This window comes from Platalea leucorodia (genome assembly GCF_965183815.1).
Source record: "Platalea leucorodia genome assembly, chromosome: 4".
In the NCBI taxonomy this organism is placed as follows: Eukaryota; Metazoa; Chordata; class Aves; order Pelecaniformes; family Threskiornithidae; genus Platalea; species Platalea leucorodia.
The window spans coordinates 35,102,949-35,247,127 of NC_138826.1; the positions used below are offsets into that span (position 1 = coordinate 35,102,949).

Sequence of the window (144,179 nt, forward strand, 5' to 3'; positions counted from 1 at the left end):
TCCCTTATGTGTGTGCTTAACAATTGTCCTTACAGTTAGGATTCTTTGAGCAGTTTTGTATAGCATTAACCTTTTGACTACAAAATAATTTTCTGTTATGATGAATATATCCACAGCCGGCAAAAACTCCTCAATCAGATAGCTACTTTCAAAATTATACTATAAGTTATATTTCTTTTCATTCTCTGGCATTTACCTTTTTGATTTATGAGAAACTGTCCCCAGTTTTCACCTCTGAAATTTTGTTTATCAGCTGATTTTGCCACTTCTCTGAGGCTCGTATGATAGTGAGTCTCAGGCAACAGAATACTTCAGTATGCAAATGTTATTTGGAAAAATAGCTTACAAAATACCAAGGGCAACAGTGGATGTGGTAAGCCTTAAGCAGGCATGAGCCAAAGAGTTTCTCCACTACACCAATGTTCAGAGATGAATGTCTGGATAAAGAACTGTCTTTACATTTGCTGTCACTGATACCTTTTACATTTTCACGCTTAGACTCACCCACCAGGTCAATGCTTCTGGGAAGGATAAATCACAGAGCTACCCTCACTACATTTATAATTTCTACCCAGAATGAAACGTTTTCTCCATTTTGTGAGAATATAAAATCTCAAAACAGCTCCTGTCTCAAATGCAAGCAAAATGCCAGAATCTTGACACGTTTTCTGAATGAAAAAAATACAAAATTTCCATCATGCCATTTGTAATAGTCCATTAATTTCTAAAAAGGACAACATCTCATTGTTACATTTTTACCTCACATTTAGTTTGGAATTGAAATCTTTTGTTTTGAACAGCACAGATGAATTTTTAATTCTGTAAGATAGACTATTTTAATTTTGGAACCCTAAAACGTATTAATTAAGAATGAGAAGTTTGTTCAAATCAACCTAGCATATAGCTTCCATTTTACCTGGTTTGGTTTTGAAAGGGAAATATTTTATTTAAAACTTCATAACTGACACTTCTAATTATCTGTTCAGATCTTTTTAAACTATTGCAAATGTTGCTCATATAGGTTATGAGAGTCCTGAGGGACAATTAGAGTATATATAACGCCTGAAGTCACAATATTTCAAATACCAACCTATGAATATCAGCTTAACACAGATACCTGCAACTAAATAGCATGATACAACATAAATCTTCTGCATAAATTGCAAAAGTATATGCATGAGTTCCAAAACCTATGTTTCAAAACTGTCTACATTATACTATGTGATAACTTGAAAACAGAATTCCCCATTGCAGAGTTCTGCTTAAGTCAATGTGGTGCTATAGACTTTGACAGTGAGCCATTTTGTTTCACTTCTCCTACTGTATCCCAAGGCATTAGGATACACTAGAGTCTGGTTTGTTTTATTTTAAATGGAAATTTTCCTACCCAAGACTCTGACACAGAAAAAAATATGTTATTTCTCCAGTTGCACAATAATTTGGTAATAACTTTTTTAACTGTAAAGAATTTGCTACTAGTATTAACTTATAAAAGGCAAGGGCTGAAATCTGAAGTTCTAGTGCTTTTGTCAACGTTTAATAAATGTTCTGCTCCAAAATTTTGATTCTCCCTTGTTACTTCCTTTTCCTTAGGCTAACAAATAACTTCAGGGTTGGGCTAACTATGATTGAGATGGATAAAATAGATCAGTCTCTCGCTTAACCAGTTGGAAACGATAAAGCTTATCCCACTTCTTCAAAGCAAAAGCAAATCCAAATCTGCTCTGAAATTTGGAACTAATCTGGGAAGCTGATGGGATACCTTTCAAAAAAGAGCAAAAATTTTGAGGCAGCACTGGCTGGAAGGGGTTTGTGCCTCTGAACAAGGAAATTCTCTTCTGATTCTTCGATCTCCTCTTTTCTCAGTGAAACTCCCTATGTACATAACCTGAGATTTTTTTACTCTTATCACCAAGTACTCCTATGAACTAGAACTTGTGCAAAATCCGAATTTTTTTGCTACCTGTTCAAGTAAATGGGGTAATATAATTTCAAGTCTGAGTATTAGCTTTTCCTCTCAATGGCTCAAATTATAATACTTAAGTTTCTTCAATATGCCCTCTATTTTTAGAAAATAATGGAATCAGAATAAAAAGACGAAACTTTCCACAAATGGAGACCCAGATACAACACAGATTAAGTCAATCAAAATCCTTCAAGATTTTTTTAAACATTTTGCTTTGATTTTTTTAAATCAATTTAAATTCCTAAGTGAAAAGTCACTTGGACTAAAAATGTAGCTTTTAATTTAAAAAATATCCAAAGAAATATTTCCATAGTTTCAAAGCTTTTCTTCTGCATTTTTTAAACAAATACTATGTTAAGTCATACTTACTTACTTAAAAACAACAACAACAACAACAACAACAAACTCCAACCAGCTTTGATTTCATACTCTCATTTTCTGAGGAAAAAAAATGTTGAAATAACGTTGACTGTCTCTACTAACAAACAATGGCACCTTTAACCCTGTAATAGTTATTGGGCAGGAAGGTAATCCTCTCTCCTCAGGCTCTGTGACTTTGTGCAAATTAAGGGGGATCTACTTATCACTCTGCTTGCGATAAGTAAGTTTCAAGAGATGATAATGCTCTGATGTTACATGTGATATGGCTGAGTGAATGAATGTAAAGTAGGAGGATAAGAAACTGTTTTATCTAGTTTTTTCTTCCCTTCTGTTGTCTGTTTATGCTGTGACATTTTCTTGTTTTAGCTCTCTTCTGCTTCTTTGGAAATTAAATGAGATCCAGTATCTCAGAGACTACTGGCACTTATGGATTAGTGAGACTAACGTAAAAGCAATTAGCTAGGAAAAAAAAGAAACTAATTGCCTGAATTCGATTTAAAAAAAAAAAAAAAATCCTACAACAAAAATTTGCAGCAAAGGTGAGGTTTGACAAAGAAAGCCAGGCCTGGGAAAATCAAGACAAGAGAAGGTGCAGGCAAAGCATCTCTCTCAAATTACAGGGATGAGAAGGATGGATGAAGGAATGATGGGGCTGTAACGACACTGAAAGAACGGCAGCCTCATGTATTCAGCCTCACCAGCAATCTGCCAGCTGGCACCAACATTTTCTAAACATATCCAGGATACTCAGAACAAGACGTTAAAAGCGATGCATTGTACTCGGTTTATACCAGGGAACCACAGACATATTCCACCTGGATACCAGAACTGTTAAGTCTCGTGTGTTGTACATGGGAAGACTATCTTTGGAAACCCATTGTGACAACTACATTTCTTTTGAGTTGTTGACTGCCTGAACTCAACTTTTATCAGTTTGAACAAGAATGAATCTACCTAAACCTCATAAAAAGGAAAAAGGTATTTGCGCTGTGATGTCCCTTTGCCAGCACCTATTCATGTTTATCACACAGGTACATAGACTGTGAAATTTGAGATCCTGTGAGAGAAAATAACTGTAAGTATAGGCACGAACTTTCCTATGCAAGTCGTTAAACTAATCTGAAGCTTTAGCTTGTGACCTACTTTCTAAAGCGCTCTATTTAAATCTGTGATATACTATTGATTTTGATTAAATAATTTGGGGTTTAATCTAACTTGCACTCAGAATGCACTAATCCACACTGCACTCAGCTTTGTTCAAGTTTAGATAAAACTGCAAAACGACCTTTTAAAGGGGTACAAATAAATAAGCAAAACTTTTAAAAGTACACCAGGACAAAAGCACAAAAAGCTTCTCTCTCTTTTCTATGTTTTTGGATCTCTAAATCTAAAGTCACCACTAAGTCATATAAAACTCTCTCAGCTGATCACAAACTCCTGACTGCTAAGGATAACATTGTGTAGCAAATTGCAGGCAAAACTTTGCTTTGCTGCATCCTGTAAGACGGTAAGCAAAACAGTACTATCTGAGCAGTACTTCTGATGAATGCATGCCTGGGAAAGACAGAGATGCAGGGGCAGCAGACTTCACAAGTCTTAGTCCTGTTGTTCCCTGGCAGAGCTGATGAAAGACAACACAGTGCCTTTGTGTGTGAGTATCCATGCAGTGGATCATCTAGCCAGTCTTGCCTGCAGGCTCAGGAAGCATTAGGTTCCTATCATCCAGGTTTTCAGGTTAGTATACAAAATACAGACAGAGGAAGGCTACCAAGATGCATAGACTGTCTAATTTTAAGCATCTGACTTAAATGCCATAAATTGTACTCTGAGGGCATCTTTCTTCAGCTGAATATGCAGAGAATTTGCCTGTCTGGGCTCAAATCTAGGATCTAAGTGCTGCGTGCATGTTCCCCAGAGTACCCCTAAAGAAAGACAAGGTCCCACTTACAACTGTTAGCCACCTGCATAGGCAAAGTCGCAACATCTCTTCTTCCTTGAGACTCAGCCAGGACAATGCGTCGCAGGCAGCACTGCCATGCCCAAGCAGGCAGGGTACAAGGACCACAGAGCATGGGGGAAAGGGACTAGCAGTGTTTTCTCCTCCTTGAAAGTACCAGCTCTGGCTCCTTCATATAAAGACCTTTAATGGTCCAGATTTCTCTCTAGCCCAAATACTTCACAAGCAGGTAGACACCCAGAGTACCCAGGTGAAATTCAGGCTGGCCTAATGTGGCTCCAGCTGTAAGTGCTCTGAAATACATACAAAGTGAATGCCCGCAGCAGATGGTGTGGATATCATAATCTGTAATGATTTTTTTCACCTGTCAGAATAGTGTAAAACCTGCAATAACTTCACCAGCTCCGGCACATCAGTTTACAGGGGAGGCGGTTCAGGCACAGAGTCCCCACTACCTCACTGTTTCTGCTTTCTGCAGGTCATGGCTGGGCAGAGGGCATAAAGAGCCAGTTCTGTGATTTCCTTCTAACTTTGTGAACAAATAGCTCTCTCAAGATCACCATTCCTGCCTTCAGCTAGCACTGAATGTACTGCCATTTGCAAAAGGTCAAACTAGATTCACCTGTGATTAATTCAATGAGTAGTTTGATTTGTACATTTACTGCCACACTTCAAAGCAAGAACTAAGAACACACTGTAAACATAACTCTTACCATCAAACTAATTCTGTAACTTATAGTTACAGAAAAAAACTAAAGTTCCTTGTTTGAAGCCAGATGCATTTTCAAGAGCTCTTCTACCTGATTTTGTGCCCACGCACTTCAGAGGTATCTGTGTGTTACATGCTGAGAATAGCTTACGTGTTCCAGTCATAGGGGAAAGAGTTCCTCGGCTCTGAACTAACAGACACCAAGCAAAACTTGACTTTTCAGCTACGAAGGATATAAATATTTCTGACATAGGAAACTAAGTGCTTGACTATAAGAGCAACATGAGGCAAAAGGCTGATTCATTAGTAATCTAAATTTATGTAAGACATACCTAACCATATCTACACCTAGAAATCTTTGAGAAATATATACATATTGATTTAAAGTGGCCCATTTGAAAGGAAAGATGGTTTTGATCAACCTTTTTAAGCTTAAGATAAAAGCCTCCCAAAGGACTGCTAAATCAGAGAGAGCGGACACTTGAACAGCTAAGGAACTTTCCCTGACCAACCAAAAGCAATTCAGGGAAGCAAGTGCTCAAATCAGGATTGACATGAGAAAAAAATTAATTGAAAACATTTATGACTTATATCTTCTACTACACTCTGACAAATTTCTTCACTGAACCAAACCGCTCTCCTTGCAAGCAGAAGTATCAGCCATACATTCTTCTACCCTAGAAATGCTTGTGTGGGTAAGAGACCTTTGTTCTTTACCTGGGAACCCACCCCAGTTCTATAGCGCTTCTGTGCAATTCACAAATCCCTTAGACTCTGGGATGTTGAAAGTGCAATGGAAGAATGAGAAGAATGGCAACAGAAGACTGCAATGAGAGGGTTTGGTTTGTTTTTTTTTCAGGAAACTAAGATCCAGGTCTAGTATTTTAATACTGAGTTAGTATTCCTTAGACCTCTTGAAGAAGTTCTGTTGTTCTATGGTTTACAGACACAGAAAGCAACTGAAACAACTTTGTGTGCAGATGCAAAATGTTCCACAAATTGCCGCTTAGCCACAGACATGGCATTAAGCAGTATTCCAAAGTGAGATCTGTATCCTTGCATTTCAAAAACTAAAATCCTACCTACTTAGTAAATCTTAACATGGCAGAAGTCATTAAGTTCCTCAGGAGTCATTAGTGTTCCCCAAGTAGACGCTCTAAGGGTTTTCTTAGTAATTATTTTTGCAGTGCTATCACTGGAACTTCACAGACATAAGACACAACCAACCTATGAAACATATTAGTTAAAACAAGCTGTAACATGTTCAAGTGCAATCTACACAGAAAAGACAAAAGGCTACGTCAAAACATTTCATCATTGTTCCCCCAAGTAACAATATAATTTGGTATGTCCCAGAGCATGTTTGCAACAATACATCTACACAGAGAGCTTAGCCCACGCTCAATCTCAAACTTTTCTTCACACACCCTGCATAAAAGCCTTAAGTCTTGATTCACAGAGCTTACTCTCTTGCCTGCTGGGAATACTGAACCAAAATTTAGGACCGGGGCTCCTTGGTGTTCCACATCATGGAAGGTGAATGCAAAAAGTAGCCAGACTTGAATCCCAAGCAGGAATTTCTGCTCATATTTGCTCATTTGAAAATCAGTTCTAAAAGGAAAGCCTACCTAAATGAACAATTACGCTTCCCATCGTCTTTCCCTAACTGACCCAAACTCCAGCCTTTCATTTGAGAGGTTCCAGAGTCTAGTGGATTGCCTCCCTCTTTACATCCACTGACAGTTACTTTTTCTTTATCCACTTATTTCAAGTTGTGCAGAATGTCTAGTCAGACATCCATTTATTGCAAGACAGGTAAAAGATACCAGAATTACAGACTGACACATAGCTGGTTATAATTGAAAGAGTCAATAGAGAATCTCACAATTAAATAAGATAAACACTTAGGAAGAAGCAGAGTTTGACAATAGTCATTTTTGTCAAAGCATCATATTTGAAGCACTGGAAAAAACAGCGTCCTTGGCACTGGGAAATTCTGTCCTTTCTGCCAAGAGGGAGTTGTAACTTTCCTATCCTACAACTGAAATTCTGCAGTTACCTCCACAGACCCATGCTGCTCTCAGAGTCCGGACAATTTTCAGAATCATCCATTGGCACAGGATCAGTTCCAGCACAATGTTTTCATTACCAGAATAGCAACACAGACAGCTCCCTGCAAAAACTGGGGTATGATCTATGGCCAAAAGCACATTGCTGGAATTTACCTCAAATCTACCTAGCAGTGCCTGGGCTAGGTAACTAACCTTTAGGATGGAGAATAGGGGGCACTCCATCCTGGAAAGCCACAAGACGTCTCTCCTGTGACTGCTCTAGCCACTTGGTACATCTTGTTATCTGGACAGAGGGGCTGCAGGAGAAGCCCTGAGGAAGAGGGGACTGCTGTGGCTACCTGCAACCCACCCTTTTATAACACGGTATCCTCAAGCCCCTGGAAAGACACTTTACCGTTCTGCATTGCTTCCCCCGTCCAGCAGCACTGACTTTCTCCCTACCCATGAAGGAAGAACAAGCAGTATGTCTCAGATCCTTTGAAGGAGCCTCATTCTTGCAGGGAGGTAAGAAGAAAGGCAGGTCTATGGTATCTGCTAAAGTGGACTTCCCCCAGTTGTCCCATATATAAGAAAGAAACAGAACTGCAAATTTCCCTCTGTTTGATTACATAGCCAAGAGATAGTTGATGGGACTTTCTGAACAGATAATATGAGCAAGAAGCAGCTCCAGATACATGCACACACACAGACCATAATGACGTCTTTGCCCTCACCATTTTCTGCAAAGAGGCAGGAGCATTTGATCACATAGGCCAAATGAAGGCGTGTGACTATAAATGAAGCCAACAACTAGCTTGAGTTTGGAACAAGGTGTTGAGCTTCATTCAGGAGACCCTGGTATCTTGGGTCTTACATTAAATGAATATTTTAAAGGAATATTTGCTCTTAGCAGTCAGGCATGTACACATACAGCAACATCAGAACAGATCTGATGCTCACAAATTAATAACAGGTTTAAAACTCTGCAGCTTTTCCTGATGGAAGCCTAGCATTCTGTCTGCTGTTAGGGGAAAATATCTACTGTTTTACAGTAATTTGAGTTTCAATGAAGGGTATTTTTCACTCTAGTCTCTTTAACAGTCTCTATACGAAGTGCCACAGCTTGTCTTAAACCTTCTATTTACTGAAGTGAAAAGATTTCCAGGTATGATGAAAATGCAATATTATCTGTTATAGATCAAAAAATAATAATGCTTGTGATAGGATATGATTCTTTATTTTTCACATATTTAAGTCTATATATTATCTAGTATTGTTTCACCATTGTCTCATCATCAAGATTAACATTAAATCAAACAATGAATTATTCATGAGGTGTGAATAAATGGAATTAGCCTTTCTAGCGTTCACTCTGTAAATCGCATCTTCTGGATAAATGCTTTTTTTCCTTTTTTTTTTTTTTTAATGTCTGAACACTAGAAATAATGACCTGGCTTGCAGCCTTGCTAGATTAGCTCTTGTTAGGGTGATATTTTTAGATGAACATAGGTCTCATCAGCCAAGAGATGTCAGGTCTGCTATCATTCCTGTCAGCTTCCTAACTTCCAACAGTTTCCCTCTCCATCCCTAAACTCTACCTTCACCCCTAGTAGCCATGGTACCTGGAGCTCAGATGATTTGTTGAGCTTGACTCATTATCTACTGTGTTGTAACAGCAGTTAGAAACTGAATGACATTCAATTAAAATGATATTAGCAGCTCAGGAGTGATTTTGTTTAATTTACTCCTACTCAGATGTAAAAACATTAGTGACTTTTTTAATTGGACCTCATAATGTCTAACTCCTACTCAAATGCAATGAAATTAAAGACTTTGGTGGCTAAATACCGCTTAATTTACTCCTACCCGTCTATAATGACATTAAAGATGCTTTAGGGTAGATATTGTTTCTAATCATTTATATTCAAAAGAAATCTGAGCTTATAGGTACTATTATTGACCATATAATAAAATCATACAAGAAATGTATCTATACGGTAGGGGATAGCTGGTTACAAGTAATATTAAAAAGTAATCATTCATTTTTAATGCAAGGATATTAAAAAGTAATGTTAAACACAAGAATTTGTGAAGTTTTCTGTTCTTCACAGCCTCATCAAGGATGCAATCCTTCCCTTTTTTAATTCAGTGTGGGGTTTTACATGAAACATTTTTATTAAATCGCTCATGGTTTTAAAATCTTTCTTAAGCGGTATTTATATGATAAATCCAAGGCTGACTTGTGTCATTACAGGGATAGACAGCAAAGCATACTTTTCAGTAATGGGGTTCACTTGGCTCTGTAACTGTTTATAATACAGCTTAATGGATTCTTCTAAAGTTCAAACATTTTAGAGGAGTATGATGTTCTCTGTCACATTTACAGTACATCATCTCCCTTTTAAATATGATTTGTCCTATTCTGAGTTGATGCTGTTTGCTTCTAATACAAGTACCTGCCCCATGTTTTGTAACATTGATAAGGCTGGACCATCAAATCCTTCATGCCTCTTTTACTCACACAAAAATTCCATTGATTTGGCCTTTGGCATATTCCTCTCTTCCCCTTCCCAGCTTTAAAAAGCAAAATCACTATTAAAAATGCCTTCCTTCACTTAGATAAACTTCTAATTATTAAAATGAAAAGCATTTACAAAATTTCACTTACGCTTGTATTATGAAGACAAGCCACGCCAATGATGATAGATTTGCTCTTGAGATGGCAGAACGAGATTTCCTCTTTAATCTTGTGTTCTCATCTAGCGTGTGGGTATGGAGATGTTCAAATGGAAAGGCCTGTTCCAGGTAACTAGCATGAACCATTGCAAAGGGAGACAGGAGATATTTCTCTTCTTCTCTCCTGGTGACACACAGCCAGCATCCTTGTCCTGCTGACTGGTGGGTGGTTCATTGACTGTCTTTCGCCCTGCTTTTCAAGTGATGGTGCCTTATACCAGCTTCCTCCCATTCCAAATGGAACGTGGGCCCTTGAGCTCTTGAACAGCAAAGCCTGTCAGAAACCATGCTCCCTGATTCATTTGCTGATTCTGAAGCGCGAGCCAATGCATTACTTCCAGATTTATCGTGTTGCAAACTAGTTTAAAACAATTTGTTGGTTTATAGTAGTTACTTTATAACAATTTTAAGATTTCATTGTAAAAAACTGTTTTAATCCTGGAAAACATTTGCATGCAATTTTGTAATTCATTCCATTTAAATTTGGAATTTGGACATCGGAGGATTTAGAGTAATTTTTCCCTGGGCATGGGCTTGCAAGGGGTGGAGCAGCGTGGGCTTGAAACACCAAGGAGCTTCAATACTATTTCAGAGTATTCATAGCAACGTTAGTAACTATATAAGCACTTAAAGTTAAGCACCAGCTAACGCAGACCCTTCATGTGTCTTCTGCTCGGACCTGCAGCAGGTCATTTGTCAGGTCACACAATAAAAGGGACCACTCTGCTCAGCTGGAGCTAGGAAGTGTATTCCCTCCCGTGGTTCCTTTGGATACTGCGCTCAGCTGAACAGTACTCTGGCCTCAGCCACAGCATCATGCCATGCTGTCTCTCCTGCCCTATAGCCTGAGCTGCAAGATGGGACCTCTCTAGGAATTTATGCTCCTTGAACCACAGACCTTCAGGCGGCGAGTTTGAGACACGAGTTCACTGTGAGGTCTTGGGCTCAGAGCATGACATACAGTGAGACTGGCATAGATATTTTGCCAGAGTAAGGCCAGAGCCTTCAATACTTTATACCCTGCATGTCTATGGCACACATATGCAAGTGTGATGTCACGACTAAACATTTCAGTCAGCGCTGGGAGAAACTCTCCAGGAGCTCTCTGGTGCCCCTCCTCACCTCCCAGCCCAGAAACTCTCAAGCTCCCACAATGAAACACTGAATTTGCGCCTTGACCTGGCACGGGTGTGAGTATCTGGGGCTGGACAGGGTCTGCCACCGTCCAGGGAGCAATGGCTAGTAGGCTGCGTGTGCTACCATGTCCTGTGTTACAGCTGCTTATCTGTGTGCATCTGCGTATTTATTTCAGGGCCATAGCTACTCCTATTTTACCTTTGCCGACAGGATTATTCAAAACCTGTCTGGGTTGACACGTTGGATGCATATTGTTAGTGCGGAGGAAAAAGGGGCATCTTAGATACAACAGAAGCTCTCAGAGTAACAAGGTTATTACTATACATTTGGACATGGCTCACCTATCAACAGATAATCATTACAATTTTATAAAATTAACCTACTACTGATATTTAGCATATTTACTGTAGATATGATTAATGTCATTGTCTCCACTTAAAGTGGTCAACAGGGACCACCGAGCATTTGAATTTCTGTTGTCACTACATCTTTCTCTCACTACTTTTTATGGCATCTCCTTCCCTAAAGCAGCCTCTGAATAACCTATGGCCAATGGGTACAATGCAAGGGAGAGGAAGCACAGTTACAATATGGTGAGCAAACTGAGCATCGGTGGATAATTTCTGCAATAGGGTATATCAATGAAACACTATAGAAAAGAAGGTGGATATTAAAAACTGTGATTAACTGATCATATTGTGACATTCCAGGATCACCAAAGTCTGAAACACATGCAAAAGATATACAAGGACTTCTAATTGGCTTCCATGTCTCAGACATTAAAGGAATCATTAACAGAATACAGTTCTAAACAGCTTGCCCATATAGTGAAAATGACTCAATATCATCAATTCAGGTGTGAAATGACAAATTTCAAGATACATAGCCAAGTACACATTTGTCCGCAAAAGAAGCCTCTCAGGGTGCAGCACAGTAAAGCATAAAGACTCAGATTTAATTTTTTGTGTACTCCCCCTGAAGCCAGAAGCATTTTTGAAGTCAAGGATATTACGACCAGGATGAAGTCCTTTAATGGGTTGAGACTTAAATGCCTACACTGCGCAGAGATGCTCTATGTTAACAAGACATTTTATATCAACAAAGAGCAAGAGAGAACATACATCTTCAGCAGGAAAAAAAAAAGGAATCTGTATAATTGCCCTTTTCTAAGATGGGCATCTAAGATGGTCAAATTTAAAATGCCAGTTAACCTTCATCTAGTTCCCCTGCTCTGGTAACATGGGCTACAAGCAGATCACTTCGCATGGAGTGCAGCCCTCAGCAACCACAGGAAAGGGCAGTCCAGAGTGGGCTAAAGAACATCGACTCCTTGTCACCACGCTGCTGATGGGGCAATCCCATTTAATCTTGATAATGTGACTGCAACACATTTACAAGGCACCCTAATTCTCATTATGGGTTCTTGATCCATTATATAGAGCACTCAAACAGCCTATATCCTCTCCTCTCTAACCTCATTTTATAAAGCCATTATTTAATACATGCACTAACAAACCTCATGCTTTTATGTTTTCTGGAAAAAAGAAAGCTTTCTTTGCTTGCCATCTCTAACATCTATTTCTAACATCTCAACCAAATGAAATGTTTCTGTTGCAACTAGTTCAGAATTGTTTCGGGAAAGAGGAAGATACTCTGTAATTTCCATGGTGGAAATTTTAATAAACAGCACCCTCAAGAGGATTAGAACTCACTTCCTTCACTGTTTGGTTAAAAAAAAAAAAAAAGAAAGAAAAAAAAAGAAAAAAAATCAGTTGCTAGGCTACCACTTTTGAATACAGCCAGAATAATTTCCAAGGGTTATTTAAGGTGTTTAACTACAGAACAGATACTGTGCGGAAATCCATGTATGCACTAATACTCCCAGTTAGAAGTGTTACTGTGGTGGCCCTGAGGCATCTGCATGGTTTAGTGCGAAACTGAGGCTCGCCAAGATCAAACGGGCAATCGGTCCCCATTATGAGATGATCCTTCCAGGAGGTGACTTTGGAAAGGGACAAGAAGACAGGCTGCTTTGGGGCTCCCTGTTGCTCTGCACATTTGGGAAAGTCCTTGTGAGAAAAGCTAATGCAAAGAGAGGTCTCACGCTTTGTTCTGAGGGTGATGAGTCCCGTGGCCATCCTGGCTTGTGGGCTGAAGGCGTGAGAGCACACCTGTACTGTTTCCTTACACAACACAGGAATGAGACCCGGACACGGACTGTGGACATTTGGGAAAGAAGCATAGCAGCTATACCCCACACTGGGTAACGGGAGGATTGACTGGAACTAAGGCCACGCTGCCAGTACCCTTCTTCCCCAGGACAGACAGGAGGTCATTAGCTGGGGGCAGCTGCCAGGAAGATTCCAGCCTCTGCCCCTGTAAATCTCAGCCTGAGCCAAGTCATCTTCAGAGTCTTGAAGGGGAGCAATTCGCGTGATATGTCTGGATTTAGTAGTGAAGAGATCTTGAAAATCATGCCTCAGAACAGAAATTGGATGTGCTGAGGAACAACAATTTGCGCAGCATCAGAAAAGTCACTCTGGTGCTTCATTCTACCATATGATGGAGTGTATATATTTTCTTTGAGGAAGTAACACCGTCCAGATGTCTCTTCCCTCTTTCACTCATTCTTTCCAACTGAACACATATCATATCAATACCACTCAAACTGATTTGCTGGCTTCTTAGTGATAACTTCACTGAAAAGGAAGATTTCCAAGAATACCAGAACACTCAATGTTAAATATAGCAGTAATTTACAGAGTGAATAAATTTGATTCCCATTTGGATGTTTCTCTCCAATGTGTTGACAATGCTCAGGTACAGGAAATTAGATCTTTGATATTAGGTTTAAAAAGAATCTTGAAAAAATAAAATAAAACCTTGAGAATGAAAAGTCAATTAAATAACTCAGAATAATTATTTTACACTTAATTTAGTAAACTGATTTTCAGAGGTTATACGTTGGGTTCTCACTCTGCTGCAGAATTGCACTCAGAGTTTGTTGTATTGGCAAATGCTGTTATTTCACCTTTTCGTTTTCATTATGAGCAGTTTTTCTGTGCTTATCAATTTTAGGAAAACTTTTATGGATTAAAAAGATAACCTTACCATTTAAAAAGTCACCGTGATCTAAGGAGGCCTAAGCAAGGATAGCCTTCTGAAGATTAGCCAGATTCATGCCTAGTGTTGTTTCAGAAGAGTGTGAATTCCTAGAGGTGGAGTACCCAGCCAGATACAGATGTGACTGGGACTGTCAGAGAGCACATTTAATCCATCTGCCAAATGGAAGCTGCTTTGTCAAATCAGACATGACAATTTAGAACTGTTTTCACAGTTACCTTTTGGTATGAAGAACTATTTTAAAATTATTTTTAAAAAGCATTTTTATTACTTTTTAAAAAAATCTAGATGCTTTTACTAAAGCTAGAAATGAGATGACATGTATATGCTGAGGAAAACTTGGGCAGAAATAACTCATATCTGATCGTTATTCCCTGGAACAACAATAAACAGCTGCTTATCTGTGATCATGCTACTTGGCTGTAGCATTAACTTAGATATCAAAACTTTCAAGATTCACATTAATGTAAGCCCCATAAATTATCTGCTATACATGCATGAATGGCTCTGGTCCCATTATTCTGAGATAATTCATTTCCTCCCCTTCTCCCAAGTTTTACCGCCCTTTCTTAGCATGTCTGGCCAATTTTCTGACATGAAACGCTTACTAAAACATACTGATTGCTTACTTTACTTGCCATGTATAGCAATTTTAGTTAATTATTTTAAAATCCATATATACATCTCTCTATATATAGGCTCCGTATGAATAAGAGAGGCTAATACATAGCAATTACCTCCATCTTCTAATTGCTTTACTAATTTTATTTGAGATAAAAATGGGCAGGAAATTTTTGCATAACTGTTAATTAAGATTTCTTTTTCACCTTTCCAGAGTAGTATAATATACTGGGGTAGAAATACAGCTTAACCTACATTTCACACTCAGCCATATTCCTTTTTATGCTGTAGTTAACAAAGGTGTTCATGAATCAGCTGAAAATCTCAATTCATAGTTGGATGACACTTTTCTTCAACTAACAACAATCCTCAGTTACAAATGCCAAACAGGAAGAGCACATCTGTGAAAAACAAGCCTCTTAAACTGAACGAATGAATAACAATGATGTGTGGGTTGTGCTTTCTATGCGGCAAACTCTGGGAAGACCTTTCTGTGAACAGCTATCTGATAACAATTGAAGACGCTTTGGTGTTCCTACTCGCCTCCCACAGCCCTTTGTATCAGCAGCTCAGCAGAGAGAGTCTGACAGCAAGATTCCTTTGTCATTTGAAATTTCAGGTACTGTAACTCAGCTCAGTGCTGCACAAAGGGACCTCTACTGAGTGGTTGTGTGTTTGTACAGAAGAGACAGAAATTTCTCAATGGTCGGTTCTCAGTGTGAGGCACAAATTGTTATCTATGAGTTATCCCAACTAAATCGCCCTCTGCTAAGCAATCTTTCATCACCTTGGTCTCCCTGATTTACACACAGCAGCACCCTCATTTCCAAATAAACAAACTAAAGCCCTACAGCACCTATCTAAAGCCCTACCTATGCCGTACACAAGAACCTATGCTGCATGCAGTTCCTCTCCCAGTCAGTTGCAAGGGCGAGGAGAACAAACCACCTGTGCTTAAAGCAACATTAGGTTCTCAAATACCATGCTGAAAAACATAATGTCAAGTCTATAAAAATGGAAGAGAATAGAACAGAATAAAGTTCATCTTCACATCCCAAGCTTAGTGTAAGAGGCATTTCCCTATCATTCTCATAGGCCCACCAGAGAGACATTGGATCTGAATATAAAAATGTGGAAGTATGAACATGAGCAAATCATTCTCAACTTGCAAGCTGCAGCCTGCCATAAACAATACCCCCCTCCTCTTTTTGCATCCATAATATTAAGGAATAATTAAAAGTATTTGCAGCAGATCATTCATCATATCAGAGATTGTTGCAGAGAGACAGGACAAGAACATTAGCACTGGCAAATTCACATTGCTCTTTTTCCTGAAGCCCCGCGCCAATATTTACATAATCCAGCAACATAAAACCAAGGAACTCTCAGAGTTCATCCCTGAAAGAAATCCCCTTTGACTGCTTGTCCTGGTTTCGGCTGGGATAGAGTTAATTTTCTTCCTAGTAGCTAGTATAGTGCTGTGTTTTGGATTTAGGATGAGAATAATGTTGATGATAACACACTGATGTTTTAGTTGTTGCTAAGTAGTGCTTACAGTAGTCAAGGACTTTTCAGCTTCCCATGCTCTGCCTCGTGCACAAGAAGCTGGGAGGGGGCACAGCCAGGACAGCTGACCCAGACTGGCCAAGGGGCTATGCCGTACCGTATGACGTCATGCTCAGTATATAAACTGCGGGGAGCTGCCCGGGGGGCAGCGATCACTGCTCAGGGACGGGCTGGGCATCAGTCAGTGGGTGGTGAGCAACTGCATTGTGCAACACTTATTTTGTATATTCTATTATTATTATTATTATTATTATTATATCTTCCTTTGCTGTCCTATTAAACTGTCTTTATCTCAACCTACGAATTTTACTTTTTTTTCCCCCTGATTCTCTACCCCATCCCACAGAGGGTGGGGAGGGTGAGCGAGCGGCTGTGCGGTACTTAGTTGATGACCGGCGTTAAACCACAACACTGCTAAAAGGCAGGCCTCCCTTGCCCAGAAGAGCAGATCGAAGCCGTGCAAATCTTCTTACATCAAGAAAAAGGCTGCACATTTTAGATAGATATAACAAACACTTTTAATTTTGCAGAAAGTTCCCTTCCATCTCAGCAGAGGGCAAGTTCTCAAACACTTTGATGACATGAGAAACAGGCTCTGATCTGCTTACTTTCCTTGCCAAAACAGGCTACAATTTTCCAAATAGATGAGACTATTTTTTCCCAAACACTTAAAATCCCAGTCACGGGAATCAGAGTCTGACAACAGTTAATTTATTTGGACTCCGTCTACCTCATCGACATGCTAGAGCTCCAGGCTGTAGCATAATCTCAGCATTTTTCTTTCCTGAAAAACAGATGCTACTAGGAGGAAATAACTTTAAGTGCTCTGCAGCAATTGCCACATTCCCAAAGACAACTTCTTCTCATCCCTTCCATCAAAAAAAATGACCCAAACAGAATCTTTCTATAGACTCTTAGGAGTTCCTATCCATGGCTTTCCATGCCTACACTTGACATAATTTGTCCAGCTATAATTAAAGATGAAAAGATGAAACACTGTTTAAAGTCACCAAATCTCTGATGGGTTTTCTCCTACCCCAAATCTGTGAACGTGAAGGAAAAGAGCTTGCTTTACAGAAAAGACTGGAAATGCATGTTAGATGCAATATGCTATTATAGTGATGAATTGCATTGTCTAAAAGTCAAAGCACAGGTCTCTGGGGTACAACCCACTGTTCTGTTCCTGCTAGCTGTACAAGGGACACTTGTATCCAGTGCTTCCGATTTCCCCACCTATAAAAATGTGAATAAATAACTGCTTAATGCAGATGTTTCAACATCCATTACCTGAGCATTCACAAGCCTTTACAGGTCCTAGGCTAGAGAGGACTCACAAAAGCTGAAAGTAATATTAGTTTAGATCATATTTTCTGCATTTTTTGTCCTCTCGTTCTTAATTTTGAAGGACAACTGCAATTGCAGTTCATCCATTTAGGCTTATCCTAAAGTCATTATTTGTTATGATGCTGTTCCTGCCTTCAGCTACAAAGAAAATGACTGTCCCTACCCCCTCACAGGCAGGATTAACAGCCACAGAAAATGAGTTATGGCTAGTCTAACTGACAGGAGCTCAGAAGCAAATTCATTTTCAGAAGTCCACCTAAGCCCAGGAAAGAATTCTGCACCCTGTGTCTTCTGAATTCTTCCTCACAGCTACATAAAGAAAGTACACAATGTGTTTTTCTTCATCACCAGTCTGCACGCTCAAGACACAAGCTGAGACCTATTGGTGCTAAAGGTAGTGTGTGAACTAAGTGGTGTGAAGTAAGTGGTGCAACACTATACAGAGCTTGTGCACTCACACCAGATTTTTTTTTTTTACATAAAGAATGCATTAAAAATATTGTCGGCATGGGTGGATCATTTTATTTATAGGTGGAACAATAATTATTTTACTTACGTCTCTGCCAGTCTCCAAGTAAGCAGGTTAGAGGGAAAAAGAGGCTAGTGTGCAGTGAGATTGGTAGTAACCAGCCTCATCATTTTTTCTTCAATCCATAGTTTCACCTTTCTTAATAGAATAGGTGCCAGATGGAGCTGCATGGGCTTTTTGGCTGAATTTAGTTTAGAAGATCCATAGATCCTGGCCTGACTGTTTTTAATGCCCTTTATCAGTAGATTGATGGGTACACTCATCCACCTTGCTCAGAACTAAGCTGTTATCCAAGTAGCCTATGACTGCTATCAGCTTTTGCCCACTAGACACTACTGAAGAAATCATCCTTGAATCAGTTGAAGACAAGACATTGTGGGATAAAAATATAGACTGGATGCTGATATACTGCACAGCGCTTATCCAGATTAACACCACACAACGATGATCTCCAAGCAGCCTTCCAGAGTGGTAATATTTCAGTTTAGCGATCAGTGTACAGCTTCCAACCAAATACACTTCAAAATCACAAGTAATGTTAAAAAATACATGGCACCTCTGTTCTGAAAATATTTTGAAGAGGTCTGGCTTTTGAAGATGTTGTAGTGTAAAAATGTACTTATCTACCTGCAGCTGCAGCAAACAAATGATGGCGTTCTCCATGATTCATGGTAATCAATAAATGAAAACTAAATAAATTAAATTCTCACAAAAAGTAAGAGAAGATACGAGGCAAATAACAGTCATACAACAGCTGCAGCTTTTCAACATGGGACTCCAGAACACACTGTAAGTGCATTTCATGTCATATACGAGTGACACGTACCACAAGTCACAGGGAACATTCAGCATGTTACAAATGAAACACGTGTTCTGATCTGTTTTGCGTCCAGCTCTGAGTGCAAGAACACACACAGCCGAAGATCCGTGTGTGCACTCCTGCTGCTACAAACAGCTCCACTGAGATCCATCGCACAATAAGGAGTTTCCTACACAGATCCAGGCTGTAGGATCAGTGCCTTACCTGCTTCTTGCCACAAATACCAGGAAAACAATGACACGTCTCAAAGTTTACCTGGAGAACATGTCTTTATCTTGCTTCATGAGCTGAAGCCTGTGGATTTAAAGGGGTTTTTTAAAATCTGGAAAGTCTTTATATGTTTAATGAAATACTTAGGAGTATGAACTCAAGTCTTACCGCCTTCAATACCTCCTCTACCAAACTGGAGTATATGCTTTGCTAGATTAGGTCATATGTTACCTTTGCATATTAAAAAAGCAGATGGAAATACTGACTTACATTTATTCTAATACAATTGAGTAATTTGAGGTTTATAGAGCCATGCATAAAGCATTTGTTATTCCACCTATAACAAAACTGATCCATTAACTCTGACAATATTTTTAGTACATATTTTGTTACAAAAGCATTAAGACACATTATGAATCATTCTGGCATTATGAGAGTTAATAGAATACTATATATTTTTCAGGATTATTAATATTTAGTGTCATTCAGTAAATTAAAAAATCAAGTTTAACTAAGGTTAAAAATATCTGATGATGCAGTACATGGATGATTGTAAATGTATATTAATGAAGCTTTACACAATTGACTGGATATCTTTTCGTTAATCACTCACAAAACCATGCCAAACATATATCAAAGACTTCAGCTCCTTTTTCATCCAATCTTCCGACATTTCATTATTATGGTTACCTGATTAATGGATGCAATAATATATGTGGCATGATATGATATGTTCACATTAAATTTTAATCAAATATTACTAAATTCAGAAAACATTAAGTAAATCATGACTGATGAGGCAATATTGCTCTACTGTCATATTGATGGTTAGAGAAACTCACTATGGAGAGTTACAGATTAAGGAAGAGAAGTAAATCTTATGAGGAAATAGAAGTATCTCAAGTTTAACTAGTTGGTTCTTTTAAAATTGCCTTCCAGCCAAAGGCTGAATATTGGATCCATCAAAAGTATTCCAGTGTCTGTAACTGATATGAATGTTTTGTTTTCTTCTACTGCAAGTTGTCTCATTCTTTCAAAAGCATGGATTAACATATACTCTGCACAAGGGCCTTTCCCAAAAGATGATGGCCTGTGTAGTGAAAAAAACATTATTCCTCAGTACAGCTGGGAAAAATTAGCCCAATGTATTTAAAACCTTGCTATGATCTGAGCAGTAGGGCGTCAGGCACACAGAATACACTTGGTCCGTTCATTTCTACCTGAATTACGCTATTGTCACTTTGCAGAAAGTGGACAGGGAGATAGATGGGGGTTAGTGTTCACAGCCTAGATCTGCAAATGTAAGATGGTTTCATCCTGGAAAACCAGAGAATGTGCCTCGACTGCTGCAGACAGCAGGTTTCTTTTCAGCTTTAAGTCAGTAATGAACCTGTTCATCTGAAAATTTGCAACTCACATTTGGCAATAATTCTACGTTGCATTTTTAACTGGCAGCAAGGAAATAAAACACGGAACCAGCATTCTACTGCTGTGTTTGAAACTGAAAGAGAGCTAACTGTATTTATCTACTTACACTTCCTGTTCTAGTGAAAAGTCAGATGGGGTTTGCTTATGTTGTCCTATGCCTGCCTTGGACATCCACCTCCCCATCCCCCATAACTGAAAGAGTCAACTTACAGTTTCGAGGCATTATTCTTTTTTATAATGAACAAGTTATTTACCCAGAGAATAAGCTCCATCTTACGAGAGTTAGATGGCCCTTTAGAAGCTAAATGATGAACCCTAAATACCAGTACTGGAGGGAGTACTAGCAAAAAGACCACAACAAAACAATTCAAGCAATAATCTGTACTGGAAAAATTTATTCCAAAGAATTTAGAGCTCCTAGAAATAGATATTCTCAGGGTTTAATTCTAAACTTTTAGTGTTATAATCCATGACTACACTTGCATAGAATTTCAGTCCCATGGTACAGACCAAACAGCTCTCTTTTTTCATTTGTTTGTACCTTAAAAACAGAAATGGAAACAGCCTTGTCATATGACCATCTCTTTGGTAGACTCTGATGCCAAGATATCAGGCGTCACTGGATCTTATTCTGAGTATGTGAAGTAGTGTACAAGTCCTGCTTAACCGCTTAAGTAATTGTATTCAAAAATGTAGCACATTGCATAGTACTTGCCATGAGACTTTTCCAAAGCCTGTTTGCCTCTTCATGTCCTGGTTTCACTTTCAATCCCTTTTATTGTCTTGAAAGATTATAAGGGGTGTAAGACTGCCTTGTATTATGTGGACACGCTTACCAGCAAGGGAAATCTCAGTACTAGTGCACTCCAAATAAGTACTACTCAACTCTGCAGCTGTACTCTGAAGATTAAGAGCAATAAATATTCAACGTGTTTAGCTGGAATTTTTTTTTGACAACTTGCTTTTTGCTAGATGTCATTTCATATAAAGTATTTCAAGGGAAAGCATACAGATAATAAAGGGAGAGAGAAAAGGAAATTAAAATGCTAAAATGGATACAATTAAATTAATGACCAGCTGGGATCAACTGGGAAGGAGCTCTGAGTATTGATGCATCTTGGTAGCTCAGCTGAGCTACTGGTTTCATACTGGTTAGATCTATGGCACAAGGATTTCAGTTAAACACCTCTTGCTGTAAAAATGGGTTTGAAATTTTCTAAGTGTGACTAGCTCATATAACATAATGTGAACAGTTATGAGAATAATTAAAGCAAATCACTAAGTTATCTTCCTCCACACCCAGATAAGTTTTGTACAGTTACAAGATTAAAAAGCACAAAATTCCTGTGAGTGTAAGACCTAATAAAAATGGAAGAATACATCCAAACCCACAGCTCTTACCTCAGGCAAACTCCCACTGGTGTTGGCACCTCATGCGATGCAGAGAAGAGTGCAGACACTTCAAACAAAATTGCCTGGAAAGGTTTGATTCACTCTCACTTGATTAATTGAATGAGTATATTATAAGTCAGTCTTGCAGCTCTCGCTTTTCTCAGGAATGGAAACATACCAGAAAAAAAAGAGGTAACTCGAGGTCCTCAGGAAACTTTAGATCACAGAGCATGATGTTATGGCTCAGGCCTCCAAAAACCTGCTGGCTTCCACAGGAATCCTCTGTTAAAATCAAAGTCCAGGTTTTAAAGACCCAACATAGCCTTGTAGTCTACAGGGTTGTGTCAAATACCAGACCTCTGGTCAGAAAGTCAGCTTGAAATGGGCCTATTTCTTTGCATTTCAGTCTGAGAGAGGAAAAAAAAAAACAAACCAGAAAATTTCTGACTGAGCACACAGGACAGGTGATGTTCATTGGATTTCAAAAAAGAAGTAATTTGTATGGGCAAGGAAGGGAACAATTTTCTGTCCAGATAGAGGAACACAGCTGCAGAGTTAGAGAGCCAGTTTAGAAAAAGAGAAAGGAATTAGTGCTAGTGATGCAAGAATAGAACCTTCATATCATTTAGCAAAGTAAAGCTGCTAAACAAACCTACCTTTGTTCAAGCTTTATAAATCCCCAGAAACCAAAGCTGAAGGTTCTTTTATTTTTGTGGATAGGGCCAGCTGAGAGAAGCATTATTCAGCTGCCTGTGGCAGAATTTAGGAAGACAGTAACAGAAGCAATGATGCAGCACTGGCCCTTTCAAAGATGAGCATGAGTGGAGCAGCAGTTCGGAGTTGGGGAAATAAGGGCAGGCCTGTGGGTTATAGGTGAGAGGGGATTTGTGGCAAGGGTGGGAAAGTGATGAAAGGGAGGGTGGTGGCTTTACAGTAGAGCTGTAGGAGAGAATATGTATTAAGAAATGTTAGGAAGAAACTTGGGGCAATGGAGCATGCGTGAAAAACATGGACATCCTTGCATACCCAAGTCTGATTCCTCATCACCACTTTCAAATGGCCAGCTCTTTCTTTTTTTTTCTTTTTTCGCTGTCAGAAATACATCAGCCCTAGTCAATACAAAAGAAAAAGTCAGTATATCAACTGTTCATCATTATGCTCTCACAAAATACTGAAAATAGGAAAGTTTCTGCTCAGCTTAATACTGAGAGCTTACAAATACAAAGACAAACAGAGTTTTCCTGATATCTTGCACCTGGACAAAGTAATGCAAAGGAATACTACTTAGCCTTTCACCATTCCCACCAACTCCTTTACCTAAATTAGTTGTACTAAGCAAAGAAATCACACTATAAATATAATTAGTTACTTGGAACCTGATCTAAAGCCTAATGAAATCAGCAGAAAGCTTACAGAGCGAATGAGCTATAAAGAAAATATTAGTTTGATTGCTGTGGGCGAAACGACTTTCAGATCTAAGCAGAGGATTTAGCTATTTTATTCTGCAAGCAATGAGAAAATATCTTCTTGATTCTAAAACTAAAATAAGAGACCTAATTAATTCTAGAGCACCACAGTCATATACATTACTTCTTAGTATGCAGGAATCCAATAGTTTCTTTTTTAAACAGTAATATTTAAAAACGCATTTAATTTAAATGGTTGTGGTTCCTCTTTTCAGTAAACACATGTGAAGGCATACATTGTGTTTAAATATAATAAATACAGCTAAAATCATGCATCTGGGTCAATCCTCTGCATGTAATCAGGATTATGAAAATTTAGTTTTTCTTTTCTTATCTTTCTCAATAAATGGTCTATGTACAGATGACTGGAAATTTATTCAGACATGGTCTTGGTTGTGTTCTTGTTTTTTAACTCACCAGTTCTTTCTTCCCCGCAAATCTGACTGGCTTCTAATTCTATCAGTTGCTCTGGTAGCTAAGGGAAGTGCCAAACTGTGGTTGCCGATTTCTAAGCTGTGCTGAAGCTCTTTCAGAAACAAAATTCTCATGCCAAGGCATTCTAATTGCAAGTTTTCTGCCCATTTTAATGACTCGCTCTTTGGGGTTCTGGTTCTGATTGCTGACCACATGTAATTATAAGGTCACAGAGAACCTTGAGAAGCCAAATTCCAAATAGACACAAAAGAAGGGGGAAAGGCAACAGGAAAAGGTTTTCATTTAGTTTACACCTTCTCCAAGTTTTCACTGTCCTCAACCTCCCAGCTCTCTGAATGAGGTTCCTTCAGCCCCAGTTGTCAAAGCCCTCCTTCATGCGCTGCCTTGCCCACAGCTCCTCTCAGGCATTCCCCAGAGGCAACCCAAAGAGACACGGCACATCTAGGGGGTGATCCTGAAATCCAGTTATTCTGAAAAATCTGACAAACGAAGGGAGGCCCATCAGTCCGATGGCTCTGTACATGTGTGGTGGGAAATAAATTGTCAGAGGCATAGGGGAATCCCTTTTGTTTCAAAAGTGCTTCTTCAAAGAAACAGACATCCCCATCTTTCTTTGAGGAAGGCACTGTGTGGGAGGCTCTGTGGGCCCTCCTACAATGCCATGACTGAGAAGCCTGTCTTTAACTGGAGCTTAACTGAAAATGCACAGTCCAGATAAAATGCAAAGGCACAAAGAGTAAATAAAGAAGTAGTCAATGCTAAGCAAAGTGTGGGCTGAGGAATTCTGCCTCCTAAGGAGGTGACAGTCAAATGAAGCTGGCTCATCATGTGTGTCAAAAGCAGCATCAGACAGGTAAATAGCAATTCTACACTTCCCTCCTACTCTAAAATTCCACTCTTAAAACACAGGGTATTTTAGGAAGCTTCCTGCTGACAGGCACATCCTGCCCAGAATTACATTTTAATCGTTCTTCTTTTAGACAAACATTTAATTTATACTTATACAGTCAACATGCTATTCCCATGCAGCCCCAAGGGAGGAGCAAAACATGTAAAACACAGAAAGGGTGGTAATGAAAAGAAATAATCATCCTGTTTTCATTGATGAGTTTACAGATAACGTAGTAGACTATTTACTATGGTTCTGTTTTCTCTGGAGGGCAACTTTAAATCTCTTAGAACAACTCTGTAGACACTGGTGGAAAACGGTAGCCATTTTCAGTCCAGTGCAATGGAGGTTAGCATGCCATCTGGAATGAATATGTGACATTCAGCACTCCAGGATCTTCGAATTTTGGACATAAATCCACAGTCTCCCAAGACCATTCTCTAAGTATAGGAGGACTTCCATACAAATTTAGATTTTGAACTAGCAATAACATCACTACATCACATTGCAACTAATGTTACACAGATAATATTACAGGTTTTACTTGCTTTCCACAGCCGCTTCAGGAATTGGCAACATGATGCGTCTTGAAGGACCAGGGCACAATGATATTTTCATTTTGCCAAAGCCAAAAAGTACTACCTACCCATCAGGGGAAAAAAAATCACACTAGAACCTAAATAAGTTGAATACAGCATTGCAAATGGCAGCATTGATGGTTCTTAAGCAAATCCTGCATGTCACTAGCAGCTTTTAAAACGTGAGATTTTAAGACATAATCTTGTCAGATTTCTTTTTATTTGTCTTCAGTTTTTGATCAGATTTAGATATAGGAAACAAAACATTGACACACGAGTCAAGGAAAATGCCCCATTTAAGCATCTGCTAGCAGTCCCTGGATGAGAAGAGGCATGGCCAGGTCCCCAGAGGGGCTTACAGCCACTGCCAGCCTTGCTGGAGGAACAGCAATGACCGCTGCTCGTTACATGAACAACAGGCATGCTGTAAACACATTGGCTTGACTCAGCAACATGGCTCCTAAAACCTTTATTTGGTTGATACAATATTCCTCACTCCTTTAGCTCCCATTCCACAAGTGGTAAATTGGCCCAGCATCTTACTCCTTTTTCTGCTAAAGACAACGTGTCCTGAAATGAACATTGACTGGCTCTTAAAACCCAATAAATGAAATTGTCTTTCCTGAGCCAGCAGCAGGAGTAATGGAAAACATTTCTCAGAACTAGTTTGTTTTATTTCTAAGAAAGTGTTTGTCCTAATGATCTCTTTTAGCAAATTGGTATGATTTATGGAGAACTGATAAGCACATAGTAAAAACCAGCTATGCAGCTACCTGTCACAAGTCAAACATTTTATGCAAAATTAAAAATTATACACAAACAGATCAGCAATATAGTTTAAATAAATAAAATCTCTAGTTCAGTCACCAAAGATGAAAAAAAGAGTTAGTAAAGTGGCTAGAAATAGCAGCTTGACAGCATGCAATTTAACTGCCAGGGTATCTGAAATCTCATCCTACATAATATTTAGCAAGATCATCAAAATTTGCCTCTGGATTAATGCAGTATGGAAAAGGACAATCAACAAGCTAAGTGTGTAAGATCTCATGTACAGATGCAAGAGAATCGGTAAATTGTGACACATCAACTCAGTATAACTTCATTAACAATTGAACAACCAAGTTTTGTGCTCAGATATAAAGACCTTTGGCAGGCTTTTTTGTATTGTAGCACTACCAGCAAGAGAGATAAAAAGGCCAGGCAGCACAGGGCTAAGGGTTAGAGAAGGGCTTGTCATTATGAAGATGAACAGTGACTAAGTGGGATGGTCAAGATTGGAGCTATACTCCTACAGCTGAGAGATAAATGTTACCTCTTCATAAGTGTGTGTTCATGAGCTAAGAGGAAGGAAAACACAACAGTTTGGTACAAGAAAACAATTACATTTTATCATCTCATATGTCCGAGTGTAAGTACTGGCAGTGAAGCACCACGTAGCCTTTCTTCTTCACCCTGGCTGACCTATCTTCAATGACTGATATAGGACAACTTCACCTATCTACTATTCCATCAGCGGGCTCTAGATCAAAACCACTGTGCACTACATAGGATCTGACTTGGTGATATATAATTAAACCAAGTGATAGATAAATTCTTGCAAATGAAAACAGGAACTAGCAAAGTGTCTTTTGGAAGCTCCTTGCCTGAAGAGACTATCTTGTCTAACCACATATGTTGGAAGGAAAACTCCCCCCAGCACTCCTGTGTTGCAAAGCTAGTCCCCATAGCAGAGAGATAGCTGAGAGCTACAGCGTATCAGGCCATGTAGGCTCCCTCAGAGACCCACAGACGCCACTCACGTCTGAGGATCACACCTACAAAGGGTATAAGGGGAATCCCAGACTTTCTTTACTTGCTGGTAATTAGCTTTTTGACTTCTTGTTTTCTAGGTGTCTCATCTTCCCCCCTACCTTCTATCCTCTTCTCTCTCCCCTCTTTTTCTTGCCCTCGTTCCCCTTTCAGTCTATTACTGCCATGCTCCTGTGAACTCATGCCATCCTTACTTCCACCTAAGAAAGTTATGCACAATCCTTTTATGACAGTTTTCTTCCCCATAGTCTTCACAAAACACAATGTCGTATGGATAAGGATGATTATGACGGTCAGTAAGTTAGCTGGTCAGCTTATTTGCTGTTCAGTGCCCTGCTCAGCCGATCTTTCTTAAGAAAGTTTATTTTGAATCATTAATACTGCTATCTTGTTAACACATACATGGTGATACGGCAGTTTTGGTATCATTGTCTTGTCACCTGTTTCCATATACTGCAATTCCTGCAATGAAGAGCCACGAAGAGCAACAGCTGTTTCTTCTCCCCCTCATGGAGAGAGCTGAACCGGCCGCCATCCTGACTAGCCTTGTGCCCAGGGCTGAAACAACAGCCCGGGCCCCATCACCTTGGCTTGTACTGGACAACGCACCTCCGGGCAGAACTACACTCTCCAGGGCAGGAGCTGGTTTTGCACCGTCGCGAGGGAAGGGCGCTTCTCGCTGCCACTCGCGCCTGTGGCTCGCCTGCCTGACCTCTCTGATACCGGCCCCGGCCTCGCTGCCCTGCGGCGAGGGGCGCTTTTACCGCCGCGCTACGCGGCCGCGCCGGGCGCTTTTCCCCCTCAGAGTAGGAGCGGGAGAGCCGCCGCCGGCGCGCGCAGCCGCGGGCGGGAAGAATGGCCGTTGGGGCGGCGCGAGGACGGCGGTTGGAGGGGCGGGGCGGAGCCAGGAGCGGCGCCCGTTGCCCCGGCGACACTGCCCGAGTCTCGCGCGACCGGGAGGCTCTCGCGAGGCGCCGCCCGGTACGGGCCGGGCGGAAGCGGCCGCCGTGTTTACAACCCGCCGGGGCGGGGACGCGGGAGGAGCGGCGGCGGCACCGGGAGCGGCGAGCAGGCCGCCTCCGCGCCCATGTGCCCGCAGCCCCCGCCGTCCATGGAAGTGATGGAGGGGCCCCTCAACCTGGTGAGCGCGCGGCCGCGGGGGGCAGGGCGGGGGGCGTCCTGTCTGCCGGTCCTGCCGCCGCTCTCGGCCCTCAGGCGGCGGCCAGCGCCCGCGGCGGGGAGGGGCTGACGCCCCTCCCCTCTCACCGGGGGGTAACCGGGCGGAGGAGCGCTACTTGAACAGTAAATAGGGCCCTCTCCGTCCCGTGTCCCCCCCCCCTTCCCCAGCACCTGTTCAGAGCTTGTGCCAGGCCCTGCCACGGCGGCACTGGGCCCTGGCCTGGCCGGAGGGGAGCGGGGCCGGGCGGCTGTCCCGGACTTGAGGCGGCTTTTAGGCGAGGGGCTGGGCTCGCCGCAGCCCGGTCCGGTGGCTGAGAGGCGGGGGAAGCGATGGCCAGGCCGCGCAGGGCTGCCCCGCTGCTGTACGGGAGGGAGCTGCGGCAGGGCCCGGGCGGGGGCCGGGCTGCCCCGTGCCCGGCAGCAGCTGGGAGCACCGCCAGAGAGGAAGCAACGCAGGGGGCCGTGTAGCGGCATGTTTAGGTGGGGGGGTGGTGGTGTTAAGTTTGGCCCAAGTTGCAAACACAGGGGAAGTTCTGGAAGGAAACGTCTAGATGACACAGACCATATCTATGTGAGTTTAAAGAGTTTTAATGGGAGTTTTAGGCGATCAGGGCCCACTACTGACTAGATGCTTCTTTTAATTTCAGAAGGTCAAATGCCTTAAAATCTTAAATCAGTAATTACTCTGCTTAAACTAAATTTCTAAGGAACTTTAACTGAAACACAGATGTTTGAAAAATGCATCTTCACAAAAGCTAATCAGATTTTAAACAGCCTAAATTGGTAGGTTTCTGTCACATAGACAAGATCTAGGGTCAGGAACAGTTAATTCTCTGCTGCCTTGTGGGCTTTATCAAAGCTGTATCTTGACTGTGCCTCGGATGTGGCGATGCACAGAGCATTCCCTTAGAAAGCTAGCTTTGGTCCAGCAGTCCGATTAGCCAGGAGCAGCACACCAGGAATACAACTGCAGCTCTTCCAGGAATGAGTTTGATCCAGAAATTGTTTAGACATTGTCATGCAAACCTCAGAGACTTGTGTCAGTTTAGTATTTAATCAAAGCTTATTTGCTCCAGCTTGGTGTCAGCCCTGACAAATCCTTGCTTGCTCCGTACAGAGTCAGTCAGGTATTGCTGGATTGCTCTCTCTAGTTTCAGAAGGGCTCGTAAAATTGGCATTGCAGGCTGCCCATGGAACTAGGGCTGACAGTGTAGCAGGAAGATGGTCTATTTAGATCTGAACTGATGGTGCAGAACCACTCTGGGTATGTCTGCATCATGCTGTCTCAGACTTATTACTCTCTATACTGGAGGCCTGATTGAAATAAGGAAGTAGAAGGCTCTTGTACCTTGTTGATATGATGGGTTTAAAGTCAGACAAACTTGCAGCATGGTAATGGAGGAGGGATAAACTATAGCTATTTCACAGGCACTATAAAAAACTTTTTAAAAGTAGATCTAGTGCATGAGCTTCTAAGGAGAAAATAATAATTGAATATTCACTAGTAAATGGCTGAAAGTAGCAACTTTGTGGCAGTGCATATATCACTAATTAGTGTTTCTTACAGAGAGCACTTAGTAAGGATTGTTAGGAGTGACAAGAGTATGACTAAAGCCTGGTTGATGATCCTCTGACCACAATAAGGTGTGCAGTTACTGCACCTCTCTAGCACCACACTAACAATAAGATCAAGACACTTCTGCATAACGGATGATACAGGAAAAAAGTTACTTTATATAGTTTTGTACAGAAAATTATGAAGTTGCCTGTGCGTATGTTCTTCTCCCTTTTAAAGAGTATCCTCAAATACAAAAAATTTCTTGAAACTGCTGCACAATATATTCATGGAGCATCTTATATAGAAAAATGACCTGCCTTTTCAGGTTGTGTCAAGCACCATGAAAACTATACCATGACAAGAGTTTGAATGGGCACAGTACCATGGTTAGAGCACGCCTACATTTTTACAAGGACCTGAACAGGAGTAACTAGAATTTTGCAAAGCTCTCCTATTCATAGTCCTTCTCTGCAGCTGAGTTTGAGATTTGCAACAACATTTAGGGAAAGTGCCAACCTCCAATATAAGAATGTTCATTTAAGTTTTTGATACTATCCAGTGTCATGTATTTCACTTCTTTCTCCTATAAATCTCTTCTCTTACCTAAGTCTAGTTCCTGTGGATTGGAAAAGCACAACTTTTTCCAAAGATGCCAAACCGTCATAGAGGAAAAAAACCCCAACTAAACAAAAAAACCCCTAAACTACAAAGCAGTTTTAGATACACTAATCATTAGGCTTATTTATCTGCTATCAATGACTTAAGTACAAGACATTTTCCTTCTTTCAGTATACCATGGCTTACTAATTTTTGTGAAATTGATTTTTCTTTAGTTAAGGCTTTTCATTTGAATTTGCTATAGTTCTTGGATGTTGCTTTGTCCTGTAAAACTTGTTCGTTAATTGTGTATTTGAGCATCTAGTCTTAGTTACTGGAAAGCACAGATACTGTCCATGGATACTATCCTGGGGAGCTGATCCGGGAAAAAAAAAAAAAAAATCTTCGCAGTTTTGCAGTATCCTAATGTCTCCATTTCTCTGTCAACATGTAGCACACCAGGTACACTTAATCACTTGTATTGGTGGCTTTCAGGTTCAGTTATTGTTTATATATTTGACTACTTGCTTAGCCTTCCTAATTATGGGTGGCATGCCATAGCTGCTTGTATTCGGCTGACTTCAATTACAGTCTTTTTCTACCTTCTGAAAGATACATTTCTGTCAAAATAATATTTTATCTTTATGCATCTCGGTCTTAATGCCTTAAACTATCAATGATATTTCTTCTTCTTAAGTTTAATTATATTTTGTTTTCCCTAATTCACTGATTTACTTCTGTAGATGGCACTAGACAAATACTGATTTGCTTTCCAGATCTGTTTAAAAAAAAAAAAAAAAATAAAAATCTGTAACTACAGTGTTTTTTGTTTAATGGAAGTTTTAATCGTTGACCTTCAGGTCTAATGACTTCAATGAGGAACAGACCTATCTTTTTAGAATTTGGGCTTTAGTTCTTCAGACCCCATTTTTTTCTTTCCCTTTTAAAGTTATTCTTATCTTTTTGTATACCTTCTGTGCCATCGTTGCATGCTTAACAAATAATCATGTCGAGTCTAACCCCATCTTTCCTTCTTTTAACCTTTCTAGGCCTTGTGCTACAATACTAACTGCTGATTTGATTTTTTTCACTGAGCTGTTCTTGAGGTATTCGTTGTATCCAGTGATACTTCATTTAGGAATAAATTGAAACAACTTTTCCAAAATCTGTTGCCATCGACTGAGTTGTTAGAGCCATGGGAAAGTGTTTTGGGCCAGCTCTGATATTGACCATTCATTTTTTCTCTTCCTCTTGCCCTTTTCCCTCCATCCCTCCCCCCCCCTTAGTCTACTGTATGCTTTGCAGATGAGAAACATCATCTAATCTTGAAAGAATGGGTTAAAGCCCTGATCCTTATGCTTTTACTAATAAGGAAGCCAGTTCTTAAACCCTACAAATAAAATATTTAGGTTGTGCTGTGGAACTTAAAACTGGTATGGACTAAGTGCAGTCCCTGCACCTGCAAGCAACCATATAGCGGCTGTCTAGTCCTGCTGAATACTTGTTTCACACATAATCTAGTGCCATAAACTAGACAACGTTCTTTAACAAATTAAAACTTTTACTGCAAAAGCATGAAGATAAGTCTCATAAGAAAAGACCTCCTGTAAAAAAAAAAAAAGTTAAGAGCTTTTCTATACTACCTACTGTAGGGGCAATTCCTACTGCCACCTAGTTTAGGCGAAGAATTCTGATCTTGCATCCAGCAATAATTTTAACCTTAGGTATAGGAGCAAAAGGTATCAGCCAGACACCTGTGAAGATTTTCCATACTTAAGAAGCACAACAGCACACTGCTGACCATAAGAAGCTTGGAAGTAACACAGTAAAAATATGAGGCAAATATATCAACCTCCAGAAGGACTAAAAAGGAAACTTGCTCGTTGAACAGAGTCTGACATCCAAGACTTCATAAAGCTGCAGATTCTACTTTAATACCTCAGTATCTTCCTGTAGGATATATGCTAAGGAGCCATACCACCTCTACCTTGTATTCTTCCTACAAGGTAGTAGCACTTTGTATCATTTATAATAAGATACAATCCAAAAATCTGGTGAATATCTATTGCCTATAAGTTTCTTGAAGTATAAGGGATCCAGCTTGAACAGTTGTTGTTTTGATTAAAAACAGAAAGCACAGACCAGTGGCTGGAGTGAGAATAACAACAAAATGTATATTGCAAGAATCTCATTATAATGGAAGCTTTTAATATTAATGCTGTAAGACATTGGTAGCAACCATGCCAGTGCAAGCCAATCAATAGCCTAATTTAAGAAATGGTTTCGAAGTGAGGTGAACACTACATTCACATGAGGGCAAAATAACAAGCAGAATAAATATGCAATATGGAAGAGTAGGAGGAGAAAACAGAAAGCATCTATGAAAGTTTACCAGACGCCAAAGGATTTAAGCCACATGGGCCAATGTGTTTGAGACTTAATGCCAGCCTGCAACTCTTATTTTGATTGGAAAAACAGGAATATTATGTTAATCTACAGAAACATCCACTGAATCCAGTTTGTTTTCTTTGTTTTGTTTGTTGTTTTTTTTTTTTTTTTTATAGAGTTTAACCTGAAAGCTGCTATACTTGCTCTTCCAATCTAAAATGAAAAAAAAGAGGCAGATGCACTCAATTCTGAACTCAAACTAGAGAAAGCAAGCTTTTAGGTAATAAAAGTGGAAGTATCATTATATAGACATGTCTAACACAAAGTCTGGTTTTACCACAGCGGTGAAAGCCTTGTCTTGGTTTTCCTGGGAACAACATGATCTATATGGGGCCATTCAGTTCAGCTAAGGGAAACGTTAAGGTGTGAACCCGCAGAGGCGCCGCATATCTGTCTGAGTAAAGTGACTGGAGGTGCTGAGGTGATGCATCAGATACTCAGCTGAACAGCCAGATTGGTAATAGCCTCCTTGGAAAAGCTTAACAATGTTGTATGCAGTCATATAACTACTACTAAAGCACAACACAAAACTGTTCCAGGTTGCACGTGTAACAACTTGTAGTAGCTCCCAGTCAAAAACATAATTAGCTAAGCTACAGGTGGTTGACAGAAGCATCATTTCCTCACTGGTGTCTATGCTGTTTTGGTACCTACCAGCAGTGCCTTTCTGCTGCGTCACGCTGGCATTACATGCATATCATCAAGCCGTGCAGTTCAGCTCTGAGTAAGCGTGCCTAACAGTTTAAAGACCCAAACGAAGCTGTCTCATAGAGGCCTGGGGAGGTGGCAGACTGAAGTCATGGCTGAAGCCTTTCTGCCCCACTTGTTTGAAACTGTTGCTCCTGGAATGGTTTGTTTACTGGACCATTTGTTGCGATTATTCAGTTGTCCCTACTGAGGGGTAGCTCAGTTGCTGTAACAGCTTGAGCCATGTGGTTTGGGGCTACATATAGGAACCCAGATTGTTTTTGTTTATTATCAGGGCAGTGGGACTGTTCTCATTTAGCTTATAACCTCCAGTTAGGAAGACTTGTGTAGTACCAGCTGCAGCACTATGTAGGGGCACAAGAAAAGCATTACCAAAGCAGCTGAGAACTGTAGGTATACAAAATGGCTCTGACAAGCAAGTTGAAGCATTTAGTGCTTTTATCATACTAAATGGAAGAAAAGGAGGAGAATGAGGTTGATTTGACTATGCATTAGGTAAAGGGAAACCACACCTTAATGAAGTTGCAGGTGATCCGGGAAAGAGCTGCAGCTATGCCTGTATGGGGTTTTGAAGACTCCACTTAACCTGAGCAGTGTGAATGTGAGTTGGTTTCATTCCAGATCTCTTAATTGCATTTGCATGGTGAGGAACTCAGACTAACCATTTTATCTTAAATTTGGAATAGGTTGGGAACACACGTGTAGTCAGTTAGAGCTATTCATTGAATTAATGTTGGTTGGCTAAACAACTGGTTGCTTGTCTGCCCACCTGTTTAAATTCTAATACTACTGCTTATAAGCAAGTTGAACTTCAACATCTTTACAGTTCAATACAAAGTGAGTGAGGAGTCTGTTAATATTGAGAATACATTCTCAATGAGAGTTTCACATACTTATTTTGCTCTATAGTCACACTAACATGTAATTTACAGTTGAGTCATTGTTCTGTCAACCTTGCTAAGTACAGGCTTTCAAAGAGAGAAAATTGAGCTAACATGTGGCTAGTGTATTGGTTGAGCAGCCACAATGGGTTCTGCCATTTTTTGTTTCTCCTTCAGTCAACTCTATCTGTCTCTACAGAATACAAGGAGTATTTTTAAGGGGGCTTGCTTCTGTTGATAAAACTACCCATTACCATTTATTTAGGCTTAGTGGCAAATATAGTCCCATTATTTAGCATAAGTTACAGTACAACTCCTTATTATTTTCACTTTTAGTGTAACTGCCTGTAAATACAAGCATTTTCCATAGTCACTCTGAGTTTTATTCATCATGATTGCACTTTTTTTTTTAAATTTTAAGTTTTTTTTTAAAAGGATGGCCATACATAGTTTATTTTTGGACCTCTCAGGTCAAGTTTTCTACTTGGATTCTCTCTTCATTCCATTTTTCAATGGATATGCAGACATATGCATTCAAACCTTTCTAAGTTTGCTATTTCCTGGTAAGAATGGGTTTGAAAGAGACTTCTGTGTGTGTGTAGCACTGACAGAGTGCTTGTGAGGTGGGGTGCACCACCTCATCCCACCCTTTGTGGCCTGCTGCTGTAAACGTCCAGGTGGAAGATACTTAGCACTCTTTTGTACAATGTGGAAGCAATGCAACGTGCGCTTTCTGACTCTTCCTTTCTCCCATATACATTCTTAGACAAACAGCCTTGCATCCTTAGGGAAACAAATCCTCAAATAGATCCCTCATCTCTCAAAAAAAAACCCCTTCATCTTTGCTTTTAGCAGTAAGAGAGGATAGGTATTGATCCTTTCTGGCAAAGATAACTGGTATCCTCAGTCCATAGCATAAAATGGATGATGTTAGCAGCAAACAGTGGTTTCACTTAAAATAGTTACAAACTGTTATATTAGACAGACCTTCTTTGCAGCTAGCTTTCCTCAGGCCCTATCATTTTAGCAGCTGGTTTCCCTGCCTTCATTTGTAACTTTATTAGTAAGTAAGGCAATGTAGTTTATGCTTCATAATCATATTAAAATATATCACTTTCTAGAGAGTCCCTTACAGTGAACAAAGAAGGCTGTAAGCTTAACATCTTGTGCAAGGCTTTGTCCAGTGAAGAGCTGTGTTCCCATTAGGGGAACAAAGAAAAACAAAACATATACAAGACTATCTACCTCAGCTACAGAACTGTTGCAAATTACTGCTCTTAGGAGAGGGTAATAGATTTACCTTGTCTGAAAATGCATAGCACTACATCTGCCTTTTAAAAACATCGTAGGATTGAGCAGGTTTTTTCCTGTTACTCTTCTTTCTAGAATAGCTAGCCATCAACTGGAATCAGATGGGAAAAGCAGCAGCTCCCCCCCCCCCCCCCCAACCTAAGCTAGGATCATATGGTGGTAATCCTTTTAAGTTGTAATGGTGCATGATCTCTAGAAAGAAAATGAGCATTTTTATATTTTAGTTTGGGGGAGTGGTAAGAAATCTGGCAAGTGGGCCTTATGGCTTTATTGCTCATGGCCTGCAGTCACATCATTGTCTAGTTTATATTTGAAAAAAAAAAAATTGGGTGTTAATTTTTGGGCTGCTAAAGAAAGTTCTAGGCAAAGAGGAGACTTGCATTGCTGTTTTAGAGAGTTGTTTGATTGTTTTTTTTATTCTGTTGCTTAGAGATTACATAGTCAATGGTTTAGGTTAGTTGGGTGGAGAATCAAATAGAAACATTTCTTTGGAATAGCAGGACAAACTTACAAATGTGAGTATTCATTCCTTAACATCTCAGCTACAGTTGGAAAATTTGAGGAAAGCTATCTAGCTTACCTGCTCCTGTAGTTGACCCAGAGTGGTTCAAGTGACACAATAAGGCATGCGTGAATCCCTTAAGAACCAAATATGTGAGAGCAACGTGAGGAAGCTTTTTAGCTTGGTCATCGTTCACTCACACCTGCTTCCTCTTACGAGAGTCAAGTTGTTACACCTGTCCATTTGCCTACTGGGAATTCCTGCTCCTCTGGATTGGGAGGGACATCTGGAAGTAGCTGTCGAACTGCTTCCCCTCTTCAATTCCATAGCTTGTTAATAAATTATAATTATTCTTACACCACATCCTACATTTATTTCCAGCACTGCAACTGGAAGGAGAAAGAGAAATCAGATATATAAACCCACTACAGTTATGCAGCAGCTGTTTCTGTAATCACCACAGCAGCAGGACCAAAGTCAAAGCAGTCCTGCTTGAATCTGTTGGGAACCAGCATAGCAGCTCCAGAATTGTTGGTGTAAACACCTTCCTCTAGCATGACATCAGACCAGGGATAAACTTGAGAGCCATTTTTTTCACTTTATGATATAGGACCAGTTCGTCCATTGCCAGGTTTATAATGTGATACAGGCCACTCTGAGTTCAAAATAGATTTGCTAACAATGGTTGGACGCTGTGTGGCTAAGTGTAACTGAGCACTAAGAATAAACCAGCAGACTAGACAAGATGTAGACGCTTATCCATGATACATGGCTATTAAGCATCCAAGTACTGCTGTTGCAGCTTCATCACTTGCTGCTAGGAAACAGCACCACTACTTTCTTCAAACTGCTGGTGATGAATAATGTACCATGAAAATGGGAGAAATTCCTTGGTCCTTGCACAATCAACTAATTGGAACAAGCACTCACAGGGTGGAATAAATGAGTAAATATTTCCTTGTCAAGCTGGCAGGAAAACTTACAAAATGAGGAATTCCTCCCCCATGACTGACTGCAAAACACCTAGCTTTCTCACCAAGGCTGTGCTGGAACACTGATTTTTTTTTTTTTTTTCCTCTGCTGCGTTTCCTCTTGTTTCCACTGGGGAAGTCTGCTGCTCCGCATCAGAGTAAGAGAGCCTAACATCTATATATTTTGATGTAACAGCAAGAAAGGCATTTTGACCTTGTAATCAGAGAATCCTAGCTTTTCTTTTTGCTAGCATCTCTGGACTGGTTTTTTTCCTAGTTTTATTCATGGTCTAGCCCAACTTCTTCAGACTCCCTTCAGCTTCACTGGGAGTTAATTGAGAATGGAAATAATTTAATTGCTCAATCAACTAACAACTGACCGTCCTCAAAATGTTCTGCATGTGCTCAAGTGATTTGAGTAAGATCATGCTGCAGTAGTTTAAAACATATGAACCTTTGAAAGCAATCAGACTCAAATTGTTATATGTAGAAACTAATAAATGGAACCAGGCCCCTGGCTTGTTGAGTTGCTTTCTTAGCTCTTCTGTCTCTAGCTACCCTGTTCCCTCTTTCCCTGTTTTTTTTAGACATGCCCATGCAGTTTGCAGAAGCAGCTGTATCAATACTAATTTATTGAAAAAATGTTTTGCATGGAGCTAGCTCAGGTGTTTTTATGTCCATGACATAGCTAAGTTGTAACTGGATGAGCTGCCATGGATAACCGAGGAGGTGGCTCTATATGAGCTGATACCGTTTGTTCATTCCCGTGGGAAATAAGTTTATCTTTCCAGCATGTCATTTGTAGGAGTCCATAGAAAAAGGCCATAAAACAGATGATTTTCCAATAGAAAAACACTTCCTCTTCTGAGATTATTTAACCTCAGGGCAGAAGAAACAGGGAATGCTGACAATGCTGTAAGGATTGAATGAACATGAGGAAGAAGAATACAACTGAAATATTTGTTGTGAAGAATCAAGAAGGGGCTTTTGTGTGGTTTGTTGTTTTGTTTTTTTTTTTTTTATAACATTCTATATTAGCATATGAAATCAGTTGTAGAAAAGCCAAATGTCTAAATGCAGTGATATAACTGCTAAGAGCAGCTGTTGCCCGAAAGAGTGTTTTCTGTAGAAGTCATTCTCTCCTGTGGTGTCAGAGCTGCTAAAATTCTGGTAGAAAATTGAACTTGCTGTAACACTGTAAGCGATATGTCAATTTGGAGGACAAAGGTGACTAAGAAATTGATCTGCATTTTGAAACTTATTTTTAAAATGGATGTTAGTATAAGTATCATGTTAGTCCTGATAGAATCATGTTACCATCCTGTTTGGATTATCTGACCTTCGATGCTTCTTCCAAGACTGCAGGAGAGAGAGGAGTATAATTCCATAAGGCCCAGAGGGAACCAGCTGTTCTAACATCTTAGGATAGGGACAAATGCTCTCATTTTTATGTTGATCCTGGAACATGCTTAAAGTGAGTCCGTAACTTATATTCACCAAATATCTGAAGTCTGATATGTTTTATGCCTGTATTTGGGTGAAGGGAGGGAATAGAGAATTTTGCATGGGTCAGAGACAGAATTACAGAGGCAGATTACAGGCTTTCAGCTCTGTTTGCCCTACAGGTTCAGTCAGTATGGATTTGGTAAAGGCTCTCTTGAGAAACAGTAATCTTAAAAGGCAAAGAAACAGGCAAACACTTTCTTCAGATTCCTAAGTGTCTTGTATTGTTTCACAGAGTCAGTGCCCGGTACTTGATGTCTGTTTACTTCAAACTCAACATGTAGTAAAGCAGTCATGAATGGTCTGTGTTACTGGCGGCCTTGCCAGTTAGTGCTTGTAGCCTTTCACGTTACATAGCTTGTCTTGGAGGAAGGACCGTAAAATTCTTGTCTTGTAGTGATGACAAAAAGACTTGCTTTCATCAGTGTTGCAGTGCTGGTTATGCAATACTGTTTCTTACTGAGCATATGCAAATACTTGCATCAATTGCTTGCTTTCAGCAACATCCTTAGTCTGCCTTAGTGGTTTACAAATGCTAGTATAGACTTAACTGTTGTACAGCAACAACGTGACTTTGATATTTTTAAGTATGGCTGTGCTGCTTCCGTTAATGGATGTAAGCTGCAAACAAAAAACCCAAGATCTTTCACAATTTCTTCACCCAAGAGGCAAGGCCTCTTGAGCATGGGGCAGCAGAAAACGTCAAACCAGCTGTAAGCTGTAACATAATTCAAATAACTTGCATTCTGCCAGGTAGATTGATCCTAAATAGTTACAGCTTCTCATAGCTTCTTATGGCCTTACTGGTCTTTTTACACGACTACAGTGAATGCCTGCCTATAAAGGAGAATGTGTACTTTCTGAGGAACAGCTTCAGAAGGATTTTGTTGTGTACACACCATCTTTGCCGCATTAACAAACTTCAGTTCTTACCTGTACAGTACCGATTCTTGTAAGGTAGTACTAAAAAAGAAATCAAATTATAAAGCTTGGAAGGGAGTGAGAGCCTCAAAGCCTGAGAACTGAGTTTCTTAGAGGTACTGATTACTTTTAAAACAGGTATAACTATTTGTCGGTTAACCCTCATTGATGTAATGCTCTTTTTATTTTAAGGCTCACCAGCAGAGCAGAAAAGCAGACCGTTTGTTGGCAGCAGGGAAATATGAAGAAGCAATTTCTTGTCACAAAAAAGCTGCTGGTGAGTAGGTATTTCTCACATTCCAGCTCTTAAAATCAGTTTCTAGATTTGCATGCTTCATGTAAGTAGAATATCTAATTACTTGCAAAATATTCTTTTTATTCTTAAAATGTGAATCTATTTTTCAGTCCAGATCAAGTACTCTTTTAGAAACTTTTTCTCTAATATGAGCAGCTAAAGCCAGACGTTTCCAAAGTTGTTTTGATTGGGGGTGGTTATCACTGTGAAGGCAGTTCTCGACTCAAGATGAAGCCAACACCTTGTGTCATGCACAAACTGCAGCTGGGGACCTGCTGTAAGCCAGTTTTACTTTATGCTTTGTCTTTTCTTCACTGCTTTCATAGCTGAAGTCACCTGCTTTCTCTGTTGATAGAGGAAATACTTAGACAAACGTTTGCGTACCAAAGTGTACTTACTTCCCTTTCCTAATGTCTGAATCAAGACAGCTAAGAACAGGTGATGAGCTCAGCTTTCCCAGAACTCAAGCAAAACAGCAGATTGCATAGCAGGCCTTGACACTGCAGTTGACAGCCTCTCCAAAGTGAGACTTTGTGTGTTTACCTGTCCATTTAACTAGTCACGCTTAATTACTTGTGTTGGAATCCACAGTGCGGCGACTGCTTGGCAGAAGAAGAAAGAGGTCTTAATTGGTGCAACAAGTAGGACATTTCCAGTGACAGAGCTTGTGTGGAGACAAAATAAGTGGCTACTCTGAACATCGTAACCTAGATACCCAGGCATTCTAGAAAACCCCATAAAATGAGAAATTGATAGTCTCTCTGGTATTTGTAAATACTCAGAGCAACGAGGGAGAGCACTTACATTCTAATATGCAGACTTTTCTTTTTGGTTTCCTTCACATCGTACACTAAGACAAAACCCAGAAATGCACCGAATGTTTACTGCTTTTCTTCAGCTGATGTTTCTATGCCATTATCTTACAACCTTGCGAATTTAGTTAAGAATTTCTTACATCTTGTCATTTTCAGCACTAGCAAGATATGCTCAGTCTGAAGTGCTGCTCTGACTGTAAGCCAGCACCTTTTCTGGTTGGAGGGGAAGTTGATGAAAAAAGTGGGGAACTACGGACTATACCTCTTCATCAAGAATATAATTAAAAAAGCATGACTTCATAATACTGGTGTGCCATGGGCGAGAGGATTTTACTTACCACATTTTGTCTTAAAATGCTTGTATGTTAAAAGTCTGGTCCTTAGCTGTGTTTCTTCCCTTCACGGGAAAATTGTTCTGGGACTTTCTGGAAATGGCTGCTGTCCTCCTCTTAAAAACAAATTGGAACAACCTGAACCAACAGGATGCCATGGCAGGGGTGTAACATGTATTGCATGGTCTTACAGTAATTTTTTTCAGACTTTTGAAAAACAGCAGGTGTTTCCAGCCACCGTAACTTGGTAAATATGTTGCCTCTGGACTGCCGCTTTTATGTGGGGATTCAGAACATGGAAGGTCTGAAGCCTTTTCTTAGCTTTTATGGAATCATTCGGGTTTTGTAACCCTGTCCTAAGTGTTTATCAATTTTCTTTTCTGCAGCTTACCTTACAGACGCTATGAAGCTGACCCAGTCAGAGCAGGTGAGACCAAAGTGCAGCAGATGCCAGAATCGGCCATAGCTCTCTTGTGTGCCTGCGTGTCATGTTGTGCCCTGACTGCTCATACCCCTCTTGGGCGTTAGCCTCTGCATAGTTTTCTGAACCCATGGCAACTGCACCAGGGGTTTTAGGAGTGCAGTGATGCTAGTCTTCCTTGAGAGTTTTTTCCAAGTCTACGTGGAGCAGGGACAAGAGAACTACTAAGCCATCTAAGGGTTCTCCAACCATGGTTTCTAGTCCGCAAGGCATCTTCAAGTAGGTGATAAAACTAATTTCATATTTAACTTTTGCTGTGAGGCACTTAGGCTGTTTTGCTGAGACGCAAAGCTGAGCTGAGCTGAGCATCTGTAACTTTGGTTTTATTAATCCTGACTGGGGGACCTCCAGAACAACAGCCCTACACCCTTCCTTATTTACTGCACAAATCTATCTGTGAATGTGGTAGTCTGCTCAGCGCTTTCATAGCAGCAGGCTTTGAGTTTAGCCAATATTATCAAAGCAAATAACCCTTGGAGATCAGATATCTGTCTTTCCTCCAAAGAGTCATTCTTGTAGACAAATGGTAGCTTCTTACCCAGGTGGTTCCTGTGAGTTATTAACCACAATGCCACCACCCCCTCCATTAAGTATGGCTGAATCATTTGGGACCGTATCTGGCCTTGGAACACTTTTCTGCTTAGTGTTGGCTGTTATTCATATGTCTACGCAGATACCATCACAGAAGCATACAAATAGTTTATGTTACTTAGCTAAGGTGTGGCTGTGTGTGCCAAGTGAATGTCTTCCTTCTTGGTGTTGGCCATAGGTCAGCTAAACTCTTAGTGCCTCCGTTCAGAGGTATTATCACAGCCTGGTCAGCGACTTAAAAACAAAAACCAACCAACCAACCAAAAAGACCTAATGGTAACTCACTCCTTCACAATACTGGTAGTTACGCTAAATTTGGGTGACGTATCTGAATCTGTTGCATTGTACAAGCAGAGATCACTTCTTGTTGGATTTAGTATCTGACTAACGAAAGCTCCTCCCCCTCCCTCGGGCACGCCGTGATGCTGTTCATGTAAATATTTACATGCGTGCAACTTTACTTGCCTGAATATTCAGGTGGGATTAGGCATCACCAATTAAATTGTTTAATCTTGTTCTCACTCAGGCTCAGCTATCACTGGAATTACAAAGGGATAGTCACATGAAACAGTTACTGCTCATCCAGGAGAGGTGGAAAAGGGCAAAGAGGGAGGAAAAGCTGAAAGCCCAGCAGAATGCTGACAAGGAAATAGCTGCACATCTTCAGACTTCTTATAAGCCATCTGCTGAAGACTCTGACGATCAAAACTTACTGGTTCCTGTTACTCAGAAATACAGCCCTTCCACAGAGAAACATCCACAGGATATTCAGGGTGTCTTTGACAGGGACCCGGATACACTGTTATTTCTGCTTCAGAAAAAAAAGGAGCCGGTAGAAGCATGTATCGGGAGTAAAGCTCCAAAAGATGACAAAACAATAATAGAAGAGCAGGCAACCAAAATTGCAGATTTGAAACGGCACGTAGAATTTCTTGTAGCTGAAAATGAGAGATTGAGGAGAGAGAATAAGCAGTTAAAAGCAGAAAGAGCTAGACTCCAAAAATCTCCGGTAGACAAGGAGTTGGATGTAGATGCTGACTTTGTTGAGAAGTCAGAGTTGTGGGGTCTGCAGCAACACTCAGACACTTCTTCAGCTGCAACTTGGCAGAAGTTTGCAACAACTGCTGGGAAGGCAAAGGACATTCCAATACCCAACCTTCCCCCCCTGGACATCCCCTCCCCTGAACTCCCTCTGCTGGAACTCTCCGAAGATATACTGAAAGGACTTATGAATAGTTAAAACCCAGGAAAAGTGCTCAATGTAGTTACCCAAACTTAAGAAAAGGGAAAAATCGCCGGGACAATGGTGATCTGAGGGCAGAAACATCTTAACACAATCCTACTGTTGGAGAAAAGGCATTAAAGCAACTTTGTTACTGTGAAATACATACGATATCTGATCTACTTCATAAAAGTTAAAGGTACCATAATCGGTATAAGATGGCAAACTCTTTAGTCTTTCTCCCAATGTTTCAAACCAAATGACTGCCTGGAGAATGTCTCAAGTAACACAATCCTTCAGGGTTTTAAAGTATGCTATAGGTAATAGTTATCTATAATGCCATAAATGATGGTGCAGAACCTAACTGTTACGGTTGCCAGTCGGCTGCCACTTCATATTGAAAAATGCTTTCTAGCATGAATTTAAACTGTGCATTTCATTATGCATAACTTTGTTAATTCAGATACAGTGCAATTTATACACCTCCTAGATGGATTTATGTGCCACGCTCTATACTCCTGACCATGTTAACCTCAAGTCAGGGGAGATTTTAATTTCCATTCTATGAAGGAACCAACTTATTAGTTCTGTTGACGAGGGTTTTTTTGGGTTATCTGTTTACATAACTAATCAGGGTGCATCGAATCTAGCGATTGGTTTCTGTATAAAGTGACATTGTTTAAAAAAGAAAAATCTATACGTAAGGAAAAATACCCTTTTTGTTTTCAGTGATGCATGAATGGAAGTAATTCTAGCTGGCAGTATTTGATTGAAAAAGAAATTGTTTACAGCTTAACCTGATTCAAAAAGGATATGAAAATAAAAACCAAGGTGTTTTGACACTAAACGCGTGTTAAATCTCTACAAATGTTGCAGATTATAAAAAAACAAATTAAGATTTATACTAACAGCGTTAGTACACACATACAGTTGAACTTCTGTGTTCATCATCCAGCAAATACGGGAAAGCTGGGATGAATTCAGAGGGCCTTGCCTACACGTGAAGTGACTTGGCTGGTAGCTGGCTTCGAACACCTACAGAGCGCTGCAGCGTCAGAGGAAGCTGCAGCACCACGCGTTTGCTGGGGGACCGGCTGCCCGGAGCTGAACGCACCGCAGCGCGCCACGGGAGCTGTGTGCACCCAGGCAGGGTTTTGGCCTCTGCGGAGGGTGGTGCAGCCCTCCTCCCCCAGCTCCTGCCCTCCCCCAGAGCTTACCTGAAGCCAGGCTTTCCCCAGGGGGGTGTTGCAGTGTGTGGTGGAGGCTTTAGTTAACTTTAGCTGTTACTGATTAATGAAAAGTATGAAGTGTTGCAAGCTGCCCCGTTTTAAGTTACTCTTGTGCTGTTTGTTACAAGGTAAGCTTGCTATCTAAGGGTACATTTTTCTTCCAGAATAGACTTGGAATTGTGGCCAGAACACCTTACTGCTGTGCAAATTCTCCCCTTACCTCTGTATACCTGGTGTCTCCTGTGCTTGCTTGAAGGAGAGTAGGGACTGGAGGCTAGAAAAAGCCTATGGAAACAAAGGTAAGACAAGTTCATTAGAGGAGGTCCCTTATTGTGCTGAACTGTAGCAGGAAACTAATCTTGCCAGGGGAAAAAAAAGTTATTTTTCAGTTGGAGCAGTTTAGCACATGGCCCCGCAGAACAGCTGCGATGAGGTAACCTGGTCCAGGTCAGCCCCAGCTCGCTGCTCCCGCAAAAGGGCAAGTGACGTTCTCCACCGCCACCTGCCTGGCCGTTACAGGTAACGAGGCAGTGGAGCGTAGCGTTTCTATGCATGTAAGTGAAGCAAAGAATGCTTTGTGCTCACAAGAAGGAACTCAAATTGTTTCAGCACCTATCTCATGTCGCTGCCAGGGATGGTAGCCAAGGGCTGTTAGCTACAGACAGACATTTCGGCGCTCTCTGCAAACAGCAGCTATAGGAGAAGGAAGCCATTTTTAGCCTGGCTACCTCTGCTGAAGAGTCAGGATTTTTCGGAGGGCAGGGGGTAGGTAGGGGAATTGCAAGCTCTGCCTTCTGTTTTTAAGACTGAACTGTCCCTTCATATACAGCTGCATAAACAAAACACCAGATCCGAAGGAAGCTGCTTCTCCGTAGGAAGATAGCCAACCAGGGGCAAAACTCTGTGATGCTACTTTTGAAAGCGGTGTTAAAACTTTCCTCTCTCCTGCAATGCAAATGTTTGTTCTTGCAGTCTGCCTACTCAACACATGACCGCTGCTGAAACCAAACTCCAGGCAGCGTGGCTTAGCGCGAGTTTTCCACTCCCGTGAGCGATGCAGGAAGGAAAATGAATGGGCACAACGTTCACATTAATCAGATAGGAGCGCTGAGCTGCGGTATAAGCACTGCCAGCGTTGCTGCTAGCGTAGCGCCGGCCCCAGGGAGGTGATGTGGAAAGCTGAATACTTCTGTGTAATACAGGGACCGTCCTAGAGCTGGAGCAGGCGACACCAGTGAGGAGCCAGCTCGTGGCCTGGTGCGCAACGCAGCTGCTCCTGCTGAAAGGAGCGCCCTGGCACCCCCAGCCTCCTCTCTCCCTCCCTTCCCGGCAGCAGCGCCGCCAGCCAGCCGTGAAGCCGACGGACGGACGGACGGGCGTGCGGGAGCCCGTAGGGTCGCCCCTTTCGGCACAGCACGGGACATCTGTAAAACACCCTACAGCTGAGAACCCGTTGAATAATGACGTTTCCTTATAAAATTATTTACATTCCAGGGAAAAAGCTAAGTGTATGAAATAAGATGAAATATTTTAATTTTTCCAAGTAAGGAGTTCTTCAGTCTGAATTCGGAGGTAAGCAGTTACACGGTCCGGTTAAAGAATGAGAGGCTGTGTAGCGCATACTCACCACTAGAGGACAAGTTTTATAGATACATAGTGGTAAATCTAAGGAAACTCTTCTCCAATGTCTGTCAGCAACTAGTTTGTGCCCCAGCAATTTAAAACTGTTTCAAACGGTGATTGCTTTTCAGCTTATTCGCCTTCTGGCGTCGTGAAACGATGCCCGCGGCGGGGGCGGGCCGAGGCGGGGCGGCCGCGGGCTGCAGCCTTTGGTGGCCACCGACCGCAGCCTTTGGTGGCCACCGACCGCCACCTGGCGGGAGCCCCGCGCCCTGCTCTTTCCCCCGGCCGCGCCGCCGCCTTGCCATCGCGGCCGCAACCGGCTGCGTCCCCAAGCCCTTCCGGCACAAGGAAAAGCCGCGGCAGCTGAGCGCTACGCGGGGGCGTAAGCGACTTTGCGCCAACTGTAGCAGCGACGACAACGCGGTAAGGTGTCGGTGATCGCAGCGCGTAACCAAAGCCCGGCACAGCACGCGGGAAGATTCCCGTCGGCGGGGAGTCTGATCCGTATTGTTTTATACTGGACAGAACTAAAAACTTCTGTGGCCCGCGATTTCACAGTGTCGCACCAAGAACCAATTTTAAACATGCGTCCAGACACTGACTTCTATTCATAGACTTCGCTTTACCACAGAAACCACCCTTGTCTTGGAACACAGAAATATTATCCCTGTTGACTATAGCCAACATACGCTTTGCAAAAAGAAACGGTAATTACCCGATCTCTGGCTGTGTCTCCACAGAAGGAGAAACCAAAGAAAGGCAACTCGGAAGCAACGTGGAGTCTCCTGAGAATAAAATCTGCAGACTGCACCACCGGTTGCTGCTTACAACGACAGCTGAAACCAAAATATAGAAGTGTTGGGTTTTACATTTTGGTTTTAGATGAAAGGAAAAGAGGATCTTGTGACCTCTTCCTCTGAGAGCATTTCCAGGAGCTCTGGCCTTGAACTCCTTCCTGCTCTCCTGTCAGCAGCAGCTCTTTAGCCATCTGCAGTTCCTGTTGGCCTGCCTGCAGTGGTGGGGACTGCACCTCATCTCGGCTCCCTTTCCCACGAAGGGCTGGACCAGGCGATCTTTCGAGGTCCCTGCCAACCTGGGCTGGTCGATGGTTCCGTGAAAGCAGCCTCACCAGCAAAACAGGTGGAGAAAAGCAAGTATGGCCACAACAGCTGATAAAACAGTCCTTACTGAATTGGACTAAAAGTACAGTAGGAAACAAAATCAATCATCCAACTCTTCAAAAGTAATCAGGGTGGTAGCGTGGCTGCCACAAATCGGGTACAGGCTGGGCAGTATTTGCCAGACCTTTCTGCCCAAGTATGTGGCCCGTGGAGTTCAACTGTATAAAAAGAAGTTCGTTGCTCCGTAAAGACTCAGAGCTACGGCTGCCTTTCCCTCCACCTCCTTTCTCTGCCATGTTTGTTTTACCAGAAGTAACCCAAACTTACCCAGGCTTTTTGTCTTGTAATCATTTGAAGCGTTCCCTCAGGCCCGTTTGCTGCAGGAGTTAAGGTATTATTGAGATCAAACAATACGAAATCCTTAGAGCTGTGAAAATACAGGATTTCCTGCCTCAGAGCTCCTAAACCCTACTCTTTAATTCCACTAAGGAAGCACAGAGCTACGATAAAACCACATGCCCAGGGACTGGAAAAAGCAACAGGCATCTGTGTCAAGAATACATTGTATTGGTACGGTTGGAAGGTACCAGAAATGTTCACTTTGAAACATAACAGCGAAAATCCTTCTCTCTACCACTTGGCTTTAGAAAGGCCCATGTTTAAAATGCAACTGTTTGCATGCAACACATCAGGTAAAACACGTCTTCAATTTGCTGTGAGGCAAGATTTTCCTACTAGCTATATATAGACCGTAACTTCCTTTTCAAAACCTACGAGAGAACAAATGAAAGAAGCGCAGAGGTTAGTTTGGGTGTGCTGCTAACGCTACAGATCGTCTGCTCCTCGGTCAGAGTTTCCTAGGTCGCCTGCTGAGATGGAAAGAAAGGGACGTGGCGGCGGAGGCTGCCTCAGAGGAGCCCCCACGCCACCGAGCGCTCCCCTGCCCTCCTGGGGCACGCGTATCATGGGAACACAGAGGCGGAGAGGGAAAAGCGGCGCTCCCGCTAACAAAGCGGGAAAGCGGGAGCACAGCGGAGAGCTGGCATTGTTTGAGGCAGAGCTGGGGGTTAGGAGGGGAAAGCACAGCAAAGCCTTAGTCCAGGAGTCTCAACGGGGAGAGGCAGCTCCTCCGGCGCGGATGTGGGGGAGAGCGCAAACATCCTGCGCAGGAGAGCAGCAGAACAGGGCGACGCTGGCTGCGGACGGAGGAAGGAAGGGAAATTCCCAGTTAGGGGCGCGGGGCGGGGTGGGCCGTCAGCTGTGAGAGCAGGAGAGGGCTTGACGGGATGTCACGGGAGAGGGTACGATCAGAATTGCCACCTACCGAAAAGGTCAGAGAGCATGAGAACGTAGCGCTGATCAGACGGGGGTTCGGTTTACACACACAAATCTGAGCCATCGCCGTGAAGCTGGAAGAGTAGAATAAATAGATTTTAAAATCAGACTGTTATAACCCCCTACGTCTGACCTGCACCACGGGGACCACGGTTTCACCGCCGGCAATTCCAGCGATCCCAGAACTTCTGGTTCAGCTAAACCACATACACAGCCAGCCATGCTGAAGTACTTCAGGTCATAGCAGCCCCACTTTATTCTTTGCTCATTACTTACTCTTCGTTAGTTATCTCTGTGGTTACAATAGGAAGAAAATTGCCGTGGTCGTTTACCGTACGGCAGTGCAGTGGATGGAAATGATGGTGAGGAGCTGGAAAGGGGCGAGGGAAGGAAGGTGTGTGTGGAGAGCAGGGCTTGCGGTTTTGATGACTTTGAGCTTTCGAAGGACAGAAAAAAAGAAAGGAAGATTTTCAGGGAGAGCACAGCAGATCAAGCCAAGCTTGGTCTCAATAGGAAGGCGGCAAAAGATGACACGGTACTTCACGTTCTTCTTCCAGGAGTTGACAGCGTTCCTGCACTCAAACAGCTTCAGCTGGTCTCATCGAATACTTTTGGCTGTCCTAAAATAGTTGAGATTGTAGACCAGAAAACCTCCTGAAGAGTCTTTAGGAAAGGAAGATGGGAAAAACATGCCCAGGAACGCCTCGCAGAACATGGAAGCGGTCGAGGGAAAACCTAACCTGAAAACAGAACACCTCCCCACAAACCCCTCTTTAGTCTCGGACGTGAGCTGTGCAAATCTCGGGTCGTGCTGGCAGCCAGCCCAACGCCAGCCCCACTTCTGCTCCCATCCCCGTAGGGCAGCGGGGAGCTCCGCTTCCCTGTGACGGAGCCAGGAATGTTAAGATACTGAATAAGCTGAATTTGGTGCACGAAGTACTTAAAAAAAATAAAAAAAAGAATTTTTGGCCTCTTTTAGTGGTATTTGGAGTAGCTGTTACCTTTAACAACTTCTCGTGGTCTGCTAATGCATGCAGCATGCGACTTGCAGAGTCTTTTCCAGTCGACAGCAATAAATGCTTTACAGCGCTCCCCGTCGCGCTCAGCTGGTGCCACGTTTTCCTTGTTCGCTCGCTTTTGGCTTCTTCCCCCCCCATTAGATCCCGGGAAAGGCTGGCTTTGTTGCAGGCAGTTTATGAGGCCGCCCCATCCACGCCTGCAGCAATTCCCAAAACGATTTGCAAAATGCATCAGGTTATGTTTTTATGCATTGCAAATCCATCGGATTTTACCATTAACCATTAACCACAGAATTTTAAAACTATACATGGGGTGTAACTACCATATCAATTTACTATAGATAAACTCTACTAAACAAATTGAGTGGATAGTTAAACTCTACAGCAAAATCCTATTTATCAAATTAATTTATCAATTTATCTTTGCTACGAAAGCAGCGAAGACCTACTTACCCCAGTGGCTGTGCAGGACGCCACGCAACACTGCAGCTTGAGCCCATCGGTTTTGCCTCTCCAAAAGGAGACTTTTTGTCTTAAAATCCTGACGATCTCTCAGGCTTTTCTTTGCGAGGATTCTCGCTGCATCACCATCCGTTTCACCCACACGTTTGTGCAGATCAACAACTCTGTCATACACTTAAGGATCTATCAGCAAAGGTGGCAGAAAAAAGGTCATAAAGGAAGAACTTGAATATTCAAGCTTGGAAACACAAATTAGCCTCTGTTCAGCGGCTCCTTCAGTTACCACCCGAGGAGGCAAGAACTTCGTCGATCTCGCAGGCAGAGGCAGGGATCCCTCCCCGGGTCTGCGAGCGCTGGGGGCGGCAGGGGCAGCCGTCGGTGCCCCCTGGGGCCCAAAGGACAGTGCCAGAGCTCAGGCCTGGAAGCCCGGGGTGCTGCCGGCTGCGCGGTCGCTGGCAGTGGAGCACCTGAGCGCCTTTCAGATGAGGCGGAGCAGGGAGCTCCCTGGTTTGGCCAGGGCAGACACAGCCACCTGACCCTTCCCGATAGCAACCCAGGGGGAACCAACCCATTCCCTTCAATTCGGCTACAAAGGCGCCCCAGCGCAGGGGGCGAGCCGTGCCGACAGCTGTGGGCCAGGCCCCAGCGACTGCTCTTTGTGCAGAAACAAAACCGAGGGGGGACACGACCATCTGCAGCAGGAATGCAAACGTCAGCAGCCTCAAGAAACTTCACAAATGTTAAAAACACCTCACCAAAACTCAATCTGGGGGAAAAATACTTAGACTTGGATTAAAATTCACTCATTTACATATCCCGAACTTAAAAAAAACAGTATGTGTGACTGAAGTCCACTTGTCATTAAGCAAACGCACACGGGCAGGTTCTGCCCCTTCAGCCACGGCTCTCGTTCTGTGCTACAGCCAGCGTAAAAGAAGGGCGCTGCCCAGAACCGCATCCCAAGCCCAGAACCAACTGGCAAGCACAGCAACATCAATCCCGACCTACTTCTTGGCAACCTCAAATAAATGCCAAGTTTTCAAACCAACTAAATAAAGAACTTCACTTGCTTTAGTTCTTCACTATTTCTTAAGATAAAGGGTTTTTTGGTTGGGTTGGGTTTTTTTTGGTGACCCAGAACGCAGTCAGACTTTGTCGCACTGGGAGCGGGAACCAGGCTCGTTACTCTCCCCTTGCGGACGCGTCACGAGCTAGTGAACAGCTGCACCTAACATCTCATATCGCATCTAAACATTCAAATAGTTTTAATAAATTAAATCCATGTACACTTTAACTTTTCAAACTAACTCCAAGAGCTGGAATTCTGCTCAACTGTCTAACATTTATCATTATTAAATGAAACCAGATACAAATCTTTACTTTTTAAACATCCATTATTTTGCGGTATTACTTGAACCGTAAAGAGCCAAGATGCTATTAAAAAAAAAAAAAAAAACAAAACAAAAAACGCTCTATAGAAACTCCTTTCCCCCTTTGCCCAAAGTAAGTTCTGGCTTATTAAAGACAGAACATAAGCCATGTTTAAATTGGTTTATTCTGAAGGAGAGGCTCTTTCTGGCCCCAGCGCTTCCCCTGGCAGTTTTGTCTCAAACCCGGAGAGGGCAGAGCGGTGCGCGGGAACCACGGCAGAACATTTCGAGCGTTGCCATCGGAGATGCATTTGCCGTTAACCGCGAAGGAACGACGCGGGCTGTCGTGCGTGGCCACAAACATAAAAAAATAATCACGACGAGACAACATTTGATAAAGTCATTTTAATGGAAAATGTAAAACCCCTTTCAACTTCAATGTACAAAGCATGTGTAACACTTGCACTTTTAACAAATTAAAGCAAGCCAATGTTTTAAAAAAATACATCATTGAATGTATATATGTATATATTTACATAGCATATTAAGTTTAATATTTAGCTTTAAAAGTTCACATAAATTTTACCAAAATGAGACAATTTTTAAATAAATTACACCTTTTGAAAACGTTTAATTGTACACTGAATAGCTTCAATAAAATACTGAAGTGTCTGTATTTAATATCTACTTTATATACTTTATATTTTACAAAGTTTACAATTATTTGGCAGTAATTTTCAGATTATGACATGACTGCTGTGCGGACTCAGCAAGATCCCAAATGCAGGCAATAGCTGGTGTTTGTGTCCTACTCTCACAGTAACTGTCTCAATGTAGTGAAAAATATCTGAATTATTTTAGCAAACTGTACAAGTCACATTTACATTTGATCAACAATATAGCATAGAATTTTGTGGTTTTTTTCCAAAAATAAATACATCATCTTAAATCTTTGACATTTCACAAACTCCATGTACATTATAATACAGGACAGCAGAACGCTGCTTAATTGGTTGCAAATCTAACATGTAATCACAGTGGCTGTGATATGAAGCTCTACCGTTGCAGTGTCATTAACAAGTAAATACGATGACTATGTTTTCTTGGCACTGATGGTTTGTGAAGCTTAAATTAGTGTGCATACTGTTCATATATTAGAAAAAAGAACCTCCATTTGATGTTAACACAAAAAAGCAGAGCGCGCTTAGTTTTCATCCATATCTTCCATTTCACCTTCGTGAATCTTCAAAGCTCTCACCATTTCTTTAACTGCATGATACAAGATATTTTTAACCTGCAAGAACAGCAGACACGTTTTAGTAAGGCCTACAGCTAAGGAACTCTTCAAAGTAACTGTCTTTAGGACTGAGCCCTACGCCTAGTGGATGGAAAAAAAAAGGCAGGCTGCATCAAGCCAGTGCAAAAGGAAACACCTTTTTACACATTTTAAAACGTAGCGTGAAATAAATAAAACCAGCAACTCAAGGGAGAGTCATTTACACCCCTGGCATTCACGCTGCTCCTCATTGTTATTCTGTGTGAACAGCGGCGAGGAAGTAGCTCCACGCACTGCTCCGCATTTCAATGAGCCTGAGCACGCCCTGCCTTCGCCACCGCTTCCAGAGCAGAACTCATTTCCTACCTGCAGTTTATCATCGTAATTGATTTCTTCCTTTGACAGCCTCAGCTCCTGCGTTAAGTGAAATGACTGTACAAGATGTTCTGGAGACACAAAGTCTTCAGTTACTTGAACGCAGCTGTGAAAATTTTGCACCTATCCAAAACAAGAAGAGGAGACTGATAATTAGTATTTTGGGGTTATTCTTTGGCAGAGATACCTGAGGAAAGAGTGGGCCTTGAGATGTCTTAAACCACAGGCTTATCAGACTAAAGGGCGTCTTTATACCTTCTACATAGAGAGCAATTAAGTGCATTCGACTTAGAATCTAAGTTAGCTTCTGGCAAAAGGTACACTTTGAACAACGCATGTCTGCCTGCGCTCCGGCGCTTCTTCCTGTAGTCGGCTCCGACATTAATTCAACGTACTCTGGTGTGTTATTCCACCCTTTTACCAGCTGCCCAGGCACCGCTGCCGCGTACTACTGCTGCACAGCCATTTCCATTTCCGACGCCACAAACCGACTCCGCGCCAGCCTTGCCCTGCAGGACCCGGCTCCTCAGGCCACGCAGACACACTGGAAGCTTGCACCCACACTCTGCCAGGCGCAACTTGCCACGTTCGCAGAAAAGTAATTGCCCATGGAAATATTTAAAAGGAAAAAAAAAAAACATGAACAAAGGGGCAGGTTCAGAAGGGGAGGGAAAAAAAAAAGCACTTTCCTTTTTCCCTAAACACTTCTTAGTGATAAGAGGTAACTACTGAGAGAAAGGGAGAGCATCTCCTGCCACCCAAGTCATACCTGGAGGACAGGGGAAAGGGAAAAACGCTGCCTGGTTGTGACCTGACTGCCAACTCCCGTTTGTCCTCTTCTGAAACATACAGCATCGGGTCTTCCTTAGAAATTACACTGTTTCTTCAGGATGTCAAAAACCTTGTTTCCCCAAATTCTAACTGCTCATAAAGTTGTGCAACGTCAATTCTGCAACCAAAGCCTGGCGGGGTGGAGAGGGAACGCCTTTGCCATCCTCACAAACAAACAGTCCCACCCTGCTCAGTACTGATGAAGATCTGCATATTTTAAGCTCAAGCCTAGCAAAATCTACAGTTTTTTAATGCATACTCCATGCAGACAATTTCCATTGTGATACCTGACATTCAAAAAACACTTGAATGTTTTTCAAGCTGAGCTGAGGACACAGCACTTCATTTAAAAATTATTTTCTTCTTCAAAAGCACTGCCAAGTCTGATTTTATAAGGTTAGCTTGCCCCTTTACAGGTGAAATCCCAGAGGTTAACCCCTAGTGCAACACTGCTGGTGTACACGGGGTTTCTGCAGCCTCGTAATCGTCAAGGACAAAGCAGTGCTATTCCCTCCTGCAGATTAATCAACAGAGAAACCATTCTGGAGACGAAGAGAGTTTGTTGATGCCACACAATTTGCTAACGGCAGAAAGCCAGGAGCAAGGAAACAGCTGCAGAAGTGCCACCGCGAGGCTCCCACCAGCACTCGGGGAATTTCCTCGAGCTTCGGCTGAAACATCTCTGTGCTGCGCAGCCGGGCTGCCGGCTCCAGCCCCCTCTCTTCCCTCGCAGGCTTCTCGCCTGTTTCAAGTCTCTACCTGCCCTTGGTTTCCTTTCCACCCAAATGCAAATCCCACACCACACTCTCACTTTCTCCTTGCTGAGACAAGATTTTACTGATTCCCTCTCCCTTCATTGCAGAACAGGCAATATTTGTTGCCCTTAGATCTTTCATTCTGCTGTGCCCTAAACCTCCTTCCCTTCCAGGGCCTGTCTTATCGGTGTACAAGTCTTTGGGGGGAAGACAGATTTTTACCCGTCCGGTCTCGTACTTAACATGGGAATGCCCTGCTGACAGCCCAAAGGCAGTTCTATTTATAATACAAGCCGATACAGTGACACACACAAATAAGTATGTTTAGCAATGATTCCCGTGAGGTTCACGGGGCGAGGACTACAGCACTCCCACAACCGCGCCGGTTCCAGCTGAACCCAGAGAACAGCTTCGCCCCCCGCCCACGCAGAGCAGAGGTTTCCAGCAGGGCCCGGGAGACGGGCGGAGCGTCGGAAAAGCCTCAGACCCGGGCCGGGGTGGGAAAGGCGAGCGGGCAGGGAGGAAAGGGCCGTCCGCCCGCACGGCCGCGGCTCCTCGCAGCACAGCTGTCTCCCTCCCGTCCTTACGCCAAGGATGAGCCACTTCCCGCGGGGCCAGCGCTCAGCCCAGCAGCGGCACATACGCAACTCCCAGACCTTTATCCCACATCCTTATCGTAACATCGCCAGGATGTCACATTACCTCCAGCACGTTATTTTACAATATAATAATCCTGCTGTTACATCAAGATAATACCACTACAAAAAACATTATAATAACCGGTTCTACTATGAACAAGTTTTGCATGTAGCCTGGAATGAATGTAGCCTGGAATGAAAAAAGCCTAACACATTTCAATCACCGACTCAAGTATTTCTGGCTTTTAATTTATCACTAAAATATTTTACCAATTTGGAGTCACCAAATTAAAACCAGGGAGGGCATCCCTCGAGGACGACTGTGGTACAGGATGACCCGCAGCAGAAAGAGCGAATCATTAAAAAGAACAGTAAAACCCACCCTTTTTTAGCTGGGGAAGTTTCCAAGGAGAGCGCAGGGCTCGCTGTTCCAAGTGCCAGAGAGAAAAGGCGGCCAGATGTTAGTAAAGTGGGGGACACTCCTGAGCTCCCCTACTTGCACAGCCAAGAAGAAAGGAGATACAATCCTAGAGTGCATCACTCACAGTACATTCAGGGAAGCACCTGCAGAGGAGACCAGTCCAACGCTCTATCTATTTCTGGTTCTCCCCCAAGAGACCCATCCCCTCTGCAAGAGGTACTGACAAGCCTACTCTGACCATCACAGCTCACAGGAGAGGCTCTCCCTCCCACCCCACCACTGGAACAGTTTGACTTTGCCTACTGACACGATCACAAGGGGGATGTGACTGCTGCCTGTAAGTACACAGGGAGGAGGGGGAAACCCGGGAAGCAAGAAGAAAGCTTTATGCTACCATAAAATACTAAGAACAAGTTACTTTAAAAGCTAGCCATGAGTCCATAGAAGCTAGGGGGAAAAAAAAAGAATATACAGAAGAAATCCACACAACCTCCTCCATGTTAGAGCAGTAAAATTCCAGACCAGCACGTCAGAAGCAGCAGTGTGACAACAATCCTAACTGGCTCCAGGATGGAAGTGCCTGAGCTACACTACGCAGTGACCACAGGCAGCCAGGCTCCCTAACTCCACTGCTCAGCCTGATTTCCTCTGCTCTACAACACTACCAATGAGCAAATAAAAATAAAAACGTTAATTTACCACCAAATTTAGTATCAACTCTCATCCAGTTTTAATTATTAAAGACTCATGATGTGCACGTAAACCTGAAACACTTAACATGTGAACTTCACCTGGTATGTATTCTTGTTCAGACTTATTTTTTAGTGTTTAAGTGTGCTTTGTATATATGAAGTGTTGGTGCTGATCCCTAAGGTCAGTATTTATGCATCTCTATATAGAGAGTACTATACACGTACATGAAAGAACACGATGCTTTTATTTCCTCCTACGTGGCAGATTCACAGGAACTTCTTACTGAAGATGAAAAGGTTCTCAGCTTCACCCACTAAGGTTTAAAAACACCATGTTATTAACTCCTTGGTGCCAGAAGCTAGAACTTTACCACTTCAAAAGCAATCTGGAATTTAAAGCCAAGGAGATAAAGATAAGAGTGGTCTTATTTTGGGTCCTTTAAGCCTATGAACTGCAGGGAAGCCTGGAACAGTCCCATTACTTCATGTTTTATATTCTGTATGCCTTTATGTAATTCTACCTGCTATACAAAACAAATTTCACAGCATGTTTGTTATTTTCTGTGGGTTCCCTTTCCATTCTTGTACCTGGGATATCTCTCTTGTTTCAAGAGATCAGAGTAAGGTTACTGGAGGATAAAATACAGATCTTATCAACTCCGGGAGTCCTAACTGCTTTAGCCTAACAGGAGCTAAGAATAACATCAATGCCAGACGTTCCTTCACCTCTGTGACGCAACATCAAGCCCTGGAGACATGGTACAGGGAAAGGCAGCCTACGACAACCCAAGGTTTGGTCACCTGGGTTTGGGTTTGGTTTGGTTTTTTCTCTTTCTTTTGCCAGAAAACAAATCCACACAGATCATCCAGGGTTAAACATACCACCATGTGAAACCCACCGCAAGACTCACTGGAATGACAAAGCAGTCTAGTCTGGGTAAGGTACCTGTTGCTTTCAATGCCCAGGCAACTGACACAGCCAGCAGACAGATTAGGGACGTAACGCCTGTCATCACTACAACCCAGCCATTTTTTTCCACAGAGAAAACCCTACCGCCCTGGTCGTGGCGACATGGCAAGCCATTGCTTCCTCTCTGCCCAGAAGAGGCGGCGGTTGGAAGCTGATCTGCAGATCAGAAACCAAATAGCATCTTCTTCAGAAAGGCCTGGCCTCGCTTGAACCCGCGTGGAGATCAATGATAGATCTTTAATAGCAAGATGGTTTACAACCCCTACTGCAGGGTGGGGATGCTCCTCATTCCTCAATAGTCAGCTACCTAATTAGTAGTGCTTGACAGCTGGCAAGCCAGCAAGAAAGCAGGCTCCGTTTCCTGTTGGAACAGGAAAAGGTTCATGGAGTGAAGAAATAAATAAATCTAGAACTGGCCAAAAAATCATGTCCAAACACTTGTGCTTTCTTCCTCTTTTCACCAAGGAGAAGCAGTTTGCAGACTGTGAGAAAAAAAAGTACCCAACAAAATAAAGTAACAAACCCTATGTGCTTCAGAGGACTGAAGCTTGCCACACAAATTCATACCGCTTCTCCACAACTGCCCTACTGGGCAGTACTTTTTCTTGCATAACTAAGAATTAAATCAGCCCAGCTGCTGCAAAGGTGATATCACTCTTTCTGATGGTAAGGGAAGCCGCTGAAGGGACAGTGATGACTCCTGGTAATTGATGTACCTTCTGTGTAAAAAGGAAGTTAACGTGGAGTGGGAAAACCACCTCCAAATCCTCTTACAGAAACATCTTGTTACACCCAAACTGCCTCTACAATTCTCCTGCAGATGAAGACTAAAACAATGACACCTGGCATCCAGGTATTTTTATCTTAGAGTTGCTCTCCCTGCCCCTCTGGAGTTAGGTTAACTTTTGGGTTAGAAGAAAAAAAAAGAAAACAAAAAAAACCCAACCTGACTTTGCCATAACTAACACCATTTTATTTAGAAATTTACTAATGAAATGAAAAGTGGAAAGAAGTGGTTCGTAATAGCCTACTCATTTTTCATTTTAAAGGTAAAAAGGAAGAATATTATTTCAAGCGTTCAAGTTGCTGTATGTTAGTACCAGCTAGTCATCTACACAAGCAGATGTACCTTATTATACATTCCTACACACTAATAGCTACCAGTAAGAAAATAAAATCTAACTTGAGTACAGATGTAGTTATGTCTTTGAAAAAAAGTTACGTTATTGTATTTATGTTATTTAATCCTGTGTGTCTTTAAACAGATGTACATTACCTGATGAAGTGCTCCTGCTGGTAGAATAATAGCATCACCAAGAAACTGAATAACCGTACAGGTTTTTACTCCGTATTCTTCAAGAAGTCTTTGGCGAAGCTTTTTGTTCACATACCAACTCTGATCACGTATTGGATCATGCTCTGGTAAAACTTCTAAGCCTTGCTCTTTTGCTATCTGTAAGTACAGAAAAGATCCCAAGTCACTGTCAAAAGAAGCTGAACCTTTTGCTGATAAATTGTAAGTATACCTAACTTATGAAACAACACTACTGTGTTCCAAATACCCAAACAAGAATTTTAGTTAGGTATTCAGAAGAACCTCAAAGAACTGGGAAGTCCCACTGAACTGAAGACATCTGCAGAACTCCCACTCCAAAATGTAGAGCTTTAAAGAACTCGGCACAATAATCTATTAATAAGCAACACACTCTGTGTGACGACCTTCATCAAGAAAATAAAATGTGACCTCAAGAGTTCCTATGCTGCCAATTCCTCATGCTTACAACCTTCAGTTTTGACAAAGACACGCACCCCCGCCACCTCAGCTCAGGAAAAAAGCAGCAGATAAAACTAATAGTCACACGGTCCTGGACAACCTGCTCTAGGTGACTCTGCTTGAGCACAGGGCTGGACAAAAGGACCTCAAGAGGTCCCCTTCCAATCTCAACCACTCTGTGGTATGAAGTTATTTTCCTACCATCCCATCAAAAAACTGGGGGGAAAAATGAAGAACATAAAAAAAATACTTCCTGACAGTGGTAGACTTAACTGCAAGAACCATTTCTCATCAAATTAACTACAGGGGAACAAATATTACCCTTAATCAATTGCTAATTAATGAATCACAGTGAGTAAAGAAAAAAGTGACTAAACACGTATCGAATCCATCTGTCATGACTCAGGAGACAATTCTCTCATTAAAAACATAAGATTTGTATTCATATTGATATGAAAGATACTTAATTATGTGATGCAGAGCTTGAACGTGTTCTTGTGTATTACTACCTTTCTTCTGTACTAAACGAGATAGTGAGATTTTCTCTCTTATCAGCAGGCAAAGTGGTCCCAAGGTCTAGTCATCAATTAATCTCCAATTCAGTATTTAAAAATACCACCACACCAAAAATACAAGGCGGTACACAATTCATTTTGGATACCATGGCAAGCCGCGACAGCAAATGACAAACTTTATTACATAGCGTCTTAAGTGCTTCCGTTTTAAACCTGCTGCTCAGAGGTTTCACAATATCCTTTAATTGCTCTGAAAGAAGAAACGCCGAATAATACTCATTGTCCACCCGTTCCCTTGCATTCGTGAATTGTGACTTTGTTCACAACTCTCTTTTCCAAACTGAAGAGCCACCATCTACTTTTTGAATGAACAGAAAAGCCTCGCTGTATAATTCATAATCTCCTGGCATTAGCTGTATTTTGTTTACTAGCGCTCATTTTTCGCCACAGCTCAGTTTGCCAAAGAGCAAATGTTTGAGTCACCAGAGGACAGCTGCCCTGGGACTGAAACACTGCCTTATTGTCCAAGAGCATCTTTACTGCTGAATTTCTTAGGCTCTTCCTGCTCGCAGTAGAGACCTTGGCCTCCAGCCTGTTTGTGGACCCCTTTGGTTTAGCCAATTAAAACTCATCTGATTTTTTTTCCCCACAGTAGAAGACAGTGAAGACTTCTTTTCCTCGAGCAACCACTTCAGTGATATTTTGGTATGTCATCCATCAAGACCACCTTCTAGAACATGAAAACACGCCAAAGACAGGGCACAGAAAACTGCTTCCAAGACGGTATCTCGAAATTTAATGCCACTGATGACTATCAATGGCCCAGTGGTGGATATTCATCCTACATGATGTAGGAACCCAAAAGGTTCTGATGTGGCTCTAACTTGTTCATCGCATGCTGCCCAAGGAAGAGCTGCACCATAGTTAACGCTGAACAAGTTTGCTGCCCTTGGGTACATTATCCCCCACTGCTTTCATCTTCACTAAGAGCCAAGGCATGTTCTTTGAGCTAACTGATGTAACACAGAGTCCTTATGAAGATCGGTGGCTGCTGGGTTAAAAGGTTGGGTTTTTTTGCATGGGACAAGTCACAAAAATTTCAGCATCTGATAATGCAAGAATGGATCAGTGACAGAAAAACACTGGCCTACAAATGCTAATACTAAAAAAATAAAATTATCCTTTGTATTAGAGAACGACAAGACTAGATCTCCATGCCCTCCTGAGTGTTCAGAGTTTGCAGGCTACCTGTAAGAGGTGAGTCCATACCACGTTATGTATTTTATTTGTTGACTGATGTAGCAGGTCAATTATAGTTTATTTTATGTGCTACAAAGGAGAGAATTTTGCTTCCCCCCTTCCCTAAGCATAGGGGTGGTGTTTGTGGTTTTTGCCAGCCCCCTTTGATTTACCAGTTACTTAGATTATAAAATATCTATTATAAATCTAACCTTTTGCAGAAACTCCCTTATCTTGTCAGCATCTTTGCCAGCATAAATGTGCCATAAAGCACCAGGTAATTCGCTTGAATCTTTCAACCGCTTCCTTAAAAGGTCATCCAAATCTTCTTCTTCAAACTTCTTCAAAACTCCTAAGATTCAAGAAAAATATTTTTTTTGAAGTCAGACAGAGGAAAAACTGAAACTAAACACCTTCTTTTCGAATTTCTTGTGTGAGACTGAACAGATAAAAGTTTGCTGAATACAACAGAAGCCCCAGGTGATCCTCCTGTTCAGTGTTTGTAATTAGTTACTAGAACATGAATGCCATAAATACCTTAAAAATAATGTTTAATTTTTAAACTTTTTTACATCTCTTGATTTTTATAGAACGCATTCTCCTACCTGAAATAAACAAGCAGGACTGGCACCAAAAAAACTGAAATATGAAAAAGGTTTTTTCCTGCAGTCAGCAAAAGCAGTGTTTTGCGTGCTGTTCTGCAGCTGCTAGTCACGAAGTTAGAGCTCTCCCAATATGCTGAAGTTTTGCTGCTATTAACTCAGTGCATACGCAAGTGAAAACAAAGCAAATAAAAGACAGCAAACCTTACCGCAGCTCTATCAGTCTCACCCAAAATCTACATTTGCTGATTATGGAATGAGAGGACAAAAGAATAAGGGGAAAGAAACAGAACTATTTCAGTGATTTAAAGACTGTTTCACATAAGCAATAAACCTCGTACAGAGGACTAACATACACCAATTTAAGCTCTCCAGTGCTGAAAAATTATATTACAGTCCAATTTCAATAGAGCAAACACAGTGCATCCAGAGGGAGCAGAATAAACAGAAGGTTTGGCAAATACATCATCCTGACATAATTGTTAGAACTACCACAGCTTCCAGAGAAAATCCTTCATCCTGCACTTTCATTAGCTCTGCCAGACCCAGAACAGGACTGGTACATCAATTATAGGTAATGGCAAAAAAAGCAAAAAGAGTTTGAAATACCATTTCATAATTCATGAACCGAAGTGTATTTTATGCAGAATTAATGTGTGTGCAAGTTCTCGAAACAAAGAATCTCCCAGGTTTAAGCAAGTACTTATGGACATCTTTCATCCCCTTCAAAAGAACAGTGTCAATTTTAAAAGCGGCAGATCATTCAGCCCATCTACACCACTTAGATTAAACTTCCCTTTACCTGATTTGGAAAGTACTCCATTCCCTTTTGCTATGCCAACATAAACAAGGATGTTCACAACATCAGAAACTTCAATATGGAGATTTGTGGTTCCTATATCATGGTCTTTAGTAGCAGCCACACCTATGTTACAAGATAAAATTAAGATTTGTTGTATTGCATACTCACTTTCAAACAGAAATGTGCAACAGCTAGCTAAGAAGAAATTTCTGAAAGTACAAGCATCACAGAAAAGCATTTTACGTACAGCAGGCTTTAATGTGAAAATACTGAGATACACAAACTACAAACGTGCTTTTGCTGCTGCACTTGCTAAACAAGAAAATGTTAATTTTTAACACAGACCTTGAGATATCTCTTAGCCCTGGTAACTGCCCCTACATAGCAGCTGTATCAGAACAAAACTCATTTCAGCAGAATAATCAAAGATGTTTCCTGACCACTTTCCTTCCCAATTCCTTCCCAATCTTTCAACCTTCCGGGTTGTTCAGGGCAGAATATAAGTACAAGGTTAACAAATCAAATGTGTCACTTTTATGCCTGGCTATAAGCCAAGGTCTTAACCAAAAGAAATCCCCAAGCAAAGAGGAAAATTAATTTTAGTTCTAAGAGGTGAAAACATACATGCTTAAGTCAAAAGGACATTTCAGAACACTAAGCCTTGCAGCAGTATTACATAAAAGTGTCATTAATGATTCCGTTCTTCAGACCCATGCCTTGATCACTATCGTTAATATGTTTACTTCAAAGGACAACTGAAGAAGTTTTTAAATCAAAGCCATCGTACTACAAATTACAACTCATTTCTTGTCCTATTACAACAATTTGTAAAACAGATTTGAACAAATCTGTTTGCCAAAGAAGGAGCAGCTGGAAAAGGTCTGACGGAAACAACCTTTTCTAAACAGGTTTTTGAGTGTATAGCATACAATACAAACACTAATTATGAGAAAAATGCCGAGATTTATTTATGACCAGAATTATAAACACAATAATACTTCACGAAGTATTCTGTCGTATGGCATTATTAAAGACATGATCTCTCTTTGTGTAAACGCAGCTAACCATTTATATGCTGCAGAAGACTACAACAGCACAAGAAAAGACAGAAAGAAAGGCAGAGGCAAATAAAACTCTCATGCCTGAGGTGCGTGTACTGTTAATATGCAAGTCAATAAAGTATTCTCCTCCATTGAATGAACAATTATCCTCCAAGCAAGCTCAGCTTTCAATTAAGCATTATAATGTGGTATTCTGTAGTTTTAGGGGAAGGGATAACTGCTACACTTCTAGGGCATACTCACCATATGCACTGCATAGTCTGGGTCCCAAATCGGGACGGACAAAAAATCCTGGCAGATGAGAAGCCAAGTTTAGTTTTCCTTCTGGACTACAATATTCAGGCAAGGGTAAACTTTTTAATAAGTCCTCGTATCTGGAGGAGAAAAGAAGAATGTAATTGCATTTGTGCCATTACACACAGAGAAAAAAAACAACATGGAGATTGACTTAAGAATATCTACTATCAAACTCAAATACCTTGCTGGCATCATAGCCTTGAAATCTTCACCAGAAGGCCAGTCTTTCAGTTTTAGCAGAGCTGTTTCCCCATTTTTTATTTTCTGCCGTTCTGCAAGTAACACAGAAATTACTAAAAACTAATACACCGTAGTTGTACTTTATTCAGCTAAAACATATAACTGAATTCTTAACTTGTCTATAAAGATTTCATCCATAAACCAGGAGATAACTAATTTTGAATCATAGAATCATTAATGTTGGAAAAGACCCTTAAGATCACCAAGTCCAACCGTTAACCTAGCGCTGCCAAGTCCACCACTAAACCATGTCCTTAAGCACCACATCTACCCTTCTTTTAAATACCTCCAGGGATGGGGACTCAACCACTTCCCTGGGCAGCCTGTTCCAATGCTTCACCACCCTTTCAGTGAAGAAGTTTTTCCTAATATCCAACCTAAACTTCCCCTGGCGCAGCTTGAGGCCGTTTCCTCTCATCCTATCACTTGTTACTGGGGAGAAGAGACCGACCCCCACCTCGCTACAACCTCCTTTCAGGTAGGTGTAGAGAGCAATAAGGTCTCCCCTCAGCCTCCTCTTCCCCAGACTAAACCACCCCAGCTCCCTCAGCCGCTCCTCATAAGACTTGTGCTCCAGACCCTTCACCAACTTCGTTGCCCTTCTTTGGACACACTCCAGCACCTCCATGTCCTTCTTGGAGTGAGGGGCCCAAAATTGAACACAGTACTCGAGGTGCGGCCTCACCAATGCCGAGTACAGGGGCACTATCGCCTCCCTGGTCCTGCTGGCCACACTATTCCTGATACAAGCCAGGATGCCATTGGCCCTCTTGGCCACCTGGGCACACTGCTGGCTCATGTTCAGGCGGCTGTCAACCAACACCCCCAGGTCCTTTTCCGCCAGCCACTCCTCCCCAAGCCTGTAGCATTCCATGGGGCTGTTGTGACCCAAGTGCAGGACTCGGCACTGAGCCTTGTTGAACCTCATACAGTTGGCCCTGGCCCAACGATCCAGCCTGTCCAGTTCCCTCTGCAGGGCCTTCCTACCCTCCAGCAGATCGACACTTCCACCCAGCTCGGTGTCATCTGCAAACTCAGATGAGACTCAACTAGTTGAGGAACAATGACATTTGTTTGGTTTCTTAGTCAGACCTAACTAGTGTATTAGTGTATCTTTAATTCTGCAAAGGTACAAGTTTCCATCACATTCTTTCAAAACAGATTACCCAGAGCTTTCTTTTTAAAGTTTCTTCAAAGCCTCAAGATCCATAAAGAATATTTTTAACTGCAGTTTCTAACATTGACCGTGTTCAGAATCGATGGAATAATACATTTAAAGTAACGTACTTGAAACATCTTCAAAACCATCCCAGAACTCCTTGACATTGGTGTTTGAAATAATACTGTCTTTGCAATTTAAGATATCGGCTTGCTGGTTTCCAAAATCTAGACTAATTGACTCAGCTTTCCACAGGCTGAAGTTCATTTTCTTATGCATACCGGACACTAAAACAGGCTGCAAAAAATAAAATAAAAAAAAAAAAAAATCAATACTTATCCTTTCAGAAGTAAACACCTCCTTCAATTAAACCGGAGTACAAATGCATCCGAAACACACACTGAAGACCTTGGCCCTACTGAGCTGTTAACACTTCCTCCAACAACAACCATACCAAAGATGTATACACACATCTTTTTGGAATTTGAATCTCCCTAACAGTAATTTCTTATTTATTATTAGCAGTTAACTGAAGTTTAAACTACACAAGGTTGATATGTGGGCTACACCTGATAAGCTTTTGCCCACTGCTAACAATACATTTTCAAACATGGAGTTAGGCAAATTTGTCCTTTAACACAACTCCCCCAGAGTTCATACTGAAGTCACTTTATAGACTGAACAGCTCAATACCTACCCTTCCTTGTTTCCAGCACTCTTTGAAGAGCTTCCAGTTGTTGTTGTTTTTATGGTCTCTGAGCCACAAAACATGCTTATCACAGATCCACGAATACTGAATATCACTGTACAGTTTACTGCAGTCATCCTGAATACATTTTCTATCATCCTTTGGCTCATCTTTTATTTCAGATTTTACGTTTATCTTTGGTGCTCTATTTGGTGGAATCTTGTTTTCTACTACTGAAGCAATTATGTCATCAAGAATGTTTGGCACAGTCCTTCCACTCTTGCCACTCTGGTAGAAAACAAACAAACGTATGCTTAAACAATGTAAAAGTAAATAAAGTTAATGCAATTCCTTTTGCAGTAGAATGACAACATTTCATTACCCATTAGAAGCCTGCAGTTACCTACTTCCTTTGTAGAAAACCGCATGCATTTTTACATGGAAAATGTTAGAAATATACAGTTATTACAAAACTCAATATATTGGAATCTTCCTTTGCTTTGTCAGGTTAAGGCTTTATCGAACTTCACGGACATTTTATAAATGACAGAGATTTTCAAAACCTGATATAAAACACATGCATCTTGTAAACACTTACTGCTGTTCCTGTAGAGTAAACTGGAGCAAAAGCAATACCAGCATCTGTAGAACCCAGACGGAGTTTGCCTGCTGTTGTAGTTAACAAATCTCGTAAGGTTGAGCCCTGCTCGTTGTTCTGGGATGCAGGAGGGGAGCTTTTACAGTTTTGGGACTCCAAATTATCCTGGTCTTTCTCTTCCTTTGAGTGTTTTCCAGAAGGACATTCTTTGTTCTCTAAAACAACAATAATCATTGGAAGTTTACGCTGTTGTATCATGATGCAGACATAGGAACAGCACCAGTACCCTGCATTTTATAGTGGTCGTAATATACTGTAGCACCAGCGCTTTATTCACCTGAAAACACACCAGAGGATGAACTAGATCCTTCAAAATGCAGTCAAACAGTGTGACCATGAAAAGGCCTTCCTTAGCATCTCAGACATGCAGCTGAGTGAGTACCTGTCACAAATGAGAGATGCTGTAGCTGGAAATACTGCCACACTACACATGCGTTCCACTAGTGGCTCTTCTGGTAACAGATTCTGATGCCACCAGGAGAAGGCATTGCAGTTTCAAGATTAAAATTGAGGGGGAAAAGAACATCATCTTTTCTTTTTGTTGAACAGAAAACTTGGTGAATTTTTCCTATAATTCAACCACGTTATCACTGGTGCCCCCAAAGTCATGGACACGATACAACAATTTCAAACATATACCTTTCTTTTCTTCTCTGGCTTTCTGCTCTGCAAGATCAGCTAACCAATGCAGCGGTGACTGGGATTCAGGCGGTGTTAACTTGCTGTCTGTGCTTACATCACTCCTTGGACTTGTATTACCATTTGTCTCGGACTTTTGAGGAGTGTTCTGCTGTTGAGACTCAGGCATGCACAGAGAAATTTTATTACTGTGGTTAAGGACATTCTGCAAAACCTGTAAAGAATAAATTTATTTTTAAGCATGTAACTTTGCTTTAATGTATTTCAAAGACAAGGCTAGCATTTAACCATCGTATATGCAAATTAAAATGCAACTGGTACTATTCAAATATAAAAATCCACAAGAATCCAAACATCTGAGCAAACCGTGACTTATTTGCCCATTTTAGACTCACCTGAGACACACCATTCATTGCAGGGAGCTTGCCAGCTTGCGTGCTCTGCTTGCTGGTACACTGACAATGGGATTTAATTTCAAATTTTTCTCTAATATTGTGCATAGCATCTAGAAGATCTGTCAACACTAGAAGACAATTAAGAAGAAAAGCATCAGCAGTGCTCAATCATTTTGTGACCCTCTTTACAATACACACACTGTGATGCTAAAATGCTATCTCCAAACCTTTTTAAAATTTAAACTATTAAAATGCTAAATTTAACACTCAAAAATACTATAAAAGACTGTCCAGTTTACCTTACAGCTCGTGCAGAAAGAGACATGGTCTTTAATTAAATAATTGCATACTACTCTTCTGACTAATCTAACCTTTACTCTGCATTCCCATTGCACAGCACACAACAAGCAAGCCAGTCATTCATTATTTACTCCTCATTGTTCAACTGGTGCATCATTGCTTCATTTAATAAAACCGTCAAGCTACAGACTGAAGTGAGCCACGTCTTGACAAAAAAATTAGTATGTGATCATGTAATTTAAGGCTGTTTGGTAATGGGTACGCACAGAAGAGCAAAACTGAGGTTATGTAGGCAGTCTTCACTATGCTGTTTCCAGATGAGTGGTTCACTTCACAATTTAAAATTAAAACCAGTTTCAGTCTGGAACCTGTTCTGGGGAATGCCACAATTTGAATTTATTATGGAATCTAACCAACCTTCATTTCTACCTGAACTAACATGCAACAACCCATAAAATAATGACTGGATCTGTATTTCCAGCTTAAAATAACTTGGGCATTTGCTTAACAAGTTTAAAGGCACATTTGAGTTTTTTATCCTCTGCTCTGCATCAATGCTGCCAGAGATCACAAGTAAAGTTGCACTAGCAACAACTACCACACCTAACCACACTTCTTTATAAAACTTGTTTGGTTTTAAGAAAAATACTGAATTTTGCTGGGTTTAGGATTACTGTTTCGTTTTTCATTTATCACAAGCTCCTTTACTGCATTTTGCTTTAAGATGCTCAATCAGATGTCCAACCAAAACCACACATGAATCTTTTCTTTTTACTTTTGGGGCAGGGGTGGACACGACGGACAACACATGACAGAAAACAGTGAAAACCAAATCCCCAGAAATCTGTTACCACATAATGCTCCTTAGCAGTACTACTCTAAGATTTTCTTTTAATAGCCAAGGTGAGATTTATTAAGTACGTTCTGGCTGCTTTATTCTGCTCTGAAAATGTACAAACAGTCACAAAAAAACACCCTGAATTTCTTCACTGCCTGTCCCTGAAATCCCTTCAAGACATCTGGCAGCATACTCCTCTTTCTCTCATCATCTGTGCACCTTGCTGTTAACTGTCCAGAATCACTTGCCTTCCTGCAATGATTTGACACAATTCACATGTTTTTAAATGGAAAATGAGAAGTTTCTAGAAATAACTCTGGCCTCTCTTCACAGAAAGGCCTGGGAAAAACCATATCCTGCTTGTTCGCAGGTCTTACCAGAGCCTGGAATAATCTGTGTTGGCATCAGGTGTTTGTGATCATGAGGCTGTCCCTTCACACACTTCATCCAAGCATATAACTCCTTATCTGCAAAATAACATCGCCAATTGTTTTACTTCACTTACAGTGGTACACAAAGCAAGCTAACTAACATTTTTCAGATTTGTTTTAGTTAGAAACTGTTTCCTACACATAATGTAAGGCTTCTGTCCTGGTACGCTGTGTGACAAAGATCTGCATACAACAGCTACTTTTCACAATAAGGAAAAGAATAAAGAGTTTTAACGATACTGAAATCTGAAATAGCACATCTGTAACACAAACCCTTGCCCATAACTTCGAAGTTTTGAAGTATATTCCCTTTATTACATTTAGAGAGTTGCCAATTTAGCATAAGCCGAAGTCCTGTACAGTTGCAATTGAGGCAGTGAGACGCCCTTGACGAATTCTAACACAGAAGAGACACAAGTAGGCTGTGGCTGTATGACCAATTTAATTTGACACAATCCACACTCCAACTAAAAGTGGCTGTCTTCAACCAGAGAGGGCCAAGCAAGCCAAAAAGATGAATTTTTAACTGAATCAATTCTCTGATTTGGCCTACCTTTCAGCTGCACTGATGTTACTGGTCGCACAAAGGAGAGGGAAGTTGCATCATAGATTTATGTCAGATTAAAGCAACCATGAAACCACAAGTCTGTATGTACTGGTTGAAAATCGTTTGTGGCAGCAGAGAGGGCCTAACTGGTAGGAGAAAGAGGCTTTCTATAAAGTTTCAGGAAGAATATCCCTGCCAGAAAAATATGCAGTGTAAAGACAAGACAGAGGAAGAACAAGAGCAAAGAAATGTCTGACCAAGCAAGCGGTCACCGATCTGCTACGTGATTTTGGGGCAGAAATACAAATGAGATTTCTCTCTCAACCCCCAGTCTTGTATCCTATCCACTGAACTGCTCGTTTTAAGAGACCCTTCAAATCTTTTTACTAGTTTGCTCAGCTCTAGCAATGTAAACTAAGGAGAGTACACTAAAGGAAGCATTTAGCACATTTAAAGCAGCATTTTCTTGCACTGTTATAGATACACAGCGTACCAAATGTTCCTTTCAGATAAATATTAAATTTGTAAGCTATTTTGTAGTTTTTTGTAACACCTAAAACATTGAGATATATATATATATAACTGGATACAAACATAAATCAAATCAAAAAACAAAACAGCATGTATCTACTTGAAGTATTTTATCACTGAAATGCCATAACATGGCATTCCACTTGATGGTGCCATGAACTGTCGGAAGGTAACAACGGATGCACATGCATTCATTCATGTAGTAATGAGAGAAGTCATTGATAAATATCTGAATATGGAATATTTAAACCTCTAATATTCCTGCTGAAGCAGGGGGAAACCAGTGTATTCTGTGTTACATTTAGCAACTGTAAAAACAACTACCAGTTCCAGGAAAAATGGTGTAATATGAAGTGCTATTATATAGAGATGGGTGGGTGGTTCTGAACTTTGTAAGAGAGTGCCAAAGGAGAGAGATAGTTCACACGAATCCTACAGCATCATTAGAAATAAAGCCACAGAGAGGGAAGCTATCGTACTTCTGCTTTTGTGTGTAATGCTGTGATGAAGAGTAAGGAGAAAGTCTTCCCTGTTAGAAGACTGAAAAGAAGCCTGCTTCTGTATACTGCTTTTTTAAGCTTTGAAGACATTTTACTAAAATTTTCCTGGCTGGTTAACACGCACACTATAAAAAGCTTCTTACTGCATGTTCCCACTATGGTAAATAATGTTCGGCGTATATCCCAAGCCACGTCAGATGGATGCACACACATGCACACACACAGACCTCAACCAGTTAAGAGCTGCTGAAGCAGCCTCCAGCATTAAAGCATTAACGACTGTTCTTGGTGTTGGAAAACACCGACATTAGTTCCCTAGAAACTTCAGGCTTTGATGGAAGTCTCTGGGAACATTCTATAACCGCAGTGTAGGAGGGTCTCGCTACAAGCCAAGGACAAAGTGGATGAGTCTCTCTGTTTATTAAAGATTTACCATCTAACAGTTAAACTTTATTTTACTAACATTTCACATCTGTGACATTATTCTGCTATAACAAACATGGAACTGCTTTTCGAAACAGCTTCATACTTGAATCAGTTCCTGGCGCAGTGTTTGACCGCAGGACTGTGCCAGGGCACAATGCCTGCCAGCCAGGGGAAGGCAGCCCTTCCCAACAAGCTGCCTGAGCACCAATGTCACAGCCGAGGTCTGAATGACCAGATCGATCTTCCAAGCCATTCCTCCTTTCAATTGCAACCAGGCTGGGTCACTCAGAAATCACAGGTTTGCAAGTCAGTCCTGTTATACTTCGCTACAGACTAAACTAGAACATTTCCATTAAAGCATAGGAATGAGATTAAATCGAGTATGTGTGTAGGCTGCTGGATTGTGAAACCTCCATTAACACTCATTTTAAATACTCTGTGAAGTACTTTTCTCCACCTCACCTTTTTTTTTTTTTTTTTTTTAAACAATAAAAAAGTAGGCTGTTAAGTCAATATGACAAACCATGTACTTCTGAAGGGAAGACTCCAGAAAGCACTCAAATCAAGGCAAGTCTTAACAGCAATGAGTTACCATAAAGCAAGGGAGGTGTAATGGAGTGCCAGTCTCACAGCTGAAGAACAAGATTTAACCTTGAGGGGAAAGGCACAAGCAATCCAAGACAATCCACACAAAAAGACTGAAAAGTGGACAAAGACCTAAAATAGCCCTCACAGCAGTTGCTTTCTGAATGACTGATTCTACATATACTGACAAAAAAGGAGGCCAAAAAGATCTAAGAGAAACCAAAACACACAAGCAGTAATTTAGTACTTTACAGAAAGGCAGTTACACTAGTAGATCAGCAGCTGTACAACAAATGAGAATAAACAGCATATACAATACTCTAGTTCATGAAGAACTGACCTCTAGAACTTTTTCTTTCCTTTGCCTTGTAACAATCTAGGCAGACCACAAATCCACATTTTTGGCAGACCCAATGAATGTTAAATAATGTGGCTTCACATGCATCACACATCTCACGGACTCCTCTCACTGCTCTCTTCCATGCAATTTTGGCTGAAATACAAAATAAGCAGAATAAAAGGACTGAAATTTAAATGCAAAGCACAGAATGAATGGTCTTTATAGATAAAGCATTCATAATTTCCCCCTCAGACTCAACTGGATGTGGGGGGACGAAAGCGATCCTTCATAAACAGACCATCGACATCTACCCCCTTAGTTGCATTACACAGCATCCCCATCAATGCTAGTATCAATACACTATAAAGAAATTAAAGCATCCAAAAAACACAGACTAAAGTGATACAGAAGGAATATTCCTGCTCAACATGAGCGGGTTGCAAGTACAAAGAACTTCTTTAACCTATACTTTTAACCCTATGCAATGAAGAGAGCTGGGTTTCACCTGACTGCCTAAGGGACATGTTTAATCTCAAGGGCAGACAAACTGGTGAGTCGGATGGGTTAAAGTTGGCAGAAGGGAAGGGAGGTGCCTATCCTGGAGACCTGGCTAGTACTTCTGCTTTATGCCCCACCTCCTCCTCAGATTGCCTGGAATTAACAGAGCCACCAGCCCGTTTAAAGCCTGTGCCCACCTGCTGTGGGCCAGAAGGATGGACTAACTGTGGCTTTGGTGGGGAGGAGGCAAGGGTGTTAGCACACACTCCGCAGGGCCCACGCTGTCACATTATTCTCCTTTGTTTTGGGAAGGAGACACGTCAGAAACGCAGCGTCTGTTGGCAGGAGTCCGTACCTGGCTCGCTGCGGGCCTTGGCTTGGAGCTGGCCGCTTTGGCCGGAGAGCTGGAGGCCAAGCTGGGAACTGAGGCTGCTCCAACCCCAACAGCAGCCTGGCCCTGGCCCAGCACAGCCACCAGCGCAGGGAGGGGGAACGGGCTTGGCTTACTGGGGAAGGTCCCTGCCCCTTCCCGACATACCCTCTTACAAAACAGCCTAGGAAAATCCAGCACGACAGTCTGGTGAAGTGAGCTACTCGAAAGGAAGCAATGGATCACGATGAACACAAACACTTGAGTAAAACTGCAGAACACTTGAAAGCATTTGAGATTTCCTTACCATCTTTTTTCACCCAGGACATGGCTGTTTTCTCAGATGTTACTAACTGACAAAATTTATCGCCTATGATATCTAGAATGTATTTAGAAGTTTCTAGGTCCAGTTCATCATCTTCATAGTTTTCATGTGTCCATAAACTCAGTGCTTCGTCATCATACTGATCAGGAGAGGAGAAACCATCTATCCTAACCACTCCGTTCTTACTAAAGGATAACCTAAAAATGAAAGCAGATAGTTTAACTGGATATATCATTATATTCTGTGACTTATAGTTTACTTGCTAATTTATCTTACTACTTATGTCTTACAAGTAAGTTTTCTTTACCTTCTCTACCATCCTGCCATATTTTTTAATTTAGAAATAAATCCTACTGCCAAAAATGGTTTTAAAACGAACAGTAAGGAAGCACGAAAACTAAAACTAACTTTTTAGGCACTTTTTGCATTCAGTTTACTCATCATTTTCTCTCTGTAACATTTATTACTGCTTTAAAGTTACAGACAAGAAAATTCTCTTTTTTTGGCCAAGGTTTGGTTCCACCTATTCCTCACCTTTAATTTTTGGAGTGTCTGTGACAGCAATCACTCAGTCTGACTCATATTTTATAGATCTTTCTATCCCACTGCTCTCATACTCAGAAAACAGGAGTTCAAACACTATATTTACGTCTTTCTAGGTAGAACAAATCACTAATACAAGGTAACTTTTTTGTATCCGCTAATTTGTGACCTTTAAAATAACTACAGGCTTTCCTGTTATTCTACCCGATACCATTCCACTAACCCTGTCTATATTTAGCCTATTTTTAAGTAGTAACAATTAATTATTCCATCTTGCATAATACGGGATAATTCATTATACGTATGTGATTATTCTAATAGTTAAGGAATTTTACAGCAATGCCAGTACAATAGTCCTGAATTCAGAACTAAGTACCAAAAATGATACTCAGATATGTATTTAATGAACAAGAAGAACCGATGAATTTTCGGTTACAATAATGACTTCCAACAGTAGTGCAAACTTCATTTACAATTCAAGCCCTACTATGTAAACACAATGAAAGTAATTAAATGGCTGTAAAATTTTCCACAATATATTCAAAACATTCCAATTTTTAAATTCCATAACTGTGTTTTAAAATGTTGGCAAAACTTTATCACTGATGTTCTCTCCTTTATATAGGAGAAAAAACCCAAAACTCCAACACTGCCACATTAGGAAGCAAATATTCTTATGCAGAAGGTATTCCAAGTCCAACCCTGAAATGATTCCTGTAGGACTACAAAGCCTTGTAACTAAAGCTTCATTATAAAAAATTAAACCCAATCCAGGGAACAATTTCCTGTCCAAAATGAGTTGGATATATACTGACAACACAGCCCACGTGCAAATTAAAGCCGTTGTGTTCTGTCTCGATAGCTGTTCTGCCTGCGCCACACGTGCTACGCTGCATCCTGGGAAATTTTCTTCCCCACTCCTGAGGTTCTCCTTGATTGGACATTAATTGTGAAAAGGGAGGTCACAACTCCTCTGTCCTCAGAACACTCCCCAAAAAACCCTGAGCAGCATTCCCACCACGTACTGGCATAAGAACAATTATGAACTAGTGCAACTCTGTGGTTGTACAACTTGTCCAAAATAAGTGAAGCCTGGCTTTTGAAAATCCCACTTCAAATGTCAGACACCTGTGTAATGGTGATGTGCTGTATTTTCTGCTTGCCTAAAGTACGCTGGGCAGCTGTTCTGATGTCTTTGCTATAAAGCTTTAAACAGGAATGAAGTCAATCCACAAAAGAAATAAGAAATACAAATGTAAATACTGTTAAATTAGATGGTGCCTTTTATCAGGCAGACTGACTGATCTAGAAAAATCAGACAAGCTTTCAAGCATGCAAGTCCTTTGTCAGTGTTATTTTTATAAGTTAAAACTCCACATTGGCAGGAAATAGCTGTACTTACCGCCGAAAGTAGTAAAATCTACAAAATACTGGTGAGTGAGTTGGTTCTTCTCCTTTCTTACTTCTTATTAACCTACATTCTCTGCATTTTTGCAAATTTGGTCCTATTTCAGAGCAAGAATCATCCTGCAAAAAGGACTCTCCCGTTTGCTTCAGCTTCTTTACTTTGCGCCAATCTTTTAACACTGAGCGAGGTATACCAGCTGCAAAAGTAAGGAGAGTTTCAGATGAGGTACTGGCAGCCCTTATTCGCAGCACCATCAGATCAGTCAGCGTTCAACATTTCTGAAAGTACATTTGTTACCTGCATAACATACTTCATTATTACTTCCATTTGTCCGCCTGTCAGCACCGAAGTTTAAAAAGCATAGCTACCAATTAGACTTATACAGGCAGGAGCACAGTTAACTACCTGCTGAGCTACTAGAAATACCTAGGACACTGTATTTTCTCTTATATTAGGTGTATCGTTCACCAAGTATTCCAACTAAAACCATCTTCATAATCTCCTTCTTACAAAACAAGCCAAGAAATACAATACCCCAAGAAAGAACAGTTTGAATTGTTTCAAGTGAAGATGTATGCAAAAAAGGCAACAATTTAATGAACAAAAGCAGAGCTTAAAAAAAAAAAAATCCTACTTCTTCAAAATTTATTTTTGCTGAGGGTTACAGATATGATTACAGAAGAGCAGCTCTATTCACATGTAACTCGTGAACTTAATGTAAAATATCTGGCATAAGGAAGAACAGAATCCATTTATTCTCTGTCAAGTTTGCTGGCTCTGCGAGTCTAAGCACTACAATTCTATTTTCGATATGGAAGTCAGCAGATCCAACAGCAAGTAACACAAGGAGCAAACCTACCGAGTAGTATGTGCAATTTTCATGTACACATTTTGAAACTGAACCATGTTGTTATTTAACCAGGCTTTCATTTTAATGACTTTTGAAAGTGGCACCAGTTTTATCTGCAGATAGATAGGAGTATCTGTCATTTCATCTACCACTACTCTTGAAAGTTCATGTCCTGTAAACAGGGATCTGATGTAGAATGATAGGGAGGTCAGGGTGCTAACTTTGGACTTGGTACCTGGGTTCAGATCTGTATTTTGCTAGAGATGACTTGTGCAAACTTTGCAAGCGACATTTCACGGCCTACAAAATGCACTCCCAACTCATCTGAGGAGCATGATGATAACTGGATTAAAACTTGAGAGTAGAAAAGGCCAAAGTACAGGTTTGCTAGCCCAAAATAATGTTTCCTGCCTTGGAACCAGAGATCCTGGGAGTCATCTGGGAGCTGCTAGAATTCAAGCTCTGTGGGCAGGAACTTGGAAGACCCCCAACACTTGCAGGACTATAAAATGCCTCGCTTTGCAGGAGGGAGCCTTGCAGCCTGGAGCTCTGAGCGCTCTGGCTAGCACACAGGCTCCCAGGGCTTTCCGAAACAGCATTGGGACAAAGCAGTTTTCAAGCCTGGCAGCATCCAGATACCACCCATGTTGTGGAACTGCCACTGACCCCCAGATCCTGAAGCACAATTTCCTGAAAGCTCCTCAAGGTTGATCATGCTTTTGTGTAAATCTTTGTGGAAAGTCCTTCTCGTAAGAAAGTATCTGACCACCTCTCTCTCAGAAATTATAATGAAGCTCCCCCAAGATAAACTGACAGAAGTATCAGAAACACTCATCTATTTAATGGGTCAAGTAAGAGAAATGGACAGAAAGACCCCAGGTCTATTAAGATTTCGAGAGAGGATGGCAAGCACAGGAGGCTGCTACCACGGGACAGGCCCAACCTGTTAATGTGCAGGACGCAGGCTGTGCAACTCACAACAGAACGTAATACCAACTCCTACCCGTTTCCAGACCTAAGTTCCATAATGTATTATCATCTATCATTTCATACTCAGGTACCACCAGCCAAAACAAGAAGTGACTGTCTTCCCTTAAGTTAGCAATCCTTCTACAACAAACCTACAAAAAAATCTTTTGCAACAATACAAAGGTCATAAAGAGCCAACATGTTACACCTATGTATTTACAGTTTACTTAGGAAGTGAAACCAAGAAAGACTTTATAGACATGTTCTCCTTGATCTTCCCTTTAGTTGGAGAAAAAAACCCCGAAACTACTACTACTATCACTGGACCCAAGCCAGAATACCTCAGACAGACTGCAACACTTCCAGCACCCGGTACAACTTAGGCATCAGGTACTCTCAGATACCAGAAGAGTAACTCTATACGCTAGGCAGTGAAAAGACAGAGGATATAATTACAGGGAGCAGTACTCATTTTCTTACTACCTGTACTTACAAATTCTTGCGAAAAGTAATTTAATGGTAGACTTTCTCATACTCAACCCAAACAAAGACAAAAGAATAGTCCTTGGAGAAGAATAAATTGGAATTAAAAAAATAAGCAAAGTTCTCAAATAAAATCCCTCAAGTTGGCAGACCAGTTTCTCTTTTCAGATAAATCTAGTTATAATCTGCTACGTGCTACAGCATTACATTTAAATTTAAATTTGTATTTCCCTAAATTTCTTTATTCCTTAAACAAGAGGGATGTTAACACCATGTAATACACATGCTAGTTAGGAGTGTGAAATGACTCTCCCTCAAACCTTTCATTAAATTAACCAAATCATAACAGAGTGGCATCAGGCTCTCAAGGAACTGCCTCTGGCTTCCTGATCAAAGGATGAATTAAAGTTCAACAATAGAGAATCTCTCCCTCCAGTAGCACTCTAAAAATAAATGCATTAGATCTTTTAAAATATCTCTCTCTCTCTCAATACAAGTGGCACAACTATATGCACCCGTCTGTTGAATTCTGATGGACAGCATAAACCAGTTCGTTTACTGCCCATTTTTAGGCCAAGAACCAGTTTGTTAACGCATATATATAAAAAATGCTGAATTTCTTAAACCAGGATATTTCAAATGGCCTCAAGACAGATAAATCTGGACCTACTCATTTACACAAGCATGCTTTTTAACTCTCTTCCCAGCTATCGGGCACGACAAACCCTCCAGGATTAACACTGTTAGACTTCACATTAGTCTGTCTCTTCCAAATCAGATTAATATACTCACTGCTGTTACTGCCGCTCTGTAACTTCAGCTTGCTTTTTTCTTTGGCACTCCTGCTAAGAACACCATTCGGTTTTACTTCTTCCTCTGTATCGCCCTTTTTTTTCTGCAAATCATTTTGTTTCTTTTTGTAAGTTGGCTTGGGCTGCCGTTTAGTCCTTTGCTCTGACTTGCTCTCGCTTTCATCAGAGTCTCCGCTTTCAGAGCCAGACTCGTAAGTTCGTTTTGCTTTTCTCCTAGGGTGCTTATCTTCCTTTGCAAACTTATCCGCCAAGATTTTACTATCTATGTTATTTTGCAAATCATTTGATGTAGAAGCTATTAAGTTGACAGTACATGGCTTAATAATTTCTGAAACACTGTTCCCTGAATTCTCTTTTTTATTAGTGTTTTTATCTTCCTCCGAATGTCTTGTTAGCCAAGCCTTTTTCAGTTTAGTGTGGTAGTTTGGCTGACTCGTCTGGGAAGTTTGCCCACTGCCTACAGAGTTCGCTTTGTTTATTGTATTACAGACGATAGCACTGTCTAGGGAGAGAGAGGTTGAAAATGTCTGATTTTTCACAGAGTTGGACTCGGTCTCACTGGTGTTACTACTTTTAAACTGAGCTGCAGCCAAGGCTGCCTTGTGCTTTTTCAAATGGATAAAGTCGGTGGAGGTGGAGAATCCCGAGCTGGGCTGAGCAGCGCTGCCTGTCTTGCCAGCGGCGGGTGTAACCGGAGCTGGAGTGCTGACCTTGCATTCCTGGGTCTGCGCCACCGTCTGACTTGCCGCTCTCGAGGCAGTACACTCCAGCGGTGCGCAAGCCAAGACCGTGTTCGATAAGGAGTAAGTCACTTCAGAACTACCCCAGCTTGACACGCTGGTAGTTGTTGCTGCTGATGTGGTAACATCCGTTTTGGTACTGCAGATCATAGTTGTGGTAGGGGTGACAGCACGAGGAACGCTGCCTTGTGAGACAGCTGGAAATTTCTTTTCATACTGTGTGCGAGCACTGTCTGAGTTCATATTTGGCAGAATGATTCTTCCAGTCTCCCTGGCTTCCGCTGTTTTTAGGCAATCTGCTTGATTTGTCACAGCTGAAGATCTCTCACTAACTCGATCTTTGGAAGCAGGCTGCATTACTGGTACGCTATCGTATTTCGTGCTAGAAGGAGGACGCACAATAACAGATGCTGTAGCGGACTGCGACTTTCCACTCATTCTTTCAACGTGCCAATCCACTTTTTCATTATTTGGGGCATTATTGGACTTCCACATTTCTGATAAATTCTGTTCAGAAGTGCCCTTGTAAACAGTCTGAGCTTCCTTAGGCTCAGGTACTAAAGTTGGTGGTTTCTGCAACTCCTGTATTTTGCCACCACCAGCATTAACGGGTTGAACAGGGGTTAGAGTTGGAGGTGAAAGACTGCTATAGCTGCTTTCCTTCTTCTCCAGGTTCTGGTGCACAGGGGGGTGAAACACGGGGGCTCTATGCAAGGCAGGCATACTCCGGAGTGTATTTGAAGACGAGATTGACAACTGAGTAGGGCTCCTGCTGTCACTTCGGAAAGAACTTACAGAGTGAGACTGCACTGACTGTGAAAGCTGCTCAGGTATCTTGCTCACAGAGCCTTCACTCTCTGGTTGGTGCTTAATTAAAGGTGGAGGTTTTGAAAGAGAAGAAATGTAAGAGGGGAGAGACTGGGGACTAGCTGCTGTTGAAGGACAATTAGTTTGCTTATCAACATATACACTTGAAGCTTCCTTTGAGGGGTACGATCTTGGAGGTTCATTTACTACACTGTTAGACAAGGTGGTGAAATAGTTACTCTGCGGCAAACTCTGTGGAACTGAATGCTTCATTTTATACAGTTCTGACACAGAGCGTTCGGCGTCTTTCTCATACTTTACTGAATGGCTTTTGGGACTTGAAGATAAGGATGTTACCCTGGAATAGTTCTCTCTCTCTCCCTCCAGTGCCTTTATTTTAGCTGTAAAAGGAGCAACTTCAATACTTTCTTGGAGTATCCGTCTGTGTTCTTCTTTGTATTTGCTCAGTCGCTCCCCAGTCTCCTGTGGTGGCCTTGGCAGCTGGTTCAACATTGGATCTGCAAAATGTCTGTGCATATGGCTCTCCTTTGCTGTCTGCGTTCTGCTTTGCTCTAGCTCCGTCTTTACTGGTGCAGTTGTAACAGAACGTAAAGGTTCAATAAATGCTTTCCTCTCCAGTTCTCTGTTTGAAAAAGGTTAAGCAGACACAGGTTAGTCTGAATGTAGCGCAACATGCTAAACAGAAGACCTTTCTTCCCATGCTCCGAACAAAGTTATCTATTAACACAAAATAAACTTTTCTTTATATTAGGTACAATTTTCAAAAGTCTTCAGATGACTCAGGAACTCAAGTACCATTCCAAGTCAACAGGGCAGAGTCTGTTTTGCAGCACACTGACAAGCTTTTCTCTATCACAGGCACCCACGTTTACAAATAAACTAAAAGGAAGCTAGAAGACAACATCACCTGCTGAAATGTACCCTCTCACACAGAGTTAAACAGCAAACTTACTCTTTGTGATGCTCTACGATACTTTTGGACAACGGCGGGCTGGAATGCGTTGTCAGTTTGAGAGGCCGAAGGGGATCTGCACTGGACGGTCGCACAGGAATGTGACTCAGTAAACCAAGGCTGTCAGCTGAGGTCACTGGGGTGGGCTGGTGTAACCACGGGCTGGGAGTATTCTGTTAACACCAACCAAAACAAAAAAATAAAATCACATTTCAAAATAACCATGGGACCACAAGAGTTACCCTATCAAGTCCTACCAATGATCAGAGTGAAGTAACGTATTTCAGCATCAAATCACACACAGTAAATAAAATTTAACGTTTTAAGTCACTTTTTGATCAACTGGAACATCTGATTGTACTTCCCCTGGACTTGTAGCATACAAAACAGTTCACACGTTTCAGAAGCATTCTTAGAACCATTTGATTTTCAAGTATTCACCATGAACAGTTAATTTCAGAACAGCATCTCAAGCTCATCAAAATTAGCAAACCAGTGACAGTCTGACAGCACTTAACTTCAGTTACTAGTAAACAGACCATTAGCTCTTCAATGAATTGCAAGAAGTATTTCTTTTAAAAGACAAATACGTTTAGTAGTTCTGGAAAACAATTTAATCTCCAGCTTCATAACATGTCTCAATATAAGGGACAGAAGTATCTCTTTCCTGGATGGTTTCTCTCCTCCCCCCAACCAAGTGATTAAGTATGATAATCCTAATTAATCCGCTTTATTTTGCCAGGCATTTTCATTTGGCATAATTTCATCAGCAGTACACCATTAACACCATAAACGTACACGCCTGCTATATTTTGCAGCATGGCGAATGCACAGTACGCACAATTTTGCGCTGTGTACCTAAATACCCAAAAGGTGAGCAATACCAACCTCCTCGTTTACACACACCATGATAGTCTTAATTTATGAAACTGTTTTTTAATTGACTACTTGGGTAAGTTTCTATTTTCATATCTTCTCTGAAACTTGCGCAACAACTCTGCAGAAAAGACCAAGAGCAGCTCTCCGCCTCTCTCCCCTTTCCCTCTCTCCTCCGAGACATGCTTATGAGAAACACGCGCGGCGGAGTGGAAAGGCAGGGCACCCTGTTGAAGAGGTGCTCAAGTGCTAGGGACGAGCCAAGAAGGGACGGGGACAAGAGCGAGCAGAGCTCTCGTGCGCACCCCAAAGCCCCTCGGTGCTGCTCCATCCTTAACTCCTGGCACTACCCAGAACTTCTTCTCCTCCTCTGCTCCTCACCAGCCCATCCCTCTCCTTCTCCCCAGTCTTGGCGACTCCCCGTTGAGAACTGCTGCAGCAGAAGGGGAGCCAAGAGCTCTCATGACACACGCACACAGCACAGAATAGATTTGCAGGTGCTACAACTTTGAAGTTCTGATTTCTGTACTTTTGAATATTTAAAGCAACCGCTTGGGTTTGCGTTAACAGTTTTAGCGCACACGTTTCCTAGGCCAGAAGTTCCCACGCTGTGGTGAGTTCCCACGAATAGCCTGTAAGCTGTATTAAAGTATTATGCAAAAAAGGCCCGTCACCTTCTCCCTAGAGGAGCTGGGGAACATCTGCTTGAGCACCAAGCGTTGCCCAAACAGCTTCGTGACTCCACCTGCAACCATCTACGGCCCAGCCCAAAGACGGGAGCTGCCACAGCCACCTGCAGATGGGTAGGAAAAGGTGGGCTTGGGGGCAACGCTTCCTTCAGCACACAGACGGGGCTCAGCCCTGAGCCGAGGGTGGCCGCTGCTGCTCTTACAGCTGAAACACAGACCCCTTTCTGCAATCGTGGCATCCGTACAAACTGACTTTGGAAACGCCCATTCTGGGTTTCTAAGACGTATTTAAAAAAGGCCTCCAGTGCGAGAGCCAGAAGACAAGTCACCACAAGACAATTGCCACATATCAACATAATTAAAAAGCTACGTGCCTCAGTATGCAGGGCTGCATACTTCAGGCAGCCAAAGTGAAAACAGTCTATCATAAGTTCTTCAAAATGGACTTCAGCATGGGGTGGAGCAGGCAGCAACATGAAAAGATAAATCCACCTATAGTTTTCTCTTAGGCTTTTCTTCTCTGCTGCGTTTGACTCAATCACATTTTAGATCAAACTGACTTCATATTACAAGGCCAACTCAAACTGACTGTTTGGGAAAGACTTAGCCACAATGGTTTGGCTTTTCTCAAGAATGAGGCTGAGGAAGAATAGCTTTCCCCATGATGAAAAAGAAAAAATCTCTATAACCATTCAGAAACTCCAAGCTTTGACGCAAAGGCTTACAATTTGGCAGAAGGACCACTGTCAGCGACATGCCTTTTGTGGTCCCTGTGAAAATCTGCCCAAATTAGGCCAAGTTGTAAGCCTCTAAAAATCAGTATGCACATGCTCAGCGGAGGTTTGATTGAAGCTGGCAGTAAAGCTCTCCAAAGTTTCTGTCTGCGCTACACATGCTTCATCTTACACTGTTCCTCTAAGGTGCCTGCAATGAGCATGCCGTATCCCAAGCCTGCAGGAGCTGAGAAAACTTTTCCTGTAATTGCCACGTCTGCCTGCCAAACACCGCCACCGCACTGGGCGCTAGGCTGAAAAACACAAACCATTTCTTCTGAGACTTCAGTGGTTATACACAGCATACAAGACAGAGGAATCACCCTGACTTGAATACAGAGGAGTAGAAAGCAGATGGGAAGGCAGGGATGTGTGTCAACAGGAACAGAAGGGGAGAAAAAGATATGCCAAGAGAGGGTACACAGATAGGTGTAAAGACAAGAGAAATGGGTGTACAGTGCAAGGAAGATTTAAAAATGCTAGAGTATTTCTCTTCAGAACTTCCCACTGGATTTAGGACTCCTTCTGTCTCAGCCTTTCTCCATTATTTAGCAAGCATACAGCAAATTTCACTGAAAAGATGACTGTCCTACCTCTCCTAGTATTTAACTTACCTAATGGTTTTCATAGTTTGAGGTAGCAAATATTCAGCCAGTGAACTTGAGGTTCCAAAACAGCTGGTTGACCTCACTTGGTCATAAACTAAAACCATACATTTTGTCTTACTTTAAAATACTTCGGAAATCAAGGTCTGAAAGAACTCCCTACTCACGTCCACTGTGAGACAGCGGTACCCCTAGTTAGTTCTGTGCCTACTCAAAAGCCCCACCGTCAACGCACACTCGGTGCGATACAAACTACCGAGTCTGTACCTAGAAAACCACTACTGGGAGACACCAGCCCCAGCTAAATACTTCATTAAGAAACGAGCACGACTTACCCTTCTCAAGGAAGCCTCCGCGTTAACAGGAGTTTCTGGGTGGACCCATTTGGAGGAGGGCAGACCGAGTCCTGAGTAAGCATGTGTTCCGTTTGGATACTGCCAAATAATTGGATAAAGCCCTAGCTGATTATAGGAAGCAGAAGGATGAGCTTGTCCAAGAAGATGTGGAGACTGGTGTTGTAACATCTGTTGCTGCTGCTGGTGTGCTAATGCCAAATGGCTTAAGCTGCTAGCATGAGCAGTCTCTAGTCGCGGATGGCCACCCAGCAAGGAGGCAGCAGGCACTCCGGGTAACACTGCAGGAAGTAGATGAGGGTGATGAACAGAATGGTGAGATGCGGTACTAAGGGGGTGAGTGTTAATAGCGGACAAGGGAGCCTGAGCTGAAGACCCAGCTAGCAGATGGGATGAACCAGTTAATGCAGGATGATGAGTGTTTGGATTTAAACAGGTTCGGTGGGATGAGGAATGCAGAGGATAATTATGCTGATGCAAATAAGGTGAAATGTGATTAGTTCCTGTTTCTTGTCCAATCAGAGTGGGGTCCCTGTACACCGTGAAATGTTCATTCTTGTCAATGATAAGAGGACTTTTAGTAGCTTCTAGAGCACTAACTCTAGCTGGAACCGGATGAAAACTAGACCTAGGCAAATCATGATCAGTTTTATTGGCTGACCTTGTTAATCCAGAGGCATGGCTGTTTTGGGAACTAACCTTAGACTTCACAGTATCAGAAGATTGGGTGAATTTAGGCTTAACATCAGGTGACTTTGTTTTAGGATGATCAACTGAAGCACTAGGTTTTGACTTCACAGAATCGGGGACTGGACTTTGTTTATGCAGTTTACTCTCTTCTGCTAGAGAAGCTACATTTAACGAAGACATAAACGAGCCATACTGCACTTTTTCTTTTTCAGGATTTAAGTGTTCATTTACTGATAATGTTTTTACAACCCCAGGTTGTATCAAATCCGTTTTGTTAACAACACTGCTAACCCAACTTTGATCAGCTTCCTGTTTTCTTGCTTCAAGGAAATTTGCATTTGCAAACTGCTGTTTTAAATCGCTGCTGTGAGACTCTATTTTCTGAACCGTTTGCAAACCAAAGGTACTTGCAGCATTATCCTGGCTCTCCTTTTCGGAGTTGTTTTCATTAGTAATGTCAACAACACATTTCGGAGTAGGAGGTCTGGGTACAAATTGCTCATTTTTTACTTCCGCAGTATGATGTTTTTCTGCATTGCACTCTTGAACATGTGGATCCTTGGCATTCTGCTCATAAGGTGTTGGCTGCTCTGCTGCATGGAGTGAAGATTTTTCCTGCTGATCTAAGAAGGATGACTTCAGTCTTTCTGTCTCTTCGTGTTTTTTATCCTCCCGTATTTCATCCCATGGAGACCGTCTGTCTGTTAGTGTCTGTTCTACTCCCTCAATAGTTTGGGATTTTCCTTCTTCTCCATTTATCTTTGAAGTGTTCTTGCTTTTTAACTCATTTTCCGAATTCTGCTCTGAGGACGAATCTGTCAATCTTTTATTCGAAATTTCTGAGTCACTGCTCTCAGAGTAATCTGAGATATTGTCTGTCCGCAGTCTCTTCATATTTAATTTTTTTTCATCCTCTTCAGGTTTTCTTCTTTTACTAAGGAAGTGTTTATTTTTGTTTTTGGGATTTTCTGTAAAAGATAAAAACATGTCTATCACATTTTCAGTCTAATATTTTAAGAAGCTCTCCCTCCCTTTCCAATAATTGCTTTTACCTCCTCGACCTATATAATCATATCTTTCTTCTTTCATCTTCTCTTCATCAGGCATGCTGCTATCAGAGCCTTTCCTCTTATTTGGCCGAGTATTCCTCTGTTGCTGGTGCTGGTGAGAATTCTGTTTTGGTGCTGCAGTTTGGGAATTCATTGCTGGTCTGGGACTATTTGCTTGCGCACGGGTATAATGACCCTGAAAATAATTTTGTGATTAATGGCCTTAAATGCAATTTTAATTAGCAACTTTAAACATGTATTTTTAATATTCGCAATATACGAAAATACTTAGGTAAAAAGATAAATGTATCTACGTGGACTGTGTTGCTGTTCTGGTTGGAACGAGACCGTCGGCGTGAAGTGATGCCAATATTTTCACCTTTCAACAAAGAGTGAACAACATCATCTAGAAAGGTCATCTGAACCATAGAAGGATCAACATTCTGAGGTTCTAACACCTGGTTTATTAAAAAAAGAAAAAATAATAATCAGCAGATGTTCAGACACTGCCCAATCTGTATTTTCTGTATCGCTGTTCACCAGCCTATTTTGTGTGCTAAAGACTAATCAGAGAAAAGCCTACTTCATCCTGACAAGCAGAATTGACATATGACTCTCAACAAAGGCTGGGAATAGCGTAAAACCAGAGCATTTCTGTCTTTACATATCACTGTAAAAATAACTTTTTATTTTGAAGTACCCCACCACCACTTCCTTCCCCTTCACTGACCTGCAAATTTGTAATTAAAAGACACTGAGCTCTTCATAGAGTAACGCTTAAGTAGCAATTACAATATACAAATATTTTGTAAAATTTATTTAATATACTACAAAATAACTGCAGAAGCACATTACAATATTGCTCCCAACAGAAGCAAAACTGCTGAAAGAAAGGAACCAAAATGACTGAACAGAAGAACTCTAAGCCTGGCAAAAGTGTTACTAGTGAGGGATGATATTTCAGAAAGAAGGAAATGCTAACCAGATCTTTAATCAATGTGTCACAAAGTGAAAAAAATAACGTTTGGGGAAAATTAATTAGAGCAAATTAAGGGAAAGAATGTATTTGAGCATTAGACTGGTCTTAAATCTTTACTGTCACACATGATTTTGTCAGTCATTTCAAGGCAGACGGGTCATTCACTATATTAACGTTGAGTCAGTACTCTGGTCTCCTGAACTAGAATTCATTACTGCCACTAAAAATGCCAGCATTAATTCTTTTTGTAACATCAACTTTAGAAATACAACTAAAACCCACCACAGTAAATGTAAATTAGGGCTGCAGCAAATGCTTAATCCAATAAATTGCAGAAAGTGGATATTTCATTTGCTTGGGAGAAGTAATCACTACTGCAGTGCTGAAAGATTTCAGCATTGAGAAAAGAAATTCTCAAGAGAGCTGACAGGGAAGACCAGTTCTTAAAACTAGATCACTTCACTTCAAAGACTTCACTAGTCAAATAGCGACAGCAGAAGAAAAGCAAAACTGTAGGACTGGTATTAATCATATCATTGCACAAACGTTCAGCTTCAGGATGGTTTTAACTGCTAGTCCAATGCAAAGTCATGCTGTAGTTTCAGCACGGTAATAGACTTGCCCTGCCGGAACTGAACAACTCAGTGTATTTCAGAGTACCACAGAAAAACTGAAAAACTCCCAGCACGTAGTTTACCTGAAGTATCACATAGCAAACTCACCTGGTCATTCATAACAACCATAGTGCGGGTGAAGAGATCATGATGAGTAATGATACCAGTAAACCACTGGGTGGCAGAATCTTGTCTGTACACTCTCACCCTATAACCATTTAAGGAGTACGGACCTTTAGAAGGGGAAGAAATAAAAAAGCCATTGAGGAATTCAGGAAAAAAAAAAAAAAAAAAAAAAAAAAGAGTATAAATGGGATTTCCTGGTTTTTTAACCTTCACAGCAAACATGTAGTGCGCATGGCACGGACAGCAAACTACAGGCAATTCTGGCACAGCACTGCCTGTGGATTTTACTTTTTTATTCAGGAAGACATTTTGAAATGCAAATGGTACATTTAAGTATGCTTTAAGGTCAATTATGCTAACATTTTCAACATACAATTTTCTTATCTAACTAAATCTTTCTGCAACCATGATGACAAACGATGGGAAAATTCCTGCCTACGAACAGCAACCATAAAAAAGTAATCTTAAAGGCTAGAAAGTGGCAGCAGCAGGTTATACAGAAGCTATTTAACAGGCTAGTCACATGCCCAGATGCTTTGCTGGCGAAAAGATTTACATCTTGGTGGTTAGGCTCTGCATCTGCCAAGTCTTTCCCATAAGTGACCACAGAGTTTCTCTCCATTACAGCAGTCGGAAAGGCAGCCGAATGATCCCGTCCCTGCTATGGCCACAAAGAATGCTCAAAAACACACACGCTATGAAGACTTTAGCTCCCGTTTTCAGATATATCAACTGCAAAGAAACCCCGCAACACTGTACCTTTGTGAAGATCAGTTTAATTCGCCTCGAAAAGCCCATGGCAGTGGGGAGACAGTATGATACAGTACTTATTTTATAGTTGGTTTCAAGACCCAGAAATTGAGATTCACCAATTTTATTCATGTTCAGTGTCTCATTTGATCACTGGGACCCTAAGTTTCATCACACTTAAGTGTTTGAGTGACCAAGCAACAATGCCACCGAGTTCAGTTCCTACTGTGTGGGTTTCACTACTTCCACAACCAAACTCCAAGTCAGGCATACGGGGACAGAAGCAAAACCAGTCAGTGACAACCTACAAAAAGCTTGACTTAAATGATTTAAGAGTGCCTAGTTGCTCAACCTCACAGGCAAGGCCAGAATTCCCCCGTCTTTCCTAAAGATCGTTTTTTTCCCAATCCCTGCCCAGTACATTAAGTAAGCTCAAACATCTGCAGCCAACAGGCCAGGGACCTCGCAGGTGACAGCTTTCTCTAGTAAAATATCCATATTCACATGACTGTGTCCATTATACTCTCTGCATGTGAAAGTGTGTGATCATAAGGACTGTGTTTAACGTCAACATCTGAGAGATCAAGAGAAATGCAAAAGCAGTAATAATTAGACATTTCCAAGTGGTCTTCGGGTTTAATTTTGGAACCTTAGCCTTTTGAAACACCTTCTGCATGCGATTATCTAAATTTTAAAACAGCTGGGTAACAGAAACACCATGCAACGGCACCCTTCTTTCACCCACATTCACAACATTCACTGCACAACTGAAACCTCGAGACCCAGTGAACCCTCTGAGCTACCGGCGTCGACTCATCCCCAGAGCACATTTCCAGCTGCGCAGACAAGGGTCAGAAGTGCGCCAGCACGGGCACTGCCAATCACCAATACATACGGGCAGAAAAAGAGGAAGAATCTACAAGCTTATGTCTCACATTCCTGGTCTTGGACGAGACAGAGTTCCCGTGGGGACACATTTCCTGATGGCTTCTCTCCAACCCTTACTCCATATGCCCCTGCAAAACGCCTCCAGCTCAGCTCCCACACTTCTGGCTGTCTGACCCAACCCAACATGTCTCAAACTTTTCATGGCTGTCCCAAAGCTCTGCCTTGTTCAGACATTCTCAGTAAAAGTCTCTTCGTGCAAATTTCCCATTCCTACTTTCCTATCCCAGCTCCTCCTCTCTTGCATTCTACTGTTAACTGCACAATGATTTTCAGTCTCTTGCATAACCAGAACCAGCCTCTCCCCAGCTTCTTGTCTCGTTTTAGCATTTACAATTCCAGGCCACTGGCTTCCAAGTCCTTTCCCAGTCTTCTCAGCTTACAAGCTGCATCCTCCCTTCTCCATCAGCTTCCAGCTTCTCTTACGCTCTTCTGCACTGACCCAGTGCCAATTTCTTTCCTCTTACTCCTTGTTCTAATCTATGTCTGCCCTTCATCCCAGCTGTTTCCTATCTATTTTTAAAAGAGACTTTATCTACCTTTAAAAACAGGGGGGGTGGGGTTCTTACGTGCTGCTGGGGTGTCAGGAAGGAGAAAGATTAAACTGCGGTCATACGACACAGGACAGCTCAGCTCCAGCCTGGCCCAGCCCAGCCACAAGCAGCCATTACAGGAAAAGCCTGGCTTTGTCTCCAGTCCCTGGCTGAATCATGCTCAGCTACACATTGTTGAAACAGCCTGTGCAGTACTATCAGGAACTATCTTCAGGGCTGAAGCACACTCACTGTTTCAAGATTATTATGCACGCAGCCTCAGAGATTGTAGTGATAATAAATCTAATAGGAAGAAAAATTCAAAGATTTTAATTGTTAAAAGTCAAAAGACACTTTTCTATGTTCCTTGAACTGGTTTTATTTGTCCCAAAAGCTTTCAACTTGGCCAAGTTTGGGAGGAGTTTGTTTTTTTTGAAACAAGGAATAAACTACTTTCCTGCCAAACCTACAATCTCTACTGCAAAGCATGCTGCTGTGACTGCCGCCCAAAGAAAAGGTCATGAGGGCCAATTTTTTTTCCTTAGTCTCATTCTTGTGAATAATTGGACCAGTTTTGACTAAAATTCCCCCTCCTCAAATTGGCATGTTTCTTTTCAAACATTCGGAATCTGATTTTAATATTTTTCTCCAACCCTCCTCTTACTTCAGATAAACTGCATTTTAACGGTGATAGTCAAAATAGAAAATACTAAGATACGAGATGACGGCTTCAGCATCATGAGACAAGGAAAAGGCTGGATTCTAAAAATGCTGTAGAGGATGAAGTAAGAGAATATGGTAACAACCTTAATAGATGCGTCTAGACAAGGTAGAACTGAAAATGTTGCTTAAATTGCAGGGAACAGGAAAATGGTAATAACGGAGAAGGTGAAGAAAACCAGAGAAGGGAGGGGAGGAGAAAGGAGGGATAACATGACTAGATTACAGCAGCTAGCACTGCTAGAGGGCTGTCTGTAAGCCACTGCAAGGTTTGAGCCAAACACAAAGTCTCCGTGGCCAGGAGCAGATTATGCCCCAGGAGAACGTGACAGCAGTCTCCACCAGCTGACCGCTGTCCCGCGGGGCTGAGGTGGTGGCACTGCAAAGGCCCACGCGGTGGATGGCACGTCACTGCCCGAGGAAGCACGTCCCTCCTCGGGCCACACTGCGTCACATCAGGTGAGCAAGTGGATTTGAACTGCAGCTTCTCCTTAGATGAGGAGAGCTAGTCTGCAAGGACGTTTGGATTAGATTCATCTCATAATCTAAAATACTCTTAACTTGTGCACTTCGAAGCATCCAAACATCTGTTTGAGAAATTATATAAAATTATGTATATAAAGACAAAAATACAGTTCCTGGAATGATGGGATGTAAATGAGTTCTGTGGATGATGGGCTGGCAATTTCATTTAGATGACTACTTCAATATTCCTGGGCCTTTGCTCAAGTATTGATTCTGTACCAGTGTACACAGAGGCTTTTATAATTGTCTTATTATTGTTACTCTAATGAAATACAATAAACAAGCTCAAGTTTAGTTTCCTTTTCATATAGCCCTAATTTGATTTCGTATCACCTCTCAATCCAGTTTGGGCTGCAAATTTCATCAACAGACTATTAATTTATGTTGTATCTGAGGATATTAAGATAAAATCTAAAATGACTAACACTGACGTACCAACTTACTATCCACACGATTCTGCGCATTGCTTTTTTCAGCATTCTTTCTCTGTGGCCCGTAAGAATAATCACATCTAGTTAAATTAAAAACTCCCCAGAAGGAAAGACACAAGTTTTTTACTGTAACTTCAATATTATACTTACCATATTCCTTTGGTCTTCTAATCTTAGTTTTATGAAAGAAACCAGACAGCAAGCAAACCTCAGCACCATCCTTATAATATCAGATTATTTACTGCTCTCCTCCCCATCTTAATTTACAGAATGACTGCTTAAGTATTTTTGTCCTCAAATTGCTTTACTGCTTGCCTGGGGACTTTAATCCAGACCCACAGAGGTTAGTTTCTGCCCCTCATTGCTAAGAATCCCTCCGTAGAGCTGCCTGTTAGCTCTGCGTAAAGTTAATTAATATACTGCAAATGCATATAATATTTTTATTATCAGCAAGATTGAGCCAAAATAATTTATTCTAATCATACTAGTTTTCACGTAACTTGTATCTACAGCGTAAAAATGATGTATGCATATGCTGCAACCTTCCAGCATTAGAATCAAGTTACAAAATTGTAACTGATTTGAAAGGCACTTTTCAATCAGGGGTGAGGCTGTGGGGTGGGGATCTGAAAGTGTTCTTCATCTGTGACAGAACTGTGAAGAACTACAAGCACAGACAGATATTGGAGAAGTTATCACACGTAATAGTAACACTAACAGAGCACAGAACAGTTTTTTAAACATGCTAAAAGGTGCGTGGTTGCCATTCATACACACTTATTTTCACAACAAATTTTACAAAATATCTACGTTCAGACTAATGATATTCAGCTTTTGCTGTAATCACTAAGACATCAAACAAGTTAAGAACAGTCTGAAGAAGTCATGCACAGCTTCTTACATGGTCTTGTTTTCTGGAATTAACAAATACGTCCGAAAAATAACTTCCAAGTTAGAAATATAGTCTCCGTTGTATCGCAAACGCTATGGGATGAGCCCCACACAACTAATGGCCTTAAACTAGCTAACACAGAATAAAAATAACACAATTTCCCACATAATTACCTTGCATAAAAATCTCCTGAACCTTTTGTTCCTTTACCCAGGCTTTTACCTCCTCATGTAACTGCGGGTTATCCCTGAGAACTGGGTTTAGACTGTCTACGTCGTCCTAAAGTAGAGATTAAAAAAAGAACCATATGTTATGTTTACTTGTAACATTTCTGTTTATTTTCCTAGATGTATTTTAGAGTACAACGTTAAGTCGTTTGATGCTAATTTTACTGATTGCCTACAAATCCCTGTGTTATTTTTAGAAAAAACTTAAAAAGCGCAACATAGTGCTAGAAGTTATTTCATGGGAACATGGTATGTCAGATCCTACATGTGGCCAGACTTGTAAGCTATTAATAGGATCACACTTTCATAAATACTGTCTTACTACAAGCTAAAATTGCCCTGTAAAGACTTCAATGTTTACAGGTATGCAGAAAGAATTGTTTAAATAATGATTAAATGCATTAAAAAAAAAAATCTGTTTTCCATATCTGTAAAATTTACTATGGACATATTGAGCATAAACATAGATATAAAACCCACAAAGATAATGCATAAGAGATAGCTGTATTGTAAGAGAAACAAACATTCTGAGTATAACACCATTACTGATTTTAAAGTATGTAGGCCTTTGTTAATTAAGTAATTTCAAATAAGACATGTTTTAATTTTTATTGTATTTAGTTCTCCTGGAAAAGATTCTTTTTCACCGAGTAGGACATCATCTGGGAAATTAAGACACATTTGGTGGCACTGTCCTCCTAACAAGGAAAAACTAGGCACTAAATCTGGTTCATATCCTTAAAAGCATGGCTTAAATCATCATTCATCTCTAGACTTATAGAATACTTATTTCTCTTTATTTCAGAGCAAACTTGCTATTTCTGCCTTTGAGGCTATGGCAGAGAAATAAAGCTGCACCGCAGCCTGGCAACTCCTCGTGCAGAAGATGGTCTTGGAAATCCATGAGCCGCAGGAACGTTCATTTGTGCCAAGAGAACTTCAGACAGCTAAAATAATCAGAGTGATTCTCCACATACAAAATGTAAAATGTTTTATCAGTAATGCAGCTGAGATCAAGTAATTTCTTTCCTTAATCTCCAACAAGTTCCTTGATGTTTCACAATTTATTATGAAGAGCTCCAGCCACAGAATATAAAGATACAAGCAGCACTCAGGGAATCATGCATTGCTGCCAGGCCCTCAAGTGACATGAGCAATTTCTCTCTATTCATCTGGATGAGATTATTCCTGCTAACCCACTGATCACAGGATGTCTATTGCAAATTCAAAATTCACTTCCTGACACTTGAAGATTTGCTGTGCTCCATTATGGAGAATGCATCAATGCTTCAGTTATTACAGAAAATTACTCTCTCTCCTTACACTTTTGAAAAGGATATGGCCTTGGATTCAAAAGGAATGGTCAAGATGATCATTTTAATAGATGTAAAGCAGAACAAAGTATAACTGAAGGGGAAGAGCAACAGGACCTCTACCACCAAGTTAAAAACACGAACCAGGCAAGCATGTTGTTAGCATTATCAGAGGCACAAGAGAGTCAACACTAGAATTTATTCAAGGATGGCAGACTAGCAAAACACTTCCTCTCCCGAGGCAATCTAAAAAGGGTATTAGCTGTTCTACTTTCCTGTGCAAATCCATTTTTTAATTGATCCTACATACAGGAACAACACCACCACTGGAAAGAGGGAATGATTTGCCAGGGGAAACCAATAGACCCTGGAACTGGAGCTGTGTGATGATCATTCATCTGTCCTCCTTCCCATGCACTCTCTTTCACAGCAGCTGCAAGAGATTCCTGTACCAAAAATTTCCCCTCTCAGATCCACAAGCATTAGACCTAAGCAACAGACTGAGGCACTGCAATACTGGAAGTGTGGCTGACTTAAAAATGCAGTTAATATGCAGATCTCGTACATTTTGAATAATTCCTTCAGTCCCATCTATGAAAATTTTTATTTTTGTTTCAAGACTATATACATTGATTAGGTACCATGAAGTCAGACCTGTTACTCTTAACGTTATTCTACTTCGATGAGTTCTCTATGCAAAGTTTTTGAGTCTCTATGTCATCTGGAGCCACTTTTGATTTGTTTCTGAAGGCGACACACACTGCTGCTTTTCTTTTTTTAGATTTCACATCCTTCTTAAGCGTCTTTGCCTTCTTTGAACTTGACACTGAAGATGCTGGTGATCCTACAGACAGTACATCTGAACCTCTTTTGTTCTACCTCCTATTCAGATCCATGACATATCAGTACCTTTGATTGAGAGTGCCTAGTGTGAACACTTAGAAAAGGAGGCTGCAAAGTCCATTTTCTACTTCTTTCCTCACTCTTGGAGAAAGATGAGCTCATCTCAAAGATGGCCTTAAGCACACTGCTTTAGCACATACCACAAACTCTGGCAAAAACAAGGAGACAGGGCAACAAGCAAGGCTGATGAATTGCAGTCTCTTCCCTGTCTTAGCACTGAAGGTGAGCAGATGACTCTGCGGTGCCCAGTCTTTTTCATTACCCTGTATTTGTATTGCTCAAGAATCAACAACTCTGTCTACAGATTTGAACCCTGGCAATTACGGCCTTCAGTCTTCCCCTCCTTGGTCAAAGTAGCAAGATTGACAGACGAACCAACAGAAGAATTAAATGCACTGTAGGATTTTCCTCCAGACTTCTCCTCATCTGAAAGTAGTTTCACTCACAAAAGTAAGTATGGTACCCTCTCCTAGGCTAGTTTTTCCACAAGTCCTGGAATACCTCCTCCAGGAGGATGTTAAAGCTGGTCTGAAACCCTTATGAAATGCAAATCAAATAAATAGGACTGCAATTTTCTTCTTTAAATCTACTGTAGGAAGCTCTTTATGTACTTCATATGGCAGTACCCCTTGCTCGACAAGTGACTATATGCAATACTGGGGAGCAGACAAAGGGCATATGGGCTAGAAAGATATGGTTGAGATAATCCTTCCTGCCCTTCTGGAAGACAGTCACATGAAGCAACATGACTATCGGAAGCTTGCCAATCTATGTCAGGTTTTTTAGATCTTTGCTGCTATTCTTCCTTCTTTCCAGACCAGAAGAGGAATTCACTTCGGGTGCAGGGGACTTCCTGCTATAATTATCCAAAGAATACTTGAGTGGGCTGCACGTTTCTCTAGGTGAGAATTCTCACCTGCTAGGGACGTGCTTGACTCCTAGGAAATCCCGAGAAGAATAAAGAATGAAATTTTCCCAAATAACAAAGTGATTCAGTGTTTTTCTGAGTATATCTGTTCTTTCTTCTGGAGCAAAATGATGGAACGGGTTGGAAACTATAGACCATACCATCAGGTTAAGATACTACGCTGCTCTAACCAGCAAGCAGAAATATTTGTTCAAAGAAGCGTTTTCAGAAAGCTTGTTTGGACAAATGTAATTTATCATTCAAAGCCACAGGTGAACAAGTCGAGATCACTTATAATGCTTCTAAATTCCTCTAAGTCACAAAACAAACAGGAATTTCAAAGACAGTACCCACAGAAAAACAAGCCAAAATCCAAATAAATACAGAATTCTCCTACTCAAGCCCCATCCACAAACAAAATACTGTCCAAGATACTGTCCAAGGCATCCCTGGATGAGCCAAACCTGGATGTTGCCCAAATACCATACAAAGTGCCTTCTGAAAGGCACGAATGACCACAAGCTCCTTTTCCACTTTGGGCTGCTGGGCACGTGTGTGGTGGGAATGCCTGCACGTTTCCACAGCTCTCTGCCTTCCAAACAAGACTTGCACTATTGAAGCAAGATGTTTCCTCAGCATTTTAAAATACTTCTCCAAGTCATTCTTCACAAACTTTAGGGGCAGAAATGAGTTCATTAAATCGAGAGATGAAACCCTGGAACACAAAACAACAACTAAAAAGCAGATTCAAGTAGCTGCCCCTAAACCCAATCACACAGCCTGCATGCTGCTTACAGGAGGGTATAGAAACTCCAGTCACCTGTCAACTCTCCGTTTTCAGTGAGGAACTGACAATATGCATTCCACAAAAACCAGTCCTGGAAAAACAGTGACTTTTGCCACTAGAAAGGCTTAAATTGGAGCCCTGAAGACCAAGCCTCAACAGACGCCATGCATTAGAACCGGCAAACGTTTATTTGGGAAAGTGCCTCCTTGGCCACAGTGTCTCTGCATTTGGCTTCAATGCATCAAGGACATCTTTCTAATATCAGTAGGAACTCATTTCAGCTAGTGTTTTACAGAGAAAGACTAAGTGGATTTTGCAGTCCTCGCAAAGGTCAACACCACATTAGTCCTCACCATCTGTGGCTTAATTAACTATAGCTTCCTCTGGCTGCTTAGAGGTTTTCTGATAATTTAGGACACGAATTAAATGAAAACTAGTACATAACCAACTTGAGAGTCCTGTTTACATTGTTTATACAGTATATGCTGCACACGAAAACAAGCATTTTGTTAGTACTTTAATGGCAGAGGGACCTCATTTAAATTCAAATGATGCAAGTGAAAAATTCAGACATCAAAGTGTCAAAAGCTTGCACCTTCAGTTTTCTTCTTGTTTCATGAGTGAATATCTTGAAATCAGTTTCTATAAAATTAGTCCCCCCACTTCCTCCCCCTCCTTTGCACCAAATAATTTTTACAACTGCATGGAACTTCAGCTGCATAGAAATTCAATTTGGAAATTGCAGTCTGAAAAACGAGGAACAAGATAAGTCAACACCTGCTTACCAAATGCCCCAACAGTCTTCAGAGAGCAGTGGCAGCAAAAAGTTTTTGGTTTTTTTGTTTGTTTGTTTTTGTTTTGTTTTTAATCTAGACTGCTGAGAATTTATACTAGTCCTCTAATGCCATCTTTTAGAAGATTATTTTCTCCCATAAAAAAACTTCTCTCATTATTATTTTCATTCCTTGGTAACTAACCTGCCTTTTCTTTCTTCTTCCTCTTTTATCTTTCACTGATTGTGTCACCTGACATATCCGATTGTATCACTGATCTGTAAGCTCTTTCACGGATTATAACTTTTTAACAAACCTTCAATCTTAATATTGTCCTGCCTGACATCAGAACAAGCAGGGGGAGAAAAAAAAAAAAAAAAAAACACAAAACAAAACAGTGACATAAAAATCTGAATAGGCAGAATACCAAAAATCTTAACAACAACATCACCTATTAGTTGGTAGCATCCCTCTGCCACGCTACAAGGCTTTTTTCCAGTTGCAAAATATGAGAATCTAACTAAAACACAGAGAAATTGGCAGGAACTGACACCCCCAAGGGTATCACCAGGCAAGTGCTGCCAAGGCCACACGGACCACACCAAAACCCTACAGGGAAATCATCAAAATTTAGCCGAGACTAAAATATACAGATCTTCTGTTGCTTCACCCACCTTTCTAGACACATACGCATGCATAAATTGCTGGTAAACAGTATATTCCTTATTCCTTTCTGACAAGTGAAAGGCTATCCCAGCTGCCACGCCACCGCAGCTGGCAGGCAGGAGGTCAGAGAGGCGCTGAAGGCTGCAGGGCTGTGCTGCTCCACACAAGCCAGCAGAGAAACGCCTTTCCAGAGGGGACGGCTCCAGGGGGAAGACATCGACCCGACCTGCCGCGCACCCCTGTAACTAGGGCAGCCTCCCTCCCGCTCCGGGCTTCTCGTGAAGGGCAATGCTAGCCAGAAACACCAAGGCTACAGAAGGCTAGAAAGTTTTCTGGGGAGATGCTAACTTCCCAGTTTACCTTAAACGGCTTTGTCTGAGCGGAGAGAAGAAGCTTAGGCTTACCAGGCGACGCTAGCGCTTTCTATGTAAACCCAGCCCACACTTGACCTATTTTCTGCTGTTCTGAGCGCACGGTCACAATTTACCTCATTCAAACCCGGCAGCTGCTGGGCTACATCTGAACCAGTTAAGTCAAGCTTGAAGGCACAACCCTGACCCCTAAATCAGAAACAAAGTCGAGCTGAGGTCAGCCCTGCTCGCACGTGCACAGAGGCACGCCGCATGGGAAAAGGCAGGGACAGGCAGCGATGCTCTCCCTGCCTGCAGAGGCCAGGCCAGAGAACAGGGATAACTAATCCCTTCCCCACAAGGGGCTCTGAATGCATTGTTCAGAAAAGGACAAATGTTTATAGACATTTCAGACCACAAACATTTAAGATCAGGGTTATTTTCAGTGTCTAACAGCAATGACTATGTTTCTGTAAGTAGAAAGTTAAAGCTACAGGGAAAAAAAGATGAGGACTAAAAATATAGTAATTTTCCAACTGTCAGTAAACTTAACATCTCTCAGGAAAAGCTATCAACAATTTTTCTTTTGCTTCCCACTCTTCCCTATGCCTAATACTTCTCCCCACACACTCCTACTTCCTTCCTCATTCCACCTGTTCAATAATTAAAGAGTTGACACCGATGTTAAAATTCTAATTATCAGGTTTGAGAATTAGGGGAGCAGGGCTGCGTACGCTTCTCCAAGTGATGATTTCAGGCTTGAAGAAGCATCATTGCACCAATTAGTTCAGTTCTGGAAGAATAACTCACACCCTTAAGAATACCAGAAAATTTCTATTAAAAATATAAAAGATTCTTCTATGAAAAATACACTAAAGTTAGGAACATAAATATACAGGAAAAAATCTGACTCATAGTCAAGTATTTTCTCTGATTTTATCTCACAAACACAAAAATAAACAAGAGATATTTGCCTTCCTATAAGACTGCCAATGTCACAGGGAAACGGGCATGCCAGAAAACTTGCTTTTTACAAGTCGGCTCGTTATTCCTCTATCCGTAGATGAGAATCTGGTATGGAAAGGCAGAAAGGAAACGAGAGCGGCATATGGAACGAGCATGCAGCAAGGAAGCAAGCAGCCACCAACGGATAAGCAAAACCAAACCTGGGCCAGGCAGATATTGTCACAAAACAACCTAAAAACTGCTCTAGTGACTTCTACAATAGTTCTGCATTTGAAAATAGAGGTTAAAAAAAAAAAATAGATGACCCTTATGCTCACGGGTTATGTCACTCTCTCCTTGAGCAGCTGGGACAATCTGGGTCAGAAAAGCAAAATCTCGTGGAGTGACAGATGTATCTTTCAGTATCTGATCTGACTTCCCCAAACAAGTGGAAACCTGGTGGGCTGTCAGCTTCCTCTTAGAGCGCTGTGGTGACCGTTTGTGTTTGGTTCTTCTCCATGTACAAGCGAATGAAAGGTCAAGTGAAAGGCACTGCTCCATGTCCATCTTCTCCTTCATTTTGATGACACAGCCGTACGTTTGCTTTTGTTTTCCACTGAATCACATTTCCTTCCCCTTCCTCACTGCAGGCTCTGTACGTTTATCACGACCATCTCAGCAATATGCAACTTCGTCCCAATTTTGCATTTTGTTTTATCTACTCCTAAGAGAAACAGGGAGGGAGTACTGGTCCTACCCCACTCAGCCAGTAACTCCCAAGCCATGTGGGGATACTGGAACAAGCCTTTGAGTCACTTACGAAGCCACTCAATGCCACTATGGGAAAAGAAACCTCAAAGTGCAGACATTTCCCTGAAGCAAGCAATTAGCAGAGTGAAGTTGATGCTAAACAAGGAAAGCAGCTAAGTGGGTAGATTGGAGAAAAATCTTTTGTACGTTGATATTAAAATTTAAACTGAGACCCAGACACCCTGTGAATTGTGAACAGCTTTCAAAAGGTATCTAACAACTCCCCAAATCATAGCAGCTGAAGGACAAGCTGTATGGATGGAGGTGTCTTTAAGCAAAAAATAAAGTACATTCTGTTCATCGTCTGTTGTCTGGACTAGTGGGCTGCTAGAAAGGCAGTCTAACGCCCCCAGAAATCAAGCCAAGAGATCAGTTCCTGCTCAGAGGCTGACCATTTTACAGAAGACACATCTTCCTTCCATCAGGGATGGCAGAAGTTACTTGCGGCAGCTTGAACTGGCGGAGTTGGAAAAAGTATACCGCCACCACAGATAATAACAGACCGGATAGTTCATCTCTTATCTCATAGTAGTTACCTCCATCAAATCCTTTATCACTTGCATTACTCAGTAACACAGTGTTATTTGATGAGACTACTGATAACTACTGTATTAAAGAGCAAAGGTCTCTCAATTCAAATCTGCAGAAGAAAACTGTAAAACACTATCCAGTACGTGGCAGACTGACAACAGCTCCTAGAATCAACACCACCTCTTAGAAATCCGCATCGGAGTATCCCACTCTCGTGAATGACTCTCTGCTCTGTAATTTGAACTACCACCAACTTAGATTACCAGCAGTCACAGAGCTACCCAGTCTCTTCCGCAAATATCCTTGATCCTATTTATCAAATAGGAGCTCTGGGAACATACAACTTTCCAGCTCCTTTCCCTCCCCATAACTAGTGAGGATTATGGGCGGATACAAATCCTTCCCAACAATAAAAATATCTTAACAGTTTTTTTTTTTGTCAAGAGGAAAGAATACATCAGATAACTTCAAAATGTTCTTGAAAGCCAGTTTCAGTGGAGACCGGTCCACTTAATTACTATTACATTAACGTTTCATTTTCAAGTGGTTTTCTGGGGTTTGTTTGTAAATGCGTCTCTTACAACAGTGCTACCTAACAGTGTCGGCCAACATGCTGATAATATGGAAGTAGTTCAGAATAAAACACATTTCTCTCACGTTTTAAATGAGTACCACTGTATTCGCACAGAACTTTTCAAAGTTAATTTCTAACAGGGTTTAAGGCAGCACTGCACGGAAGCAATGCATCTGGGTTGGAAAAACAATTAGCACATTTTCTTGCAGAATTTCATTCAGAAGAACAAACTTCCCCTGGTCTCAGGGATACGGCGCAGACCATCTGGCCCATCACTGTGCAAATGTGGAAATGCTGCCTCTGCTCCAAGACAGCATCAGAAGCAATGCAGCCATCATCACGTGCTTTTTCTCTGCTAAGAGCTCCATTCTGACCTGCTGGAGCCATTTGAGGAATTTTCCCTATAAATAACAAGAGGCCTGACCAGCTGGGATGTATGTCATATTTGGATTAACACTACAGCTCTCTGCAACTCTGGAGAAAGCAGTGGCTGTGCCTTTTATAGAACAGATGAATAATGGTCTTGCAAAGAGGAAAGACTAAATTGCTAACCAGAAAACAGGGACGTTTCAGTTGTTGCTGCAATAAGTTCCTTGGGGTAAACTTACAAAAGTCATTCAGTGTTTAAAATTGATACAATGCTTGTCTATTTCACAATATTTTTCCATCGATAAATCTACTAGCACACAGAACCAAAAAATTCCTATTAAAAACATAATTCAAGACTGAACTACATCACGGGGGGCAGGGGGGAAGAGCCTGTCAAGCACCATACTTTAGACACCAAGTCTTATGCATACCAAAATCTGCTTTAACCTGATTTTATCTGTTGTATACCAAAGTGGCATGGAGTGGTAAAAAGAAGATAGCAAAAGGGAAGAAAACATTCACACTGGGTAAAAACTCAGCCTCTACGGTTGAAATATAATTTCTAAACTGCATGCTTAAAATTCACTACTAAAATCATAAAATACAGATTAATTTGTGAGATGCACAATTACTGTGCTTCAAACCCACTTGCTCAGCAAAAGCATACTAAAATACTACTCCCAGTAATGCTGGCAGACACACACAAGAAGAGGGGGATGCAGGGGAAAAACAGGAATAGTTAATTTTAATTCCATTAAAAAGACAGCAAATATTTGCTAGATTGAAGGGGGGGATCAATATTTACAAACAATGGCAGTAAAAAAAACTTTAGAACTATATTTAATTATGTAGCATACTGTCAAAAAGACATGAAGTTTGATCAGGAAACATACTGTACGCCAAGCCCTCTACATCAAAACTACTGCACTTTTTGTTTTATTAGTGAAGTTATTCCAATGTCTAAGAAAATAATAAGATTCATACTTGGTTTTAATCGAAAAAAAAATTCAAGTTTGTATAAAATTCCTTGAGTTTCTCCCCAGATGCCTGGCCTGGAAAAGGAATTCCATATACACACCTGGAGCTCTCAACCTCTACTAACGGCAGCTTGCTGAAGGCTGTGGAGCAGTTCTCATGAAGCACTAACCCTAGACTACAATTAGGTGTAATTTCAAAAATACGTTTTGTAAGAAAAAGTTATAGAGTAGCAGCCCTGAACAAAGCAATGTTCTATCAGAGGAAGGAATGAAAGCAAACAAAACCTCAGCACTTCATCAAATGAGCTATTATGTTTATCACATCAAGCTAAAGCTGAATTCTGGTAACAATACATTTCAATGAAACTCAGTTTCCCCCCTACCTGAAATGCAGGAAGGCCTACTCTTTTCCCTGCTTGGGTAAGCACCCTCATGTAATGACTGTGGGATTTTACCCTCATTCATGCTTCAGAGTTCTCCAAAGCACTAAGGATTCCCAATTCCAACATACAGCAACTACCTGGGAAAGCAAGAAGATACTGGCAAAGCACCATCTGGTTATAAAGTGAAACAGACTTCTCTAGGAGCCGACTTTGTGCCTGGAGTATGAAAATAGTGTTGGTCAAGAACATCACATAAGAAAAATACTTTAAACTTTAATTTTTAATAAATCAAATGTGAAGATTGGAAATTTTAAGGAAACAGAACCAAGGATAAGGCACCCTTCTCTTATTACCGAGCAGTATTTTCCACGGGCTTTTACTAGCGAAAAAAGTAATCGTTTGTGATCAAACACAGGAAGTTCCTTACCCAGAAACACTGGATGGATTTGTAAATTCAGTAATCCCAAGACTTCTTTTGAGAAGTACTAAGATACTTCAGTGAAAGGATTTGATCTTCACCTTCAAAGAAGAAACAAGTTTTGTTCCATCTGTTCTGTTTTGAATTCCTAACTTTTAAATTATTTATTCCAATGCTATCTCCTGGAGTAGGATTAATGAAGTCAAATCATTTAACAGACCATGATTTTTGAAAAATTGTAGGACAAGTAAAACAAGTTTCTCTACAACAGTGGAAGGAAACCTGTTTTCCTATGGATTTGAGACCTACCTCCACTATAGCAACCTCAGCTTATCCCAGGGACCTCACTACTCTTTCCCCTTCCTCCTCATGTACCTTCCCACAGCCTTCAGCTGTTCCACCTGAACTCACTCCTACTACCTGGAAGAGCCACACTATTTGTAGCAGCTACACCACCTGCCTCCTGACTGATGGCCTCCCCTCCATGCCACTCATTTCCCCAAGGCTTGTCAGATCTGGAAGAACTCCACTCCTGTGTCAAACCTCCCTGAGAGAGACAAGAAAGTGACTAAAGCCCTTATTTCTTAAGAAATCTATTTTGAGAAAAAAAGACAGATGAAGTCCTGAGGGAAGCAGCTCTTTTTCAAAGGGAGGCACAAATACAGGCTTAGGAGAGATGATGTACATCTCCCTCTGGGGCTCTGCAAACGGAGGGTGCCAATCCCTCCTCCCTCATTCCTCTCTCCTTGCGAGCACTCCCATGAAACTCTTCTGTCCCACACGTGTAACTGGGAGCAAGGACTAGTATGACTCATCTGACCCACTTCTAGCTGGATGCAGCCTTTTGCTTCCCCTCACATTGGAAGCATACACTTAAACATAGATGTGTCGGTAACAAGCTGTTTAGACCACTGCTCTTCACAACGCTGCCAGAGAAGCCAGCTGGACTGCTTATGGGTGGTCCAGACGCCAGAGACACAGGAAAGAATAGGGACTGCTCTCAAAGACGACACTGAGAAGAGTTAAAGATGCAGAAAGTCGTGCGTGCCTCTGTCGCCCATGGAGGAAACGAAAGCGGGAGGCGAGCACATGACGGCCACGGCTGCCAGCTGGCCGGCACCAGGAGTTCCCGAGCTGCTTCTGTCAACCTCAAAGGGTGGGACCAACCCAAAAGCTGCTGCCCGCCTGGTCAGTGGAGGTACAAGTTTATGGGAAAAGCAATTTTCAGCTGCAGTAACTATTTTTAAGCCTGAAGTTTAAAGCAAGAGAAGTCTGAAAGATGAGTGCACTGTATGATTATGGGGTGCTTAAAATACAGACAGAAAAATATTATTTTATCCCTGTTTCAAGATGTTTAAAGAATTTTTTATGTGTACATGTCGTTACTACACAAGCCACGTTACACGACTGGCTTGCTCTTATGAGCAAACAAGTCGTGAAACCTCAAAGCACCCAGGCCTGAAATACCCAACGTCTGCCCATAATAAACAGAAAAGGAGAGTAACAGAGTTGCACAATGCCCTTTTCTCAAGCCTTACTTCATGGCATATAGAACTTGAATTTGTAATAGATCAAGTAAGATTAGCCGCAGCATTAGATCCTGAATCCAAGGTACCTATTTCATGATTAGTGAGAAAGTTTATTATTATTACTTCAACAACCTTGAAGGCGTGTTAGACATTTGACCTGTCAGCTCTCAGACATGCAATGCACGTTTACAGAAAGAGCAAAGTACACACGCCTATCACTGTGCATGTAACACCTCCCACAGGGGATTTTTCAGCGCCCTATCTTTACATCTGCAACCTTCAGCACAGAGGTAGACAGACCGACCTTACCATTTTGAAACACTAAGGCAATGAGGCTTGTCTTTTAAAAAAAAGAAAAAAAAAAAAAAAATAAAAGGTTGTTCTGATGGAGAATGTGAATAAGTAGGGTGGATCCAAGATTCCACCAAAGAGAACCGAAGTGTGTTCTTGACTCTTTTTTTTTTTTGGTTTGGTTTTGTTGGGGTTTTTTTGGTTTGGTTTGGTTTTTTTTGTTTTGGGTTTTTTTTTGTTGTTGTTTTGTTTTGTTTTTTTTACCCCCAGTATGCAGGAAGACTTTTTGAAGACTGTGTGCACATCTTTCCACTTCCTTCCTCAAGTAGTGAAATACCCTCTTTGCAGGAAGTTTAATGATTGTGAAGGAACTTAATTTGAATTCTTTGCCGTGGCTCAGCTGTGCACATTTGTTCCAAGTGCTGTGTGCTCACAAATCCTTTGGAAATATATTATCACACACACACACAATGTGTATTTGGAAATATATAAACTATCATGCACCCTGCTCTGCCCGACCCAGACAGGCAGCTGAAATGCACTGACTGCTTGGGCAAAGCAGAGTCTTTCCCGGTCTCTCCATCAGTGTATTTTATTACGGAAAAACACAATATAATCCACTTTTTGTTATTCTTTATTTGCTTGTCGAAAGTGTAATGCAGTTGACTCCAGCTGCTTCGGCCAGTAACAGCAGAATCACACACTTCAGCCCCATAGTGCCCGTGACGGGTACTGCCAAACACCACCCAGACAAAAACACCACACTGATGAGGTCACACATACCATATGCTGCGCTTTAATGCTTCACATCCCCATCTATAGTCCTTCAAGTAAACTACAATACTTAAATTAAGGCATGATCAGCTTTGCTGCTGCTGAACTTACTACGTGTATCATAACAAATAGACACATAGCTGTCACAGAATAGTATAAGTAACTTATTGCAGAAAACCATTTCAATTCTAATTATTTAATTTAGGTCACACTTGTAATTGTGTAGGCTTACTGTAGTTCTGCTTAAAATATTTTAATAACAAACATATTTGAAAATATGTTCATTTTCAATAACAAACATATTTGAAAATATGTTCATTTTCCATCTATAGCAAGAGCCACTATAAAACCTACCACATTTGTCAATTTTTACTTAATCACAATATACATGATATACTGTGAACGTAAAGTAGAAAAATATTGAGGACCTAACTTACACATCACATTTCAAGACTCCGTTTCCTACAGATACTAGTTTGACATAGAAAATGCATGTCATAAAATTTATGTCTATCATTCCTGCAAAGGAACATAATTTTCATTTCATCGCTAAGCAAAGTACCACAGCAAATGTTCCTATCTGCTTTCTCCTCAAGATCCCCTTGTCACCACCATAAAAAGAACTACATGACTAAATGGTCTGACCATCCCAGATTAATGAATGAGTCATTCTCAGTCACACACAAGTTTCACGTAGACAATAATACCGTTTGCATCCTCTATGAAGCAACAGAGATAAAAGACACCGGAAACAAGTTGTAGGTTGGTGTTTAAGGCACCGCACATACAGAAGCCAAGAATTTTTACCGAGCAGGGCAGGATTCAAAGCAGTACACACATAAGGGAAAAGAAAAATCACATAACACATTTAGCTGTAAAGAACAAATGCACTGACAAGTGCAATACTTGCTATAGAAAACCTTGTGAAGATATGAAAAAATGGAAAAGGGCTAGTAAAAAAAAAAAAAGGCAGCTGCATACCCTACTTCTAATAATGATATTCATCTAGCTCTTACGAAGGTTGCTGAATCTCTTAACAATTGAAACATGTTTATTTATGCAAAGAGCAGACATGGCATGGGAATCTGTGGTTCACGATTCCCCAGCGAGTCCTGCCAAAGTCTCTTTACTCCTGTTCTGGAAGAACCACTTCTGGTAACGACCGTAATTTAGTTCTTTGCCTACTCAAACTTTGTTTTTTCTGCCAAGACTAAAAGGGTGCCAAGTGTGCTGTTTTCTTTGCCTTGAGCAGCTGTCACCTTTAAACTGGACAGCACCACCTTATTCATGAAGACCTTCAGCCCAATAGTTAGGTTAAACAGCACTGCGTTTTCTGATCAGAACTGATCTGAGCAGAAGTCATACCAAGTGCTCCTCTGCTGCCCATTACTAGTATTACGAGTATATGCAGCGATGGGAAAAATTACTCAGTAGTTAAGAATTGTATCCGAAGTGAAATGGACTCTTCCCACACAGATTCAAACTTTGTTTGTTTTGGCAGAAAGGTACTGGAATTTTAGGCACTAACAGCAAAATGCAATAAAAAAGTGTTTAGATCACCATGGTCTCCAAGGACTTCATATTGAAAATGTACAGCCATGAGAGCTTAAACCAAAAACTAAACACATCTAGAAAGACTCAAAGTTAATTCATCTCTGCAAAGAATGGTTCCTCAGTTCTGTAACCTGCTCAAAAGCAGGTTCCAGAGCAAACGCAGGAGCGAAAAGGACATTTTTTTCTTCTTTTTAGAAAAGTAGATTTTCACAGGAAGTTTACCAAAGATTTAGCTAGGACCTGTTTTCATAGCAAAGAAAAGGATGGCCTTCCAGAAAAAAGGTGCAAGTAAAAACTACCTTACATTAAGAGACTGAATTTCCAGCATTAACAAAACAAACCAAGCAAAACAAATGAATAGAGACAATCCTCCCACTTCAGGTATCTTTCAGGAGAAAACTGTCTCATAATGATAAAGTTAATATTTCTGCCTAACACACTGTTGCTACATAATTCGGTGAGCATATTTTTAAAAAAATAGTTTCTCTTCTCTTAAAGACATTATCATTCACTTAAGTTCTTACCTGTACAATTAACTCGTAAAACTTGGCTATGAGACATTGCTAGCCCTGCAAACAGACATGCCTATGGAAGTAAATTTCTAAAACTTCTCATAATTGTTCAAATGCAGAAATCTTTATTTGATGAAAGCTCAATGTTATTTTATGTATCTACATTCAAGACCTGAGCAATATCCAGTTAAGATGCAAATTCTGGATGTTTTAGTACTTAAAAGGAATCTCTGACAGCAGCCTTCTTGCAATGTTAAAAGAAACAATTTAGGTAACTCTTGTCTCCTAACTACTTATGATTGATACAGATCAGTATCCTGCATCTCAGGCTTTAATAGACAGCTGTTTGCTCCATGAGAGGGGGAAACAATCCGACCTCTCACACACAGTTAGTTGCCCTCTACATGTCAAAAATGGAGGCCAGGAGTTAGGGAGACCAACCTTATATCTGGAACTATTTTTCACAAGCTTTGTACCAGTTTTTGGTCGACATCTCTTAAACCCAAAGTTGCTAATGCTGTTAATTACGGTATCATCTACCAAGATATTATAAAGCCAGCTGTTCGTATGACACATTTTCAAAAATGACACCTTCAATTTGTATGCACCTTCCCAAATCAAGGTGCTTCTCTGTCTAGTACTGTATCAGTAAATACTCCTTGAAGTGAAGGACCTAAAATGCATATAGCATCGCTATGTTACTGCCAGCCAGGCCTGGCAATAAGATTGTTTTTTTACAAAAGGCAGTCTTTCTATATATACAATTTGTTTTGCTCAGCTCATCTCGTAAGAAATGATCCATTGCCAAAAGGAGACTGATTACTGTTACTGGAATGAACGTTATTAGAGACATGATCCTGATAGATCTCAGGCAAAGGGCAAACGCTAGCACAAGTATTTGCTTTGTAAAATGAATCTGTAAGATTGCGGCTGGACTCTGAGGGTGAATTTACACTTCACGGCTCAGCTGATTTAAGAGGTCGCTGCTGCCAAAGGAGGATATCCCACTCTGCGCTGCGTCATCCTGACCCTCTCCCTAGAGGAAGCCACAGCACTCACTGCACCCTGGGCTAATCCAGCTCAGCTCACCAACATCACATGTTCCCCCCCCATTTTTGAAAATCAAGGTTGTGCTGGTTTAGAAGGCTGAAGGCGCTAGCACGGGGTCTGAGAGTGGGAACTGTCCTTTGCAGCAGAGTCAAGCTGTTTGAGCAGCTCGAGCCATAACATATAACCTCACCCTGACGAGAAGCGTTGAACTCGTTTGGCTTCCCCACCACAGACACACAAAAGCACCAGCCCTTCCACAAACTGAGCCTCCCTCTCCTTTCCCCAGCATTCTCTCTCAGTCACTTCTCTTTTTTTAGCTCTATATTTGGTATTGGGAAAAAAACATCTTGGTGAAGGAGGAGGGAAGAAGGGGTGTCAGGACAAAATTACATAGCATTTATTCAAGGCCATCTGTTATTCCAAGTCTCAAAGTACTATTTCTGTATCACCGCAGTGTACCATCCCAACCGTAAGAAAGAATTTATGGCTATTCTAATTGCAATCAGTTCAGCACAAGTTGAAGAATCAAATGTTTTTCTATTTGTCACAGAAGAGATTTTTAGACCTTCGGGGTGGGGTGGTTGTTAATAGTTTCTCTTGTTCTTTAAATACACACACAGCAATATATTAATGTGTTTCTAATTAGTGAAGAAGGCATTAAAATCAAGGATACTGGAAATTTTAGCAGGCTTAGAAACAACAGCAAGAGAAAGTGGTTTTTCTTTTTAAAAAGTTAACATTTTCTGCTATTCACTCTCAAAAAAACCCCCAGTAAGTCAGATATCACTGTAGTAGTGCAAAGACCTAGAAATGAAAGCCCAGCTTCAGAAGGATGGATACTGTCTTTTATCTGCCCTACAATTAATGGTACTGATTAACCTTTAAAGGGCTCAGGTATTTTACTTAAAGGTGGTTCAATATTAATTGCATAGCACTCCTTGACATGATCAGATTCACTAGAATCAGATACAGTATCCAATAGAACCTTTCACAAAATGAGCAACAATGTCTGCCAATAATCAATAGGAAATTGTTCCTGTAACACAGAACTTGACTGCAAAATGCACTTAAAAATAATAAACACATGGATTTTAACTAAGCTAAATGGACAGTACTCACACACTAACCAAATTTCTTACCTGATAGGGCTGAAAGGCACTATCTTCAGTTATAAAATCCAGCTGTTTGTCCACAAGGAATTCTACTGCAGTAATTGAATTGTATACACTTTTTCCAACCAAGGGCTTGAATGTCTATTGGGAAAAAAGAAAAGAAAATTAACCAATTAAAAAAAGCTCAGCACATCAAACCCCCAGGACTGTACAAACACTGACGTAATTCTTTCATCAAAACAAGTTAAAACAGAATAACAATTACTAATTATACAAGAAAGGAGGATTTTTTGGTTTGTCGTTTTTCCTTTGTGCCGTTGGTGGAAAACCAGCTAGAAAAGGGAACTACACCATACATTCTTCCTTTCCCTCATTGTGCTTGAGCAAGAGTGTTTACCACAGAAGCTCAAAGTACAGGAGCACGATTGTATCTTAAACATACAGCTTAGCACGCAGATCCTCTCCTTCTGCCTGCAGGACTAGCTAGCGCAGTGGTAATTACAGTAAGGACGCTGAAGTGGAAACCGACTGCAGACGTGAAAACGCTCCCCGCCTTCCTGTTCTGAAATCGTTCACCTTGCCTCGAGTCAACCATCTCATTTCCCTGCCCGTCTCTGCATCTGTTCTGACTCTGCTGCCTGCCGCCCCCGCAGCCGCTCCTCCCTGCAGCAACCGGCTGCTCCGGCGCAACGGCTTTGGAGAGGACAGCGCCCGGTCCCGAGGCTTCTGCAGCAAGGCCGGGAGGTTTCCTGCTTCCCCAGCATGTGGGAGGAAGCAGGAAACCTCCCGGCCCCACTGCAAAAGCCAGGCACGGAGAAAGGGGAGCGGGGAATAACGGGCTCCTCCATGCCCCCGTACAGTCTCTGCCCGAAGCAGCCCGCCTCGGCCAGGCGCAGCGGGATGCAGTAGGCGAGCGGGGAGGGAGCCATGACTTCAGCGGGTCTCCCCCGAGAGGGGACGAGCAGGCAGTCCCCTTCCCTGCTGGCTGCCTTTCCTGGAACAGAAGCGCAAGGAGAGTGTGACTGAGCGGGGACGTACCGAGAGGGGATGAGTCAGGTGAAAAGGAAATCCCAGCGGATGGAGGGGAGAGAAAATGCCGCTCTGAAGACAGATGGGAACAGCAAGAGGAAGGCACGGGTGAACAAAAGAAACGACCAGCAGAAAGAACATGCAGGATATAAGGGGAAAAAACATGGAGGGACAGAAAAAAAATAGAGGAAAGTTATTCTACAGGACAAAAAAAATAGTAATGAGGGAAAACAGGAGAAGAAAAAAGCCCTTTGAGACCGATTCTAAATTTAAAATGCAGGAGGAAAAGACAAAGAGGAGAAACAAGGGCAGGTCAAACCACATGAAGCGTTGTGCAAACGCTACACCAACATCTGTTAAGGTGCCGCTATCGCAACAGGACATCGCTAGCTCACACGCAACACCCCGCAGGCAACAGACCCCCCAAGTACTTACAGGGGGAGGGCAGGATCATGGCCGCCTACTTACAGATGGGGAAACCGAGGCACGAAGCAATGCCGTAACTTGACAAAAGTCACCTAAGCGGGGCAGCGGCAGAGGCAGTGACCTGCCCTCAGCCAGTCTGCAGGCAGCTCGTAAGAGACGCACTCAAGGTTTTATCAGACTTCATTACCTACTTTACAAAGGTGTTGCCTTGTGATTAGGCTAAATATAACTCAAGCCTCTCTGGAGCTTCAGCTTTAGCACTTAACAAATGAGAGAATACCTCATTGGAGATACTTAATACTTTCTAATAAATACATCCAACTCTACAAATGCTCAGATTTAGTGTACTGCATTCTTGTTTCCATTTTATTTAAGGTTTCGCTTCAGCTGTTACCCTTTCTCTTGTGAGCAAGGAAAAAAAAAACCTATCATTCAGCCATCTCAACAACAGGGTAACTAGATGAAAGGGCTGGAGGGGCAGGAGAACATGATAATATGCTAACTACAGGATCTGAATAGTAAATAATTATTTAACCTCTAATAGTTAAGAAAGGGCCTTTGCTCTTGCATCACTTTTCTATAATGGATCTTGTATCGCTAATGGTTCGAGTTAAGAGAGGGTGGAGTTCGCATCACGAAACTGCAAAGCCTTGAGTGTACAAATTCGCAAGCGGACAAGCTTTTCTTTAAAAAAGTCAACGTTGTAGTCTTTCAGTTCTTAATCCGCCCCCGCATCTTCGCAGACACTGTTCTACTTTTTCCACGCTGGCTCCCTTCTAACTTTCTGTGCTATTATTCAGGTCAAGAAACACGTTTCCGACTACAAACAACAGGACATACCACATCATTAGCTGAAACGAAACCGTGTGGAATGCGGCTAGCAGCTATCTTTCAGGATTCAGACAACGCTACAGATTAAGGTACGTGTGAGCCACCGGTTTATCTTACTGCTGGTATTAAAAGAACTAGTTCCAAATATAGATCTGTGAGCATGATTATTCTAAGAAGAGAAACAGAATGCCTTCTCATTTGCTTTCACAGATCTAAGCCTCTAGACAGGCCAACGCCCCCAAAATACGCATGTGGAGGACACAGGCTATCCCACAAGCACAGAGGAAAAATATGTAAATAAATAAAGCAAAACTACGCCATGTCACACGCCACCTCATACGCAGATGGCTGCTCTGCTGCACACAACTTGAGATTTTTCAGACGCTATTAGAAAACATTCCCACTATCAAAGAACAACAAAGCCCCACCCTTTAAAAAAAGCAGGCCTTCTCAGGAAAGCAAAGTCCAGACTCCATCAGCTCCAGGAGATAGGCAGGCCACCAAGGAGATACCCAAACCGGGACAGGCTAGGGATTTGAAAAATCTTAAGACTGAAGACATGACCAGCTTCACACCACACACCACATATGCACAAAGAAAAACAGACTAAGAGCACAGCAGGCAAGAGTCAGCTACTAGAGGCAAGCATGTGAGACATGTAACAACATGAAAATAGATGTAAGAAGGTCCAACGAGCTCCTTGCAGACTTTCAGAGGAAGGCGCTCCCTCTTTCCGTTCCCAAAGTGGAGGACAACTCTAGGGACAATCAGGCATACTACTGAAACCAGAAAAAACTGAACCTCTTCAAACAAAAGTCTCCCTTTCAAACTTGCATAAAACTTCCTTTTACCATCTACGTTAACCCAACTCCCTGAAGACCACAATTAAGCAAAGGACTCAAGCACTCAATTTTAAGAGACATCTGACTTCACCACTCTTGTAAGCAGCTGCTTGAAAAAAATCCCATTTTTTTTCCACCAGATTTCCCTGCTTGGCCAAAGGGAGCTAGATGAACACATACACACACTTTGGTTGGTTTGCTACCGAGTTCCCCGATATGAATAAAACATATTTCTTGCTCTGCTCCCCCTCATCTCCCCATGATTTTACCCCAGCTCATGCAGAAATAACCTGCCTACGGGAGGCATCTGGCACAGTTCTGAGACTGAGAAGAAGAGTTGGTTTAGGAGGTTAACGGTTGGACTCAATGTTCTTAAAGGTCTTCTCCAACCTAAATGATTCTGTGATTCCCAAAATCCAAACAGATTTTTAGAAAACATTAAGTACCATCACTTCACAGCAAACAACCTCAAAACCATTCGATGGCATTCACCAAATACTCATGAATACAGCAGATTACTCAGACTGCTTTTTCTAACGCCCAGTAACAGAACTCATCTATTTATTTATCGTTTCAAAACCCCCATGGCAACCACAGGCCCTGCTTTCCCGAGGAAGCAGTACCGAGCAAGCACACAGTGCATTTTTATCTCTGCCTACTGCAATTAAGCAGCTGTAGACGTGGTAAGCCGCCCCCACCATGGGAGCAGGCAGTTCCCTGGCACCGGCCAAGGGCTCCGGGAGCCGCCGCACCTCGGCTGCGAGCTGCTGACTGCCCCCGGCTGCTGCAGCCCGGCGCTGCCAGGCTGTGACACCCAGCAGGCTCCTTGCAGCAAACGCTCGGGTTACAGCTGAGCTCGCAGCTGCCGCTCGGCTCATCCCGCACGTACCGCTACTGCCTCGTCTGCCTCGCTGGAGCCTGCGGCCTGCTTCGCTGGGCACCCTGCGCCTGAAGCCTGCTCCTCACACCGCAAAAGCGCTTCTTCCTATGCACATGTACCGCATTTGCCCCCTCCTTTTTTTTTTAATATATCTAGAGGAATTTATACCGTAACAGACTGTTAAAAGGCTAAAAATTCACTCAGGAAAGCTATTCTTAAACTAAAATCCGTAACATAGTACAGGTTTTCCTCTTTAAACCACAAAAACCGAAAAGATCGTGTAAACTTTATATATACGTGCTATTCAGCGAACTTCCCCGCATATTGTTCTTCAGCCTCGCTGTTTAGTCTGCAATAGCGCAAACACTGGCACCTTTTCATTATGACACTTAATCATTCAAAATAGCTGTAGCTCTCTTCCAACGCCCGTTTGTTGCCATGGTTTGTGCTCAAAGGCAGAATTACCGAGTCGAAAAGAGCGGAAGATAAATAAAGCAGATTTGACATAAAAATCGAGCATCGACTTTTCTCATTTGCAGACTACGTTGCCTGCATTCCCGAGGGAAGAGCCCATTTCCAGCCGAGGCGCTGTTCCGGGGGGAACTCTCTCGGCCCTTCCCCGGAGGGGGTGTCGGAGCCGGCAGCGGCCGGCGGGCCGCGGGAGCGGAGCGCCCCGCAGGAGGAGGCAGGGCCGCCGGACCCCTCCCCGGCGGGGGCGCCGCATGGCAGCGCGCACGGCGCTGCAGCGGCTACCGCGGCTGTTTTGTAACGGCCGGGCAACGAGCCCCTGAAGTTCAGCAGCCAGCGTTAACGGCAGAAATTCAACCCCCCTAACAAAAAACAAAGCAAAACAAAAAACCGATTTCTTAAACTAGGTGTTTCCCGTTTTTCCGAAGGGCGCAGGCCGCCCCTGCGCGGCTCCCCCGGGGCAGGGGGTTGCCCGGTACTCACGGTGCCCCCGGCCCGCCTCGGCGGCCCACGGCCTGCGCTCCCCCGCCGCCGGGCCGCGCACAAAGCCGCCGCCGGCCGCGTGCCGCGCCGCCCCGCGCCCGCGGAAGCCCGCGCGTCACGTGCGCCGCTCCGCACACGGCGGGGCCGGGGCTGGGGGGGCTGAGGGGGCCGGGGGCGCGCCCCGCTCCGCCCCCGCGCCCTCGGAGGGCAAACAAAGACGCCCCGGGCCCCTCGGAAAGTTAAAATGCCCGCGGGGGGAGGGGGGTGTCCCGCGGAGCAAGCCGCGGAGGCGCCCCCCCGCGTCACGGCGGCGGATTCCCCCCCCGCCGGAGCGCAGCCGATCCCCCCGCCCGTCGGTACGCACCTCGCTCGGCGCCCCGCGGCCCGGCCCGGCCCGCGGGACCTCCGCGCCCGCCTCCGCCTTTGAACTCACAAGGAAAATGGTTCTCGCCGCGCCGCTTCCGGGTCGGGCCGGGCCGGGTGGCCGCGCCGGGGGCGGGGACGGCGGGGCCGGGGGAGGAGGCGGCGGAGGGGAGGAGGCGGCGGGCTCGCCGCCCGCCCTTTGTGGGGCCGGCGCGGGCTAGCGCGCAGCTGGGCCCGCCGCGGAGGCCCCGGCGCGTCCCCGCTGCTGGGTCATGGCGCGCCGCCGCCGCCGCTTACATAAGGGCGGGCGCGCGGTGCGCGGTGCCGGCCATGGCGGCGCTCTGCCGGGGCGGGGAGGAGCCGGGACGGGACGGGACGGGACGGGACGCGCCGAGCCGAGCCGAGCCGCCGTGAGCCGAGCCGCGCCGCGCCGCCGGGAGCCGAGCGAGAGGAGCACGCCGGCGGGAAGGGGCGGCGCTCGGCAGGCGCGGCCCGCGGGGGCGGGGAGGCGGCCACGTCCCGCGGGGCGGAGCCGCGGGCCACGTGTGGCGGCGGCCCGGGATCGGGGCCGGAGCACGGGCAGCCGGGGGCCGCCCGGCCCACGCCGGACCTCGGCACCCTGCAAAACCTGAAGCCCAGTTTACGGCCTGAAGCCCTCCCTCCCCCCGCAAAGCCCCCGCGGCGCCGGGTCTGCCCTTGGAAAGCCTTTCCCGATCCCGCCCTCGGGTGGGCTTTCTGAAGTCAGCAAACGGTGGCGACAGTTCTGTCCACATTCACACCCCCACCCCCCAAAAAACCCCCCCAAAAAAGCCAAAAAAAAACCAAAAAAGGAAGGGCGGGCGAGGCATGAGCTCAGCGCCTGGTGTCGGTCCAGAGGCAGCGCCCCGCACGGCGGGGGACAGCGGGCAGCCCTGGGCGGCCCCGCGCCCCCCCGCGCCCCCCGGCACAGGGGCTGCTGCTCACCCGAAAGCCCGTCCCTAACAGCACACTTCGCCGCCAGCAGCAAGTATTTGCAGCCCATAAAGTGGTGCAAAACATTCTCAAGCACAATTTTCTAATTTTCAGCGTACGGCCTGTTTTCTCCTGCTGACCAAAAAAAAAAAGAAAACAAAAAAAAAACCCAACACAAAACGTGTGTTCCTACTGTTGTACAGAAGTTAATGGCACTAACCAACTAGTTGTTCACAGTTTACATAAAAACATCAATTCCCCTGAGTAGTCCAGGGGGAAAGAAGAGCATGGTGCACTATCTAATGAGAAAATGGTTTCCAAACAGAAATTTAGCAGTAACGCCTGTAATGCATTCCTTGGGTTTCGCTCACATACACCAGCATGGATGAAAAAAAATCACAAGGGAGGTTGGGATAGAGGCATTTACTTCCTCTGAACCCTTTAAACATAAACAGCTGTACATTTTTTATTTCATGGAAAAAATACAAAGCATGTAGTTTGCCAAGAAAGTATGAGAATAATGGGAAATCAATGCATGACTACCTCTCTGTTCTCATCTTGAATTATTCCAAATGATGTAAGCTTAAAGGTGTACTGGAATGCTGTAAAATACTGAGCTCTGAAATAATAAAATACTTAAGTGCAGTTAAAAATTAAAGTTGAGCTAGAAGGCTCTCTACACACCACGGACCTTTCTCCGGCAACTGGATTTCTTCCACAACAGTTCCTGACACTGCACGCACACAAGCAGGGCAGGAACCAGGCTACCTGTATGCGGTTTTTGGACACTACCCAGCCTACGCCCAAACCACGTAACTGCAAAACTGGATTTTGCTTTGAAGGGACACTAGTAGAGGCGGTTCATTGTATCGATTTTCCCTTTTAAGTGGTCTCCCAGCCCGAGGCTGCTGAGCAGCCTTATATGGCAGCGAGGCTGCGGGGAGGCGGAGGTGCCCTGAGCAGCCTCCATCTATTCCTGACCACCCAGGCCGGACAGTTGCTCCTCTCGTCTCCGGCACCCCCGCGCACAGCCCCGCTGACCCCACAACCCCGCAGCCCCTCACCAGATCCGCTCGCCCTCAGGGCTAGCCAGAGAAAGGCCACTTTCTACCGCCAGCAGAGCACGGGGCTCGCTAACCCCCTCGGCTCCCCCAAAACACACCCCCTGCCCCAGCCAGGCCGCGGTCGGGCTGCACTTCCTCATCTCCAGAGAAAAAAATTAAACATCTTAGTGGCACCATTTTGACCCAATTTCTTTCCAGTCCTTTCTTCTCCAGCCCACCTCCCCCAGGGTCGGGGGAAATAACGCCTCAGCCGCTTTTCGTTGGTCCCCAGACAGGTCAGGCAGTAGCAGAGACTAAAATGTATCCCTACTCCACGCCTGGGGCCACAGTCTGCACCATCTGAACCCCTCTGGTGCAGCACCGTGCCCATCCTCTGCCACCAAACAGCAACAGGGAAGCTTGTCAAGTGAGTGGGGGAGTCCTTCATGGACTCGGTTGGTTCAGAGGCCTCAACACCTCTGAAAAATAAAACTCAGCCTATCAGTAATGGCTGACACACGGAAATATCCTGAACTCAGACTTTGCCACGTAGTCAAGAAATAAAGTATTTTTTCCAAACTTAATTCTATACTTGTATGATCTTCAATTTAACTTCTAAAGCGCATTTTAGATTACCTCCAAGAAGTACCGAACATCCCAAAGACATACTACTACTACCACCAAATTCGTACCTCTCTCATACGGTTTCAGGGGTTTGTTTTAGCATTTCTCTCAAAGTAAGAGTCCAAACACTAGGAGTTATTTCAGGAACGGCAAACGAATTATGCCTATTACAGAGCACAACATACTTCACGCTACTATTAAACTAATGGTGCTGTGATAGCTGCGCAGTATGTAGTGCAACTGTCAAAGCAGGCAATCTTTAATAATATCCAAGACAGACACTGTTAAAATACAAATCACAAGACTGTCTGGAGGACAGGCAAGTTTGCCTGTTTGGACAAAGCTTTATTAATAGACTGCGACTTAGTAACAAAGAATATTAATACCCAGCGCAGCACCACCTCTTCATTACCACAGAGGGATTTCGCTAAAAACTCTCAAGTGGCACCAGCTACGTGTGGAATACTAACCCAGCAACTCTACTTCCAAGGGTTTCACTTAAAGACGGTATCAGTAAAAACCCGCCAAGTGGGAAAACACCTTTTGAGAGTATAAAAAAATAATGAAGTTGCTACTGGTGCAATTGCTAATGTTAAGTACGCGAAGGCAACGTAAGACGACATTTACATCATTACAGCTTACTAAATTTACCATGATATATATGTGTGTATTCTTAACAAAACACAGAGTTGCCATGTAAAGGCACTAACACTGATTTTTAAACAAAAATTTTGGAAATTAGTGTCTTAAGAATCCCAAAGCCTATGGAAAACACTCCTATCCAAGCCTGGTTATGACATTTGCAAAAAACTACACTTTAGAGCGGCTTATTTAATAGTCACATTATTTTAGCACTGTTTCCAACTACTGTTTGCTTCGCCTCACAATCAGGCCTCAACTCTGTCAAACAAGCCATGCTATAAGCTTGCAGAACAGAGCTGCCTTTGTTCTTTGGCACTGCCAGTCCCCTATGGAATCAGGCAGCACACTGAACTGCACTCGGCAAACAATCCCTGACCTTCAATTACTGTCTTGGCTCGCTGCCACAGGATCCATGTATTACTGGTAACACAGTGTGCCCTATTTTGCAGATAATCGCTAGAACTGCAGATAATCATGAAAATCGACGGAAAAACGCAAACATTCCCTTCCGAAAATCGCAATCGTATCATCAACTATGGCAACGCGTTCCTCCAGTGTGCCGCAGCAGCACACCCCAGGCTCAGGCCACGCATGCGAGGATGGCAATACTGCAGGTTTTGTATTTTTAGGGACCGCATGAAAAATTCCAGGTGGTGTACGGCTTCGCCTTCCTCTGCTGGAGGTTTTCGGTTTGTTGTTTGTTTGCTTTGAGGCGGAAGGCATGCTGGGTTGTGCTGGCACGGTTTTGCAAGAGCTGTTCTTTTTTTCTTTTATTTTGCCCCTTTAAAACACTGGCAGGTTTTTCACTCGAGCGCCCCGACACAGAGGCGTTTGCTGGGCGGCTGGTGCCTGGGCAGGGCTGGCGGAGGCCGGTGGGGGCCGGGGCCGCCACCAGCTGCAGCCCTTGTACTTGCGGGCTGGCCGCCAGCCAGCGCCCGGGCCGTGAGTCACTGCCCTTCTGGGAGGCTACTGGCACCGCGCTGCCAGAAACACCGCAAGGACATCGGGAAACTAAAGCACACACAGACTGGGGGGGTTCTGCTGTAACCCTCTTTTCGTTGCTTGAAGGTAGTAAACCCCGTTAACTGCAAGCCATGCTCCTTCCCCGCACCTCACCCGAGAAGCCCATGTGTGCGATGCTGCTGGCAAGGATAGAGCACATGTAAATATTGCAAATGAGTAAATATTTAAACTTTAAAACAAATGAAAGTTATTTAAATCGGTCTTCATCATTTAAATCAGCATTTTTCTACTTAGCTTCTTCCTGTGTGTGCTGCCCTACATTTGCTTAGCAAGCAGAACTGTTTCATAGCAATACTCCTGCAGAAATAACACAGTGTAGGAGCAGAGCTACAGTCAGTCTCATGTTAGTGGAGAAATTAACTTTCTGATTACATACTTGTGCAAACCAACTGAGTTCAAATGGTGTACTTCAGTGCAGAAGCCAAAGTCCAAAGGAGGAATTAACGTGTGTGAAATACTCATCATAAGGCTGCAACATGTAAAATAGAGTAACTGACATTTAGGCACCAGTTCATTTGGCAAATCCTTCATTTAAACTCTCCTTTTTGGTTATGGAGGTGGGCAAATCTCACTTGGAGACATCCAGACATGCAAAAACTTCACCAGGCTATCTTTAGTAATTTTCAAAACTGAGAAGCTGAGAACAACAGTGTACATGGAGGAACATGGGCAACAATACAATTAATACACTCATGTATCGGCGCTAACTGATTTTACAGAGTATTTCAAATTAATCCAATTTAAAATATGGTTTCTGTCTTTACAACATTTTAAATCAACTTTTAAAATCACTTTTGTCCTCCCTTGGGCAAGCACCATGGGGTTTAATGCTGCATGCATCAACATGACTGTGCAATTTTCCCCATTACTTCATCCCCATCTACTTCATCATATCAGTACTGTAATCGCAGCTCTGGGAATAAGCTCTGTTAGTAAACTTGTGTTATTTTTGTGGCTGAATTAGTGTCCCTGCTGCAACAGGAGACCAATAATCTTGGTAAAAGAAAAACCTGAAGCATGGCATTAAAAAAAAAAAAAAAAATCATCATTACAGGCAATAGTATCACGTAAGTTTTCTCATTTGCTGAAGGTTGCTGCCAGTGTTTAAATGATCTGCAAACTTCAGAAACTACAAATTTTGAATGTTGACAAATAATTTCAGACTAAGTTGCTTTCATTTCCCCTGTTACAAAACCCCAATCCTTTGTACAAATTCAACTCATTCTTTCAGGTCTAAGCTACCTAAATAGTATTTTTTACAACTGCTGCCCCTAGTTTCTTTTCTTCCTAGCCCATTCTACACCTTCCCCTAATGCAGTTTCTGTCAGCAGCCTGTCACTGACATTTTTCTCTCTACCTAGCCTCTGCATTATGCCATTTACAGATACAAATCCTTATATTTGGAACCTACAGAACAGTGCTCTAACTCAAGATTTATGTCCAAAGACAAAATATTGAGCAGTCTCTCAGGCATCGCTTTGTGGATGTCTGTCATCTCAAGCCCAGCATCACCATAACAGGCTTGTGTTTTCCTATGCCCTCTCCCTTGGTTATCCGAGCAAAAATGCTGTGACCCTGCCACTCACTCAAATCCAGTAACATCAATGTCATCTTTAAGCGTGACATGCTCTCTCTCACTTCTAGGTCCAGGTTACATGAAACTGTTGCAGATCTTTCTTATAAAGCTTATAAAACATATGTTTTTCTACGCATTCCCATAGTTCAGAGCACCAGCCTACACTTATCCTGGATTTTGATTACTGAAGCCTCCTTTTCTCTGGCCTTAATGAACGCATACATGTTCAGATCCACTCAAAATGCTGTCACAAACACCTCCAGCCCACATTGTCCACTCTTTTCACTCCTTCCCCCAGCAGTCCCATCACATCAAACTGCGCTTTCGGAAACAGCATCTCCCAATCCTACTATTGCTCATTTATCAATTTCAGGAACAGTTTACCGGGAACGCTTGCAAAGCTGATTCATTGACATCTTGCCATTTGCTCCTTAAAACTCTGCTTTGCTGTACTGACCTCTGAAACCTCAAATTTTAACTCCACGGAGAAAGGAACTCTTTTCATTCTGCGTTTGTTCTACAATTCATTGCACAACGAAATCCTGGTCTTTCACATGCGTCTCCAAGTGTCGTGGTAATGTGCCACAACAGTCGTTAACCTTGGGACTGGATTCTGTCTTCCACAAAGCAAGCACAACAGCTTCAAGATCATAATGTTCTTACCCACACTCCTTCTGCAATATTCATCAAACCCTTTTTAACTTGGGTGCCATCCATGTTTTTCAGTATTCACGCTTCTTCAGCCTTCTTGCTTCCCTCATAATAATGCCGAACTCCCTCCAACTCATTTCTTGGCTTTATTCTCTTCTTCCAACCCTATCGCCAACATTCACAACGTTCTTGCATCCTTTCCCCCCTGAACTCACTGGATGCAACACTCATTTACCCGGCCTCCTTCCAGCCTCACCTCCAGAAAAACAACCTGATTGAGAACATCAGCTTCGGGCTTCTTACATCCACTGAACTGCTGCTCTTCTGATTCAGCATCCAGCACTGCCTCCCTCTCATACTTCCCACTAACTGAAGTCCATTACAGAAGAGGACTCCACCTTTCACCCTCCTACTATTTCCTGCCTCTCTCATACCGCATTCCCAATTGCCTCTCTCAAGCACATCTCACTTCCCGAGAGTCACCCAGATCTAGCTTTCATAAGGTCCCTTTCTGGTTTTATTCCCCAGAGCTTAAATACCTGCCTCACCTTTTCTCATCTCACCCCCTACATCCTTGTTAACTTTGATTTCCAGAGCACTACTTTTTTTCCCCAATTCTGCTGTTTTTTCAGTTCTTCTCCCCCTGCCACTCCCTCTCTTTCCTTTGTCTAAGGCGTCTTATTCACCAGCTTAGTCAGCTTCCTCTCTTCTGTATTTTATTTTGCATTTTTCTATTTGCTCTTCTCCAAAACAACTCGGGTGCATCCTCGCCACAGAAAACTTGGCTTCCCACTGCAGTTCGGGCTCCCTGATTGCTCAGGCTGCCGGCAGGCCCTTCGGTCCAGGGCCGCCTCCTGGAAACAAGCCACTGGCTCCATCGGAGGCGAAACGGGGTGCGGTTCTGAGGGAGCCTCGCTCCAGGCATCACTTCCTCCATTACAGCAGTGGTGAGAATGCACCCGTGCCAGTATTTTCCATTCCCACAGCCCTACGACAGTATCCAAGTGACTCTTGTAATATCAAATGTTCCCCGTATGCCTGACGCCACACCCAGGGCACGCAACATATTCTTGATATCATGCTATAAAATGGTCATTTGAGTAGGCTGTAACAACTCAGTTAAGTAGAAAGTGTCTACGGGGAGTGGAATTGGCTCTTGAAACAGAGCTGGGATCAGAAGAAAAAGATATGTTAAATAGGAGCTCCTGTTTGGAGCTATCTGGAATAACAAAAGCCTCAAAAACATACAAAAGGTGAAGTATAAAAACCTTGAAAAAATATAAAGAACAGAGAGCAGTATTTTAGAAGAACACATCCTGCAGAAGCTGAAAGAGGGAAATACCTGCTTCAGATTACCATATGGATGAAGTTGTTACACATAAATTTGGATTCTATTTCTGAGAAGCAAAAAGACTCCTCAAGGCCTTTCCTCCAGTCTTTACATTTACTCCCTTTTACTGACAGCAAGGTATTTCACTGTTTGTCAGGTGGACTAAGAGCTGTGGAATAAGCACATTCAATTTCCAATATGTTCAGAATGGGGTTTTTTTGGTGAATAGTTAAGACTACAACTTCTATTCCTTCCTCCTTCTCTACTTCCACTGCCTCCAAAAAATCAGGAACCCCATTTGCCAGTTCTGCAGGCTTTCTATCTGGCTATCTCTGGATTCCCTTAATAGGGAAAGGCCATTCAGGGCAGGAGAGGATTACTCGTTTTGGATTCAGTGCCTCCGTGTTCTCTCAGTCTCAGCTTGTTGGGAATAAGGTCGTACTTGGACATTTCTCTGCATTTTGCGATACATCCTTTTTATATCCTAAACAAGTATACTTTAAGCATAAGAGTATCTTATCTTAAAAGTAGTATTTGCATATTTCCAAACACTAAGACTTAAATATTAAGCAACATCAATGCACTGTGTTTTAAAAGATATTTGTAAAAGCTCCATCTTACTGAGACAACATGCTAGTACGTACTCAAAAATATCAGACTGTTCACCTCACCTTCGTGTGTCACATCAGCAGGGAGAGATACAATCTAGTTTCAGACTATATACAGAAGTATCTTTTAACCTTCTTGAGCAGTATTTTTTCCTGCTATGATTGTTTTATAATCATATTGTGACTTTGTCACGCTTCCTACACTGAGATACAGTTGCTAATACACTGGTTTGATTCCTGACTCTTTAGTATAAAAGGTCTGGGAGAACTTCTTAAAGACAAAAACCTTACAGGCATAAACCACTAAGAAGTCGAGGTTAAAAGTTTACATTTGAAAATAAAGTCTGATGGAACAGATGGGGTTTTAGTCAATATATCCCAGCATCAGGATAATGCTGAAATAATGTTGAAACACTATCAGTCTATCTAGTAAACAAATTAGAAAATAACCTAGATATCATAATGGATGCCCCCCCCTCCCCCCCCGGTGCTATTTTTAGATTCTCGCATCTGCCCTCCTACATGCTTGTCCAGTAGCAACCTTGATGGACAAACACTTTTTTTTCCTTTCAGGAAAACACAGGACAGATGGTGTTGAAAGTATTTCTCTCTGAGATAACAAGTTTTCCGCTTTTTATAAATTCACTCATCTTCAAACTGTGACAGCTGTGAGTTTAAAGATAAAATCTAAATGATCCAGATCTTGTTCATCTCCTTTCTCTAGGGTTCCTGAAAGGTCACACAAATATGTCTCACTTAGAAGTTTCCCACTAAATGCGAAATGCATTTCTTTTCCAAGTTCAAACTCACTGGTATGCTAGAAAGAAGCGATGTACCCCTCTGCTTTTTTTCAAATTTGTGTCTCAGGCCTGTATTGCGAATTCAGGATCATCTGGATCCGTTTGTATAGTATATTAGACAGTATTTACCTCTGAGATCTATTTATAGCACTAATTACATTCCCTCATTCCTCCCATACTAGCATACATGACAATGTTACTAGCCTACATTATCTACTCCCACTTAGTCTCTCATGTTAGATTGTAGTTCTGCACCCTGGTTATCATCCTCCTCCTCCCCTGTATCCTGTTCGGTTTGAATTTATCTTTCTCTAGCATGGCTGACCAGAATTATGTATGTTAGTTTAAAAGCACTCTTGGGGACAGCTGTATGGGGACACTAGCATGCCTCTATTCCAGGAAGATACGTCTCGCACGTCCCGGCGTCACACCTGCGATCATCTCCACGTCACACAGCAGGTTCGCAGTCCTCCTCTGACTGGCCAGAAGGCCTGGACCTTCTCCATGCCAGTGCTTCTGCCGGATAAGCTCTCGTCTACATTTGCCATCTGCTCCTAAATCCACCACTTTGTGGTTTACGCAGTCACGTTTTGCTCCATTTCTATTACTTCGTTTCTCAAGGTCATTAAATTTTAGTTGCATAAAAACCTTCCTCCTCTGTGTTAAGGGCTCCTCCTATTCTGTACCATCCACAGATTTAATCAATTAGTCCAAACATTGTAGCGAAAACACTAAGCAAGTCATTCCCAAAATGTGCGAACAACCATTGGTAGCCAGACCTATTTCACCACTACACTGCTCCACCTATTTCAACACCACATAGCTAACATCTTATAAGCCAATTCCTATCTCATTTAGTGTTCACACTACTAATCCCCATCTTCCTCTGATTGTTCATCACTTGACATACTGTGGAATGCATTACAAAAGTCTAGATGAATGATACTAATTGCATTTTCTTGCCTTGTAAGAAAGCTGACCAACGTTTTTGTTCAAGTGGGTCCATGATGTAGCTTTTCAAGGTGCTGGTGACAAGAATAGCCCATGATTAAGGGGAAGGGGAGGAAACACACAGCAGATACAACCAGTCTATTTGTAAACACTTAAAAGAAAACAAGACAATGAGTAAAAGCCAGCATGAATTTGAAAATAATACATTACGTCAAATCAAATTTCCTTTACAAATAGAAGAGCAGACTTGAGAAGCAGATCTATATTCTGACTTAAATAAGGTTTTTGACACTGTCTCCCACGATATGCACATACATAAGCTAAATCGATTAGACCCAAATGAAACTAATGTGGATGCATACCAAGAAAAAAGGAATAAACAAAACAAAAAACTGCCAAAACATTCAGAAATCATCAGTAGCTCACTGGCAAAATATGTACCTAGAATGCAGTTCCCAAAGTCACCTACACCGGGTCTGCTCTTACTCGCTATTTTCATTAGATGATAGAACAGAGACTACATTTATTAAATTGACAAACAACCAGCTCAGTGGGACTGCAAATTATATTGGAGGACAAAAAGACAAACTGGACAAGTGGTGTGAGAAAAAAAGATGCCATGCAAAACACTGCACGTAGGCAGGAGGAGTCAACAGCAGAAATACCGAATGGCGAACAACTGGCTAAGGAGAAATTCCACAGAAAAACAGAGAAGTTAGGTTCAATTTATGAACTGCTATGAGTTAACGGTATCATGCTGTAAAAATGCAAACACAGTACTGGGGTATATGAATGTTAGTACAACCTGTGTTCAGCATTCATAAAGCCTCAGTTGGAGTACTATAAAGCGAGCAGAGTTTTGGATATTGTTCTTCAAGACAGGTATGTGCTCAAAAGAGAGCAATAAAATGAGCACAGTTTTGGACAATACCATGGACGAATACAGACTGAAGAGACTGGGAGGGGAAAACAGAGCTGGGTGTGTCTCCAGCTATGAAAACAGGATGCTGCAAGGAATAATTTCTTAATCTCTACAGCAGACACAACAAGTTTTAACGGCCTTAATTTAGATTAGATGATCTCAAGGTCTTTTTCAGTCTTATGATTCTAGAGTATCTGCAGGGTCACTTACCTCCTCCAAATAAAACAGCATTTAGAAACACATGCCCAAATTAACGCTATATTTAAAGTCTGCTTTTATTATGCCATCTGCCTCTCTGCCCAGCTTCTCTGACCAATGAACATCACCTACTTCATGGCTTCTCTCAACACCTACAAACCGTTGGTCCTCTGGGGGCCGCAATGCAAAAGGAAGAGTCTCAAGACCTCGCTCCCCGGCAGCAATATTCTGGCACTCTCGAGAGCTGTGAGGTATGAGCTCCCCCGCCCGCGCTAATCCCAGCCCGCAAATTCCCACCGATGGACCTGAACGGGAAGATTTACCTGCAGACCTCGGGAACGGTTCTGGCAGATCATGCCTGACCTGAAGGCCACAGGCTGGCCTTCCTTGTCCAGAAAATTAATTCTTCTGAAAGACAAGTATTGGGTCACTAAAATTTGCTCTTTTAAGTAGGTATATTGTATTTTACTTCATTTTCTTTAATTTCCCAAATCCTTGATTATTCTCCCCCCCCCAAAAAAAAAAAAAAGCCTTCCAAAGCTTTACATATTGTGAGGGCAGACTGGCAGTCTTTTAATTGCTTGCATAATTCTTCCTTTCCCCCTCTTTATGTTGGCGCTGCTTTCTCCAATCATTGGTACCACCCTGAAGGAAAGATTAGCTAAAATAGTTACAATCAGCCCTAATTCTTTCCTAATTCTGAGGTGGAAATTTCTCTTGGTCTGAGTATTTTACGATCCTTAAGTTCCTTCTCGTTGTAGTAATTTCCATTCTCTTATTCTCATTATGCATCTTGCCTTTTCCTCTGTAGTTATCATCATCCTTACTGAAAATTAAGCCAAAAATATTAAATGTTTTAGTTGTGTATTATTGTTATTCTCTACCCTTCTCACCATACAAAAGCTTCTTCTTTTTATTTGTTTTCACATAATTTGCAAGATCAAATTCAACTTTTAGAAACAAAGAAATCGGAATTAAGTCGTCCCATCCCATCCACCCCACCCCACCCCACCCCATTGCTCACAGGATTCCTGTATTAGTCTTACTATATATCTTCAGGTTGGCTATTCATCCATTTTGGTCTGCAGACCAGGAGAACTCATCCTTACTTGGGATTCAGCTTCCAGACAAATTTTACATATATGTGACTTCAAGAAATTGAATCTTCAGGCTCCTTACACCTGTGATCAGCTTTGCTTATGTAAATTTGCCACTAAGATTCAAAACCTAAATTCCAAACCAACTTTCCTATATTTTTGCACGTATTTCAAACTGAATCAACTCATGATTACGAAGGGTGCAATTTTAAGTTTCACTTAATCTGATTAACTGTAAACTGCCACTGAATGGGAAGGTTCTGAACGCCTCACCAGCCCCAAGCACTCGCTCTACCTCCCCTGGCAGCCTGATCCATCGGAGCTCACCCCCCCACCCCGACTGACTCATTTTCTCGAGTCACCTTGCTGATGTAGCTCACACGCCTTGGCTGCGTGACTGCTAGGGTCAGCTAGACGGGGGCAGGAAGAGTGAAGCCAGCTCTTTCAGCAGCTGATTAAGCATAAAGTGAAACTGAATCCTCAATCCAAAATTATTTTCTAGAATATCCTCATTGCTTTTCGAAATGAAGTCTGAAGCAACACTGATTTCCTGTTGGTTCAGTGACTAGTTTAAGGAAGAAACTTGCCAGCAATCAAACCCAGGAATACCTTGGCCCTATCATTTCTTCTCTAATCTCTACCTGGGAAAGTAAACCACCTCATAACAAGCAGTATTTATCTAACAACACTACAGAGATCCCTATCCCTATTTGAGTCTAACCCTGAGGCTAACAATGGATTCTTTACTCCTTCTGTCATCTTTCTCCAAAGCGATTCTGAGCCAAAATGATTTCGGTCTGTCCTTTTTACGCCAAGGTATTCTTTTCTACTCTACTGTGTAATTACTACTGCACAACTTTTGCTTTTGTTTGGTTATTTCTGAAGAGCACAAAGCACTTTAAATACATCTAGTCCAGTTATTAAGAGCATTCGACCATGCTTCTGATACTCAGATGTTTTATATCCCGACCTCTATCAGAAGCTCGGATTTCTCCATTTTGTTGTCCAGGCTCTCAATATGTATACACAACATTTCAGTTGTTTCTTAGTAACCACATCCCATTATCCAGTGAAAACCTTTCCCTAGCTGCAATGCCTGACTATCATTTTCCTTAATCTTGGAGCTCTTTTCCTTCTCAATTAGTACTAGTTTTCTATGCACTGGCACTTCTCCACATGCTGAGACAGAAACAAAAGTTTACCCAACAGCTCTCTGCTGAGAGCTAAAACCTGAATGGAAGTTGCATATGTTGGTCAAAGCTTTTTACCTTATGCTGAAGTTCCCAGCCATTGCATTAGCCTTCTTCTCTAAAGGCAATTTTTCTAGGTACCTGGTGGCAGAGCCAGTAGTAAGAGTGATCTCCTCAGGGCTCTCTCCTCCAGGGACCATAATTCCACTTCAGATCATCAGACCATCTACTCTTACGTCTTCTCTGGTACGGTATGCACATCTGTAGATGGTATGTGCATGCTAGAAAATTTGCTGTTGTTTATCCTATCATGAAGGCTAATGATGGAGTCTTTCCTTCCCACTCCCACTCAAATCCCTTCAGGATCTTTCTCAGCTTTCTCATTCTTCCTTATCTTCCCATTCAGCAACATCAAAAGTCCCACCAAGAAGTCTGCAATTTCTCAGCCACATGAGCCTTCTCTTAATTCTTGGATCTGGTTTAAGTTCCAGCCTCATCGCCAGTTGCATCTTAAGCCTCCCCTCCTTCCACCCCCCCCCCCTTCACTTTTGAACTGTATTAGTGATTTCATGCATACTATATTTAGTCATCTTTATTAAATCTGCCATTTTTCAGGTTTCCTCCACTGCTCCCTTGATTATTAACTCTCATCTCCTTCAAGTCCTTGCCTTCAAAAAGGACGCACACTAAACTCCCTTGATATGCTCACCAGTTACACAGCAACTACTTATCAGCTGCTTGACTTTTGAAACCTTTTGTCTAAAGGAACTTCAACCCTTCATTTAGTTCAGCTGTGGTCAGCAGCAGGAATCAGTCTCACACTCAAGTTCAAATGCTGTCCATAAATTACATTCATATCAAACACTAGTGACTGATCCTCAAGAAACAAGATTTGCATCCCAACCCCCTGGGAAAGGGTCCTATATTGGCTTTGTTGACCTCTACTAAAAGCTCAATGCTTTATAACAAACTGGACGTGTTAAAGATGTCTGCTTTGGCTATTCCCATGCAAGTCTATACAAATTTGGCACAGTTAGAGGCCTCAAAAAAAAAAAAAAAAAGAAAAGAAAAAAAAAGGAAAAAAAGGGAGAAAAAAAAAAAAAAAAAAAAAAAGAGGAGTTCACAGATGTTTAACTGAGAAATGCTTGCAAGCAAGGGGCTGTTTCCCTTCCTGGCAATCACTCTTCCTGACTAGAGAGGGCCGTATCCTCAGAAATCAGAACAGAAAGTGTCCCCCATTGCTGGCACCCAGCACTAAAGGAAAAGGAAGATGTAAACTGAGGAGGAGGCACAGGGGCCAGGAAAAGAACCACCAGCAGGGCGAGAAGGAGTGAACGGGCACAACAGCTGGCAATGGATTAACAAGAATAGAAAGCTCTGTGTACTACCATCACACATCCCCCTAGGAAGCTGGAAATGCACCTAGAAACCCCATGCAACATTCCTCTGTTTTCTACCAAGATGACTTACTGCTTTTTTTGTACCTGGGCCACAAAAACAACCAGCCAACTGGTGTGAAAAAGAGAGCTTCGCTCTGTAAAATGCTTGAGTACTAAATGATAAACTGAGGAGTCAGGCTTCTCTCTACCTCACTACCTTCTCTCCATCATTGAAAACAGGCCTCCTTCAGGGACCCCCTCCTTCCTCAAATCAACTGGAAGGAGCGGTACTTTATTTCTAGAAGTACTACCTGTTCTCAACAGCGTCAAAGCAGAAATCACTCGTGCACTCTCCCCATACGCTGTTCTGTTTGACACCTTCCTCTCTTTCCTGGCCTGTATCACTTCTCAGTACCTTTGCCATTTGCAAGATACAGCATGCTTACGTGAGGATGAGGAACATTGTCATTTTTTTTGCCTTTCAACTCAGTATAGCTCCTGTAATTTATCTTTTTTAATCCTCCTAATCACGTTCAATTTTTTGTAACAGTATATCAATTGACTTTTTAAATTACATTATTCTTTTTTGGCCCAACAAGCCAGGCATAACTGATACAAAACTATCAATAAATCAGGTAACAGCATAAAATCTAGACTATTCAAAAGTTTGGGGTTTTTTTACCCCTATTTAAGATATCCTCAAGCTGCGCTTATTCAAGATATAAAGCAAGCAATGGATGGAAGTTTAAAAATGAAGCCTCCCTTTGGTCTTTATATTCTCATATCTGTAAAATGATTTTAAGAACTTTACTCCCTTCCCCACCCCCAAAGTAACAAGAAAAAGCTTTACATTAGCTAGGTATTGAGGGAACAAAAGAGCAACTCTCACTGACAGGTTTTTATTTTTCTCTGAAAGAGAGCTCTTTCAGACCAAGACCCACAAATGGAGCTAGACAACAGGGCAAGCACTAAATCTCTAGGACACTCCCCCCCCTCCCCCATTTCACACTGCTATAACATCGTACATTGAATTACTTCAGGAGAATCTATAAAATGAATGACCCATTTCTGGTCAAAAATCCCAGCTGTGAATCACATAGCCATTTAGTCTATAAAAAGCAAAAAACATACCTTCCCCTGCCCCAACCTGTTCTGGTACAAAAAAGAAGTGGGGATGTTTTCCAATGAATATAAAAGATAGATAAGAACTTTTTGAGAAAGAAGCATACCTACTTTTAGAACTACTTTTCCTCATGAAAAAAATCACTCTGGCATACCTGCATAGAAATGTTTCATTTCTCTCTCCCAGTCATTATTCAGTCCCTCAAACAGTTTCTCTGTAAGTTTCTCTATAACTGAGTTATACCTGAGTTTGTAAGTCTGCTAATTCTGAAAAGAAAGGGGATACAGAAAAATATATCCACGGTTTTGAGTTTATTTTCAGCAGAAGTAAAGATGCTTTGTATTAAGTGGTTATAATAGTAGTTTTAATGATAGAAGAAAATACATATCCAGTTTAGGGAGATGGAACAGAGATATTCTAGCTATGGAAGATCTCTCAAACTCAAGTATGTTTACAAGAATTGTGCCTTCCCCCCCACTGGCAACTTTTTCTCTGCCTTCCAAGCTAAAAGATGACTTAAGTAACATATCAATGGACTTCAGAAATAAATACCTCATCATTGTAATGAAAAAGAAATGGACCACTAGTTGTCACAGCAGAATCTAAATTAGGTTTCTATATTTAGAAGTACCACCTTTCTTTTGAGGATAGTAACGTGCTTCAGTTGAAGGGCAAAAGAACTCATATGAAGTTGGTACAGAAACTCCTGAACATGAGTATGGGTGGCGAAAGAGAGTGAAGTGAAAGAAATTTATATGTAATGACGATGAGTATCAAATGTAATTATAACATCAAAATTAAAACTAATCTTGTAGAAGATGGGAGGCATATGAAATTGGAAAGTAAAGTTTAACTAGTTAAGTTCTAGATCTTTAAAGAAATTAAAAGGACAAAGCTATTCATTCCATTATCAGCTTTTATTTATGACCTTTCAAACAGAAATGAATTAAAACATTATAATGACACCAGATATCTGTTATAGTAGTGGTGTTGTAGTTATTAAGGTCTAAGGATGAAGATTGACAGTTCTATTTCAGAACTGAAGAAGAATTTGCATTATTAAAGCTTAGCAGTTTAATTCCTTCTGTATCTGTCGATCCAATAAAATATATTAGCTCTTCCACAAGCCTTATTCCACCTATTACTTCACAAAAATATTGAGGATTTTTCTTCCATTGCATTTCCCCCCCCGCCCCAAACTCTGTTATACTTCAGTTACTCCCTTACTTTTGGTCACTGACACAGACTTTAGAAAGCTGATCCTCTGTAAGCGAAACACAGTATTTTAAAGTAGACTCTATAAGTGAAAATTACTCCTACTTCATTTTTGCCTTTCATTCCGTCTCGTTTTCTTTGCCACCGAAATGTTCCCAGTGTGCATTTATTAAAAATAGTCAAGGTGACCCTAACTCATTTATTTAGTGTCTAAAACATCCAGCAACTCCAGATGTTCCATTCCAAACACATCCAATTTATTTTCATTTCAATTTTAACCAGACACCAGATCCTCTAGGACAGATAAGTAGAAAAAAATGCAACATGCCGAGCAAAGCTGCGGTACTGAAAAAAGCTGTGCTATGCAAAGTGTGATGAACTTCATATTAGAAACTACTTTGATTCATACATATGCAGTAGGAGGGAAAAAAAGGATCTAGTATAAAATATATTGAATTAGTCACAAGACTGGAACATAACAATTAATTAGGCTGGAAAAATGTAATTCCCAGTAGTACGCAACACGCATGTAATCTTAACGTGCGGCCATATAGCCATGAAGAGGAACTGACCTGTTACGTAGATGTTTAAACATTTAGCAGAACATTGGCAAGTTACTGAAATATTTGTCTGCCTTCTTGCTAAACCATCCTGCCAACTCCAATTTCAGTATACATTCTTTCAGACATGATTATTTTAGAGAAAAAGTTAAACCCATCCTTTTTGTTCTCCAGTCTCGTAACACCTTGCAGCTCTACTTCTCACATGTAAAAACTTAGACCTTTTTTGAAAGTGCTTTCTCTATGAAGCACACACACATACCACTGAACTCTAGACTGAACTCTAGATTAGATTAGTTTTACTAATATAAAATGCATACTTTATTGGACTTGGCATTCTGCTGCACTATCTAGCTTTTCCAAGCGGAGAAATCCAACATTGGGCTAAAAATTACATTTTAAGGACCAAAGTAGCTTGATAAGGATGGGAAAGAGAAAAATACATCTATACATTCATGCAAACTTTGCTGGGGAGGTATTGTGCTGCAGAAGGTAGACCATAACCTGACTTTTAGCAGGAGTACAGCAGGAAGCAGCGGCACAGCCACTCTTCCCCATACTGCTTTGTAGCAATGTGGCTGGAAAGCAGAAGCCAGTCAGCCCACAGTAAGCGTGGTGTGCCAGCACCCCTTTCACCACTGCTCCTTACCTGAGCATGCAGTGGATACTCACAGACCACATTCAGTGCAGCTGTGAAAGTACACTGAATTAACTTTTTTTTTTTTTTTTTAAATTCCCCCAGCAACATTTTCAAAACCAAACTCTCATTCAAGAGGAGGACACTCCATACAAAAGGTTGATGTCTATAAATGCTTCCTAAGGGATGCAGCTCGGATAATACGCATTAATATATTTTGCCTATCATTTTAGGAATTAAAAAGCATGAGCAAGAATTGAATTTCAGCTTGCTGACAGGCAAGTTCAATATAGAGATTAGGAGCACCCAAACCAGATTCTCCATTATGTGCAAAACAGCCAATTAAGCTCCAGAGCTTCCCTCCATGCCCTCTGGGGTGGACTGGGATGGCGAGGTATTCTTGAACATTTGTACAGTCTGGATTCCATCAGGTTTTATATGTTAGCAAAAGACATCTGCTAACATTAAACAATTTCTGCCTGAAAATCAGTACTGTTTCGTTACTTTTGTGTCTCTAACATCTACTGAATCGTTTGTTAGTTTTTCTGCCTGTTGCACAAGCGGGCAGTGGAGTAGAAGAATGCCGACGTTTGAAAAGGGAAGCCCAGTTTCAAGATCCTCTTCCGTCTGCTTCAGAGCAGTTTTCATTACTCCTCCCTCTGAAGCAGGAACCTGAACCCCTCTCTCTTACCTCCCACATCAGCAGCAAAACCACGCTCCAGCAGGGAAAGGGATTTCTGTGGTTAACTCAACCATCTAACAAGGGCTGATGGTCTAATCCATTTGGTTTACTAATTTAAATGGACTTCTTGGTTGGAAACGAAGGCTATTTCTACCTCTACCATATTATTACAGTTGACTGGGGGAAAAAACTCTTGCATTAGGACAATGAACATTATTCTCCACAGCATGAAGTACTGAATTTTAGAGGGTATCAGCCATCAGCTCTGAAGTCTGTGCAGTCTTCAGTGAAGGGCAGCATTTAATCCAGAGAAAACAGATTTTTATACCAAGTTTTGCAAAAGGATTCCCATGGGTAGTCTGTTTTGACAACAGTTACCACATTGGGACATCTGAAATTACTACAGTTTTTCCCACACTAAAAGTGGAGCCTAGATGACCATCAATTTCAGAAGCATTCATGTTTAATTAAATGCTCAAATTCTCATATTTACAAAGAAAAGGGGTGAAATAGGACCAATCAAAACTTACTAAACTAAGCACTAAGTTTATTTTTTAAAATAAAATTATCACATAATATGTTTTCTTCTGGGTACCACAAAGTAATAGTAAATGTTAACTTTTTAATGGTTAAAGTAAGAAAAAAATTATGCAGATCCTTGCACTTATTAAAATAAAAGGCTTATTGTGTTATAGTGTCAATGTAGCTAGCTAAAGCTCATGTATGTGAATGAGTGACCCTTTTTTTTCCATAATAGATTAAGAAAATGAAGATAGGTTATATTGAAGAGCATTAAGTATGATTAGATGCTTCTCAGAAAAGCACGCCTGGAAAGAGATCTGTTCCTACACTAAGAACTGAACTAACATAGGTCTGGGAAGAAGTAACCAGTTTAATTTTTTTTGCACATGCTGTATAAATAAGCTTAACATGTAACTATATTTGTATGGTAAGCCATTAGAAAGCAACTAACTTGGGCCTCAGATTATTTTCCATAACTGTAGGTTATCTACTTTCTTACTCTTAACAGAAGTTATTTAAAACAATTGTGGTACATTGGTAAGAGTCTGTCCATGAAATTAATCTATTTACATTTAGAGTTGCTTGTAACATAAAGGTAGCAGAAACAGTCAACTGATGTAGCCAATGTATTTACATTTCCTTAGAGCCAGACTGAAGGAACTGCAGTTGTGCCTGCATGAGCCTGCCGGTTTGGTGCCAGGGTGTAGTCAGGAACAAAGCCCCACACTCGGCCCTGCGTGGCACCGGGAACACAAACTGCATGCCTGTGAGAGACCCATGCCGGGCATGCTCCTGAGGAGCTCCCGCCACGCTCCCACCGCCACCGGGAGCTCCTGCCTGGAAGATGAGACAACAGCAGTCCAGAGAAAATGCCCAGAGTGTGCACGGTGAGGGCATCGCACCCTGCCTGTCTGCCGTGCTGCTCCACATCATTCGCTCCAGCAGGCATAGCCTGTGTTACAGCCAGGCTCTGATGCTGTGACTTATCACCACAGGGTCACAAGCTGCTCTAGGTTCCTAAAACTGCCTTAGTAAGTGCTGCTCTCCTACAGAAGCAGAGACAGCATCACAGGGCCCTTACGTTAAACATATCAGCAACCCTCCTCTGTTTGTAAGTAGCAAAAATTCACATCCTTTTTACTAACACACTTTTGATGTGAGGAAATCTCAACCTTATCGCAAAGGCCAGGAAGTCCTGGGGTAGGCTGGTAAGCAACTGCACACTTCTTTTTCCTACAAGAAGTCTTCTGTTGGACTGGTGCTGGCAAGGCTCCCTGAAAAGTCATGTGTTTTGGCATTTACTCTTTTATTGCAGTATATGGTTCCTCTTATAACTTCCCGATCTACTGCTTCTGCTTCTCTGAAGAAGCAAGCAGATGTCCCTCTATTTGTTACATTCACACCACATTTCTAGACTTCATTTCCAAACATAAGAATTTTTTTCAGAATTATTAAAGGAAAAAAATAAAGATTCAGTCTTCCTCAAAACTGCAGGTGTGAGGTAGCAGACCAAAGCAGTACCTGCATCATCCCTGCATGTTTCTCTACATTCAGAGAAACCTCTTCCAGCCCCACAGAGATAATCACCCCGACTGAGAAACCTCAAACATGAGAAACACTCTGACTGACAAAAGCAACCCGGGGTGGGGCTGAAAAAAAAGCAGCTTTTAATCACAGGTCTCAACATGCAGAGTTGCTATCAAAACATCCACACCACTATCAGAAAACACAAAGCATGCCAGGTGGATGTTTACTTATTGTACATGTGAAATTTTAAGTGCCTGGTATAGTTTATCCAGTGCTGATTATCCCGGTGCACAGACTGCAGTAGCCTGCATATCCTTGCATGAATTGCACAGCCTGGCTTCTGGCACAGAAGACAGCTTGGGGCTCACCTGAAGAGCTCTACCTATACGTCTCTGGATTTGCACCCGCCCGAGATGATGAAAATTTGTTTCCCTCCACCATAACATACATAAAACCCTAACCAGTGGAAACATGGTATGTTTGAGCATTTAAAGGAAGAGTGTTTAAATGCAGAGGCAGGATTCAGGTGCTGTGTAGTACTCCTACTGTATTCCTTCAACACAGGTGCTCAAATTTGTGTGGGGATTTTTGAAGTATGGAAGTGTAACTGAGGACTGCCTATGTCATCTCTCAATTTATACCTTATAGCTAAGACTTCAAAGTACTGACCTACAACATAAAAGCTTAATCCATGTTCCTGTTACTTGAGAACATTCAGGTGGGTAGATGAAGGCTGAAAATGACTGCCAGCAAGTGCGCATGGGAAGATCATAGACTGCCATTCCTTGAAAACAGCTTACAAAAGACTGTATGCAGGAAACTCTGTGGCAGTATCATGTTATTGTACTATTCCGAACTTTTGATTTTTTGCAAAAAGTAAAAATTGCTTCCTTGTATCAATTCTCTCAGTACCTGAGATTTCAAGCCCTCTTTTTGGCAAGGCTTTGTTGCAGCTAATGCGGTGATCAGGTTAGCTGCTACCCTCTTCATCTGGCATCCCCATTAATTCTTTTGCTTTTTCTGATGGTTGCAAAGCAGCTGATTGCACATGTCTATTAACAGGGACTGATGGCAGGAAGTTGTCTTCAAGTAGCTCCATTTTTCTCTTCAAGGCGCATAGAGTAGCCCTGGATAATTGTACGTTCAAACCAAAGACTCTCTCATACGAAGTCCCCAAGGCTGATGAGGCTCTGTGTGTAGAAGGCCGTCAGGGAGCTGATGAAACACTGGTTTTATCTCTGTGCCTCACAGACATGTAAGTGGTAGCCCTCAACACAGGCTGAGATATGATGAGTCTGAAGCTAAACGTCAGTAACAGCTTTATTGTTTGGGTTTGTTTCTTTATTTTCCTTGCAGAGACTAATTCAGGCTAGAAAAGAAAAGTTACCTTGCATTTCCAAAGCCCAAAATAAACCATATCTAAACATCGGGATTACATGGATTTCCTGCCAAAACCATGAAAATCACAAACTGAAAACTACGGATTATTTTGTCTTGCTGTATGGGTTTGTGGTTTTTTTTTCCTGGTAAAGTATACTTCTAACTAGTCACAGAAGATTTGGATGAAGCTTATTTGTCAGAAAGCCACTCTCAGATACATGCCATGCTTTGAAGTCTTCGGTAAGAAATACTTCAGGCTGACAAATACCCACGGCCATGCATAGCAGCTCATGCTATGGAATTAAAGCTGGGGCAGTCACGAAGGGGCTGGGGAGAGCTATGAGAGTTTACAACCCAGGCAGCTGCTGAAGCAATGCTGATCAACTTCTGATTCTAGTAAGGGGAAGGAAAGCAAACTGGGAAGGCCCAGAAATTTGACTTTACAGCTTCATTTCTTTATGCTGTTAACATCATCTATCCTGTGTTCATTGAGGAGGATGAAATCACTAGAGAGAGAGTTGTTCACTTTAATGCAGGGGCACAAGAGGGCATGAAGAGAAACTTCCAGGAGGGCAGAGACTTGAAAAAAGCATGTCAAAATGGAACAGCAGAATTCCCTCTCTGACCACACATATAGCTCCTTAAACCACATCAAAGGATGTTACAAGAAGAAAAAAAAAAAAATCAGAAACCTAAAAGGGAAAAAAAGAAATATTTCCTAAAGAAGCTAGCCATCAAAATCTTGTCTAAGTGGCGTATAAGAGCAGAAAGAACTACTAACTACTGTTATTCCCATCTCTTCCTTCACAAGAATACGAGCAGTGACACTAGGTCAGACAGGGTCACTACCTGGTTTCAGCAGTTCCCCCCCCCTTTCCCCTCCTCGAAAACGGCAGGGGGCACACAGAATGGTCTAGCAGCTACTGGCGAACAGCGGTTTACGGACCGACTTCCTGAGCCAGAGTCCGCATCCTATTTCATCGTCCTCTCCCTGAGTCAGCATAACCGCTTGCCGTATCCATGCACATTTTTTACCACAATAGCACAGCATTCGGTGGCAAGGGCAATGTGGCAATAACTTTATTATTCCCTCTGGATAAAGTGGATAAAGTACGTCCTTTTGCTTGTTGTGAACCTGCTGTTCCAATGTTTCACTGGGCATCCATCGGTACTTCAAGGCAATCATTTGCGATGTGCTATCTAAATAGCATCCATTGCCATACAAAAGTCTGCCCCCCACCATCAGCCTTCTTCCAAGCTGGAGAACACAAGCCTGTTTAAGATTCCTGAGAAGTTACTACCTACTCAGTATTTTCTTTTGACCCTCTTTACTTCTACAGTTCTACTATACAATCCTTGAGGTAACCAGACTGCATTGACTATGCCAGGTAGACATGCACTGTTAGTTTCTACAGTGACAGAATTTTTGTTTTTGCTTTGTCCTCATTCTTACTCTTTTTCTATTGCTTGCTGCTATTCATCTGATCACTAGAGCTAAGACCAAGATGGAAACAGCAAGCCATAGTTAAAGTCAATTAAGGGCATATGACCACTACCCGCTCTTTAGAATGATGCTAAAATGCTTGGTAAACAGTGTGCATTTAGACTTAATTATTTGAGGGCTACTGGTATTCCAGTACCAAAATAATTTTTTAAGAATGCCATCAATGCATTTCTGAATGAAAGAGCTTCACAGAGAGGCTTACATCAAAGTGGAGAGTTTGACAAAGGAATTTCTTCATTTTATGGAATTCCAAGTTCATACAAATTTGAAATTAGAAAAAATGTTATTTTAGATTAACAGCTGATCTACCAGAACATCGTGTTTCCATTAGTAATTGACACTGTCAACACTTGTATGAAATCAATGTGTGCCTCATTTGGGAGATGGGTACAAGCCAAAATAATAAAAAAAAAAAAAAGACAAGCCACCAAACATTTTTAAGTTGACAGTATTACTCTAGGGTCCTGAAACAAGCTTGCATTTGTAAAGATCTATATTATTTGAGAAAGAAGGCTGTAGTAACATTTTCAATTCCCTTGTTACTGTCAAAAGTTAAAAAGATGGCTTAGATGAACACTTTTAATGCAAAAAAAACCCTGAAGTAATTTTTGCCGTACAAAAGCTTTATTTAAATTTACTGTAAAATCTTCATAGTCTTACAGACAAAATATTAGAAGAAAACATTAGCAAGCCAAGGCTTACAGGGAGGGAGAGAGAGAGAATCAAAAGATACGACCATAAAAAGATAGCAGACCAATTGATGACTTACAACAAGGAAATCTGCAAGCATACGGTATCTTTAGACCATCAGAAATCCATACCTCTTACCAGAGAAAATGCCATACTTTTTCCAGTTTCATTAGTTTTTATTTCACAAAGTCTTTGTGCGTTGATAAATCTCACCTTGGTGTCCTGCACAAACACCAAAACAGCAATTTGAATCATTGCCTTGGGTGAACTTCACATGAAAATACTTCCTGAGGCTGTTCAAAAGGATGTTTGCCAGCAAAGCAGCTTGTCAAAATGCAGACTGAGCAGGAGAAAGATATACTGATATTATTTTCAAGATCATACAAAGGACCCCTATACACTTCAGCCAAGGAAGAGAAAAATTTCCTTTATGTTTCCTGAACATTTAAAGACAGCATTTATAAGGTTTTAGATTGTAAGAGTGCATTCTTAATGGCAACAACATCCCATCAAGCATCTATCAACAAATCCCTTTTGGACAGAAGAGGAGATATAGGTATTGTAGTTTATTCTCCAACAATGGCTTTTAGTATAAATAAAAATATTGTTTCTTTTCAGAGTTTAAAAGCATGCTTGAATTCTGTGCTATACTGGCATAAGACAATCAATTGACCCGACTTCAATTTCAGCTGAACACACAGCATTATTGATATGAATTTTTATGAAGGAGGAAAACAAGGTATAGCTGTCTTCATAATTAATGCTTTTTAACCAGAAAACTATTTTGGGCATTAGAAAGTAGAGCAGAAATTATGTATGAGGAGTACTAGGAATAAGCCTTATATAACTCCTGACCTAAAGTAAACATTAAAAAAAGTGATGCTTATATTAAAAAGATACCTGATCATTTCTATTTTTATAACATCGGTGATGGAACGGAAGAACTCAATTCCTGCCTAACATTTAATATACCATGTATCAAGATACTATTTGCTCAGCTTTTTTTTTTTTTTTTTTTTTTGGGGGGGGGGGTGTGCAACAAAAATACAATAAAAATCCATACTCTTAAATGTTGGGTTGTTTTTTTTTTTTTTTTTAAGTATTTAAAATACTTTTATGCAGAATAACTGAAAGACACTCCGAAGTATTTCACATAACATAGAATTTAATCAACTATGTTTCAGCTATAGTTATTAAATTAGATCTCATATAATGCTCTCTGCCATATTCCACCATACTATTTTGTAGAACTCTACAGAAATGTTCACCTTTTACCCATCCTAGCTATTAAGTAAACTTTTCAGTTTTTAGGAATAAGCATGTTCTGGACAATTCCCAGCACCAAGCGCAGGGTAGCGGGCAGAAGGGAGAATAAAGATACATCATCTGTATTATTTAAAATTTAAAAATACTCAAGAGTTTGAGAAAGATGGAAAATGCATAGTGACTCATTAGGCTCCAGATAAGAACCATCTTACACACTTGACAGACAAACTGGTGGATCATCTATCAGTCAGATTTTGAGGGATGACCGAGAAAGAATATTAGGCATAGATGCTGTCATCCTTTCATTACATATGCAACTCTAATTACAATTTTATTCAGTTAAGAGTAAAAAAAAAAAAAATTCTAAAGTTCAGGAACAGAGAACTGAAAATTTGCACAGGCAACTTAATCCTCCAGCTTCATCCACACATAGGAAAACAAAATGTTTTCCAATTTTTCAATGGCTGACTTTGCAACCTGAATAATGGCTTTAAAAGTAACAGTTGTGTGGTCTGTGATCTCCTAAACCAATATTACAGAAACTCCATCATGTGGAAGTATACTAACCCCACAAAGATCACAAGTCTAATTTGAACTTTTATATTTCACTTACTAACCAAATGAAGTGAATGAAAGAGCAGCAGGCATGGAGCCCCTGTCTGGAACTACATGTATTCTCTTACTCTAAAATATTCTCCTAAACCAAAACAGTAGCCTGAGATGAGGATCTTCTTGAGCTTCCAAAACTGAATACCAAGTGCTTCGCTGCTCAGAAGCCAAGCAGCTATCTTCCTCCCAGTAACTGATGAACCAGAAACTCTGGCAGGCTGCCACAGAACACAAACCCAGAAGACCTTGCTCAAAACCAACCTACCTCGTCAGATGCCTTTTGAGCTAAGGAGCTTAAAAACCTGTGCTGCAAGGCAACCACAGAAGCTGGAACAGTTTTTAACAGAAGACTGTTCAGACCAGTCCCTAGAAGGAGATGAAAGACTATGTAAATGAGCATCATAATTATTTGGTAGACAAGTTTTGGTACTCAGGATTCACAGGTTTTATTTTTAGTTCTGAAAGGAAGTATGCTTTTCTTATGGTTAATCCCAGTTGGCCTCTTTCTGCTTTCGCTGCTCTTACCACTTTAGCAAGAGAAATTACAGTACTTCTTGCTTCAGCTGCTCATAGGTTTTCCCGTAATGGTTAAATGAAACTGGGATGAATTGCTACTTGCATTGTTATTCACAGAATTGTACAGGAGAGGTGGCTGCAACCAGAATTAACGCATAATTAATTTCATAATTATGCTTCCTACAAAATTCTGGTCTTACATTTAAAGAACTATCTAGTCAGCTCAAGCAGTAAGTTCATACACAGTATTAGGGATATATCAGCCAGATTTGGTTTTATATAAAGAAAGTGCAAGTCCTATAGAAATGGAATGGCTAGGCCTGGGGCACATTAAGGAAATCTTTCCACCTGCCAATGAGTCCCTCACTACCTAGAAATATGACATACTTATACTATGGGGATATTTCCCCCCCTTATAACCAGAAATCTTTTTCCTTTTCAAGTAATCACACTTTCTTTTTCATTTTAAATAATTTTCTTACAACCAAACGAATAGAGCTTTGCGCCAGAGACGCATGTCACCCTGTAGACTAATGATCAGTGAAGAAGGCACCACCGTGACTCACCGTACCCTCAAATAACCTCCAGACTGTTCCGACAAGAGCTGCAGCAGAACACGCTGGCTGCTGACTCAAACAGATGCAATACGCACGGCCTCATTCCCTCCCAGAGCGCAGTGCCTTCTCTGTGCCATTAAATATGATTCATACACAGCATATTGCCAAAATCAAAAGAACAGATCAACATTAGCAGACAGTAAATTCTAAGTCTGCTCTTCTGTGAATATTACATGCAAATAACCTCTAGTATAATTCTGCGTATAGCAACTTGCCTTTCAACCTCAGTAAGGATGTTACAAATTTATCACCTTCAGTAAAAACACACATCCTTTTGACCATGTAAGCACCCAAAAGAAACATCAGAGATGCCTGACCCCAAAGTAAGGTAAACAGATGCCAGTGTTTTGCATCAACTGTTTGTTACCAGCAGACCGCAGGGAAAGCACTGACATCAAAAGTCGTTAAAACCACGTCCAAAAAACACCTTCAGGTTTCACAGAATCTAACATTCATCTCGACCCCTCAGAGAAGGAGCCAGTGCTTTTGGTAGAAAGGAGGACATGTGACAGAAGAGCTTTTGAGCAATGCTGCCAGACAGCATGGCATGAAGCAGTTCCTGTCTTGACGAGAAAGTCGGAGACAGACAGACCTGGCTAATAATCCCATCCTTTTCAACCAGACAGGATGTGGTTCCTCAATAAAGAGACACTATCGACTCCATTAACCTACAGTGCTGGAAACAAGTCATGAAAAATGTATTAATTTCCACTGCTCATTACCACCCTCGAAATAGCCGCTACATGCTTACCTATCATTTACAGTGTTTTTCAAGAGAATACTGTCATCCAGAGA

The 144,179-nt window shown here is 41.8% G+C and overlaps 2 protein-coding genes across 17 annotated transcripts; one reads left to right on the forward strand and one right to left on the reverse strand.

Moving 5' to 3' along the window:
* The first annotated feature begins 28,140 nt into the window (after positions 1–28,140).
* Positions 28,141–51,209, forward strand: NRBF2 (nuclear receptor binding factor 2). Of its 5 annotated transcripts, none has more exons than XR_014228045.1 (6): positions 28,141–28,288; positions 39,919–40,003; positions 41,555–41,595; positions 42,767–43,661; positions 44,418–44,990; positions 45,521–51,209. XR_014228045.1 is itself a non-coding variant. In XM_082310525.1 (4 exons), the coding sequence occupies exons 1-4, from the start codon at positions 28,235–28,237 to the stop codon at positions 43,478–43,480; spliced, it is 894 nt and encodes a 297-aa protein (XP_082166651.1). In that variant the 5' UTR covers positions 28,141–28,234; the 3' UTR covers positions 43,481–44,405. The 5 variants fall into 5 exon arrangements, 1 of the variants encoding a protein (XP_082166651.1); XR_014228046.1 differs by having other exon boundaries at positions 45,664–51,209; XR_014228047.1 differs by having other exon boundaries at positions 49,328–51,209.
* An 841-nt stretch (positions 51,210–52,050) lies between these two features.
* Positions 52,051–115,719, reverse strand: JMJD1C (jumonji domain containing 1C). Of its 12 annotated transcripts, none has more exons than XM_082310110.1 (25): positions 115,553–115,719; positions 110,257–110,370; positions 92,648–92,753; positions 87,661–87,785; positions 86,274–86,417; positions 85,963–86,155; positions 84,203–85,878; positions 80,925–81,097; positions 78,385–80,594; positions 75,285–75,486; positions 73,322–73,536; positions 72,147–72,299; positions 69,164–69,253; positions 67,649–67,776; positions 67,254–67,467; positions 66,555–66,769; positions 65,966–66,244; positions 65,397–65,565; positions 64,051–64,141; positions 63,816–63,946; positions 62,512–62,634; positions 61,320–61,459; positions 58,856–59,032; positions 53,264–53,395; positions 52,051–52,915 (listed from the first exon to the last, which is right to left on the reverse strand). In XM_082310110.1, the coding sequence occupies exons 3-25, from the start codon at positions 92,652–92,654 to the stop codon at positions 52,826–52,828; spliced, it is 7,077 nt and encodes a 2,358-aa protein (XP_082166236.1). In that variant the 5' UTR covers positions 92,655–92,753; positions 110,257–110,370; positions 115,553–115,719; the 3' UTR covers positions 52,051–52,825. The 12 variants fall into 12 exon arrangements, 11 of the variants coding, with proteins under 11 accessions (XP_082166236.1, XP_082166237.1, XP_082166229.1 ...); XM_082310111.1 differs by having other exon boundaries at positions 115,622–115,702; XM_082310103.1 differs by lacking the exon at positions 115,553–115,719 and adding an exon at positions 115,189–115,253.
* Positions 115,720–144,179: the final 28,460 nt, after the last annotated feature.

Coding starts and splice junctions, on each gene's coding strand:
- JMJD1C (XM_082310110.1), bottom strand. Junction 69,254..72,146: donor GGAAAGAAAAAGTTCTAGAG/GTCAGTTCTTCA, acceptor GTTATTTTGCAG/ATAAGGAGTTATATGCTTGG. Junction 53,396..58,855: donor CAGCAGGAGCACTTCATCAG/GTAATGTACATC, acceptor TGTTTTGGATAG/GTGCAAAATTTTCACAGCTG.
- NRBF2 (XM_082310525.1), top strand. CDS start 28,235: ATGTGCCCGCAGCCCCCGCCGTCCATGGAAGTGATGGAGGGGCCCCTC. Junction 28,289..39,918: donor TGGAGGGGCCCCTCAACCTG/GTGAGCGCGCGG, acceptor TTTTATTTTAAG/GCTCACCAGCAGAGCAGAAA. Junction 40,004..41,554: donor TTGTCACAAAAAAGCTGCTG/GTGAGTAGGTAT, acceptor TCTTTTCTGCAG/CTTACCTTACAGACGCTATG.